This window comes from Macaca mulatta, chromosome 17 (assembly GCF_049350105.2).
Source record: "Macaca mulatta isolate MMU2019108-1 chromosome 17, T2T-MMU8v2.0, whole genome shotgun sequence".
Lineage (NCBI taxonomy): Eukaryota > Metazoa > Chordata > Mammalia > Primates > Cercopithecidae > Macaca > Macaca mulatta.
Window position 1 is genome coordinate 72,336,835 of NC_133422.1, and position 122,955 is coordinate 72,459,789.

Here is a 122,955-nt window from a genome sequence, read left to right on the forward strand (position 1 = left end):
TGGTTCATTGCTGGTGTGACATATGAGTGACGATGACCCAGGAAGTTCTGATGACGTGACTTCTCTCAGCAATGTTCTGGGTTTGCTAAGCTTCCTCAAAGCCTCTTTGGCACTTACGGAAGTTGCATTTCAAAACCTGTAACAGGAGTCCCCACCTAGGATGGCTCTTCAGTGCTACTCCTTCCTCCCAGTAGAAGCAACCTTTGTTTTTGTTTGTTTGTTTTGTTTTTTGTTTATTGAGATAGGGTCTCACTCTGTCACCCAGACTGGAATGCGGTGGTGTGATCACAGCTCACTGTGGCTTGGTCCTTCCATGCTCAAGAGACTCTCCTGCCTCAGCCTCCTGAGTAACTGGGAACAAATACATGCACTATCACACCCAGCTGATATTTTATTTTCAGTAGAGATGAGATCTCTCTCACTGTGTTGCCCGGTTTGTCTCAAACTTCTTGGCTCCAGTGATCTTCCCACCTTGGCCTCCCAAAGTGCAAATGAAAGCCACTGCAACTGGCCAGAAGCAACCTTTGACATTGGGTCTACTGCTGCCCTCAGTTATGAGAGAAGTTTCAACCATCCTTTTCACATTTTTTTTTTTTTTTTTTTTCTGAGAGAGTCTCACTCTGTTGTCTAGGCTAGAGTGCAGTGACATAATCTTGGCTCACTGTAACCTCCACCTCCCTGGTTCAAGTGATTCTCCTGCCTCCTCCTGCCAGAGTGGATGAATGGTTCTTCTTGACCATCTAATCACTGTCTACTAAGACTTTAAAACTCTGCATCAACATCACCTTCCAGGTTCTTCCTTCTCTCCCCTATGCGATGCCTGGCATTGAAAATTTCTGTCTATGACTTTATCATGGTATGTTACTGTTATTAAATATAGCTGGGGTTACAGGTGTGCGCCATCACACCCAGCTAATTTCTGTATTTTTAGTAGAGACAGGATTTTACCATGTTGGCCAGGCTGATCTTGAACTCCTGATCTCAGGTGATCCGCCTGCCTCCACCTCCCAAAGTCCTAGGATTACAGGTATGAGCCACCACGCCTGGCCCTTTTTCACATTTTTTTATACATGGATAAATAAGATAGAGATTAGAATTCTTATGTGCTGGGTGTATTTTCCCTTTGATAGTTTTACAAAATATTCTAGGTGTAGAATGTTTGGAACAGACTTCTTTCGTGTTTTCTGATCCTAGGGTTCCTGGGTTTTTGAGAACTTGTTTGTCTTGAAGTTTCCTTTAAGCCATGTACTCCTTGCATGCTTGTCTGTGCCCCTGCCTTCCAGGTACTGTGGGCATATGGGGGTTCCTTCTATTGAGTTTTCAGTTTTATTTTTTGAAAGAGAATGCAAAATAGATTGGGTCCTATGCCACCTTGTCAGTGATATGGTTGTGCATATTGTTGATATCAGTTAAAGGGCAATCACAGGAGCGTATCTATATATATATATATTTGCATAACAAGGCCGTAAGTTAAAGAATTCACCAAACAAAGGCCGTAGGTTCACGAGTGAGACTGTTTTAATTGAACTGGTATTTGTACAAGGTGACACCCTGTTGCATACCACAGACCTCCTCCCTGAGTGACTCAGCCGCTGAGAAAGAAACCTCTGAACTGTTCATTAATACAGTCAGGTAGAGGTTGAGACTCCACTGAATAAACTCTAGGTTCCCATTTCTTTCAGTCAGATCCTCCCAGGGAATCACTACAGGCCGGTTAGCCAAAAAGTCCTGGTTTTCTGCTCAATAGAGGTAAGTTGAATTATACTTGCAAACAGAAATACATCTGCTGTATGTGCACAGCTTTCTCTGTGTTCCTTTCAAATGATTAAAATTAGAACTTACAGTATTATCTTTGTCTTTTCTTCCTATAAATTTTGACAGCCTCCAGCTGACTGTTAGCTCTGCTCTTCCTTGCTGTACTTTTAGGCCACATTGCATTGAACTTCTTGGCAACTTTACACATTACGGGCATCACAGAAATGAGCACCTATTTGATTTTCTGGGTGGGAGCTGTCAGCTGGTGAATCCTGCCACACAAAGGATAATAAATTATTTAAGCGAAGGGACCAGCACCTGCTGGTTTATTTTCTCAAGTGACTATACAAACATTTTTTAAAGGAACTTTCTGTTTTCATAAATGATGCTTTTAGTGAAATAGTGAACTCAAATATTGCTTTATAGTTAATAAGTCATATTTTTTCTCTACTGCTAAAAATATTGCAAGTTGTTGAGCTATGAGAGAGAGAGGTTTATTTTTATGAGGTTTTTGTCTCCACCCTATCTTCCCCAAATAAGAAAATTGCCATTTCTTACTTGAAAGTACCAAGGAGTAAAGGCAGGGTGTGGGGGCAGAATAGGGGTATATATGATCTGTGGGCATCTGGCCAACTTCTCTACAGTATATTCTGCATTCTAACCTAAGGAGTGATTAATATATATGGGGGCAATTTTCAAACTTTATTCATAGCCTAGTCCTGAAAAACCAGTTTTGGGAGACTTTTGGTAAGGATAGAAGAGTTCTTTTGTAATTAATAGTTAAGCTGACTTGTCTGGTTTGTGTTTTTTTTTTTTTTTAATCATTTCTATTTATGATACAGAGCTGTGGAATTCAAATGCAGGGGCCACTCACAGCTTGCAAATTGCAGGTCTGTGTCCTCCAGAGAGGCGCCCCCACAGCATACTTGGCTCTATCTTTAGTACTTGAGTTCTCATGGCTTCCTATTGCTGACCAGGTCACCTGCAGTCTGAGAGGGGTTTAGGCACACCAGTGCTCAGTGCTCATTTCCCAGAGGTTTACCGAAGAATTTTATAACTTGGCTTTCAAGTGTTTATAGTAACCAGAAAACTAAAGCATAGCATGTGTGGGTAATTTTATTTTTCATAAAATGTGATTACATTTAAAACTGTCTTTCACTTCCACAGTTTATAACGTAGATATAGCCTTCCTAATATTTGCAGTGCTCCAGTGTTTAAAGTATCAGAAACATCAATTTGAGAAAACTGAGAAATGACAACAGTAAAAATTTTAGTAAAACATTCAGATGATCCTAAATGTTGGGATATACAGAGAATGCCAACAACAGGTCAGAATTTTTATTGGAATGTTAGCTTCGTGTAAATCTTAGATCTAATTGACTGAATATTTCAACTGAAATGGAGCATAGGCCCATCTAGTCTAATGCCTGAATTTTCTAGATGAGAAAAACAAAGCATAAATGTTAAGTAACTTGTGAAGATCAGAGTAGCAGAACCAGAACATGAAGCCAAATTGCTTGTCTTTTGTCTTACTGAATTTTCTCAATATTTTTTTCAAATACTTTTTATTATAAAATATGTAGTAGCAATAAACGAACCACACTCCATCACAGACTGTGGTTATCCAGCAATATGTGGAAATATTATACTGTGTATGGTGTGACTAAGACATAATGGAAGACGTAGACATATGTTTCCAACTTGTGGCTTGTGGAATCAGTGTTGCCATTTATTATATTTATGAGATTTTCATCTCAGGATCCAGTAGCCCCTCAGCAGGGAGGGGATCTGATGTATGTGTGTTAGCTGTGGTCTGTACAATCAGAACACCCTCGCCCCGAATGCCATTCTGTAGGTGATGCTTACCTGACTGCCTTCTCAGACTACCAGAATTATGATGAAATACCTGAGAGGTTCATATTCCTGGGGACTATGTAAACAAAACAAAGAATATGTTTTGAATGACTGAGCTCATACTGTGGAATGAACTAAGCAGTCAACTTAAGCAAACATTGTTTAACTGAGAGCATCCTATATGGTTCAGGCATCAACTCCCACCATTTCTTAAGAGTGAGGGGATCAAATCTTTGGCCCTGCAGTCCAAGGGAAATCTTTATTGGTTTCACTTGGCTTCACTTTCTGTCATTATCCTGCTTCTAGACCATTTGTTGATCATTTTCCATTTGCTCTGGCTAGGGACTTTGAAATAAAGATTTTTATATATTAATTGCTGCATACATAGCTGGAGTTGTTCCAAGTTCACTTCTGAATCAAAAGTCATTTTTGTTGTTGCTTTTTTTTTTTTTTGAGATGGAGTCTCGCTCTTTTTGCCAGCCTGGAGTGCAATGGCACGATCTTGGCTCACTGCAGCCTCCGCCTCCCATGTTCAAGTGATTCTCCTGCCTTAGCTTCTCGAGTAGCTGGGACTACACGTGTGCACCTGACTAATTTTTGTATTTTTAGTAGAGACGGGGTTTCACCATATTGGCCAGGCTGGTCTCGAACTCCTGACCTCAGGTGATATACACGCCTCGGCCTCCCAAAGTGCTGGGATTACAGGCATAACCAATGCACCTGGCCTTAATCAAAAGTCTTTATCAGTTATATTCCTTAAGTGTTTCCAGCTTACCACTGTACAAATGGTAAACTGTGATTTTTCCACGAACTTGTGATTTTGGGGCTTGGGAGAAGCTCTTCCTTACATGGATGCTTTGCCAAATGACAGCTACATTTACTAGACTTTCATTTCATGTTGATTACTAAATTTTTTAAGGATATGAGTCATCTTTTTATTGTAATACTTAACTGGAAGAGTGAATTTTATAGCTATCTATTAAATGACAACTGGTTTGCTTCTAGATACAAGAACTGATCGTCCTGAATCCTCATTGTAATAGTATAATTGAGAGCTCTAAAAATCTAAATAATTTATTCTTTGTCTGTAGACCCAAGTTTCCCTGACTCTAAAATGTGATTACGTATCCTTCATATGAAACCTCCTGGGGAAAGACAGTGAACTATAAGCCATGTTTTTCAAATTGAGATATATACATCCCAGGAGACTGTGTCAATATTCTAGAAAATGCAATACAATTATGAAATAAGCATGGCACATGTCTGTATGGGGAGCTAATTTTTGTTAAAAAACTTTGGAGAAAACTATCCCTACTGCCCTGCCCTCTCGCCAGTTCTCCCCAGGGTTCCCTCTTTTGTAATTAGAAATGCTGTGTGTAAAAGTTTAAAAGAAATTTGTATACAAATTCATGCAGGGATCTGAAATCTAGATAGACTTGAATTTGAACCACGATCCCATGTGGACAAACGGTGACATGTATGAGTATGTCTAACTCACAGCACCAGCAGATAAAAAGAAAAACTAGGATTCTTGCTGAATAATTAATAGATACATAAAGTTATATAATGGTGTATTATATACATATTTTATAATACACATAGCATATTACATAATGGGACACATATGTATAATATGACTCACAATAGCACAAAAATATAGAAATCTAGAAAAAATCTCTACAAGAAAAATTTAAAATCCAGATTTAAAAAATAACAACATTTTATAGTAAGACATAAAGGTCAAAGTTGACCTTAAATGTCAGTTCTTCCCAAACTCTTTTATAGAATCTGTACAATTTTAGTCAAAAGTTCCAAGAATATTTATTTTGGAACCTTAGACAATAATTTAAAGTTATCTTAAAGAAATGAATAAATGAGAATAGCTGATAGAATTTCTAAAAAGGAAATTAATGAAGGGTGCTGTGCTACTAGATATTAAAAATGTATGTATCAGAAAAACACAATAATAAAAGTAGTTTGTTTTTATTGTAAGAAACTAAAGACAGATTTCTTGAGAAAAACAGCCACAAAGCACATTTGAGAATATGTAAGAATTTAAAGTGTGACAAAGGATGAATCATGTATCAATGAGAAAGGGATTTATTCTCCCATTACCAAAGTAAATCCACATGGATTAGAGAGATTACATAAAACAACAAAATATATTGTAAAAATTAAAAGAAAAGTAAATATTTAGTTAACCTCATGTTTGTCCAACAAATATTCCTCTAGAACTGATTATGTACCAGGTACTGTGATAAGTTTTGAAAATCAACTGTGGAGAAGATGGGCTTCGCCACTACTCTTAAGATGTACAGTGTGTGAGTGTGTGCGAGTGTGAGTGTGTGAGTATGTGTGTATATGCGCGTGTTGGGGGTGGGGGAAGATTATTTAGCCACACACACAGACAGTCTTAGGTGATGTTATGGAAAGAAACTCTTTGCTATTTGAACACACAGTAGGGCTCATAACTTAGCCTGGGGAGGAAGGAGTGGGGCAAGTGGCGATGGCATCATGGAATGATTCCTGGAGGATATAGAATGTGTGATCTGGAAGGTGAATGGAAGTCTTTCCTGAAGGAAAAGGAGGGGTTGAGGGAAGTTCAGAAAGAAGAGTGTTTCAGGCATAGATAGAATAAGCAATAGCTCACAGGTGATCAAAAGGATGGAGCACCAGACACTGGAAGGAGTTGCTATGGCTGAAGCCAGAGTGTGAGTGGGGAGCGGGAAGCAATGAGGCTGGAGAGTATGGCCTTGTTAAAAATTCGATTTTATCCTGACAGAAATGGAACACCCCTGAACAGCTTTAAGCAAGGTGATGACTACTTTGGCACCAGTGAGGAGAATGGATTAAAATTGAGGAAGTCTGGAGACTTAGAATGTAGCTGGGAAGCCGTTGGAATAGTCAGGAGATTACGGTAGTTTGAATTGGTGTCTTGGAAATAGAAAGATACATAACAAGAGATATTGAGTTATAGGACTTGACGATTGCTTGGACTTCGAGGTCAGAAAGAAGATTGATGGATGGTCTACAAAGATGGCTTTTAAAGAGTGAAAGTGGAAGAAATTATAAAGGGAAAAATAGGGAATGCAAAATCGAAAGCTCCTGATACAAAATTATAATTAGAAGCTAAATGAAAAACTAGGAAAGTAAAGATGAATGTTCCTGACATATAAAGAAAATGAGAAATCAGTAAGAAATATATAATAATTGTCAATGGATAATTTATAAAATAAGCAAAAAATGCCCTGTAAAGTGAAGACAAATATGCAAGTAAAACAAAATGATTCTACTTTCACTTATTATGTTATTAAAAAGATTAATGAATGATAATTCTAAATGCTGGCAAATGCATAGACACTCATGCTGCTGGTGGATGATAAACTACTATACGATTTATGGAAAGAAACTGGACAATAGGGATCAATAATATTTTAGAAATAATACATCTTGGCAAGCAATTGCACTTCTAGGATCCATTCAAAGAAAATAATCAGATACTTGGTGAAAGACTTTTATATGGTTTTTTAGAAACAACAGAGGAATGATGTTACATTAATAAATAAAATGGGCTGGGCGCGGTGGCTCACATCTGTAATCCCAGCACTTTGGGAGGCCGAGGCAGGCGGATCATGAGGTCAGGAAATCGAGACCATCCTGATTAACACGGTGAAACCCTGTCTCTACTAAAAATATAAAAAATTAGCCGGGTGTGGTGGCGGGCGCCTGTAGTCCCAGCTACTCGGGAGGCTGAGGTGGGAGAATGGCGTGAACCCAAGAGGCAGAGCTTGCCGTGAGCCAAGATCGCACCACTGCACTCCATCCAGCCTGGGTGACAGAGCAACACTCCGTCTCAAAAAAAAAATAAAAAATAAAAAATAAATAAATACATAAATAAATAGATAAACAAAATGAGATATTTTGTAGCTGCAAAATAAATATTTAAATATTCTTAAATGGCATTGGAAAAATGCATATCAGTAGGCTCTAAGTGGGCAAAGAAAAACCCTGGAAGAAAATTGCTGTGATTGATTAAAGGTGTCTGATTTTTTTTTTCTTTCTTTATGCTTTCTTGTATTTTCCACATTTTATATATACTTTCTTGTATTTCCACATAAGTTCTAAATATAATGAGAAAGATTTATATTGTGTAAAATTGGGATAGAGAATAGCTACATGCCAGAGCTTTCGTGAATATGAAATCCAGTAAAGTATTTAAGATAACTAACAGGGTTTTGGCTCATAGTCTATGGTCAAAATTTGAGTTTTTAGTCATTTAACTTGTATTTTCAGCTAGAACTGAAAATAGCCCCTCGTGGGGCTCAGGTGATAGATAACTTTTATTGGATAGCTTTTTTAATCAATGAATGTTAGACCAGTGTTTTTTGTAAAATGAAATAAATAATTATAGGTCACTATTCACATTAAAGCTTACTGTTATCATTCTGCAGAAAAGATGGGCCATAAGAAAAAGAGCTGGTGAGGGTTGCGTATTAAAAACCAGAATCAGGCAGAGGCAGGCGGATCACGAGGTCAGGAGTTCGAGACCAGCCTGACCAACATGGTGAAACTCCGTCTCTACTAAAAATACAAAAATTAGCCAGGCATGGTGGTGCGTGCCTATAATCCCAGCTACTCAGGAGGCTGAGGCAGGAGAATAGCTTGAACCCCAGAGGTGGAGGTTGCAGTGAGCCGAGATCATGCCATTGCACTCCAGCCTGGGCTACAGAGCAAGATTCCGTCTCAACAAGCAAACAAACAAACCCCAGAATCAACAGTGAGAAAATTGTATGGTAGGGTCTTTCATTTGTGCTACATTCTGGACTCTGTTTCACCATCAGTAAACAAGTTTCCCAATGCTAAGCTTAGATTGTGAGGTTGTGTGACTGAAGAAATAGCTGCTTTCTAACCATCGCAGAAGGCTAAATGAATCTCAGCCTAATGATTTTTGGATTTCCTTTTAGGCTGTGTATTCAGGCTAAACACAGTTGTTTGTTTCTGAGAGATCATTTAAAAATGGATTTAAATAGATTTGTTAATATTACACTTCATGAAGCACTGTTTGTTTTCCCCTTACATATATTTCTTGTACTTTTAGGTGGTAATTAGTTGTTTGATGGTTTGTTTTATTTATCTTCCAAAAAATAATGCTTCTGGTTATTGGTCTGTAATTATAGAGCCCCTCTTATACTTCTACTGAAAATGGTTTTATGGCATTTGTCCTTTTCCAGTTCCTAGGGATTTTCGCTGTTTCATTGATTTCTGGGAAACAAGTAGTGGTGGGGTTGGCACTGTTACTGCGCCCTGAAACCCTCAGGACATTTTCAGAAGCAAAAGTGAATACCACCAGGGCGATTTGCCACCCTGTGTCATTTTCTAGACCCCTTTTCTGTATTTGTTCACTTATTCTACTTTAGCTTTTTTGCATTCTCCATCACTAAAGAGATTTGCCCTGGGCAACTATTGACATTTGGTCTTTCATAAAGATAGTAATTTATAAAAATATACTAGAAGCTTGATAAATTGATTGAAAGATTTTGGTTTAGTTAAAATATCCAAATGTCACTCTATGTAGATCTCATGATACTTTGGTAAAATGGTCAAAGAAAGTCTGCTCCAATTCTTCTTTGCTGTTGAGCTCCACCATGGATCTCTATTGTTGCCATCTTTATGTCCATGAGTACCCAATGTTTAGTTCCCACTTATAAGGGGAAACACTTGGTATTTGGTTTTCTGTTTCTGCATTAATTCGCTTAGGATAATGACCTCCAGCTGCATCCATATTGTTGCAAAGAACATGGTTTCATTCTTTTTTTATTCACCACTTTTTAGTCTAGTAAATTTCTTCCTGTTAATTCCTTTTTGTTTCTCGGGCTTCTGAGATAGGTACTCTCGTGTCAGGTTGATTTGAGTTTGAAACTCAACTGGGCGATTCACTAGTTATGTAACCTCAGGCAAACTAGTCATCTTGAGACTCTTTCCAGAAAAAAAAAAAACTGCCTACATTTCGCCCACTGCCCACATTTCCAACTCCTGCCCTATCCTTCTGCAAAAAGACTCTGACTTCACTGAAACCATTCATCATTAAGTTTCATGTAAAGAACAAGTATAATAATAGTAACAACCTAAAGGCATGTAAGGCTTAAATGAGACAACACCTGTGAAATATAAGCTCAAAATAGTTATTATTATTGTGGGACCCCAAATCTAAACAGTCAGAATTGAAGTCCTCGTTTTTTCTCTTTTCTTCCATCATCCTTTATTTTGCTAATTTAGTTTCTGCTGCACTTTTTTTTGTTTTTCTTTTCTGCCTTATTTCTCCTATTCCTTTTCCTCTATGAGCCCTTCTTTAACCAATTTTAGTTTCTTTGTTCACACAATCTTTCTTAAGAGAAGGTTAGCAGGGAGTGCTAAAGACTTCCTCAGGTAAGCCAAGAGGCATTATGTCCTTGGGTGGGAAGGGAAGAGTGAGATTTTAAAAGTCTTCATGCTGAGAGAACCCAAAAGATGACGAAGATTCTAGCTGAGCTGGGAACTGGCCCAGGAAATTCTTGGCACTGGGACAGGAAGAGCGGGGCTGCGATCGTGCTGGGGGACTGAAGTGAAAGTTGGCTCAGGGAATTATTGGCATGGGGACAAGAGGAGCTGGGGCTCAGATTGGGCTGGTGGGGGGAGCGGCAATTGGGTCACCTAATGGACGTAAATGCTCCCAGAGGAAGTGCTCTTATTAGAGATAGAAAATACTGAAGGAAATTGATTAAGGGCATGGAGAGATGAGGAGAAGCTGAAAAGAAGACAAATGTAAGAAATAGGAGATGCTGATAGTTTCAAATGCATACGAAAAGAGCTAAGAAAGTTGATTGATTTCATGATTTAGAACTTGAGCAGTGATTTCATGTAAAACCTAAAGACAAATGTCCTTGGGCAGAAGCAGTAGGCAGCAGATAAAACTAGCTGTTTCTGGTGTTTGGCCACAAAGAGGAAATGAAAGATGGGCCAGTAATTGAAAATATTTTTTCCCTCTCTCCTCATAGACTTTGACTTTGTGATTTCACATCATAATTTTCAACACATGCATTCAGTGCTTCATAGGTAAATGGTTTTCTACTTCCCAGCATAGGAGAGACAGCGTTCACACATCTTTTCTCATAATATTACACTTCTAAAACACAGTTGCTGGTGTCTGTAATCAGTAGGCATATGTACTGGCAACAGTCTTTTGAGAAGCCAAGATTAGAGTTTCATCTTTTTTGTGAGAAGCTAAAAACCTAATTGGAATGAAACTGAAATGTGGCGCTTAGAAATAAATCCAATCAGCTGAACTGGAGTCCAGTCGGGAACCATGTCAAGCCACTTCTGGCTGCAGTGTGGTCATCGGAGAGTGAGTTTTGAGGCTGAGCTGTCAGGAAATGTTGGGGCCGTCATTCATTCCTGCTGTTCCTCTCACCTGTTCTCCCATGAGCATCCATCATCTGGGACTCCAAGCATTTCTCTGAGTGCCTGATATGGGTCATATCACATGGCACTTTGAGGTACATATAGTATCACTTACGGAAAAGAGCTCTGGCGCTGCAGTCACACACACCTAACTGCAGTTTCTGATTCTTCCTCTAACTGTGTACTTTGGGCAGGTTATTTCACCTCTCCGAGGTTTGGACTCCCATAATTATAGATAATAGTACTGACCTGGAAGGATTAAATAAGACAATGTGCATAAAACATGTGGTACAGCAGGTGGTACATGGTAGGGGCTTAACATGTGACCCTTCTTGCTAGGAACATTGAACACATATGTTTTGTTGATACAAGAATCACACATCCTTGCAATTACATGTGAATTTTGAGGAGTGACATTCACCACTACCAAAACTAGAAAGAAAAAAAAAAAAGAATCACACATATCATTTGTAGACTCCTGTCAACTTTTGGACCTTTTATTTGCTGCATGATGGCTTCGTGACATGGAGGAAGAGCATTAGGCTTAAGTAACAAAAAAAAAAAAAAAAAAAAAAAGAAAAAGAAAAAAGAAAAGGAAAATAAATCTCTTAAACAAACGAGGAGGTTTATTTTTCTCTTGGAAGGAGAAACTCAGAGATAGATAATACAGGGCTCTTGTGGCAACTCTATGACACTGTCAAGGAACCAGGTCCCTTCTAACTTCCTGCTCTGCTATTTTTCGTGTGTGAATTTAGTCCCTATGGTTGCCCACAGTCCCTAAGGTCCAAGAGGACTGCTCCTCCCTCCTGCAAGCCAACTTAGTTTCAGAAAAGAGTGGAGGAGCACAAAAGCACACATTCTTCCCAGGGACTTCCACTTCAATTGTAATAGTCAGAACTACAAATGTGTCTACTGCTAGCTTCAGAGAGCCTGAGAAATGTGGCTTTAGCTATCAGTAAGAAAGAAGGGGAGAATGGATATCAGATATGCCGTCATTGTCTGCTATAAGTCTCTACTTGGAAATCTCCAGATCATCATGACTGGACCTTTCCTTACTGTCCTCTCCCATTGGAACATACCGCCCCCAGCCCCCCCCCCCAAATTTAAGATAAATCTTAAACATTAAAAAAAATGTGAGTAACATTTGTAATTTTAAAGAGAGAGGCATGGCATTCTGGAATAATTCTTAAAATAAAAATTTAGATTTACCCCAAAATCTACAGTAATGATTACTAACTGTTTTAAGAATGAAAATTCATTTTTAAAATAAAAACATTCATGATGTTTTACATATAAGACTAATTATATTTTCAGTAATTTACTGGTTGACAAAAGGGTATGATGGATTTGGTATAAAAATGCTTGGATGCTGAGTGCAAAAGGATTTGCAAGCAGACCCTTTGCAATGAACTCAGTGCCACTGCCTTCCATCCCTCACTCCCTCATCCTCTGCCCATCTGGAGGTCTGCACCCAGGGTTATGTACCATACTGGGAGGGCTGAAGTCTTAATCAACTCTCGGATCATCAGAAATTCCTGCAAAAAGATGTGTAGAGGAAAACAGGTATCTCTTCATCATTTTATGTTTAGGGATAGCTCCAATCAGACCCCGCATTCTGCCATAGGGTCTGATATTTTCATGCTTTTGTCAGCTAGGTGTTTTCCTGAAGACCTGGTTAAATGAAAACCAGTGAAATAAGACGTTTGAACAAGCTCATGGGCCTTACCCTCTTTCTCTCTGTTAATGACTAGCCCCAGGTATCCTATAAACACCCCCACTGGCTTCATCCCAAAACTTCTGGGATATTCCCTAAGAATAGTTTCTGGTAAACCCACTTTCTTTCTCTGGGACATCCCAGCTGCCTCTTCCATAGTACATAGCTCTTTGGCCAAAAACCCAGATGGTTGCTGTGTTTTAAATTTTCTTTGGTATTCTACCCATATCCCACCTCAGTCCTCCTCTGACCTAGGCTTCTGCTGCCCTTTTAGGGTCTGCGAGGTAGGGAGGAAAGTTCAAACAATAAAATGCTTTAGATGATTTTATAGGAATTTGTAATTTACAAAGCATTATCTCATTTAATTTCCATAACAACCTTTTAAGATTGCTATAACTTCCTCTTTGCAGAGGCAGAAGCAGAGACTTGGTCCAAGTAGCTAATGAGTGATGAAGCTGGGACACACACAATCTGGGACTTTCTTGCTCAAGGGCTGTCAATCATTTTTCCTCCTATGCTACTGCAAACACATTAGGTTGTCACCTGTTCAGGCACATTTTACTTCAGATTGGCTAGTAGACAGAAAGATCCTGAGGCCTTGAAGGTCAGATGAATTTTGAGGGTTTGAGGGAGATGGAAAGTTCTGGAGCATAAAGGGAAGCTAAGGATAAGATGTAATGGGGAAAAGAAGGGTGTTGACATTAAGATGGGCAGGAAGTCTGTATAAAGATCAGCGTGTATCTTTAACTCTCTGATAGGATTTGGCTCTGTGTCCCCACTCAAATCTCACCTTGAATTGTGAGAGTCCCCACATGTCGTGGGAGGGACTTGGTGGGATATAATTTAATCACGGGGGTGGGGTTTTTCTCATGCTGTTCTCGTGATAGTGAATAAGTCTCGTGAGATCTGATGGCTTTATGAAGGGCAGTTCCCCTGCACATGCTCTCTTGCCTGCCCTCATGTAAGATGTGACTTTGCTTATCATTTGCCTTCTACCATCGTCGTGAGGTCTCCCCAGACATGTGGAACTGTGAGCCAATTAAACTTCTTTCCTTTATAAATTACCCAGTCTGGGGTATGTCTTTATTAGCAGCATGAGAACAGACTAATACACTTTCTAAAAGAAAATAAGGGAAATTTTCACAAGCAGAGGATATTTGTTCAGGGAGGCTGGCATAAATAGCATGAGTAGAAGAATATGGCATGCATAAGATAAATTTATGTGTTTTAATGAGTGTAAGTATGTTTTCTAAAAACTGAATTCTAATTTTATAGCTATAGGGATAGCTCTTTATGTTGTATACTTATAAGTAAATTATTTATATATAGACTGTATTTACTAACTATATACTACATATGTAGTTTATGTATTTTATCTTTTATTGATATAAAATATTTTACATATTTGTGGTATACATGTGTGTTACATGCATAGGGTGTATAGTGATCGTGTCAAGGTATCCATTACCTGAATGTTTAACGTTTTTATGCATTAGCTTCATTTTGAGTCTTCTGGTTACTTTGAAATATACGTAATGTTGTTGCTTACTCACCCTAGCCTGATATCAAACATTAGAGCTATTACTCATAACCAACCTCTCTTCATTCCCCTTTCCACCCATACTCCTACCTGTCTCTGGTATCTATCATTCTACTCTCCACTTCTATGAGATTAAGTTTTTTAGCTCCCACATATGAATGAGAACATGCAGCACTTGTCCTTCTGTGCCTGGCTTATTTCACTTAACATAGTGTCCTCTGGTTCCATCCATGTTGCTACAAATGACAGGATCTCATTCTTTTTTATGGTCGAAGAGTATTCCACTGTGTATAGTTCCATTGTGCATATATACCCTATTTGCTTTATCCATTTGTCTGTTGATGGGCACTTAGGTTGATTCAATATCTTTGCTATTGTGAATAGTGCTGCAATAAACACGTGAGTGCAGGTATCCCTTTAATATACTGATTTCTTTTCTTTGGGATAGATACCTAGCAGTGGGATTGCTGGATCGTATGGTAGTTCTATTTTTAGTTTTTTGAGAAATGTTCACACTATTTTGCATAGAGGTTGTACTAATTAATATTCCCACCAACAGTGTATGAGAGTTCTCTTTTCTCTGCATCCTTGCCAGCATCTGTCATTTTGGTCCTTTTAATAATAGTCATTCTAACTGGGGTAAGATGGTATCTCATTTAGTTTCGATTTGCCTTTCTTTGATGATTAGTGGTGTTGAGCATTTTACCTGTTAACTATTTGTATGTCTTTATATGTAATATATATTTTAAAATAGCATGTGCTCAATTGAAATAACAGAACACACTACCCAATGGTTCCATGTTTTGGTAACATGGTAGAATATCACATTCTCTTATTGTCACATAATCTGCTATACCCCATTGTTAATTCACATAGACATGCTCTTGCCTGGGATTGACTTTATCCTTGCAACTCTCATTCTGCTTTCCTGTACAATAGGATGACTCTTCTTAAACCACAAGTGGGAACTAAGATCCAATCAGAAGACAGAAAGTTTTAAACTAGGATGTTCCTGAATATGTGTGTTTATATTATTTATGTGGTTTCTGTTTGTGAGTTCCACAGAAGCCTAGGCCTGCTTGTCTCTATTGTATAAATTTGACAGCTTCTTGCATAGTTCAGGGTCAGAGAGCATATTTTCAGGCCACAATGATGAATGATCCATGGGTCACTCACGGCACCAGTTTAACATTTAGGAGTTGATACAGATGCATACCAGGGAGGGCTCAATTGTTAGCGGTGTATGGAGGTGCACAAATCCTCATGGGACTGGGATAATCTTGTGAAATATAATCTGATTGCATTTTATTCTGGCAAAACCACACGGGACATATAAGAGTGTCTTTTCTGCCTCTCTAGCTCAAAGACGGCCTGGCCTGCTGCCAGTTTTTGTTTCTGGAGTTGAGATATAATTTACATACCATAAAATTCACCATTTTAAAGTGTAAAATTCAGTGCTTTTTAAAAAATGTATTCACAGCTGGGTGCGGTGACTCACACCTGTAATCCCAGCACTTTGGGAGGCTAAGGCAGGTGGATTGCTTGAGGCCAGGACTTTGAGAACAGCCTGGCCAACATGGCAAAACTCCATGTCTACTAAAAACACAAAAATCAGCCAGACGTGGTGGCACACACCAAGCTACTCAGGAGGCTGAGGCACGAGAATTGCTTGAACCCAGGAGGCAGAAGTTGCAGTGAGGTGAGATCGTGCCACAGCACTCCAGCCTGGGTGAAGAGTGAGACTCTGTCTAAAAAAAATATATATGGATAGATAGATATTATTAATATAATAAATATAAAATATATAATATGACATATTATTTTATATTTATCATATTATAATAATTACATATTACATATTATATTATTAAATATATATTATATTTATTATTTAATAAATATGTAATATATAATATATTACTTTATATTTATTATGTTATATATATATTCGCAAGATTGTGCAACCATCACCACCATCTAATTCCAGAGTATTTTAATTTTACCCCAAAAAGAAACCCATTCCCTTTAGCAGTCACTCTTCATTCACCTCTCCCCCTAACCCCTGGAAAACACTAATCCACTTTCTTTTCTATGGATGTGACTGTTCTGTACGTTTCATATCAATGGAACCGTACAGTGTGTCCTCTTCTGTGCCTGGCTTCTTTCATTTAGCTTAATGTTTCAAGTTTCATTCACGTTGTAGGATGCATCAGTGTTTTGTTCCCTTTTATGCTGAGTAATATTCTGTTGCACAGAGATACCATGCTGTGTATCCATTCATCCACTGATGGACATTTGGGTCATTTCTACTTTTTGGCTGTTATGTGCTACCATGACCATTCACGTACAAGTTTTTGTGTGGACATGTTTTTAACCTAAGGAATATTGGGGAATACACAGAGAAGCCTGTCCTGTGAAGGTTTGTTTGTTGCAGCAGTTCATTGAGAGGCTGCCCTGGTACCAAGCACTTGACGGAGGTCATGGGACTTCCAAGGAGTGAGATGCCCAGCACCAGGCAAGCCCCTGCATCCACGTTCCTGCTCTCGTTCTAACACCAGGGCAGCAGCCTAGTCTTGCAGTGACTACTGATGGGCATTAGTGCTGTTTGCTGAGGAGGGCGTGGCTTGGTTTGGAAGCCCGACACAGCCCCTTAACACCTTGGACATGTTTCATCCTCTCTCTGAGCTCCAGTAGTCTGACCTGGGAGTTGGAGGTACCAAGAGCCACCCCGCAGAGTTTATGTGAAAAATGAGAGACAATGCTTCGGAGGTACCCTGTTCAGGGCAGGGACTCGACCTGTGGATCTTTATTCTAATAGCAATTATCCTGTGCAATAAACCATTTGAAGACACGGAGGGCACAGATCAGGTGCAGTGTGGACCAAAGCTCTTTGAATGACTTGGCTATCTTATAACTCTTCAAATTACTTTTTTCATAAGGATTCCATAGTTTGCTCAGGCTGTTATAACAAAATACCACAGATGGGTGACTTGAAAAACAGAAAATCATTGTCTCACAGTTGTGGGGCCTGGGCATCCAAGATCAAGGTATTGGCAGATTTGGATTTCTCCTGAGGCCTCTCTCCTTGGCCTGCAGATGGCCACCTTCTTACTGTATCCTCAAAGTGGCCTTTCCTCTGCTGTCTCTTTGTGTTTCTAAATTTTCTCTTCTTACAGGGTCACCAGTCAGGTTGAATTAATGCCCACCCTAAGGACATTGTTTTAACTTAATCACCTCTTTTTTATTTATTTATTTTATTTATATTTTATTATACTTCTAGATTACATGGCACAACATGCAGGTTTGTTACATATGTATACATGTGCCGTGTTGGTGTGCTGCACCCATTAACTCGTCATTTACATTAGGTATATCTCTTAATGCTGTCCCTCCCCTCTCTCCCCCACCCCACAACAGGCCCGGGTGTGCGATGTTCCCCTTCCTGTGTCCAAGTGTTCTCATTGTTCAATTCTCACCTATGAGTGAGAACAGGCGGTGTCTGGTTTTCTGTTCTCGCGATAGTTTGCTCAGGGGCATGGATGTAACTTAATCACCCCTTTAAAGGCCCTATCTTCAAATATAGTCACTTTCTGAGATACAAGCGATGGAAACTTCAACATATGAATTTTGGAGGAACATGACTTGGCCAATAACAAGCACCCGGGGAAGACCTACTCTTTCCCAGCTGCTGGGAATAGAAGGAAAACATTTAGGCCTTGCCCACTAGAAACACAGTCTCTTGGGAGGGACAGAAAAATAAGCAGGTAATTGTAAAACACCCTTTCTCCATTTACCCTGTCTTTTGTCTCACAATTGCATTACTGTCTCTGCCGATGTATCACTAATTATGCAATCAGCATTTTGACCACCTGAGAATTCTAGTGCAATCAACTGAGAACTCTCCAGGTCTTTATCGGCTAAGAGGAAAAAAAATATATCAGAGCCCATTTAGAAACAGGAAAAAGGTTAGCCAAAAGTCCTGAGACACACTCCCAGAGAGAGGCAAAATAGTCACTAGTTGAGCTTTAAGTTTGCCTTTAGGTGCTTCTTTACCTTCATTTTACCAGAGGTTATCTATGCAGCCTCTAAACATAGCCAGCCAGGGGATCCCTGACACTTCTGGTGTGCCCAGCTGCCCAAGTTCAAGTCTGTTCCATCCCATCCCACATCCAACCATACCTCTCCTATGTCTTTGCTCTCTGCTTGCCAAGGTAATGGAGTATGGAGTTAAAAATTATCAAGCACCTACTGTGTGCTGGGCAATAATTAGACACTTTACATATATTATCTAGTAATATTTGAACCTCATAATGTTCCTATTTCATCTCATTATACAAATAAGAGACCTGAGCTAATAACATACCTAAGGTGACACAGTCAGTAAACAGCATCACTTAGATGCAGTTCTTTCTAACTCCACTAAGACCTTCAGAATCAGCTATTCATGCAGCGAACAGCTGCTGGTCCCTGAGAAGGTAATGGTCATGATGAATACATTGGTTCTTAATCCACGTCTTAGGTTAGGTTTCCCAGAAGCCACTTCTGAGAGGCATTTGGGTGCTTTTGAGTTATTGAGGGTGTGCTTTCAGGAGAGAGGCAGGGGAAGGCCAGGGAAGGAAGTGAGCAAGGATGTGCACTCTGCTGGCTGATCTACAGCCAGATCCCAGCTCTGAAGTGCAAGTCACTGGATAAAATTGATTCTATCTTGAGGCAAAGGACTGACCTTTTTTATCCCGGTCAGTCAGCCACTGGCTCCAGGTTGTAGTGAGTGGGGAGGCTGTGCAACCAGCCAGGCAGAGTGAAGGGCAAATCCTCAGGGAAGGTGCAGTCATGAGCCTGTAGCTGCCAAGCTTCAGACTGGTGAGGGGGAGCTGGTCTGGACACTTACAGCCTCCACCTCTGATCTTCTGCAGTGCTACTGACATTCTAAGAAGCGACCCCAAGGAAAATAATACCTTGACCCAGAGAAGTGTGTCTTTTCTGCTTCAGGTCCTATGGCAAGTTGTTGCAGGAAATACTTTCGCATTAGAGGATAGGAAGTGGGGGCTTTTAGAACCCCAAGTTATACCTATAGACAGTTGTCCGATAATATTTCCTTAAGTCCAATAGCATTTGATCGTTTAACAAAGTGGGTTTTTTGTGTACATTATTCATTTGATCATCACAGCAACTTAGGAAGTAGATGGCAGGTTTCAATAGCTTCATTTTGCAGGGAGATTAAGTGGTTCATTTTCCAGACATTGAGTGTGATAAATATGGACCTAAAACTTGCTTCTGACTTGAGCTTGAATGCCCCTCCTATGTTCCATGCACAGTCTGGGTGAGATGGACACTGGAAAGGACATAATAACCCCACCTAGGGTGACCAGCCATCCAGGTTTGCCCAGGACTTTTCTGGTTTCCACTTTCAGGAAGACGCAGGGTTAACTCAGGCGCACAAAGGCCCACAATACATTTATGATCCACAAAAGCATTCTAATTTTTATTTCTTTCAATAACAGAAGAAAAATATTGATAGAACAATAATAATAATGAAGTCAGCCAGGATCATATTCATACTAACATAGTCATAAGATATAATTTTAAATTTGTGTGTGTGTGTATGTCTGTGTGAGTAAGAAGGGACCCTGAAGGCAAAAGTGCCTAGGACCCACAAAGTCATAATTCAGTTCTGGGGAACTGGATCAGTCCTGGGCAGACTGGTGCTGTGGGTTACCTTAACCCCTTAACACCAGAAGAGTAGTTCAGAAACTTTGAGTTTTCCATGTGGCAGTTGCCTAAAATCACCAATGCTTCTCAAAGTCTGTGATTTCCATGTGCCTGGTTGCTTTCCTTCTAATTACACAGCAATTTCCTGAGTTTGCTTTGGCTTTTTTCAGGAAGGAGCTGAGGAGCCCTTCTTTGGGCATTCACAGTGTGCTGTGGGTTCAGCACAATCTCTCTCCCTCTTGACCATGACCAGACACTTGTCTAACTCATTTTTCTGCCCCCAGCACCAGGCTCAGTGCCAGGGACAGTGTAAGCATTCCATGCGTAATTATTGATTGAACACATGAATTAATTGATGGCCTGATTCTACCAATTGCTTATGATATAACGCTGGAATCACAAAACGCCCTGGGCCTCATTTTCTCCATCTGTAAAACAAATATGTTGGAAGAGATGAACTCTCAGGGGCATTTTATGTCATGCATTTGTTATGACAGACCATGTGACTATCACTGTCATTGAAAAGTGAATCTCAGTCATGAAACAGTCACTTACGGGTTCTTAGAGTCATTGTTGTGCTTTCTCTATTTCCCATTTTTCTTTTAGGTCCTTACTGGAAGGCAGCATGTCCAATGTTACCTTGAGAAAAATGTCTCCCACAGGAAATGGTAATGTACATGAGTTTCTCTTACTCAGAAAACTTTAAAATTTCAGTAAAACAACTCACAGATCTCAGTTCTTTAATACAGACATTGAATGCTGAGAAACAACAGTCTAATTTAATTAGCATTGCAAAGTTAGGCTTAAGAAAAAGTATACATGCCACAGCTTTTAGTCATGTAATTGGAATTCATTTTTTAAAAATCAATAAAAATATCTTTTTAAAAAAAATATGACCTTCTTTGTGTTTGGCTCTTACAGAATAAAAGAATTAAGTTACTTAGAATCAAATGACCAGGACTTATTGACTATTACTAGGTATTATAAAAACAGTCTTTTGTGGGCTTCCAAGGTATATTTCTTATGGGGTAAAATGGCCAGCCCACTAAATCCTGGCTCAGTTTATCCCAGGCTGGGAGTTCTCCTTTCCCAGGAACTGGATGGGGCCTCATAAGTGGCACTGGCAGTTTCAGTTGGCACCTGAGCAGCTTTGTGTGTTATCTTTGGTGATAGGGTGTGGGATCTGTTCTTTCTTGCTGGTGCATCCTACTTTGAATCAGTACTGGACTTGCCAGCCTAGAAGATTGATGCTGGCCAATCAGTTGTGCCTCTCAGGATTTTCAGGTTACCAAGCCCACGCTCAACTCCACACTATTACATCTTCCAGTCTTTCATGTTTCTGTTGATAGAGATGAAGAGCACCACTCTGGGAACCACACGGAAGCAGCAGGATTTTCAGGAGGTGAACAAAAGAAGAACTTTCTTACAGGATAACAGTTGGATAAAGAAACGCCCTGAAGAAGAAAAGTAAGCTGGTGTGGAGCGTGGTGGGTGGATGGAGGGGCAGAGAGAGGCATTCTCTGTTTGGGAAGCTAATGCTCATATGAAAAGTGAATACTTTTCTCCTGAAACACTTTGTTGCATGGTCTAATCTTTGGTAAGACTTAGTAAGCATAAATAGGTTACACACCAGAGTTTCAAGAATACCTCTGCCATTTTAAAAATCCACATACATAAGAGAATGTGAGTCATTACTGAGAGAGAGCCTGGTTATTACCTAGGATAGATATTTGTGCTTACTTGGTAAATTGAAAAGAAAACATGACTTTCCAGTTTCCAAAAAGGTAACAGTTAATCCATGATCAGACAATTCCTGCTATGTTGATCATGTCAGCTGAAATAAACAAAAATAGTATAATTCCAAATTTAATATATAAAATTTTGATACATACAAGAGAAATTTAAAAAATTACCGACTTATTTTAGTGCCATCTACTTCTAGGTATTGGGAAGGTGGAATATATGGTATTACTTTGTAAGTACTTACCACCAACAAAATTTTGTCTGTTTTGAGCATTACTTCTACTAGCTGAGAGGTTTAAAGATTTGAAAACTATGGCCATAGGCATATAGCCTCATTGCCAATATAGATTTGCAATAGGTATTTGTCCAGCCCGGATATATATCGTGTTGTGTGTATGTTATAAATTATGTAGACATTTTATAATTTCTTTGTTATTAAGCTTGGTGTTAGATACTTTATGTATAAAGCACCAGTAATTTTACAATAAAACACAAGGTAGGTGTTATATCTCCTCATTTTACAGAAGAGGGATCTGAGCTCAGAGAAGCTAAGTAACTTGTCTAATGGCACATAGCTATTTAGTGGTAGAGATGAGATTTTAACATGGTCCATTGTTTTTCCATTACACAAATGTTTCTCAACCAGGGACAATTTTAACTCCAGGAGACATTTGGCAAGGTTGGAAGACATTTTTGTTGTTAAAATTGGGGAGTGCTTCTGGTATTTAATGTGCAGAGAACAGGGATACTGGTAAATATCCTATAAATCACAGGACAGCTCCCACACAAAACATTATCAAACCCAAAGTGTCAACAGTCCTGAAGTTGGGAAATCCTGCATTATAGGATACTTACTCTAAACTATTTACAAACTCTGCAGATATGGTTATTTAAGGGTCATTCGTGTAAATGTTAAATTTAAAATATCTATTAATTTCTGTTATTGAATATTATTATTTCAAGGAAATATACAGGAGTTTAGAGATTTAGAGACTCACACTAACTTTTGGAGTTAGCACTATTGGACAACAATCATTTCCTTCCATGAAACAGCATTTATTGCTTCTGTCAGAGCATTTCCAATTTTCTGTAGTGATAGTGTCATGTCAAATGTAGACCATACATTTTGGATTGCCAATATTTACACAGATGAGTGAAGATAGAATGTATAAGACAAATCACAGTTGGGAGGAATGTTGCTTTTATGCCAGGCATGCCTCCCCAAGAAAACCCAGGGAAGCCAACTTGGATGGCATAGGAGCTGCTGAGTGAAGGGAAAATTGGCTTTGATGCTTCCCTGATTTTCCCTGGCCCAGTTCTGGGCTGTGTGTTATAATTCTGCCTCAGATAAAAATATGCCTGGTATCTGCTGCTCTTTCAAAAATTTCAGTAAGAGATACGGAGGAAGATAGGAAAGTTCTCTTGGGGTCTTTGAGAGTATATATTTGTTGGCATTGTTTCACTTTTACTGTTCATCTTTCTATTTAATTGTCTACTACAGTTCTTTTATAGCTTCATTAAAAATGGTACCAGAGGCCGGGCGTGGTGGCTCAGGCCTGTAATCCCAGCACTTTGGGAGGCCGAGGTGGGCAAGTCAGGAGTTCGAGACCAGCCTGGCCAACATGAAGAAACCCCATTTCCACTTTAAAAATACAAAAATTAGCTGGGCGTGATGGCGGGCACCTGTAATCCCAGCTACTCGGGAGGCTGAGACAGGAGAATTGCTTGAACCCGGAAGGCAGAGGTTGCAGTGAGCAAAGATATTGCACCACTGCATTCCAGCCTGGAATACAGAACAAGACTCCATCAAAAAAAAAAAAAAAAAAAAAAAAAAGTACCAGAGGATTGAGTAATGTTACTGGAGCACAACCAGGAAAAATGTGGTATTTCAGGTTTGGTTGGGTTGACATGAAATAGGTTCAAGTACTTTCTGCCTTGGCTCAAATCCAAAGGCTTCACTACATGTTTTGACATTTCCTGAAAGGGCCTGTACTTTCAGTTCCACTGTACAAAACAAGAATTATATTACTTTGAGATTTTACATATGAAGGTGTAAAGGGTTGACCAAGGGTTACATATGAAGGTGCAGGGTTGACCAGTAGGAATAGCAATGGTTTGGAATGCAAAGATATGGGTCCTAGACGCATGTCTGTTACTTGCTAACCTTGTGGTCTTAGGAAAGCCACAAAATCCCCAATCAATTTTCTCATCTGTGAACTGGATGTGACAGTGTCTTCACTGCCTAATTCATAGGATTATTTTAATGATTAACTAGAGCAAACTGTATTCTCATGGCTCAAAAGTGGGCTAGGTCTCCTGTGAATTATAAATCTCCTTAACCACAAATATTGGTACTGAGTTTCCCACATTTTAGGAAGGAGAACTGTCAAGTCCACCAACATATCCAGACATAATGGGCTTGCTTAAATTTAAACACAATTTGTGGAAAGCTTTTGTATTTGACTTCAAGCCAAAAAGGACTCTTCTAATACGTATAAAGCAAATGGGCTCATATTCCCACAGTCTGATAAAACAAAACACATCACAACACTCATTCATTGTCGAATCATGTGCAAACCTCATGGGATAAATGATCATTTGTACTGACAAACTTGTTCCTTTTCTCATGCTCTTTCAAGTGGTGACTGGTTAAAATAGATACATAATTTTGTGTTCTCACAACTGAAGTAAAATGAATTAACCTTGCCAAAAATTGTGAGCTTGCCCTCATGTCTCTCTCATTTGGTGCTTAGCCAATATTGTGGTAACTTTCTATGTGACATACTTTTGTTCTTTCTTTGCAGAGATGAAAATTATGGTAGGGTGGTGCTCAACCGACATAATTCCCATGATGCATTGGACAGGTGGGTGTTCAGACATGTTACATCATGAGATGTAACATAAAGATGGTAGTTTTCAGAGAAGACTTGTTCAAGACAGCTGAATATTTGCAGCATGCCTCGGGCTTTCCCCGATGTTCTGGGCATGTGAAGGAGAATCTGTGATATCATCAGAGGTTTCCACAAGAAAACTCTGCCTCTCCAGAGCCATGACTTGGAGGCAGAACATAACCAACCCTCTGTGCATCCCATGGAGGTAGTCCTCCTGACAGGCAGAGAAAGGACTCTCATAGAAACACGATCAGATCAGGCAGGGTGCCGTGGCTCATGCCTGTAATCCCAAAACTTTGGGAGGCCAAAGTGGGAGGATCCCTTGAGCCTAGGAGTTCGAGACCAGCCTGGGCAATGTGTATAAAAAAAAAAAAAAATTATTTAACTAGGTGTGATGGTACACACCTGTTGTCCCAGCTACTCCAGAGGCTGAGGTGGGAGGATTGCCTGAGCTTGGGACACTGAGGCTGCAGTGGGCAGTGATGCTCCATTGTACTCCAGCCTGGGTGATGGAAGAAGACCCTGTTTCTCAAACAAATGAATGAACAAACAAACAAACAACAACAGCAACACGACCAGATTAGATATCTCTGAACCTTAGGGAAAGGAATCCTAAAACACAGAAATAACAACTCCAGAGTTCACTTGCTTTATGGTACAGTACCTTTCTTTTTGGAAACTCCTGGGCTAGTGGGAAAACATGAACTGATCCTCAGTGGCAAATAGACTGATCAAAGCACATTAGTAGAAAAATTAAGATAAAACAGTAATCACAATGATGTAAATAATCTCGGACTGATAAAAAATAGAGAATATTGTTACTAAAACACAGCTGTACTCACATGCATACAAACAACCACACCCATCAGAAGAACCTAATTATTTATCAGACGCAAGTTTTATCTGGTCTAGTAGCTTGTGTCTGTTTGTCATTAAAATGTAATTAGAAAGGGAGTGTGGATGTCTTCTATGGCGTGGAGCTTAAAAAGTTAAGCAGACACCTGGGACATGTCTATGTTGGAAACCTTTGTTTATGAATTTCTTTCAACCCTTTTAAACTTTTTAATAATTTTGACCTGTTTTAAGGGTGCTGAGCATATAACCCTCTACACAGAGTTGCCGTTTCATTTTCCTGATGCCAGCTTTAGTTCATCTGATTTACTGTTCTGTGATCTGGCAGACTCCGTCGAGGCCCTGTCCTTAGTCTTTATGGTTTTGAAGATCAGAGCCTGGTTCTCAGCTGGCTCTGATCTCACCAACAAAGGAGAGGCTCATCATTTGAGTCCAGCCACCCGTGGAAATTGCTGCCTATATGTTATTCACCTTTCTCTGGAATGATTAAAGAACACAGACCCTTGTGTTTTTTAAGTGTGAAATACGCTTCATATTCTTAATGTACATACAATGTGCTTTAGGTTAACAGGAGCATAATCCCTTTCATGCTTATTTCATATTTTAAATTGTATTGGTTTCCTGAACCCTTCCTCATGGTGGCCAGTGTTGTGGCTAAAGTAGCATATCAGTCTTTTAAGGAACAAAAATCTGTAAGCCCTAGACATTTCCCCCTTGACCTATAACTAACATCACAGAATCAATCTCCCTAAAAGAGTAGGGCAGATTGTTTTTCTCCTGGTACTTGCTCAGAGGGTGTCACTTGTCATTTTTCTGCTCTGCAGAGGCTGTCTTTACCTTGATGCCCACTCAACAGCCACTTTGGAGCACCCGCTATGTGCCAGCATTGTGCCAGGTGCCAGGAATACAAAGATGCATAGAACATAATCTTTGACCTTAAGGAGCTCTTGTATTCATGAAAAAATATCCACAAATGAAAATACTAAAGTTTGTCATGGAAAGTGCTATAGTAGAGGTGTGTGAGTGCACTATGGGAATAGAAAGGAGGGGAGACTAACTCTGCCTAAATAATCAGAGACCTCACTATGGAAGTGGTCTTTGGTGTTGGTGATGATGCTTGAAGGATTATGAGGAAAAATTTCCCAAATGGGCAAGACTGGCTGTTGGGCATGGAGCAAGGAAAGAAGCACTTCCCACAGAGATGACAATGTGTGCAGAGAGCTGACATGAGTGGGGTCTGAAAATAAAGGAAAATAAATAATATACTGTCATCACCTTAGATAATACCTTCATATTATCCACAATTGGAAAGTCGCTGCTTTCACAGAACTTGCATCCTAGTTGAAAGTGAGGGAGGAGAGAGAATGAAAATAACATGTTGAAACATGTCTTATTGTGATAAGTAGTAGGAAGACAATGGCCACCTAGAGACATAGTGATAGTGTCTTGGGAGGGGCTGTTTTCTGGAAGGGGTCAGATGGCCCTCCAGCACCTGCTTGCATTTACACATTACACACGATGGTGAACCACGCCATGATTTCACTTTGGGGTTGTATTAAACTTTGGGGGAGTTGTATTTGGCATTTTTCTTCACTTTTTTTCTTGCCTCAACTGATACTGTTCCCTCTACCTCTATTCGAAAATGTTCACATCTATTCCACATCTATTTCCCCTCCAAGGCCCAGCTCAAACTGCACTTCATTCCATAAAGCCTTCTCTGGTTTGCATACCTAGAAATCAGCTTTCTCAACTTAGAACTTCCTTACACCTTACCTAAACCTCTTTTATGGCACTCACTACTTTCTGTCTTTGGAGGTACTGTCTTTGGAGGTACATACCTGATTTGTCCGTCTTACTCTGTAGATGGCAGCTATAGTTATTTTATTCTAGATTTCCTTATATTTATTAGTACAACAGTGTTGATTAATACAGCAAATGTTACTTTCTCCACTACTAATACAGCAAATATACTTTTTGCACTATTTGTAGTACTTTTTATATTGAATACATCCAAATAGTTGCTTAGTGAAAATATGCCACATCAAGTTTAAAATTAAATCTTTAGCACCTAGTCTTAGTACTTATTCTAATGCAATACTTTGGATAGGATGGTTTTAAATGATACTTGGAAAAACAAACACAATAAATAATAGAGAATTCTCCAAAAAGCTTGCTTGCTTTATATCATAGGGTTATAGGAGGCATTAAACAGGCTTTTTCATGTTTGATCAAGATCTTTCTTTTGCTTCCATGATCACGATTCCTTCTGTTGAACCTTCTATCCTCTTTTCTGTTATTTTCTAAATCCCTCCCCCCATTTTTGCTCATCTGTCTTGCTCTCCTCTCTTTGCCCTTGTCTCTCTTCTCCTTCTTCCTATCACTCTTCTCTCTTCCTCTTTTCCTCCTATCCTTCCCTTCTCTCGCTTCCCACTTTCTCCTTTTCATTTTCCCAGCTTTTCCTGTTTCCTTCCTTTCCTTTCTTTGCTGTCTTTCCCCTCCTTCTCCCTGTAAGTTCCCTTCTTTCAACCCTGTCCACGGTGCTGAATATTAAACAAAGCGTTTACGGATTTAGTCCATGGTGCTGGTTTATGGCACTGCTAAAATTCTGCAAACAAAATATAGTTGAGTATAAAAGATTGAGTTCCTATTATGTAGAAATAAACAACATTGACAAGAGTACACATTAGTTATTAACCATTTTGCGTGTCGTGTTGTTTGTTGTGTTGTATGATTTACGAATCCTTATCCCTAATTTGAATATGTTACATTGTTGTTAGAAATAATTGAAGCCAGAGAAGAATCTTTTATTAGCATTGGATATTGGATTTTCCATAATTTATTCCATCCAAGTTGGAAGATTTGGGTACTCTAAATCTATCTTTCCTTGGTAACATGTACATTTCCTACTCAAATAGGTCAAAATATTGCCATATGTATGATAGGTTTTATAAACTTTTTTAAATAATTTATCTGATTTTTTTGGTAATTATTTTTGCTACAGGAAAGTAAATGAGAGAGATGTGTCAAAAGCTACAATTAGTCGGTATAGTTCTGATGACACTTTGGACAGGTAAGGTTCTTTTGAACCATGTAAGTAGAATGCATAACATATGAAATTCCTTTTCTTATAAAGTTATGAAGAATTTAAACGTTTACCAAAATAAGGTTTGAATCGCTGTTATTTTATTCCCAGGGATGGAGAGCTCTAAGAATTGAATTACTTTCTTCAAATCTCACTAAATCTTGACTAGATGCATTTCTAAAATCTTGCTAATAGTAGGTTGATGTGAACAATTCTTAGTGACACTGATTTGAGTACAGCTAGGGTGGGTACTGCACGGCATCTGTTAGTTCAATTTAAAATGAAGAATATAGGGGTTTTTTTTTGTGTGTGTGAATATGTGTAATCCTTGTTCCAACATTTGGTTCTTCCACACTGATGGTGGAAAAACATCAGTCCGTGCAACTGCTTTATGGAGAGACTATAAATTTTAATAATACAATAGTTTCAATACACTCCAGGACAGAGACATTAGCTCTTTACTTTCTCTTTAGAAAGTGAAAATACTCTTTCGACACTGGAGTCTCCATAGGGCTGATAGAATGAGTCCAACGTGTGTGCCTGCTGTTAGTTCCTTCTTACATGGAGGGAAAGCGCTCATCTCTACAGGGAAAATAGGGCAACTTCTATTCAGGTTGAAGTATAAATGCCGCAAATCACATTTTTAGTTTAGATTTGGTAGAGATGCTTAGTAAGCAGAAGTAAAGGACAAAGTTAGCATCTTTAATAGGAGTCTTTTGGACTCCTATTAAATAGGCACCATGAATACCCAAAGCCAGTGCTAGTTGAGTTTACTCCTTGCAGCTAAAGACGTGCTGCAATTGTAGGCAAAAATGGCACCTACTGGGTTTTAAGAAAATACATGGTAACTTACAGCATCCAATAGATTCTAAACTCAGACTATGCCAGTGTTGATTAATGTAGCAAATGTATATACCTTCTGCACTATTCCTAGGCTTTCAAGTCAGTCACCCTAATAGAGGACAATCAACACTGGTATCTTAAAGAGTTAGTCTTTCTCTTTTAAAAATTATCATCCTTGTCAAAAATGAATTTGTAGTATATGTACAAGATCTCATCTCCACAACGGTGCATAGAGAAGAGGTAGATAAAATACCTCTGTCCATTCATCCTGGTCTTGCAGATGGCTAATTGAAGAAGGAAACCTTATTTCTAGGAATGAATTTTAAAGTGAGATAATTGACCTCAAGTAAGGTGGAAGACATAAGCTTTTGTAGGCTATATGTCTGAACGTTTATGTCAGGTCAGCTGAGACGCAGCCTACGAATGCTGGAAATAGACTAGACCTCGCAGGTAATGTAGTTAGGTCATTCTCAGCCTTAGTTATAAATTAGAACCACTGACGGAGCTCTTAAACTTTGTTGGTGCCTTCTATCCTACTACCCCTCACTCCTCAAATTCTGATTTAATTAGCCTGAGGTGGAACTCAAGCATTTTTTTTCAAGCTTATAAAGTAATTCTATGTGCAGCTGAGATTCAGAACCACCAATATATCCCAAGCCCTTCATTTTATACTCTCGAAAGCAGGCCCAGAGATTACATAATTTATTTATACACTTTAGTGGTATGTTTGGAAAAAGTATTCTGGCAGCTCATTCCCAAGGCACTCGATGTGGAAATAGATTTGAGGAAGAGAACACAGGCGTCAGTAAAGAAAGGCAAGTCCTGTTAGCAGGAGCCGAACTTCTGTAATATAGACCACTCCAAAATGTAAGACATGAAATAATTTTAGGAGGAGGATGATCAAATATATCTAGTATGTGTGCATTGGCATTTTAATAATGATGCAGATGAATTGTTTTAATGAATATGAGAAAAGTACTGGGTTTGCATTTGAAAAGTTCCCTTTAAAATATACTTATGTGTGTAAAAGACGAGGTGTGGAAAAGAAACATAAATATGTATGTAGCATGCAGAGATAGTGGGTTATAACTAATTTGGAAAACCTAGGTTAGGAGGCCCCCTAGTGCTCCATTGTGAAAGTATAACTTTTCCTTCAGCTTTTCTGATCATGTTGCTAATTACATTGTTGGGTATTTCAAGTCTCCAAAACCGATTTTTATTAAAATAACCTAATTTATATCACTAGTTGACAGAAATTTAATTTCCAGGATAATTACAAAATTAATATCCCCCAGCAATATGAAATCAACATACATATTGAAATGGTGGTTTAGAGTTCTCTCCATTACCATTGATAGACTTATCCCCTAGGTAGCATGAAATAGATTGTGAGAGATGACGAATAAAGACTAAAGGAAGATGTGTTAACCTAATATATGCGTTTGGGGAACAATCATACTACAGAATCAAATATATGACATTGGATCCCAGTGAATGACTTGGGAGATAGACTACTTTCTATTTGTGTTGCCAAGAGAAAGCCACACAATGACTCTGAGACTCCATTTCTTTATCTATAAAATGAAAATCATTATGCCTACCTTGCAGGGATGTTCTGGAGAGTCGAGAAAGCATATCAAATGACCAGCAAACAGTAGTAGGTATGAGACAAGGAAAGAAGGAACGGGGCCGAAGTTATGAGATCCTACCATTGGTAGAGAATGATAACCTTCCTTATTTGTCCTTTCTAACTCAAGAAGCAGATGAACACAGCTTTTCTAGATCTATGAGATTAGAATGATTAAAATCTCTAATGATCATTTGGACTTATTACATGTATTAGTCAAAGTAAACTAATTTGTCAAGGTAGAGTAACTTTTTAACAAGTCTGCTTCCTCTCTTCCAAATCTAGATGGTTTAACATACTATAAGGTACTGCTTGACACATCAGAGTCCAATGTGATTTGCTGGAGTCCATGAAGTGACTCAGGGACCTAAGTTCTTTCCATATTTTAATGCTGCCATCTTTATGCTGCCATGCATACCAAAGCCATAGTAGAAGGGAGAAGAAAGAACATGGAAGATCACCAGGAGGTTTTACAATGGGTCTGGAAGTGGCAGATAACATGTCTGCCCACACTCTTTAGTCTAGAGCTCAATCATATGGTCCCAATTTAATTGCAATGAAGGTTGGGAAATGTGGTCTCCCTGATTGCTCAGAAAGAAAAGAAAATGTGTTTGGCAAACACATAATATTGTTTATGCCACAAACCATTAAAAAAAAAAAGTATTTCATTGACGCCTTTCACTGACTTAGGAAGTACTGTCATTGACAAGATATATCATTAGACAATAATGAAAATGAAAATAGTTAATGAGTTAAATGCTCGAAGAGTCAGAAAGACAAACAGGCAAAAGGCATAACACTTTTAATATTTCAGGTTGGGCGCAGTGGCTCACACCTGTAATCTCAGCACTTTAGGATGTGGAGGTGGGTGGGTTACCTGAGGTCAAGAGTTCAAGACTAATGTGGCCAACGTGGTGAGACATCATCTCTACTAAAACTACAAAAATTAACTCGGCTTGGGGGTGAGTGCCTGTAGTTCCAGTTACTCAGGAGGCTGAGGCAGTAGAATAGTTTGAACCCTGCGGGCGGAGGTTGCAGTGAGCTGAGATCACACTACTGCACTCCAGCCTGGGTGACAGAGCAGGACTCTGTCTCAAAAAATAAAATAAAATAAAATAAAATTTCAAACTCTATTAAAACAACTTCATAAGTAGATTTTGTCGTAAGTAGTTTCTTTTTATTTAAAAATTTTCTAAAATGTAACACTTGAAAAATAGTTCTCTTTACGGGAGAAAGGTTATATTGTTAAGCTATTCTAGCAAGAAAATGGTCTGAAAGGAGTTTGACAATTTAAATGTTTATTCAGACTTTTGTCTTGTTTCTTTATAAAGGATCTCAGACAGAAATGATGCTGCTAAAACGTATAAGGCCAATACCTTGGATAAACAACTAACCAATAGGTACCAGTATCTACTAGCTATGGGAAAGGCTCAAGTATAATATTTTTCTAAGTGTTACCTATGCACTTGCAATTCTTCAATCCTACTTGATATCTTTCTGTAAATTCTTACTCTCTATTATTTTTATTGCAGAAATTCAGGAGTAAAAATCATTACTCCTGTGCATGGCTAGAATAAAATCTTGTTTAGCTTAAAAATCAAGAGCGCTAGTAGCTCCAAATCACCATTCTTACCACATTTATGTTTCTGTTTAAGTTGTCCTGGTGGCAAAATTATGAAATAGGTACAAATGCAAATTTTACATTATTATTGTTAAGGAAAATTACTGAATCCAACAAATAAAAATACTGGACTTAAACGACACTAAATTTTCAGAAGAAGAAAAATTCTTTGGACTCTAGTACAAGAGACAAAATCATGAAATCATCTTATGAAATTTATTCAAATATGATGCTTTCTATTTCTTTCTTTCACCAATGTCTAACTTTTAATAACTCTAAATTCAAGAATAATCCCAAATAGATGCAAACGTTCATTCTTCATTGTTCAAACTTTGCTTTCTTTCTCTCTTACCAGGAGCATGTCCATGTTTAGATCACCGGAAGTAACAAAGTTGTATGTATTCTTTCTAATTGTAGTATATTTCTTTTTACGTGTTCAAGAAAAACCAGGGAAAACCACCTCAGGCCAATTTTATTGGAATACAGCCATGCCCCTATTGCTCTGGCAGAGTTGAGTAGTAGAAGACAATACCAAAATGGTCTGCAAAGGTCCAAATGTGACTATCTGGACTTTTGCAGAAAAAAAGATTTCCAGTCATAACTCTAATCAAACACCAAAGCTTAGGTGATCCTTTCTTTCTTCTTCTTTGTTAAAATCTAGACTCCTTATTTTTTCCCCCACAGGACTTTTCTTCTCTCTACTCCCACAATAATTAACCCTTCCTCCACACCTCACTTCCTTCCCTACCCACCCTTCACATCTATGCCTCCTGCTTCAGAGAAAATTGAATTGGGAAATCATGGGGTGAGCTAAAAATCTATTTAAACGAAATACATTTTCCCTGGAATGTACTACTGGTGGTTACAAGCAGCCCAAATCAGACATATTTGTAAACTTATTTTATTTTTGAATTCCTATTTATGTATAAAGTGATTTATACACTGGATCACAGCTCTCAGAGCTTTAAACGGGCCTGGGTCACTTCCATTTTTGAGGCTCTGCATATATGAATAAATGCTAGATAGAGACTTAAGACGGTATGATTTAAAAATTTTTCTAATGCAAAAAACTGCAACATAATTAGTCACAATACAATCACAGGAATAAAAGAAATGTGAATCTGTAGCACGCCAGAATTGATTGGTGTGAATTTCAGACAGTTAATGTCATTTTATGAATCACTTCTTTATTCCTTTAGTTTTAGCTAGTTCTGTGAGAACCTGACAACTTCTAAAATATGTCAACTAAGGGAGAAGATTTTTGGCTGTTTTTCCATCCTCAAGTGAAACACTTTATGATGAACAGAGAGCAGGCAGGAATATGAGTAGAATTTAAGACTTTTCAAAGGTAGGCTGAAATGAAAAAGTTTGAGAGTGTGATTAATTGTTGTTCTTGTCATTAAACAGGCAACCTGGCGGTTCACTGAATGCAAACACCTCCAACACCGTAGCATCCACTTCTGCTACTACTCCTGTAAAGAAGAAGAGGTACAATGAACTCACTGTGTCTGCCTCTTGCTGATATACTATGAAAGACTCTTCTTTATTAATTTCTGAAGCAAGTCATCCACCAAACTCCCAGGCAGCATTAGAAAGCTTCCTCCTCTCTTTGGCGGGGATCCAGCATCTACATTCTGCTGTTCCCAAACTTCAGCTCTTTCCTCCAACAATCTCTTTCTCAAATATAGAGTCTTGTTTTCAGTTCTTTTAGGGCCTTGAATTTCTAGGAAATGTTTTAGATGATAGAGCTTGCATGTTAAATGGCGAACTGCTTGAGGTAGCATGTTTCATGGAGTGTTGCTGTTGGGAATATCTTAACCTGAAATAACGATGAATATAGGGCCCCATGCTGCCATGCTCCTGAAACAGGCCTGTATGTGGAGATGTCACCTCCGCTCTGTGGATTGGGCTGGTCTTGCTTCCAAATGCAGAGTCAAAGACCCTTTCTGGAGACATCCATCTGTATTTGTTTGATTATTGCCTCCTCCACCGACCTCCTCTCCATGGTCTCCCACATTCTGCTGGTACCGAGTCCTATGTAATTAGCAGGCACGGAGGAGTAGTTGGACCAGTGGTGACCAAATATTCTTCATGGGACAGAACATGATGGTGGAAGAGAAGTTTGCATGTTGAAAAAACCCCAGGGCTATGAATTGTGATGCAAATGGAAAATAAGCATTTACAAACATCAATGTTTTAAAATTTTCTCAATTTCCCTGTCTGTACCTGGGTCCATGCTCTGTACGGGGTAGGTACTCAATGTTTGTTGATGGACCGGCTGACATCGCCGTGGTGCTGCTGGAGAAAAATGACTGATTCTATTTTTTTCCTTCAACAAAATTCTGGTTGAGGCTGCAAAGTCTCAGAAATGTGATTCATCTTTCCCTTGAACCTAAATTTCATGCCCCTTGACCCTTTGCCTAGTAAAAACAGATTCCTAAGTTTGAAAGAGAAATTTTAGGATAGTCAGTTCAATCTCCTACCTAGTGCAAGAATCTTTCCTCTGACATTTTGGGCATAATTCAGGGTCACTGAAGCCAGCAATAAGACTCTCATTATTTTGGGACACATCTTTGACTTGCTCTCCTGGGTAGCATCTATTCCTTACCTTGAGCTGGGATCTGCCTTGAGTGACTCGTAACTTGTCTTAGTTCAGCTCTGCAGTGGCTCAGAGAAGAGACCTACTTAAACAATTTAAAGCCAGCTTTCCTGTCTGCCTTTTCTTCTGTAGTGCATACTGTTCTCATCTGAATATCTTCAGTTTTCGTTCGTATCTTGGTCTTTCTGCTTAGCTATTGCTACCAACTAAAATTATGACCTAGTGATGTGAGGACATCTTTCTAATTAAGGTTAGAACTGAAGCTAGTGCTGCTATGATATTCACTTACGCTTTCAATATTCTTACTTGTCAGAGTTTTCTATCAGTTTCTTTTCTTTCTTTCTTTCTTTCTTTCTTTCTTTCTTTCTTTCTTTCTTTCTTTCTTTCTTTCTTTCTTTCTTTCTTTTTTGGAAATGGAGTGTGCAATGGCACGATCTCGGCTCACTGCAGCCGCTGCCTCCCGGGTTTAAGCAATTCTCTGCCTCAACCTCCCGAGTAGCTGGGAGTATAGACACATGCCACCACGCCCAGCTAATTTTTGTATTTTTAGTAGAGATGGGGTTTCACCATTTTTGCCAGGCTGGTCTTGAGCTCCTGACCTGGTGATCCACCTGCCTTGGCCTCCCAAAGTGCTGGGATTACAGGCGTGAGCCCCTGCACCTGGCCCACAGTTTTAAAAAAATTATATTTTGAGGCTGGGTGTGGTGGCTCACGCCTGTAATCCCAGCACTTTGGGAGGCCCAGGTGGGTGGATGACCTGAGGGCGGGAGTTTGAGACCAGTCTGACCAACATGGAGAAACCCCATCTCTATTAAAAAATACAAAATTAGCCAGGCATGGTGGTGGGCACCTGTAATCCCAGCTACTTGGGAGGCTGAGGCAGGAGAACTGCTTGAACCCGGGAGGCGGAGGTTGTGGTGAGCTGAGATCGCGCCACTGCACTGCAGCCTGGGCGACAAGAGCGAAACTCCGTCTCAAAAATAAAAATAAAAATAAAACTATATATATTTTGAGTAGAGTATAAGATTGTTATTTCTGTTGTGAATAGTTCAGACATGCAAAAAATAGGGAGAATAACATGATAAACATACATGAATTTACTATCTAGATTTAGCAATTGTCATTATTTTCCAGGTTTGCTTTAGATTTATTTTTAAAAGAAACGTCCACATTACTTAGTGCCAAAGGAAATGAGAAAAGAAGTTTACTTGGAGGAACAGATAGCCTAGAATATAGGACAATTACTTCCTACTTCATTTATGAAATAGTGTTCATTTTACTTCCAAGGCTTGGTATAATCTCACTGTCTTTTTAACTGTCAAATTATTTTCAGACATGTGGGTGGGATCAGCCTTTCAAGCATTGTGTTTATTACCGTGTCATTTCTTAACAGGCAGTCCTGGTTTCCACCGCCCCCTCCAGGTTACAATGCCTCTTCAAGCACAGGAGCCAGGAGACGGTAAGGGAACGGTGTCGGGCGTAATTGCTGTGCCATTAGATGGAAGAACATGTCAGACATCTACAACATATAATTGTGGATGCTTTGGGATAAATTGGAGGCAATCTCGTGAACTCTCAGCTCTGTACTGTAGGGTGTCCAGTGGGAGTAAGGTCAGGGCTACAAGTACCCTGGTAGGACATCTGACAAACTGCTAGGAGTAAGTAGGTGGCTGCATTAGATTGCTAGGGTTACTTACAGCCAAAAGAAATGAGTGCCACAAACTGGGTGCTGCAAACTGCCACAAAGTGCCACTGGGTGGCTTAAACAACAGGAATTTATTGCCTCATAGTTTTAGAGGCCAGAAGTCCATAATCAAGGGTTCATCAGGGTTGGTTCCTTCTGAGGACTGTGAGGGCTCCCCTAACTTCTGGCGGTTTCCTGATAGTCATTGACATTGCCCAGTTGGTACAAGCATTGTTCTGATTGCTGCCTTCATCTTCACATGACCTTCTCCCTGTGTGCACGTCTGAGTCCAAATTTCCCTTTGTTATGAAGCAACTAATCATGTCTATCCTACTACAGTATGACCTCATCCTAACTGAACTAATTACATCTGCAATGACCCTATTTCTAAGCAAGGTCACATTCTGAGGAATTGTGGATTAGGACTTCAACATGTGAATTTTGGGGGCAGAGGGGACACAACTTAATCCTTAACAGTGACAGCAGGAGAGAACAGAGTCAGGCATCAGACAGGGGTTCCGATGTGGGCTCCTGGTGCCCAGCTGTCTCCAGGCTGTGCAGAACCTGGAGAACTGGATGAGGTTATGTGTGGCAAGTTGTTCATAAATGTTAAGTGACAAATGAATATTTTCTAATTTTTTTTGTTGTTGTTGAGAGTAATAGTTATAACTAAATGATAGATCAGGTGGAGGACACCTTATTCTACAATTTTCATGCTAGAAATGCCAGCACCAATTCAATGTAATAAATATTTAATAAACACTGCTGTGTGCCAGATATTATTCTAGGATCTTGGGATATATCAGTGAACAAAACATGGAACCTACACTCTGGTCTTTAAAGAAGCATGCTCTATAATCAATATCATCACTAACTCAGAAACAAAAACAGGTCTTCTATTTAGTTTACTTTTCAGGTATCCAAAGATGTTTTTATGTCTCAACTTCTAGAATATTTTAATGTTTCAATGGGATCAGTTTTTCTAATTCTGACTATTGGAAAAGAAAATTTTATTAAACTATGTGCTCATTTAATATTAGATTGGTTTATTTTATAAAATTTTCATCTACCCTGCAGACTTCTAATGTCTCTTTCATTTCCAAGTTATGGATATATTTAGAAATACATGTATTTTGAAATAATTTGAGTGAGATCTATAAGGATGTAAATAAACTCTAGTTGGTCAATAGAAAGAGCTCGAGTTACTTTTTTTATACCTATCATTACATCTATCTATGTATCTATGTATCTATGTATCTATGTATCTATGTATCTATCTACCTATCTATCTATCTATCTATCTATCTATCTATCTATCTATCTATCTATCTATCCTATCTCTGTTTGTCTATCTGTCTACCTATCTATAACTAAATCAAATTATATTTCTATAACATGTTGAGCAGTCACAACTTGGAGTCACATTCACCAACTGTTACAATGTTTTATTTTAGAACCTGCTCATCTACAGATGACTTCCAATTACATGAACTTCCATGTATGAATTACATTTGGAGTTTAAAACATTCTTTCCCCTCAGGCTGTTATTAGATACTTCCCTATGGGTGATACCTTTGATGTAAGGAGTTATCTAAGTGGGGAAAATGTTAACTAGGAGTTCTCCTAGTTATTATTTTTTCTGAGTATTGTTAAGATTCATCCATTTTTGTCTTGATAGAGAATAACTGGTACTTTTCTTAGATCTATTTATTACTTATTTTTAAAATAACTTCATATTTTGTCCTCAACTCATCATTCCAATTATTCATTATTCCAATATCATTATAAAAAGCAACTGGTTATATAACAGGGTAAAAACGTGGAAGGATTATTCATGAATTAACATCTCATGCTATCAATGCCTGTTGAGGTTGTGGATCTGTTTTCACAGAGCTGATGGGGCTTGGCTCTCTGCCCTCCCTCACGATTATGCATTGCTGGATGTGATTTACATGGGAGATGAAATGAGTTACAATGTTCCTATTTCTGATTCTTGGCTCAGATCCATAGCTCTGGAACTAAGGGAAAGAGGAGATTATTAGGCTAGGTTGATCAATTTGTATATCCATTCCTTTTTTAGAGTCACAGATTATTAATATAATGGCTAAACGAAAAGACTTCTCTTTGAGCATCAAAAATATGTCATGCCAAGCCTTCAGGGGAAGGAGAGAATAATAACAATATAGCAATGCCTTTGATTTCTGAAGTGCTTTTCTTTGGAAGAGCTGAAAGTACAGCTTCTGTTTCTCACCTTTAATGCCAGTGCATTCCCAGGGCTGAGAAACAGCCTTTTTAGTAAATGCTGAAAAATAGAAGCGATTATTAAATGATGAAAGGGAGTAAAGGCTTCACAAAGATATCTTTGTTCCCAGAGGAGCCCAAAGAAAATGAAAATAGGTCAAAAACAGATAAAAATGGGGGGCTATGATTGATAACACTAGCTAATAGCTCAATGTCAAACATTTCCCTTTATCTTTCACTAATACACTGGTGTTCATCTCTCCCCCTTTTCTCTCCCCTCCCATCTTCTCCAGAAGAATTTTCACTTAAGACTGACACCCTTACTTTTTCTGTTCTTAGTTTTGCAAGCTTTTTTTCACCACCTAATCTTTCCCTGAAATTTCATTTTCTCCCATACATCTTTTTCTGTGCAGCACAATTGAAAAGACCATCAAACTCCCCTGTCATCCAGGAATGAGTCCTTTTCCTGGAATTTCCTCCCTTGACCTCTCTGTAGCCCTTAACACCATGGGTTATCCCATCTCTCATTTGTTCCTTTCTTAATTTATACTATGGAAGAAATCAAGTTCAGATTAAAAACTTGTGTTATATTGTGTTTTGATTAAAATCTATTACAAGCACAATGTAAACCACACCCAAAAGGCCTTAAATTTTTTTTATCAACAGAAGAGCTCATAATATCATACCTTTGTTTAAATGTATATCTATGCCTATAACTATGTTAGTCTATCTTTATAATTAATATATCTATTCCTATATCTACATCTATACCTATACTTACAGAGAGTTTTTTAAAATTATCATATTTTATAGCTAAAGAAAAAATGAAATTTTCTGAGAAGTGTCATTTTATGTATGGTATACATTAGTTATGCAATGAGAGAGTTCAGACCTGGGTGATCAAACAAAATTTTGGAGTTAAGACTTGAATATCTTTGAAAGCCTCTTGTCCTATTTTTGTAAATGTTCAAGAGAGTAGCTGTAATTCATGACAGCAAGACATGGCATGTAAAATTTTTAACTTAAATAAAACCTTTGGCCCTTCTAGTTGATTTCCAAGTTTGCTTCTTGGTCATTGTGATTTCAACCATTGGGATATTGATGTTTTCTGTCTTCTTTCTTCTCTTGCTAAGAATGGAAATAACCAATACAGTGTTTTGAATTATCAAGATATGCCAAGCAGATTATCCTTTGAAGTCTTCTTATCAGAGCATGTTTTATTTTCATTTTAATCAAGACTGAATCAGAATTTTAGCTTTATAACTGTTGTTCCTTGTTACATTCCTCTGTCTCACTCCTATCTCTCTGATCAAAGTCCTGTTTCACTGGTTTCCCCATTTTCCATGTTCAAACCTCTTCCATCTTAAAAAATATAGCTCCTAAAAATTTGATAGCCTAATATTACAAACCTACTCTGCTGACACCCTTCCTCTCTTTCCATCTTAGCCAACGTTCTCAGAAGAGTTGATGCTGCTTTTCATCTCCATTTTCTGGTTCCTATCACCATTAGTTCATGGAAACAGCTTTCCCTAAGTCACTGATGACATTGTTCATATCAGTCTGTATGACCACGTCACCCTTCAAAGGGCACCACTGACTCTTTATGCCCTTATCAAATCTCTCTTGTTGTGTTTCGAGAACCAGCACACTCCCCCAACACACTCTTCTGGATTTTCTTTCTTTTTCGATTCCTCAGCCCTTCTTCCTTAGTCTCCTCAGCTTCCTCATCATTTTCTACCAAGCCATTAAATGTTGATGCTCCTAAAGGCTCCAAGTCCCTCTTCTCTTCTCCTCCTGTTCTGTGCTCTGCCTTTCAACAGCAGCATCCAGATCCAGGGTTTCAGTGGCCATTTGTGTGCTCTCCACTTCTTTGTTTATATCTGCTCCAGATCTCTTCTCTGAGTTGCCTTTGGGTAGCCCACTGCCCACTGTCTCAAAGACATGAGAAACTCAATGTGTTCAAAATGAAATCCATCCTTCTTCATCCTAACCCGGTCTCCTATCTCATTCTCCTGTAATGATAGTTTAATGGGAATAACGCTGACTCTCTAAATTACTTTGGGCACTATGGCCATTTTCACAATATTGAGACTTCCTATTCATGAACATGAAATGTTTTTCCATTTTTTTGTGTCCTGTCTGATTTCTTTGAGCAGTGGTTTGTAGTTCTCCTTGAAGAGGTCCTTCACTTCCCGTGTTAGTTGTATTCCTAAGTATTTTATTCTCTTTGTAGCAATTGTGAATGGGAGTTCATTCATGATTGACTCTCTGCTTGCCTGTTGTTGGTGTATAGGAATGCTAGCGATTTTTGCACATTGATTTTGTATCCTGAGACTTTGTTGAAGTTGCTTATCAGCCTAAGAAGATTTTGGGCTGAGATGATGGGGTTTTCTAGATATAGGATCATGTCATCTGCAAACAAAAACAATTTGACTTCCTCTCTTTCTATTCGAACATGCTTTATTTGTTTCTCTTACCTGATTGCCCTGGTCAGAACTTCCAATACTCTCTTGAATAGAACTGGTGAGAAGGAGCATGGCCATGTGTATTAGTCTGTTCCAACACTGCTATGAAGAAATACCTGGCACTGGGTAATTCATAAAGGAAAGAGATTTAATTGACTCACAGTTCCACCTTGCTGGGGAGGCCTCAGGAAACTTATGACCATGGAGGAAGGCAAAGGAGAAGCAGGGGCCTTCTTCACAGGGTGGCAGGATGGAATGAAAGCAAGCAGGGGAAGATACCAGACACTTATAAAACCATCAAACCTCCTGAGAACTCACTCACTATCACTAGAACAGCATGGGGTAAACTGCCCCCATAATCCAATCACCTCCACCTGGTCCTGCCCTTGACTCAGGGACCCATGGGTACTACAATTCGAGGTGAGATTTGGGTGCGGACACAGAGGCAAGCCATATCACCACGTTTTGATCTGATTTCCCTTCAGTATTTCACTTCTGACTTACCTCTGTCCTGTTCTCTCACTTCCACACTAAACCAGCTATAGTTTCCTTGATGTGTCCAAATGCCACTTGGATAAAGTCTTAGTAAAGACATGGGATGGTGGGAGTGGTAGCAATATATTGCAGAAGCCTACACCAAACTACGTAAAATGAAATATTGGAAATCCCTGTTCATAAATTCCTTGGCCATCCCTGTTATTGGGCATTTCTTGTTGGCTGGTATTTCTCTGCAGGCCTTCACCTGCTGCTGTTTTCCTCAACAGCCCCTTTCTTCCACCTTCGCTCTCCAGCCCCCAGTTCCTGTTAACTACTTACATTGGGGAGATTAGCTCCTTTCTTCCTGCGCTAGCCTATCCTTAGAGAATCTTATTGTCATAACCAAACACGATGACATATTCACTTTTGAGAGGCATTCTATGCTACTTTTTAAAATTAAATTTTTCTTGTGTTATCATAAGTTGAATATTCAGCCACACCCACACTTAAAACATCAAAGCTATCATGGACCTCTTTGTGTTCCTTACTGTGTTTATTTAATCATCATTGCAGTGAGTTCCAAGGATTAGGGTGCTGATGGAGAAAAAAGATATGACCATGAGATGGCAGAGGCATACCACAAGCCTAATTTGGCTGGTGCTTTCACAGGCTTTGCTTCTGAGGGAGTCACTCGCCACATGAGAACCTCCAAAGACAACTGCCAAGAGACCATCACCCAGCAAGGGAGGAGGGTAAAGGGACTCCGGGGAGAGGAGGGATCAGAGAAAGGGCTTTCATGTCTAGGTGATGTCACTCAGCATCATGATGGGAGTCCCAGAGCAGAGAACTCTGAAAAGTGGCAGCAGCTTTATAGCCCCAAAAGTTGGAGCGTATGAATGTACAAATAACCATACCATAAGATCAACTGTGAGGGCATGAGAAGAACATCAGTCTTCTCTGGGAAATCTGATGTTGTAGGAAGAGCTTCTAGCAGGGAACTCAGAGATCAGGTCCCCATAGGGGTGCGGGATTTGGGGGAAGGAGAGAGATTACACAATGCTAGGTTTTCAAGCCCAGGGTGATTTTAAGCGTAGTAATGCCACTAATCAATGTGGGAAGAAATGGGAGCAGAATAGGGAGTACACAATTGGTCTTAAGCAGCTGACACTGTGCTTTGTGTTGAGCAGGTAGAGTCTGGGACACTGGCGGGATATATTTGTATCAGTGATTCCCAAGCAAAGATAAACACCTAGAGGGGAAGAAGGAGTGTGCTCAGGTAAAAGGCAGTTTCTGAAGATCCAATTTGGGGTTGAACCCAAGGATTTAAAATGTAGTATCTTTATAGAGTAAAGACACCTGTTGAGAAAATATTAAATGAGAAGAAAATGGAAGTGGAACTTTAATGTGTGTCTATACATCAGGTGTGGTGGGGGGCTAAGGTTGCATGGTAAAGGTAAGGTGTAATGAGAGGTAGATAGGGTGAAGGCAGTGTGGGTCAATGGATTCTACCATCTCAAACCAAGCCATCCTTCAAAAAGTCTGGCATGAATTTTACTTCCTCCCCAAAGCTTTCACACCCTAAGGTGTGACTTTTGTCATCTGGACTCAGAAGGCTTATTATCTTCGATTCTCATTTAGCAATTAACTGTGCATTACTTTGACACATCGCTTACTATTGCAGTGTACTCATCAACTAAATGGCATCATCTTATAACTCTTTGAATCATCAAGTAAATTTATCCATAGTAGTTTGTCAATAAGTACATATTGACTGATTGATTATTTTAATATTTCTTCGTATCTACTAGACAATGAATTTCCCTCAACCTGTTATCTTGTCTTTTTGTAGTTGTGCTATATTCTATGTGCTAAGTAACACCTCTCTCTCTCCCTCTCTCTGTTTCTCCCTGTCTCTGTGTCTTTCTCTTTCCAAAACAATTGTCGAGCTCTGGCTATGTGCTAGAGAACCACTTTGCTAGATGCCAGGAGTACAAAAAGGAGTACAGAGAGAAAACTCAACTTCTAGCAGGGAGTCATTTTGAGCCAGGATTGTTAAACATGAAGGCTGGCCCTCACCAAGGGAGGGTCCTCGGGAGTATGATAAACACAAAGGTCAAGGTAGCCACAAAATATGTGGAGTGTGGAGAGGGAGGCAGTAGACATTGTATCTGGAGTAGAGTAGGCTCAAAAGAGGCAATGCCAGAGGTAAGCCTTAAAGAATGAGCAAGAGTAAGCCAGATGCAAGGGGGAGGTATAGATAGAGGCATTTCAGGCAGAAAGGAGAGGAGGAGCGAAGTTCCAGTGCCAGAGAATACGGGGTATATGGGCATGTCTATGTGAGCGTATTTGTAAGCGTAGAACGATGGGCTTCCCATCCATGGGACATTCTCTGCATTTATCCTTTATCAATTATGTTTAGTGATAGCAGGAAATCCAGCAATTCCAAATCTGATGTTATGTGGGAAAATGTCTTTTAATGTAAGACCCTATGCGCAGATATCCACTCATAATTTGTGGTGAGCCTAAGTACCTTTTTAGAATATCATGTTTCTGTTTTAAGAGTTAATGTTGTGCTGTTAGGTAATTTGAGCTCTGACCATATGCCGTAGATTTGGAATATGTACAAAAGAAAGTGCAAGTGTCATCAATGTAGAAAATTACTAGAAAGTCAGAGCCATGTTCCCCTCTTCCCACTTCTTTTGTTTTATGATATGCCTGAAAGCCTGAGGCAAAGCAGTGTGTCAGCAAACACTTGGGGATGTCTTCATTTTTCAAGTTCTTAAACACTTTCTTGTCTCTGAGACTTTTAAAAGAGTGGTAACATTTGCCGGACGTGAGCCAATGGAGGGAATAATAAGAGCCATCTGGAGAAATATTCAGGTTCATCACAAGGAACTAGAGATATAACAGTTCTGGAAAGTCGAATTTCTTTCTGATTTCAGAACCTACCATTAAATTTTTGTATTCTGTTTATGATAAATTCAAATGATTCTGACTGTGTATTTAGGTGACTTGGAGATTCAGTGGTTAAACGGCATGTAAAGCTCATTTAAGAACCTCATGGAAGCCAAACTAAAGTACTTGCTTAACAGACAGTATGAATATTTATGAATGTTATTCATTATTCTCATTTAGGAACAATAATGAAGCCACCACTAGAAATGAATGTGCTTTTTTTTTTTCTGGAATCATTTTTAAAGATAGAAAAGGAAATAATATTTGATAAAATTAAAGTAGAAACGCATCTAGGAAAATTACCATATAAATATTTTCTACATAATTTCTCATCCTTATTTGTTTCGACCTCTTCTCCTTCAGTGGTTATTTCACTTCCTGTTAGCTGATTGGTAGATTTGGAGGAGGAAAAAAATATCCTGATTGAGAAGTGAGTTGCCATGGCAACCTTGCACTACAGTTATATTTTTCTGTCTGTAACTATAAATGGTAAAATGTAACCTTTCTAATTATGCTGCAACATTTTTAACTCTATTGGTACCAAATCCTCTACAAAGTTTGATGTCATGCTAAATAAAAGCAATACATCCATCTCATTTTTATATCAACAAAAAAATCTTTATATTAACTGGAATCTCTTTTGTAGAAATTAAGATTCTAAGACACGCAATAAAATATCAAAATACAGAATTTAAAAATCTTACCTGAATGCCTAGATTGCTCATTCTAAACATTCAAAGTAATTAAAATATTAGCCTGAGTTTAAGTTTATTATGTTTAAATGTGTAGTTTGAACAGAATAAGGAGAAACCTAATTCAGAATCTGTAAATGAAGGTCTTAACATTTATCATGAATAATATTTTCTTCAGTCCTAGGGGAATAACTTAGACAGTCCCTGATTTCCTAACACTAGTTTGAAGTAACTCATACCTTCAAACAACAAGTACAAAGCATCCCTGCTTTGCCCAACCCAGATTCCCACCTCCCCTCCCTCTCTTGGAACCCCTGTTGCCTCTGCCCCTGGCAGAGGACCTCCTGGAAATATGAGAAAGCAGGGAAGCTCCAGGTTCAAAAGTAGGATAGAGAAAGAAGCTGTGAGAATCAGGATACCTAGGGTCAAGCACTCTGTCAAAAACGTCACCTTGCTCCGATCATAAAAAACAAATAATTTGATTTAAAAAAAAAAATTATTTCACCATTTAGTAGTATTGCTGAAAGTTCTATCGACTAGAGATTGTAAATTTCACCTCAATTATAAGCATGACAGGTTAAAGGGGCTATCTCTGGTCATTCAAATCTTAGTGTCAATTATATAAATCAGGTTTCTTTCCTGCTAAAACTGGGCAGGATTAGAGCATCCTAAGGGAATGGAGGCTTGTATTGTGTGGAGGGGAGTGGAAGATGGCTTTGGAGGAAGAAGATGGGAGGCAGGGAGGCCTGACTATGAAGTATAGGTGATGGGGACATGCTGTGGCATAGGGTTTGGGAGAGGACAATGGGAGTGGGGGATGGGGGTGAAAGGACCAGCATTTTGCTTGGGACTGTCTTCATACTTGGCAGCCCGTCTTTGTCCTCTCATCTCTCTGTCTCCTCTCTTAGCTATATGCAGAATGTCATATAAATGGAATCACCCATGACATACACCCTTTTCATATGTTTGCATGGGTGTGTTTGTCATCTGTGTATCTTCCTTGGTGAAGTATCTGTTAAATTTTTTCTTTTTTTTGAAACGGAGTCTCACTCTGTTGCCCAGGCTGGAGTGCAGTGGTGTGATCTCAGCTCACTGCAACCTCCGCCTCCTGGGTTCAAGTGATTCTCATGCCTCAGCCTCCTGAGTAGCTGGGACTACAGGTGCGTGCCACCATGCCTGGCTGATTTTTTGTATTTTTAGTAGAGACAGTGTTTCACCATGTAGGCCAGGCTGGTCTTGAACTCCTGACCTCAGATGATCCTCCTGCCTCAGCCTCCCAAAGTGCTGGGATTACAGGCGTGAACCACCCTGCCCAGCCCAAGTATCTTAAATCTTTTGCTGATTTTATTTCTGCTGGTTTGTTTACTTATTGTTGAGTTTTGAAATTTAAAAAAAAATACATTGTGCTTGGAAGTCCTTTTTCAGGTATGTGAATAGCAAATATTTTTTCCAGTGTGTGACTCGTTTTTCAATTCTCTTAACGATGCACTTTTCAGAGCCAACATGTTTTTCTAATTTAATGAAATCCAATTTATCAAGTTTTGTTAAATAAATTATGTTTTTGGTATTATGTTTAAGAACTCTTTGCCTAACTAATGATCACAAAAATTTCTTCTGTTTTCTTCTAAAAGTTTGTAGTTATATGTTTGACATATAGATGTGTGATCCATTTTGAGTAGACTCCTTTTTAATGTGAACATTTTTTTTTAGTTCACTTGGTAATAGCTGGAATATTTTTATGTCTTTGAGAAAACATCTAAGGACAAAAAGCTGCTATGACTTATCAATACTTGAATTTGTGTATCTTTGTATCTACTGACCAATAAAAGTTGACTCATGTTCTTATAGAGCCAACTTACATTTAAATTTTATTAACCACAACAGCATCTACATACATTTGAAAAGCACAGTACATGAACGTCAAGGTACTTGTGGAGTTGAGGATTCCTTGCAATAGCGCCACCCTCCCTCAGTCATGTAGTGGTTTACCATCCACAGATCTGGGCCAATCTCTTCCTTTTATAGGCAAATAAGCAGAGTTTCGGAAGGAATCAGAGCTTTTTCCAGAGTCAAAGAGAAAGTTGGTGGCAAAGCTAGTCTAGAATCTAGAATCTAGATCTCTAGAATTCTAGTCCAGTGCACGCTCCATTACTAGGTTACGGTTTACTGACTGGCCACTAGAAAGCGAGGCATCATTACAGTAACCACTCTTTTGAACAAGGCAAGGAAATATTTCAGATCAATCAATTTTTAATAGATTTGCAGTGAAAATACCTGGAAGAGAATTGGTTGTCTACAGTATGATATAGAGAAAAAAACAAGGATTTAACATCAGAAAGACCAGTTTGAAACCCTGGCTAAGCACAATGAAAAGGGAAAACAAAATTCACAGGTAAATATTAGAGACAATGATTCTTTGTTCAACCTAGATTTGCGCTGCAGTAATAGACATGTTCACACAGCCAGACTAGAACAAAAGTCACAGAGCCAAGCATGTTATGCAAAAAAGCCATGAGGAAAGATGTGATCTTTGCAGCAGCATATGGAAATGAAATAATATAGACAGCTTTCTTTACAGTGTTATTTCTTTTAGCTTTGGCCTTTGAGCTACAGTCTGCAAGTGTTCACATATTTCTCATGAAATCCACCTTTTATATTCCTGAAAGCTCATCATGATAGCCACTAGTGTGGTGGCATAAATCCTGCAGGAGCCTTGAGGTGTCTGGGAATGGGCGAAGGGGAGAGCCAGGGTCAACTTACCCGAGCTTAAACATCGCATCTCAAAGCAGAATTCAATGAGGATCATTCCAATGAATGTCTCTTGTTTCCTTCTCTTCAAAATATTCTGGCCACAGCTTCCTGCCTCACTCTTGCATTTTAATCCCCCTGCTTGGCATCACATCATGCTCCTGGCACGACATGAATGACTCTTCTCATTGCCCGCCCCACCCCAGGGCTTGAGTTCTGTCATCTGTGGCTGTCATTGCAGTGATGCAAATGAAAGCTCCTTTGAGGTAAATGGAAGTCAACATGGCATCGCCTGGCTCCTGGCCCAGCAGGGGTGTAAATGCATCACCCTCGGAAATAAACACACTCCTCCACTTTTCTTGGCCTTCATAACCGCACATCCATCTTTCTCTTTCCTGTGTATTCTCCAGACCATCTCAGATCTATTTCTACTCACCTCTACTGCCCTCATCCACGCAATGCATATTTACCCACCTCTTTGAGGCCCTAGACATTTTAAAATGGAAGAAATTGAGTATGTCATTAACATGACTCTAACATAAGTAAAGTTTGGCACCATCCCATTTCTACTTTTTGTAATCCTCCTTTCCACCTTGTTACCTCTTTCCTGCCTGTCCTCAGACATCTAGTGTTCTGTACAGCCTCATTATTACCCAGGACTGACAGTCTCCTTCCCTCTTTCCTCTGCCTCTGGAAGGAAAGCATGTAACCAATGAATCCACATAGATATACTAAAGACTCTAAAGACTAAAGATCACTTGATACATACACCCAACACAGGCATATTCTCTGAGAAAAGAAGATGGTAGCAATACAAACAAAATACTGTGGAATCTGCCCCTAAGCCAGGATGGGAAGACTATTTCCATGTAAATTGCTCTTCCAGAAATATCACACAGCACAATGACTCAGCCAAGTACCTGGCACCTAGTAGGTGTTCTGTAATGGGATTGACAGTGGATTTCTCCTATGAGGAAGCTAAGCTTGCACAGATTTTGAAAGTTGCAAATCCCTCTTTGGTACCTATTTCCTTCCTGCCGAAGAAATACAGCCAATCACTTCCTCCTTCATTCTTACGTCATACACAATCCTAGTACTTGGGATATAGCTGTCCTTTTAGGAACTTTCAGTCCAGTGTGGGAACAGAATATCATGTGTAATCCAGAATAGCGTGGTATGTGCTGTAAATAGGGTTGTTATGGGGGAATGTAGGGATGTACGCAGCATGGCTTTGGATATCCCTGGAGATAGTTACTCCTAAGCCAAAGTCTGAAGGGCAAGGAGAGAATCAGGGAAAGGGAAGAGGGAGGTGCTCCACAGCGGGGACAGAATATAGTGGGGTGTGTTAGTAAGGGTAAGAGTTTGTCACATCTGCAGCTCTGGGGTCATGTGGGGTGAAAACAACAACCACTACAGCAAAAGACACTTACTATTTCCTGTGTGGAAGCCAAGCATGCACATCCTCTTCTGGCTTCAATGTCACCTTCAACATGAGAGCCAAGAGACCCACCATGCTTGGTGCTCCACTGTCCATCACCCACAGCCTCGTTACCACTCTGCTGAGAGGTCTCAGGACTCATTTCATCATGTCCTCCATCCCTATGTCCATAGTCCCTCATTGAAACCCCAGTCAGGTCATTTCTTATCACCCGGACCATCTCCACAGAGCTCTGTACCTCCCTGAACCTGACCCAACCTAATATCACACTGAGCTCTCAGACCCTTCCACTCCACCTTGCTGAGCATGTCATTTGTCATTGCCAAAATCCTCCACTCTTCAGCCTCCCCTCTGAATGATCTCCCACCTTTTTGTTGTGCTCTTCCAGAGGACCCTGCTTCCACAGCCTCTCTCTCAGCAAGGGCTGTTTTCCCTCTGAACTGACCTATCACAGGGTCTGGAGGAAGGGAGGGGTCTGGTTTCTTCTCATCACCACCTCCTGTTAATTTTAACTCCCGCCTCCCTGAAACTCTCCATCTCCTTTGAAGTCATGCCCTTGTGAGCTTCTCTTCTTCACTGGAGTCATCTGAAGGTCTCTGAGACACTCATGCTCATTCTTTGAATACTTGAGCACCAGGTTCACCATCTTTCCCAAACCCTCCTCTTGTCACAATGCTTGGCAATTTCAAAATCCATGCAGAGCATCCTTCCCCTCCCCAATCTCTCACTTTTGTGACCTTCTTCCCAATGATCTTGTCCTTCCCACTACTGCAGCCATTGATAGATCTTGCCCTGTAAATAACCACACACCCTACAAAATTACAAGACTTCTACTTCAAAGCTTTCCCTCTCTGGCTCCTGCTTTCTATCTGTCCAGCTCACTCTCTTCAGTCCTTTGATTCCAGGAATTCCTCAGCCCCACCACAATCACCAGTCCATTAATTCTACCAGTTTTTTCACAGTCCCAACCACTCATATTCTCATTTCCCTCTATGCCCATCTCAAACTCCACAGCCCCCATTGTAACCCTTCCTTGCAGACCCCTTCCACTCCCTTGCCATCATTCTCTTTGTTGCATTCACTTGGCTGAATTGTAAATGTGGCTAATGGTAAATCCAACTCTCAGTCTATTCTGTTCCTCCTCCCCAACTAGTTGAATATGGCAAGAGGAAACAATGCCAAAAACGTGATTTGTAACCCCTTCCTTGCAGACCCCTTCCACTCCCTTGCCATCATTCTCTTTGTTGCACTCACTTGGCTGAATTGTAAATGTGGCTAATGGTAAATCCAACTCTCAGTCGATTCTGTTCCTCTTCCCCAACTAGTTGAATATGGCAAGAGGAAACAATGCCAAATAACGTGATTTGTAACCCCTTCCTTGCAGACCCCTTCCACTCCCTTGCCATCATTCTCTTTGTTGCACTCACTTGGCTGAATTGTAAACGTGGCTAATGGTAAATCCAACTCTCAGTCTATTCTGTTCTTCCTCCCCAACCAGTTGAATATGGCAAGAGGAAACAATGCCAAATAATGTGATTTTAAGCCCATGAGTACTAACCTTAGCTGAGCGATTGGTATGGCCCAAGGATCCTTCAAGAGACAGCACAGCATGTGGAGAGTTTATGCAGCCAGACTTTCCAGTTTAGATTCCGAGCTCTGCCCCTTATGAGCTGCACCATCATGAGATATTTATCTTTATGTTCTGTGCTTCAGTGTTTTAATCTGTAAAATGGGAAGAAGAATAATACTTATGTCTGGGATTGCAGTGAGGATTACATTAGTTAATATACGTAAAGTGCTTAGAAAAGTTTCTGGCACATAATGACCCTATATAATGGTACATCATCATCATCATCATCGTCATCATCTTATTACATTTCCTGGGTCCACTTACTCTTCTGCTTGCCTAGAAAACCATTTCACACATTTTCTACCCCTCTTTCTTTCTCACACAGCCCTAACCCCTACTCAACCTCCTCACTTTGAATCAATGATCTTGATTACTATTTTACTGAGAAAATAGAAGTAAACAAAAGAGAACCTTCTCCACTCTGAGTCAATGAACATACCCCAGCTATACCCATCTAGTTCTTTCCCTCTTGCTGCTATGAATGAGCCCTCTGTACTTCCATCTAAGATCGGCCCCTCCACTGTGCCTTAGGTCACATCAATTCTCAAAGTCATCTGTCTAGTAATTTCCCCTCACTCTCCTGCATCAGTGATTCACTGGATCATTCCCATCATCCTATCTACATGCTGTAGTAACCTTCCTCAATCCATCAACCTCGAAGTAGCTACCTATTTCTCTCTTTCTTCTTTACTGCCAAACTGCCTCAATGCCTCTATCTCCTTGCTTCCCATTTTTCCCTAAATCCACTCGTATAATGGTTTGTTTGTTTTGTTTTTGTTTTTCCCCCCCCACCCCGCCACCATCGTTCCATCAAAACTGCTCTTATCAGGGTTACCAAAGACCACTCTGTTGGCCAAACCAGGGTAACTTCCCAGTCCTTGTTTTTATTTGATTAACAGCAGCATTTGAAATGGCCAATTACTCTTTCCTTGAAACTTTTCTCTCTTGGCTTCTGGGATACCACGCCCTCCTATTACTCTTGTTTCCTTCTTGGCCACTCCTTCTGATTCTTTTGCTGTTTTCATCTCATATTCTTGACTTCTAAATATTGCAGGGCCTGAAGGTCCAACCCCTGGCCGTCTTTTTGTCTCTACTTACTCTGACTTCCTTAGTAATCTCTGCCAGTTTAAAACATAATAGCATCTCTAAGCTAATGATGGCTGTATTTATATGCTTTTTCTCCAGATAGCCTCACGGCTTACTCTATTTCTTCCTACAGGTCTTGGTTCAAATTTCACCTGACAGAGAGGCCTTCCCAGTCCATTCTAAATAAAATAGTCTTCCCACCCCATCAGTCTATATCTCCTTATTCTGTATTATTATTATTATTTGCACAGCACTTTTCTTCTTCTGACATATATTTATTTGTATATTGAAAGCCTTTGAGAATGAGGACATTATCCAGCTCACAGAGAGCCTTGCACATAGAAAGCTACCAATAAATGTTTGTTGAATAAAAGCACAATTTCATTCAGTCCTGACAATACCCCAACAATCCTATTAGAAGGATTATTACAGATGAAGAAACAGAATCAAGTTAACTCATTATCACACAGCTGGCAATTCAGGCAGCCTGACTGCTACCCACATGCTTACCTACCTTGCTACGGAAGCCAGAAGGGTACACAGGATCAGAGGGTTCTTTCACTAGGTACAGAGTTTATGTTGAGGGCAAATAGAGAACTGCTGGGGTGGTAGTGGTGGGGAACACATGGGAGTGACATACCCTAGTAAGGTGCTGACTCCATCCAAAATGTGCACATAATTGCCCATCTCCAGTTCCTACGTCATTAAGTCCTGCCAACTCAGAGACTGCCGTGGTGCTTCATTGGAAAGTCTAGGCTGACAGTAGATTATATGTATGCTTTGTCAGCATCAAACTGGCCTGTGCTGACAATATTTAAGTCAGATTTAGTTAAGAGCTTCAAATCAATGCTACCTTGAGGTCTCTGAAATTAAAGCCTTTTCTTGCTGTTTCCATAGCAGCCTGATAGTTGACATAATCCCCAAAGAAGCTTATGTTAATACCCAAGGACCATTTACAGTTCTCATGCACTGCTGACCTGAATGCCATGACTAGAGCTAGATATACTAGCAAAATTTTGAGCTATTTAAAGAACATAGGATAGTCCAAACTATAGTGAAAGAGGATAGGGTTTTCAAGAACCTGATTAAATAAACTTTTAAAATACACGTCTTTTAAATATTTGACTTCTTTAAAGTTTAGTGCTCCATGGATTCTGACCTTTCAGGTACCTCACACATGGGGGTTGTAAGATGCAAAGGATACTTTTATGTAGGTAATAAATGCATTCAGTTAATAGATCTAAAATTTGCCATGTTTCCATGGGGAAATGAACTGCTGTTTTCTGTTTTAAAGGGAACCAGGTGTTCACCCTCCAATACCTCCAAAGCCCAGTTCTCCTGTTTCTTCTCCTAACCAGCTGAGACAGGATAATAGGTAAGACCTAGTACTCCAGAATTCCTTGACAAAATGAAGTTCAAGGGAAATGAAAGCAAATGGATTATGACCCTCTGTGTGCAAAGCATGAATGTTTTGTGTGCACATTCCCTAAAGAAGCATCTGTAGAACTTTTTCTAATTTTATTTCCCAACACATATGTTTATTTATGTTTGCCTTTGAATACTAATGGCTAACTTGTCTTAAGAAAATAGCCTTCAGGATAGAAATGGAACAATATTCATGTTCAGAAAGTGTTTGTGCACAGGCTTTTTTATATATTAGTTCCTAATATGCAAATATAAATACATATATGTATTTGGCCTGTAGTATATATAATATAAATATAAACCATATTAAAAGTATATTTTTTGTTCATATTTGCTCCAAGTGAAGTTTCCCACTAAGAGATACAGATTCTGATGAAAGATGTTCTTGAAACTTTGTGTTACCACTCAAATCCTTGCTTATGTTAGAAATACCTTTGGGTAGTTCTTTAATCTTTTTTTTCAGTGAAGGGATTTGTAATTTATTTCAAAACTATCACAAGTTTTGAAAGATGTTCTAATTGACTTGTCTCTGAATCAGGAAAAATAGACTTGCTTCTCAGCTTTGAATCTCTGTCACTCTATAATTAATACTTGGAAACAAATTCAGAGATCTGAAACTCTTCCCATGTGTTACATTTAAACTGTTTAATATATCTTGAACAATTTTTCGAGATGTACACCCCACATTTCCATTATTATTGTGAGATTAAAAATGGTAACTCAATGAAGATTGACTACATTAGATCTGCTTGATTGCCTACTGTTGCTTCTTTTGTATTTTTGCTCTTTGATGGTTATTTTTTTGACACCATGTAAGACACAATTATGAAACTATTCTTTAATAAGACACAACTATAGAACTATTTTTTAGTAGTCACAATTATAGAAATTTTCTTCATTAAGAGGGTAACTTCAGTTAGAAAGCTTTGACTGGGCAGCAGGACTATGTAGCAATAGGTGTTAAAACTCCAGGTTTGAATTTCTGTTCAGTGAAACTGCACAGTATCTTTGAAATTTTGTCCTTAGGATGAGAACATAATTTTTTAAATTGAGTCAAGAGAATATTTCTTCACTGAACTAATTAAAATATAGATTAGATTTATAACTTTTTGTTTGTATGATGGTTATAATGATCTCTTAAAAATATCTTCTCAAGCTTTTTAATCTTACATTATTTTTCCTCTAACATTTCTAGTATTGAGTAATTAAATACCAATTTGAATAGAATTTTTTAAGGGGCTAAAATTAATTGGCCTTAGTACCACCGACATTCTAATCTATAATCAGCATCACTAGAACTACCAGCTTTTTTAAATTTAAAGGAAGCCAAATTTCACAGGAACTTACTACTCAAATTTCTTTATTCCACCAATGATCTAAAAAATAAAATTGGGACAACTTGCATGTTTTTTAAAATCCTGACTACTTTAATCACAGCAAGATTATTTTAATGAAAGAATATGAAATGGAAGTGTTTCCTATGTAATTAACACATGTCCTCAGGAGTACAAAAAATAGTTGAATGTAGCTTCTTGAGATCAAGTAGGAATGTATAAGTAGGTCAACCAGATACTTTTGAAAAGAGTAGAGAAAAGTCTTAAATTGTGCCAGAACCTAACATAATAAAATTTAATTCTGTCAGCTTAGTATGGTCATTCCCAATGTGGTAGGTGTACTTGAAACATAGACTTTTTTTTCCACCTTATATTAACAAATATATTTCTTGATAGTATTCAAATGGGTTAATTCTTTAAGCAAAAAAAATCTCTTTGATGCCCATAACAAAAATTAATATTTTAAAATATTATATTGTTATCTAATAGAGATAAGTATGAAAATGCTTTATTGATGGAGAACAAAAAATCAACATAAATGTATTTAGAACTTATAAGTCTAGATATATCCAGTGGTTTACAAATATGCAATAAAGATAGATTAAATTACAAACTCATTATACTGGAGTTCCTGCCAACCCAAAGAGTTTAAGTTTGTTATCTCAGGTATGGTTCCAACAAACACTAATCTTTTTGTACATAAATTTTTAAAAATAAATTTAAATTTATCAAAAAAGTGTCTTCTTTTCTGACTGATATAATCTTTAACTTTGAAAATATAGGCAGATACATCCACCTAAACCGGGTGTATATACAGAAACCAACAGATCTGCTGAAAGAAATATAAGGTAAACTGATTTCTATCTATATCTACATAACTGTAGCAATGATAAAGTATGCTTTCTCAGCACATTTAAAACTGCAAGGCAATTAATAATAAGGTAGACAAAATCAATTTTCCAACTGACTCCAAAATATCAATAAATGTTTTTGTAGGCACTTTCAGAATTTTGTTTCTTTTAATTCTATCCCAAACTTTCCATTAAGAAAACTACCAAAATGGTGTGAACGAGATAACAGGATAAGATCAAACCCACTAAAGGCAGGAGAGCTTGCTCACCTCTTTATTCCCAGGACCTGCTCTGAGGTCTATCATATACTTGGTGTGGATGTATAAACAAAGAGGTGGAAATAGAGTTGTTCAGTTAAACTTGTGCTACAAAAACTTTGTCTAGTGTTGGCTGAACATAGACATGTCCAACTCCTCCTACGGCATCAGGAAGGAGCACATTGATGCCATTTGGTAAAGGGACATTCACCAAATGTCTTGGGTGGGGGTAAGGTGGCATTCCCCAAATGTCCGGTGTCCTGATTTACACTTCTCATTTATACTTGTTGTCTTGCACATCCTATTTAGTCTAGCATTTGTTCTGGATGTGTCTTGTTTTTCTCCCTTTTTTAAGGAAAAAAATATTTTTTTTTGAAAATAGTTTTTAAACAGTGCTATTTTATAGGTCTATCAATGTGATAAACTATTTTTTCAGTCAAAAGATTTTTATCACTGAAAAATTATCTTGAAATTTAAAACTTATATCCTTTTCATCTTTTATATTATTCCCGTTTGACTCTCAGAAGAGTCCCATTCTAAAAGACACATCACATAGATTCTTTTCTTTGGAAAAAGTCGTTTCCCTTGTTCCGAGGAGCTGACGGCACCACTCTTGGCATTCCCCAGCCTGTGTTCTATGTGCCACAGGATGTCAATGCATGTTCTGCAAAAGAAGAGTTCAGTGTTTCATTACATTTAGGAAACACAATTAAATAGAGTTTTCTGCCACAGAACTTTTCAGAATCTTTAGTGTGCTTATGTGTATTCCAAATCAGCAAAAGTCGGTTACATTTCCCAACTTGGCTACAGAATCCTTTCTTCATGGAACCTTATTAACCCTCTGTCTATGAGATGCTGAGTTCTTTTCTTTTTTTCTTTCTTTTTTTGGACAGGATCTTGCTCTGTCACTCAGGCTGCAGTGCAGCAGAGAACTCATAGCTCACTGCAGCCTCAAACTCCTGGGCTCAGGAGATCCTCCTGCCTTAGCCTCCTGAGTAGTTGGGACTACGGGCACAGGCCACCACACCCAGTTAATTTAAAATGAAATTTGTATGTGGAGATGGGGGATCTCTGTTGCCCAGGCTAATCTTGAACTTCTGGCCTCAAGGGATCCTCCTTCCTTGGCCTCCCAAAGTTCTGGGATTACAGGTGTGAACCACCACACCCAGCCCACAGTTCTTAATTACTATAAGAATTTTCCTAACTGTTCCTTTTATGATCCAGGGATATCGGCATTGATCTGATTTGGAATACACAAGCCGTCTATGTGCTCAGGTGCTTCCACCTATTCTAGAGTCTGAGAAGACAAACATTTTCACCGCTACAGGGTGAAAAGGAATAAATAATTGTATCTGATACTTAATGCTGCTTGGCTCTGGTGGAAAACCTTTTGAACTCACTTCTGTGTTTACTTGTTAGTTAAGTGGATTTTGTTTTCTATGTCTTATTTGTAACATAGAACCTGGGAGCTGGCAATACCAGTCTTCAGGAGAAAATGTAGTTATTTCAGTGAGCACTAGATGGCAGAGCCAACACCCAGGTGGAATAACAGAGGGAAGTGTGTGTGTGTGTGTGTGTGTGTGTGTGTGTGTGTGTGTGTGTGTGTGAGAGAATGGGGGATGTGCGTGTCTCTGTGTGCCATAAGCTGACATAACAGAACCATTTTGTCTTTCTGTTAAACTCAGTAATTCCTGAACACCACCTATTTACTTTATTTACTGAAAACAAATGAGAAATTTTAGCTCCTTCAAAAAATAGCTCCTCTGTCACCGACCTGTATTTATTTTTCATTGTTTGAAGGAGTCAGGATCTTGATAACATCGTCAAAGCGGCCACTTCACTTCAGAGAACTGACAAAGGGTGAGATCTCCGAGCTTTTGAGCTTGGGTTTTATCTTCTCTTGTGTTTCAAAAATGCTTAACCATACCTTTAAAAGTTCCAAATAGGAACAAAATCCTAGTGCTCTATATTGTATGTAATTTAAAATAAGAAAGCGTCAGTTTCTCTAGATGAGTACTCCTGAATAGTGGATGGTGCCGACATTTACAGACACTCTTCCAACTCTGCCCCTTTTTCTGGCAATTTTACTCACCCAGTGACCTCAGCTGTCAAGCCTTATTCCACATGTCCAGTCCTGTTGCTGGTCCAGATCTCTACTTATCTCCTAGCACCCCCGCTCAGGCTGTCCAAATTCCTTCCCAAATGTGCTGTTCCTGACTTCTCTGTTCTCGCATTCCTGCAGACTCACCTTTCTGGAATAATCCTTGATTCTTCTTTCTCCTTCCCCCTAGGTAGTATCATGCATGCTTGAATTAAACATCTAAAATGTTCCTCATGTGTACACAGACTTCCTCTAGTTTAAACCCTCATTGACTCCTGCACAGATTATTAGAGTAGCTATCCAGCTTTACTTACATTCTTCAGGCTTTCCTTCCACTAAACTATTATTTCCCATCAATGCCAGAATTTTTCCAAAGAGTCTGCTCAATCACTGAACCAGATCCTCATTGCCCATTCAATGGCATATAACCTCATTCAAAGCCCTTGCCAACCTGGCTCCAGCTTCACATTCCAGTTATTTCTGTTTTCACTCCTGTATTTATCCCACATTCATATCAAGGGAAACCACTTTCTCTCTGTAGTTTCCAAATACTCTGGCTTTGTTTATACCACATGGTAACCTTGCCCAGTCTCAAGCCACCATGCCAGTCCATCCAAGCCCTGCCCATTGTTCAAGATCCGGATCAAGTGGCACCTTCTCTGTTGTCTTCCCTGAGTGATCCAGTGAGATGTGACTTCTGCCTCTATAAGCAATTAGAGTTGCACTATTCATATTTTATAAGACTGAATCATACTCAGTTTTGTTTCCTGTTATTTGCATAAATGTGTTACCTTCTCTGTCATCTCTATAGTCTCTCAGGGCAGATGTTTTGTCTTATTTGCCATTTACATTGTGTGACATGATGCTTTGTACAAAGTAGGTATTTAATAGATTATGGTAAAATCATAATATTCCATTGTTTAAATCCAAAGCTCTCAAAAAATATTCCTTGTTTAATAGATTTTAGTAATGCTAAGAGTGTTGTTAGAGATTGCAGTCTCTGTCAAAAGAACTGCAGAGAAGAAAATATGACACTTGGCTTTTCTGTGCAAATTCATAAACAAAATAGGAGCTCTGAATCCAGATGGAGTCTATAGAAATTGTCCTGAATGTTTCATTTCCATGTCTTCTCTCACTGAGTGTCTAGATCTCTAATTTTATTGATTTATTTTTGTTGCAGGTAATATTTTGTTTCCAGTAGGGATTAGACAGTGGTTTGGTGGGTGATCAGGATATCTGAGAAACAGCTAAGTGAGTGACTCTGAAGGGAAATTATGGTTTGGTGTAAACCAAATAAAAACCATGAGAGAGGCAGTTAGTTTAACTTTCCTGTCCCTGCTCCCTAGCCATAATGCTCAAATTCCACAGCCAGGTACATTTATCACAGAGAGAAGTTGCTGCCTGACATGGATCAGGAAAAATGTTCGTAGTAGTCATGATAGAGTATTGTTACTTTGGGCCATCCACAGGGAGTAGAAATGGCTTTCATTATCCGAGCTGCTCTTTGTGAAATGGAATGTTACTGCTATCTGATTAAGAGCATTTAATTTGTTACAAATGCAATGGTGAAACTTAATATCCAAAGCTTTCATCAATTTAAAGTCATTTTGAAAGCTTAAGTCTTTTATTTGGAATACAGTATCCATTTGATTTAATTTGCCACAGAGCGTCTTCTCATGATTTATGCTAATTTTCTTGGGATAAAGCAACTCCAAATCCTGATAATCTCATCATTGTGACTCATGCCAGTCAGAAAAGTCTGGGGCTAAGATTTATAGAACTCGTGGGTTTGCTCCTTCCCTTGGGGACATGAACAGATTGTTAGTCTCAGAGTTAGTGGGTAGAATTTCAAGCAAGAAACAGTAATGGGTTACTGTATCAAGGGACTGGGTAGTGTTTGTCACACGCAAGGATAGAGCATTAATCTTTTATTTTTTCTTTTTTTCTTTCTTTTTTTTTTTTTTTTTTTGGTTAGAGGTGGCAACTTTTGTATTTCAGTATTTATTATCAGGCATCAATTCTACCATTGATACCTAAAACTATTTGAAAGGATTCATCTATGTACTGGCTGTTAATTTAGGGTCTCTAAGAGGACTACCCTCAGCAGCTATTCTTGCCTTAGTGTCCTCGTGCCAGGCATCTTCAAGCACATAAGTGACTCAGCAATTGCATCTCTCTGAAGGCTAAGTCGAATTCTTGGTGTTTCTAAGTGCAATTAAAAAACAAGTATAGCAAGCATTTATTAGGCTGGGCATGGTGGCTCACACCTGTAATCCCAGCACTTTGGGAGGCTGCGGCGGGCAGATTACCTGAGGTAAGGGGTTCGAGACAAGCGTGGCCAACATGGTGAAACCCCATCTCTACTAAATCTACAAAAATTAGCTGGGCATGGTGGTGCACACCTGAAGTCCCAGCTACTCAGGAGGCTGAGACAGGAGAATCGCTTGAACCTGGGAGGCGAAGGATGCAGTGAGCCAAGATCATGCCATTGAACTCCAGCTTGGGCAACAAGAGTGAAACTCTTGCCTTTAAAAAAAAAAAAAAAAAAAAAAGTAAAGCAAGCATTTATTAAACAAAAAATTTAGTGTTGACAGGGCATTATTTATTATAATGGCCCAAATTAATCAGGAATTTATGACTGACTAGGCGTCGTGCTAAGTACTTTATATTCATGAGCTTATGATTCTTTTCTGAGGTGGGTATGACTAGTATTCTTATTTTACAAATGGGAAAATTGAGTCCACAGAAGGTTAGGTAACTCGCCCAGATTCACCAATGAATAAGTGATGAATCCTGGATCGTACTCCAGGTGTCCTTAACGAGGAAACTTGAATGCGTAACTACTGATTTGTGAACAGAAAAACTTGCTGAGGAAGGCAAGAGAGGTGGGGCAAGGGGTGTGTGTGTGTGTGTGTGTGTGTGTGTGGGCAGGGGGGGCGCGGTCATGAATAGATAAGTTAGAGAAATGACATGCTGTGATGGGGAACTAGAGGAAGAAACCAATAGCACTGTGGTGAAACCCCCACCCCACCTCACCTAGGGTGCCTGCTTGGGAGAGAAGGTTGAACCCATGTGGTTTAAACAGAATTCCTGAACCTAAGAGTTTAGATAGGTTGCTCCTGAAGCAGCAGCCAGAAAGGGCTTTGCAGTTCTCAGATGTGGAAACAGGCTAGCAAATTTAGCTGACCTGAAAATGAAGTAGCAGAACTTAAGAAGGAAGCCAGACTTACTGATGAACAAATGTTTTCTAGAAGCTACGTGTGCAAGTACATTGCGCAATGCTGTAATTAATCAATGTACCTATGTGTAGACTCAATTAAAAGTGGGTATTAAGTATCTACTGTATGAAAGACACTGTATTAAAACACGGAAATGTGTCTGATGTAAAATACAGTTCTAAATTTTAAGTGGTGCGCATACGTGTGCCTGTGCAGAGGTAGGGGCATTAACATGAGACCAGTGTGCAATGGCTATAACTCAAAGTATAGTAATAGATCTGTCATAAAGGAGGTGCAGAAAAAACAAATGCTGCAAGGGCTCCAAAAATGTAGAGGACTCTATTCAGTTAGAGGACTAGGAAAGGCATTCTGGAGAAAGTGGTGTTTGATGAGAGCTTTGAGGATCATCAGGATTTTCGCAGATGATAAAAGTGGCATGTGTTGTATTTCAGAGAACTGTTATTTTAAGGCAAATTTACCCTTTGACCCTGGGCAAGCTTTTTACTAACATTAAACATTTTTTTCTCTTCCCAAAGTGAAGAATTGGATAATCTCATCAAAATGAACAAAAGCTTGAATAGGTAAGATTTTTAAATGTTTATTTTTTACTGCTGAGTTGCATATTGTGACTTTTTATGCCTTTCCAGTCTTTGAGCGTGAGGACCCACATACGTAGTCAAAAATATCCTACAAATCTTGAATAAAAGCTTGCAGCAATCATCATCATTTCATTGTTATGATGAATGGTTATTGAGGTCTAAAGATACTAATATGAAAGTGTCCTTGATTTTCATGCTCCATGTGTTTATTAAGGCAGTTATATAAATAACCACTTTTCTCTTCCTGAAATACTAAATCACTAGAATGTAAACAGAATTTGGTTTGATCATGGAATAATTTTAGTTTAACCATTACAAAAAACATTTTATTATCATAGTTGATGTTATATTGTTTATTATTATTTTTGAGACATGGTCTCACTCTCTTACCCAGGCTGGAGTGCAGTGGTGCACACATAACTCACTGCAGCCTTGACTTCCTGGGCTCTAGCCATCCTCTTGCCTCAGCCTCCCAAGTAGCTGGGACTACAGGCATGTGCCGCCATGTGTGGCTAATTTTTAATTTTTTGTAGAGATGGAGTCTCACTATGTTGCCCAGGCTGTATCTTCTTGTTTTGAATCATTTATAATTGTATAACTTGAAATATGCCAAGAGAGAAAAATCAATAATCAAGGCTTGTGTTTGTGGTCTGTATAAGGTAAGCAAGCTCTCTATTATTTTGCATACTAACCCACTAAACAGCGATCAAAGAGAAGGAGAAAACAGGGCAAATGCCAAATGAATTGATCAGAGGATCATGGGATGTGTTTTTCATATTCTGTTCTGGCAATAATGCTCACTTAATTTGCTGCTCTTCAGTTTCCTCATTTACAAGGAGAGGAGGTTTTAGATCAGGAGTCACAGACTCCACGGCCCACTGAGGCCAGGCAGGTGTGAGTGGGTGAGGAGACTGACTATATGAAACACAGGCAGTGAGAGAACTGGGGCCAAAAGGAGAGCAAATGCCCTGTCTAAGCACACAGCTGCTTCTCAGCTCAGCTCCAGCTGAGGGTCTCCACTGAGTCTAGTGTTGCAGGACAGCAGGACATTCTCAGGAGATCCTATAAATCCAGTTTTGTTGTTTGTTTGTTTTAGAGACAGGGTCTTGCTCTGTCACCCAGGCTGGAGTGCAGTGGTACAATCATAGCTCACTGCAGCCTCCATCTCCTGGGTTCAAGCAATCCTCCTATCACAACCTCCCAAGTAGCTGAGACTACAGGCACCAACACCATGCCTGGCTAAGTTTTAATTTTTTTGTAGAGATGGGGTCAGACCATGTTCTCCAGGCTGGTCTTGGGCTCCTGGGATCAGGTGATCCTTCCACCTTGGCCTCTCAAAGAACTGGGATTATAGGCATAAGCCACCACACCCAGCCTGAAAATCCAGGTTTCTGTGTGTCCTGACCATCATTGTAAACATGGGCTCACTTTAAAGCCCATGCTTGAAAGCTAAAAGGATAGAAATGCTCCATGAATCCAAGCAACACCTCTATGGACCTATTGTGGTTGGCAGATCCCCAGTTTATATCTTTTATTTTATTTTCTCTAAGGCCCACTACAATTTAAAATTTGAGTCTATGAAAATACCTGTTTCAAGAATTGTGGCTCATCTTCCCCAACAAGCTTCTGTTTCCTGTCTTAGATGTAAACTGGTCTATGTTTTTATAGGGTTAAGCATTGGTCATTGTCACTGATGAGGCTTTTCTTAATCAATACATTTAAAGGAATCAAGGTCTTGATGGTCTCTTCAGAGCAAATCCAAAGGTAGACGAAAGAGAGAAAAGGTAAGTGCATCTGTCTCAAATCTGAAAATCTTATCTTGCAGATTGCTCGTCTTATTCCTTCAGACATTAGCTGTGAGGGAGTTGAATCCTCTGGCATGGAAATGTACTAGCAGATGGGGTAGTGCTCTCAGCATTGTACATTTAGTTCAGACATAATTACCAAGAAGGATTTCTGCTCTTCCATTCAATAAGAGTAAATGAGTAGTTCATGGAGAATTTTTATTGCATCTGACCTTTCAAGATACCACACAATTTCATTTCAATACTCAGTCTTTTATGTGAATTTCTTTGTTTTCAGAGCCAAAAGCCTTGAAAGTCTCATCTATGTGAGTACCCGGACAGATAAACATGGCAAAGGGTAAGATTTTATTAAGACAGACCATTTTGGTTGAGTCCCAGACAGTATACTATTTTCTGGAAGAGAGCTCCTGCTTAGGACAAGGGTCAGGCAGGCTGGTGGAATAAGCCTCAGACTGGGGTCCAGAGGTAGTGTGTGTCTTGGTGCTGGCTCTCCCACCAACATCAATCTGGGTGACTCTGGGCAAGCTGTGTAATTTCTGGACATCTCTGTTTCCTCATTCCATAAAATGAAGGATATGACCTAGATGATCTCCCAGTTCCCCTTTATATCTAAAATGGAAAGAAACACAACTAGCTGTTAAGAGTAGTGGAGAATAGGTTGATTTATAAACTAAATACATTTATAATAAGGCATTTAGGAGCATAGCCCCTCACCACCGAAGTCTCTCTGTTGTTTTTTTTTTTTCTTTAAGATAGAATCTTGCTCTGAGGCTCTACTTTGGCTCACTGCAACCACTGCCTCTGAGGTTCAAGTGATTCTCCTGCCTCAGCCTCCCGAGTAGCTGGGATTACAGGTGCCCGCCACTATGCCCAGCTAATTTTTGTATTTTTAGTAGAGATGGTGTTTTACCATCTTGGCCAGGCTGGTCTTGAACTCCTGACCTCATGTGATCTGCCCATCTAGACCTTCCAACATGCTAGGATTACAGGCATAAGCCACCACGCCTGGCCACCACTGAAGTCTTTAGAGTGTATAAGGCACTTCTCAGTTGGAATCTTAGTTGAGTCATTTCATATGCATATCTCTTCATATATATTTGTAAACATCTTTAAATGCAAAACTAGGCTTTTATTTATTTTAAATCATAAAATGGGTTAATTAATTATTAGTAACTGAGCTGATAGCATTTAAGAGGTTACCTTGTAGTTCTAGCCTGACTGATACACTAGATAATTGACTTACATGACTGATATTATTTTTCTTGTTGAAAGAAACCAAAGCCATGCCAGTTTCATTAGAGAAAATCCCAGAATAGTCAAGAATGGCAAAGGGCAAGGATTTATGAGATCTCTACTATTTTTGCCTTCCAGATTGGCTGTTTACTTTGTATTTGGTTAGTCATGAAATTTGCCTTTCTAACATGAGAATTATTTCTGTTGTCACAGTTATTTTTAAAAACCATTTATCTGTGCCAGTCTATGCCCAGGATGGCATTCTAGCTTTCCAAGCCAATCTTGGCGATGCATTCTTAACCCTTTCTGATATAGAACACTTAACAAAGTCTATATGATGAAAAGCGTTGGCAGTAACCATCACACAGGCATTGAATGCTTATTAACAACTTATGACTATAATGTAAACATGCCAACATATTGTAGGTGACTTTTTCAAATATGGAATAGATGAAGTAGAAAAATAGCCTTTTGTTGTTGTTGTTGTTCATGGATATATGAGCTTTCTAGGAATAGATGAGGTTCCAGATATTTTTCAAAAACGGTTTGGAGAGTTCTGCAAAAGTGGTAGACGAAAGGAAGACTAGGATGAGCATCATAAGTAGATCATTTTGTGGGCTAGGAAAAAGATTTATAATCTGGGATAATTTGTTGACAACTGAGTTTTGGTGCAGGAATAACTGATCTTGTCTGCGTGGTAGGGAAAAAGTCCAAGTTCTTTTTTCTTCTTCCCTTCCTTCTTTCTCATGTTGAAATAACTTAAAATATCGACAGTCTTATCACAGAGAAATCAGAGAGAGGTGAAAATGGCAAAGCATAATACTTGGAAGCTTGGGGGAATTTAAAGAGATTAGCTTTCATATTTGCTAGTGATTGTCAGTCACTGGCATGTGAGAGTTTTATTTCATTTATATAAAGTGCTGGGACCATAACAGTTATTTTGACTTTACCAAGGTGACTTCAGACCCTTTAAACACATCTGCTAACTTTTAAGGAGAAATGACTTGTCTAAATCCTCAAAGTATTTAGACTTAAAATATTGATCAATTGATTTCCACCCCTGATGTAAATGATTTTCATGCTTAAATAAGACAGTATCTCAATATATGTATTAAAATCAGTATCTCAATATATGTGTTAAAAGCCTCCCACTAACCCACCTCCAAGAAAGCAGAAGCCAAGACGTTGGTTAAAACTTTTAAGTTGACTCTATCATAACTGAGTAATGGTTGATATCTTAGTCTCAGGCTGCTGCTTATGCATTTTGCATGATGGATAGAGCCACTTGAATTCAATATTTCCAAGGACTTCTGATCCTTTAGGCACTGATTACATCTTACGAGATTCTCTTGTGGGAAATCTGCTGCTTGTCATTACAAGATTCTGAATATACCACTGAGTTGCTCTTTCTCTTTTTTTTCCCCAATGTTTTAAAGAACCCAAAGCCTTGGAAGTCCAATTAAAGTTAATCAAAGGACTAACAAAAACGAGAAAGGGTAAGTAAATCTCCTACCTTGATGGGTCTCTTTTTATTCAGGTTAGCTTTTTATACCTCATTAGGAATGGGAGTGCTATGCTTTCCTTTGTGACAGTGAACTCTTGCACTGCTTTGACCCATCAGACCTAGCAGGCAAAAGGAATACGATGAGTGCTGTTTCCTTCATAGGACCTCTGATTTGAGTTACATTGAAGTAGGTGCAAGAAAACCCGCTACATAATCTCTTATTCCATATTTTCTTAAATAATTAAGAGATGAGTCAAATTTTAATTTAAATTAAGAAATACAAAGGACAAAATTGCACAGTGAGAGCCACATTGAGAAGTTTTTCTAAACTGATTTAGACTCGTTTAAATGAAATGCTGTTGTGGAAATTAATAAAGGTAAGTTAAGGATAATTACATCAAAGCTCTTCCTGGTCATTTTGTCCTGAAAACACCTGACACCACATTCAGGGACATTCTTGATTATACAGATTTCAGAGAAAAGTGTACTGTAACCTAACTGACAAGTTTTGGTGTTTTTTTCAAAGAAGACAGGATCTCGAATCTGTTGTTAAAGTGAATGCCAGGATGAATAAAACGAGCAGAAGGTGAGAACTGAACAGATGTCTCTAAATATTGGTTATTTTCTCTCATATTAATTATGTGATATTGAGGGCATCACATCTTTGTTTGGCTTCTCTCTTCTGTGTCTAATCCCTGGTGCCCTGATCTTCACTTCAAAGAATCTACATACAGTATATTCGATCTAAATTTACATTTACATATAACCCAATAAAATCCTAAGGATTAATTAAACTAAGTTATTGATAGGCAATTTTTATCCTAAAAGCCAATTTAATGTCAGTATAATAATTTTCTCCAAAAGCTTGAATTAATCATTGGGAATACAGAAGATGTATGTGTCTGATATTATGGGAATGTTTTGAAACTGATATAAACCTTTTTTTTTTAAAGAAGTGAAGACGTTGATAATGCTATCAAAGTAAATCCCAAAGGAAATGAAAATACCACTGGGTAAGAATAATTAATGTCTTTAATTATGGTTTCTGTTACATGTCAATCAGAAGATAAAATAATTTGACTTTTTAGCTTCATAACCACATTTTATTAGCAGGGAATTAGACAATAAAGATAGGCCTCATGACCATCCCTCCTTGCCCTCAATAAAACCACTAACTTTTGAAGCATTGTCTTAATGTTTGATAGTAAATTGCCTTTTTGCCCAGATTTTGGGCTTTGATTTGTCTTCAGAGTAAGTGATCAAATTGAATTTTTTGTGCCTAAAGAATGCACAGTCTTGACAAAATCGTCAAAGCGTCTTTCCAAAATGACAGAGATGGCCAAGAGTGAGCCATCATTGAAGCTCTGCTAATTCAACTTCTCTAAAGCTCTGCTAATTCAACTTCTCTAAAGCTCTGCTAATTCAACTTCTCTAAGGGTGGTGGTCTCAGGAGGCAGCCCAGGGGAGGCTGGGCTGGCACACACAGGGGTAGTGAGGACCTCCCACCACTTTGTCTCCTGTTCAGAGCTGTGTTGACATGGCAATGGCACCCAGTCACAGTGCTTCTGCCTTCCCCTCCTGTCCCTTTTAGATTCTGCTTCTGCCTTTTATGGTATCAAAGTATTTTAATGGGGTGGCCCCAGGTGTCCCCCTGGGGAGTGAATCATTAATTTTTCTACTATGTGAGCTGTTTTTTCTTGCCCTTTTTTGCTCACCATAATCTACTCTGAAGGAACTGATATTTAAAAGGGTTTGGGCTAGGTAGATAACTGAGTTTATATGAAAGCATACATTCTTATTCTTTTAGTTAATATTGTTAAATTATTGTTATTATGAAATTATGATTCTCAACATTATTCTTACTACTTAAAAACAGAATAGGCAATTGTATCCAGTTTGTTGAGTAGAAATTTATACTGTCTGGGTCCAGTGTAGAACTTAATCTAACTTAATGTTACTTCAATGCTGCCTGCCTGGAGTGTTCTAACAAGATATATCTGAAGACAAAGTTGATTTTGTTAAATAACAAGTTTCATATACTTATGCATTCTGAGAACAAAACAAAAAATCACAGTTATCACTAACAAATAAGCAACCTTAAATGGTCTTCAGCTCAAGTTACAAGAGAATAATTTTCATTTTCATGTAGAGCTTTAAAATTTTACATTGATATAGAAAACTTGTATATTTACCACTTCTTAATTTTTCCAGCCATTATTCATCTGATTAGTGCTATATTTTAACATCATTCATTAAAATTAATTTCCTTTTCCAAAGAAAACAAGACCTCGATGGGCTTGTTAAAGTGGATCCTGAAACAAATAAAAATATTAGGAGGTAAGGCATTTAAAGTTCCCCTCTCCCCTTTGTTTGGCATTTAGAAGCACATTAGAATTTTGAGTGTTGGTATTCAGGACAGTAAATTGGAATTCAGGCCAAAACAAACTGAGCTCTTTTTTCTCTAAACGCCTTATATTAAGTAATTCTGTGCAAGTGATACACCTAAATCTCCTGCATTTTATTCTTGGGCGAAGTTTGTTATCAAATAAATTTGAGAAATTAAATGAGATTTGGGCTGACCTTCTCTACTGAACTAAATGATTTATTTCTTTGTATGCTAGTGTGAGTACATGTATTAGTGTATGTGTGTGAATATATAAGTAGTGTGTTTATATATAAGTGCATGTATGTATAAGTGCATATGTATGTAGATATAAGTAGTGTGTGTGAGTGTATGTGCACATGTATCAGTAGCATGTGGATTTAAGTGCATGTGTGTATAAATGGGTGTGTGTATAAGCGTGTGTGTGTATGTGTAAGTGCATGTGTGGATGTGTATATGTATGATCTACATGTGCATGTGTGGTGTATTTGTGTTTAGTGTATGTATGTGCATGTAGTGTGGTGTGTATTTAAAGATGAAGAGCTTAACAAAGTGTACTTTGTTCTTACCCATGAGTTGTCAAGTAAGTCTGGAGAGCTTATATCTTCTTGCTTTTTGTTCTTTATAAGGCAGATGGAATATTTTTGAAACTGAATTTGTTGGTATGTTGCTGGAAACAGTAACATATAATTGCATGTAGTTTCCCTTGAATTCCTTTCCATTCAATTATCTCAGTTCATGATATTATTTGTCAGTTCTAACGTGTGTCAAGGATGCCTGCAGGCCAGTTGAGAGGGCAAAGGCTTAGGTAGTTGAAAAGCTGGTGTGCACACTGTCAAGCCTGCCCTGTTTGTGTAGTTGTGGCATGGTCAGAGGCACAGCGACCCAGTGAGTTCGAGGCTTGCACAAGCTTGCAATCCATAGATGGAGAAGAAAGCATTGATTTCCTTCAGTACCTGGGTGGTTCAGGGAGGTAACCTGAGGTAGTGAATGCGAGCAGGGAATCCAAAAATCGTAGGTTCTAATTCTGGCTCTATCACTTGCTAACTGTGTCCCTGTACCTCAGTTTACTCATTTACAAAAGAGGGATCATAAGATTCTCATGCCAGGCATATAGTAGATACAAGTAATTGTTGCAACAATAAAGATTCAAGTGAATTATATTTTCTTCATAATTTAGTGTTCAAATATTTAATATCAACTTTCCAAGAAAAATCCATGTTTCCTTTTCTAATTTTTATTAAAAATAATATTTCCAGACTGAGTACGATGGCTCAAACCTGTAATACCAGCACTTTGGGAGGTCGAGGTGGGCAGATCACAAGGTCAGGAGATCGAGACCATGGTGGCTAACACAGTGAAACCCCATCTCTACTAAAAATACAAAAAATTAGCCAGGTATCTCAACTACTCGGGAGGCTGAGGCAGGAGAATTGCTTGAACTGGAGAGTTGGAGGTTGCAGTGAGCCAAGATGGCACCACTGCACTCCAGCCTGGGTGCCAGAGCAAGATTCTGTCTCAAAAAATAATGATAATATTTCCAATCAGGACTTATTTTTCTTCATATATTGGTGTGTGTGTATGTGGGCATGCCTATGCTCATGTGTGTATGCATGCATGCAAATGTTTTTGTGCATGTGTGCATTCATGTGCATGCATATATGTATATGTCTATATGCATACGTGATTGCCTATGTACATGAGTCTGTGCATTGCATGTGTGTACATTGTACATGTGCGTGATTGCATATGTATGCATGTTGCTTGTGTTTTCATGAGTATATGTGTAAATATACACATGTGCTTTTGTGTGTATATGAGTGCATATGTACATGTATGTGAATGTACCTGTGTGTGTGAGCGTGTATGTAGCACATGTGTCTATATTTGTATGTGTGTACTTCCTGTGGGCTTTTGAGAATAGTAGTTGTCATTTCCTTTTTCTGAACATAATGAAGTCTGTGGATCTTTTAAAAATAAAGCAATAGCCTTTTACTTTCTCAGTAAAGCCTCGCCAAGCTGATATTTTTCTATTCCAGACTCATTCCTGCCTTAAGGTTTCAGCATATGCTGTTCCCACTTCCTGGAATGCTCAATCCCCATATCGTCACCTTCTCCAATAGGTCATTTCTGACCACAGAATATAATTAAGTCACTGTCCTGTTCCCCACCCCCACTACTGCAGGCACCAACCACTCTTTTTTATTTTCCTCATAACATATATTGTTATTTGGAATTGTGGTATTCATTTATTTGTTTAATTGTATATTGCCTGACTCTTCCGAAGCTGAAATGGAAGCCTTGTGAGGTTTAATCCTGTGTCTATATTGTTCACATTTATCCCAGAGCTTGGGGCAGGGTCTGGCCCATGGTGGGCTTTCCAAAACATATATATACTCTGAAGATAAATATACTATGAGGTATATACTATGAGGTATGGATATATATACTATGAGGGTGGATTGAAGTAACCCATAATACTGCAGATATATATACTATGAGGTATTGCTTTACATAAACTCACATATTACTTTACATTATTACATTAATAGTACATTACTACATTAATCTACTCTTCTTTATGGACTTTATGAACTATGAGATTTAAATAACCTTATTTGATTATGTGCTTTATTTAATATTTAAAGAGATCAAGTCCTAAAATATAGTTAAAGCAAATTCCACAACCAACACAAAGGGAGGAGTTATAATGCTTACCGTTTTGTTATTTTTTTGAATACACAAGTCTGGAAATAGCATCCCGGGAATTTTTTTTTTTCTGTCACTGGCCTTCAAATCCCACATACTTCATTTGGGCAGAAATCAACAAGGAGTAATCTGGAGTGGAGTGATTGCTTCTGTGGGGCTAATTGTTTCATTATTTGCATGACAAAGGTTCAAAGTAATTATTGCTACTTTGAGTCTGTATATCACATTCTCAGACATCTGGATACAAATAAAAGACTTGAATCAACATCTAGTTGCTTTCAAATATCTGTATCTTTGATGTTGTATAGACAAAACCTTGGGGCTTTTGGACATGGCCTTAATAGAGTCACAGAGTATGGAGACGCAGTGCAAAAAGGCCTTCCTGTGGATATTCTTTTCCCTATGTGGCATCCTCTGTAGATCAGAGCAGCATTTATTGCTGCTATTGGTATGCAGAAAACACATGTAGATGCAGGGAGAAAAGCAAAATTCCACTAAGATCAGAAACCGACGTATGCTAAAGAGTAACAGCAAACTACTAAAATGTTTTCGATGACTGCATGGAATTTAATTTAATTTTATTTTATTTTATTTTATTTCATTTTATTTTATTTCTTTCTCAGACAGGGTCTTGCTCTGTCCCAGGCTGGAGTGCAGTGGTGCAATCACAGCTCACTGCAGCCTCAAAAGCCTGGGCTCAAGGGAATCTTCTCACCTCAGCCACATGAGTAGCTGGAGCCATAGGTGTGCACCACCATCCCAGGCTAATTTAAAAAAAAAAATTTATGGAGACAGGATCTTGCTATGTTGCCCAGTCTGGCCTGGACTTCCTGGGCTCAAGTGATCCTCCCACCTTGGCCTCCCAAAATGCTGGGATTACAGGAATGAGCCACCATGCCCAGCCAGATTGTGCTTTATATTACAGTTGATAGATCTTACATTTCAGAATGTTTCAGAACTCTGTAGATTTCAATATTCCTATTGTTTGTTGCCAAATACAACTAGTCAAAATTCATAATTCTAACATAGTTATAAGTACCAGAAGCAATTACTGGGTTGCATATCATAGATTTTTAACAAATTGGTGTATTAATACAGTTTTGTGATAGAAAAAATCTGCTAATGAATGCCAATTTTACAAAATATGGATTCTCCAAAGCTGGTTTTAAAGTTCTACATGTCAGAGGTTGGTAAAGAGTATCCCTTCTGGAATATTTCATGAAACAAGTATATAGACTAAGTTACAAAAATGTTTTGTGCACCTGGTAAAAGCTAAAATTGTAGCATTTAGTGCATAAAAGTAGAGAGAATCCTAGTGCAGTACTTGCTAGCGGCCAAATGGCTCTGAGACTAAAATACTGTCTCCCTGAGTCTCAGTGAATTTCAGAGATGTACAAATCCCTACATACTTCTGCAGTCACCTTTCACAATCTTCAATCTTCAACTCCTTGGCATGATCTCAATGAGTTTTTACACTGCTTCTGAGTTTTAATGAACAGCTTTATCTTCTTGTTGTCAGTCTACTGTTGTTATGTGTTGTCAATCTTACCATTTCTTCAATGTTTTAAAGGGGCCAGAGTCTTGACAATCTCATCAAAGTGACCCCTGAAGTAAACAGAAGTGACCAAGGGTGAGGACTATGTCTTACCTCTCTTCCTTCCTCTTCCCCATCCATTTGTGGCACTCAGGAAAGAAGATGTGTTGAAAAACCTTTGGATTGGGATCAGAAAGTCTGAACCCCATTACTTACTAGCTTGGTGTCCTTGAACAAGTCCCTTGAATGCTGAGCTACAGCCTCCTTAGTTATAAAATGAGGATCATAATATTTGTTTGGCTGGGTACGGTGGCTCACACCTGTAATCCCAGCACTTTGGGAGGTCGAGGCAGGCGGATTACTTGAGGTTGGGAGTTCAAGTCCAGCCTGGCCAACATAGTGAAACCCTGTCTCTATAAAAAAATACAAAAATTAGCCAGGCATGGTGGAGTGCACCTGTAGTCCCAGCTACTTGGGAGGCTGAGACAGGAGAATCGCTTGAACCCAGGAGGTGGAAGTTACAATGAGCTGAGATCCAGCCACTGCACTCTAGCCTGGGTGACAGAGTCAAACACCATGTCAATAATAATAATAATGATGATGTTTGGTTTTTGTCACTTGATAGTTGTTAGGAATGAATGAAATAATGGGTATAAAATCCATTTTTTAAAGAAGGATATTACAAATGGAAATGATTAACAAAACAGTTTAGTTATAGCTGTAACATTAGATGGAATGCTTAGGGGAACCAGGTGAGAGTTTTTAGCAGATTATTATGTCATTCATTAACTGATTTTTTTTTTAATGGAGTCTTGCCCTAATTGTATGGTTTTATTTTGGGGGTAAATGAGAAACTATGTCAGTGTACCAGTGATTGGTAGGAAGGTCACAAAGTTTAGTCTTTTAAATTAAGAGCATAGTCTTGTACCAATTTATCTCAAAGCTTAATAGTAACATTTATCTTGAGTACATATATCCTTTAAATCGAAACAGCCAATTTATTTAATTCCATTTTTATTTATCATGTTTTTTGTTTTTTGTTTGAAGTTCCAAAGACCTCAATGACTTCATCAAAGTGAATCCAGGAACAGAAAAAAGTACTCAAGGGTAAGATTTAGTAAGCTCCCTTTTTTTGTTTCATAGTAACCAATACCTAAAAGTATAATTAAAGCCTCATTTCGGCTGACTGATGCTGAACCCAATGATCCTTCAAGAGAAGCCGTGTAACCCTGCCTACTTCACATCTGAAATGTTAAAAATTTTGGTCAATCAATTTCTGATACAATGAGAGTACTCTTTGACTAATCACGAATAAAATTGTTTTCCCACCATGGACAGGACATTTTTATTCATTGATTTATTATTTTTCTCAAGCAGAAGGGATGACATAGTAGAGGAGAAAGAGAACTAGACCAGACCCCGTAGTTGTGGGTATAGGCCTGTCTCTGCTCCTCTTACCTGTGTGTGCTCAAACTAGTCACTTCTATTTAGGCTTCAGTTTCTCATCTGCAAAGTGAGGAAATTGCACCAGGAGCTCTCTCAATACTCCCAAGTCTAATTCAGTTACTAAGTTCCAATAGATGTTTGGTGTCATGATAAGGCACAGGCATTCTGCAGCCAGATTACCTAGCTTTAAATCCCAGCTCTGCTACCACTAGCCATGTGGGAAAATTACTTAAGCTTTCTGTGTCTCAGTTATTCCCTCTATGAAGCTGGAATAATAATACTTCCTATGAATACTTACTATGTCATAGGATTGATGTGAGGATTAAATTAGACAAATCACGTAAATCACTAAGAAGAGCGCCTGGCCTGGCACATCAAACATTTTCTAAAAGTACTTATTCATTATTTCTCTCCAGTTTTAGTTAGGTCCCTATATGTATATTCACAGTCAACACTGAAAACCCCCAGCCCTCTGAGATGCTCTCTAATTTTATTATTTTGATAAATATTTTATAATAAAAGTATTTCTCAGTTTTAACAAATACTTGAAACCATTAACAAATACTTGAAGTCAGCGGTAAATCTACCACTGATCTGGTTTTCTATGTTTTGAAGGGGCCAAAGTCTTGACCGCCTCATCAAAGTGGCTCCTGAAAGAAACACAACTAACCAAGGGTAAGGTTTATGGAACTTCTCCCCCGATTTTTTCCTAATCAACTTAAAAACATGGTAAATTGCGCAGTGGCTCATGCCTGTAATCCCAGCACTTTGGGAGGCCGAGGCCAGCGGATCACGAGGTCAGGAGATCGAGACCATCCTGGCTAACATGGTGAAACCCCTTCTCTCCTAAAAATACAAAAAATTAGCCGGGCGAGGTGGCGGGCGCCTGTAGTCCCAGCTACTCAGGAGGCTGAGGCAGGAGAATGGCGTGAACCCTGGAGGCGGAGCTTGCCGTGAGCCAAGATCGTGCCACTGCACTCCAGCCTGGGCGACAGAGCGAGAATCCGTCTCAAAAATAAATAAATAAATAAATTGCATCGTCCCACCGTAGAGACAACCAATGATGGGACCCAAATCAGCAGATCCTGTGCTCAAGGCTCTCTGGCCATGGGAGAGAGAATTCCTTGAAATACAGGAATGATCTCTTACCAGTATGAGATTTGTGTTCCATGCTGAGGATTTCCTTAAAAATTAATGAGAATTCCCCATGAGACAAAACATCACCCCAAACAATTTCCCAGATCTAAGTAGCCTAAAGAAAGGTCTTCATATGATAAAAAATTCTTCCTCCTTCTTCCATCATGTATTCCCTCTCTTCTTATTGTCTACCACCCAAACAATTCCTAAAGTTGGGAAGTCATTTAAAAAATTATTCTCAGTTCATTGAAAAAAGAATGACATTTTTCTTTTATATAGAAAGAATTTTATCTAAGGCATATCATGTTAAGTAAATAAACAGGCATAATAAAATCACCAACTTGTAAATGTATATTGTTATATGAATTTGAACATGAGTTAGATATAAAAGATACAAAGATATATATCTTCTCTCAGCAGATTTCCTATCTTACTTTGCATATTGGAATACGGTCTATTTTACAGTATGTGGCTATCAAACAACTTATTTAGACTAGATCAGAGGTCAGCAACTTTTTCTTAAAGGGCTAATAGTAAATAGTTCTGGTTTCAGGGACCAAAATTGTCTCTGTTTTTAAGTATCTCTGCCAATAGTGTGAAAGCAGCCATAAGTACCTTGTGAACAAATGGGCGTGGCTGTGTTTCAATAAAACTTTATTTACAAAAGCAGGCTGCAAGTTGGATTTAGCTTGAGGTCCATAGTTTGCTAACCCCTAGACTACATAGTATTTTGTTTGGGCGGGTGAAGAGAGTCAAATCTGAATGTAGTTGAGGTGGAGTCTGAAATACAGCCTACTACCCTACTGCCCCCCTGATTTGGCATATATTAATACAACTTTAGTTTTATTATTGAGGGTCAGACACTAAATCCAGAAACCATATAATTACATTACAGATTAAGATTCAGTGAAAGACAGTTGCCTTTTCCCTCTCCCAAGATGACTTAGTTTCTAAAGGTGAAGATGGCCTGATTATTCATGACTTTTCCTTTATAATGTTTGAGGCTGTATTTTGGTAGCCACATGCTGCCATGTATTGCATTTGGTTGTGTGTCTATTTCTTTTACTTGGTAGTGAGATTTTTTTGAGTTCAGAGGACCTTTTGCTAGCTGTGTAGTCTTGGACAAATTGCCTAACCTCCTTTATACCTCAGCTTTTTTATATGTAATATCAGGATTGTAAGAGTTAATTTCTTCATGAGTTACTACAAAAATTAAACATGATCATGCTTGTAAAACACTTAGTGTTCACGTGCTTATTACACATTATCTATTAGTATTATTATTACTCTTAACAATTTTTTCTTTATTGTTAATTTCCCATAGCACTACTCAGTGTGAAGAACATAGCAAATACATTTTCCTGGGAGGTTGAATCTTATGAAATTGCTGACATTCAACTATTTTTGACCAACAAAATGGCAATTTTAAACAGTTCAATGTAATAGAATATAATAATTTACATGGAAGAATACGCACATGATAAAATGAACCTATAGATTAGTCTTAAGGGTTAGTTAAGATATAAGTCTTTCCAATTATTTTCTCTCCAGGATATATAACATATCATCCAATAATAAAGTATATCAAATTAGGCTTCCTATTCAGGTCTTTGGTGTTAGGGTTGGTATCATTACTGTAATAACAGCAGCATCTCTGTAGAGCGATGAATGACTATTTGAGTGTTTAGAATAGAAACGTAAATTATATAAACTGATGCCTCGCTCGCTCTAATTTAGCTTTGCATGAAGTGTGATTCTGAAGTGATTTAATATCTTGGGGTAGTGTGAATATTACATATTTATATTATATATATTACCTACATAGAATCAGAAAATGACTTTTTTTTCTTTTTCTTTTTTTTTTTTTTTACAAAAAATCTCAGCTTCTGTTTGTTGTGGAAGAAGGGGAGCAAGGAACATATGGATATAATGAATAATTTTATATTTTCTCTCGCTCATTATAACCTCCAGAAAATATTCTAAATGGTCTAATTCTGCCACACAGATAAAGTATGTAAAATAAAGAGTGTAGGAATAATTCTGCTTTGAGGTTGACTTGAAAGAAACAAGAATAAAACTAAATTAAATTATCATATACACAAATATATGCAAGAAATGAATTGACAGTAGCTACCTGTTTTTACATAAGGCTAAAAATTTAAGTATAGATGAAGTTTTAAATTAGCAACAATCATTTGGTTAATATTAAGGCTGAAAAAATATACAAATTATTGGATTTTAGTTGACCTAGTCAGCTACTGAAACTTAACATTTTTTTAGGAACCAAGACTTGGACAATCTTATCAAAGTGATCCCTTCAGCAAACAAAAGGTAAGTCTATTAAGATTATTGAAGACTTCTTAGCAAGTCTCCAATTTATGCCCCAAAATAAGATTAATTATTGACTAAAGACATTTTGAAAGGGGACATGAAAAAAAATGAGAACAAGTTGATGTATAATAATGCTGGATAGATTTTTTTTATCTATTATTGCTTTCATTAATTTCATTATATTATTGTTGAAGATGATAATATTGAAGGTAATTCTGTAATTACTACTTTAGAAGTTCCTTTGACACAGTAATAGCATAACTAAATTATAATCATAAATTCATAGTAAATTACAAGTTCATAAAACTGAACAAATAAGTAAATATTGGCTTTCTGTTCTCTCACAAACCCAGAGATTAATATTTAAATAACTGGCAAGAAAACTGACAACATAATATTCTTATGTTTGATTAGAATATTTTTTGCATGACATTGAATTTACTTCTGTTCTTGAGAACTTAAGACCCATTATACACGGGACAAAAGTTACTAAAAGCATGGCAGAGAAACCCCAAACTATCACTCATTAAATTACTGTGAAGATAATGTAGGTGAAAAGCATTGTATGGATGTGAGGGATTGTTATGAACATGAGACAGAGGGAGGATGTTGGGGAAAGGAGTGTGGAGTTTGCGGTCCAGTTCCTGTGGTTGGAATTTTGGTTCACCCTCAGCCATTTCTTAGGTATCTGGCCCCAGGGAATGCCTTTATCCCTCTGAAGTGCAATATCTTTGTTTATAAAGGCAGTGGGGGTGGGGGTAGGGGTGGTAATGTGGATGTCACTGAGTTGTTTTGAGGATTAAAAAAATGGTAACTAATATATATAAATTGGAAACTCAGTAAACTCATGACTTCTTACACTAGGATTCTATTGAATGATTTACACCTGTCGAAACAAAAAAAAAGAAATGCCGGTATGAAATTTGCCAATTTCCTCTAATTTTGTTTTCGCAGTGAACAAGGTCTTGATGAACACATTAATGTCAGCCCCAAAGTTGTCAAAAACACTGATGGGTAAGAGATGGGTGTGAGTTTTGTTATGTTTCTCGTTAAGTAAACCCAAAATTAATAGAAATGATTTAGAATTATTCTATGGGCAAATTGAATGCAAATCTCAAAATATCATCGCAGGTGGAAACCTAGATGTCTCAATATTTGTTAATTGCAAGAAAGAGAGGCAGCTGGAAACAATGTATGGCTGTGCTTTCTCTTCTCTAAGCCTCCAGTAAAGGAACTGAACAGAGCGGTTGGAGAAATGGGCAGGAAGGAACATAGGTAGTCTAGGAGCTGTTGATGTTTTGTTTTGTATGGTATTGAAATTAATACTTTTGTCTTTGAAATTGATGATAATTTATTAATGGTAGTTAATTTTTTTGAAAAAAGACCTAGACACTTCATTGGACTAATCATTAGCAATATCATTCACCTCATTTTAGAGTTTTCTGGTAGTCAGTGGAAATTTTATGAGGTTCATTATTCTTGGGAGGTTTACTGCGCTCAGCAAGGTGATGGACCTAAAGTTTAATAATTCTTCTTGAAGTAATGTCAGTAAGATAATGAAATTCACTTTTTGTCTATAGTTAATTGAAGACTTAATGTCATTACACATTACTGTTTTATATATAAATACATCTTAAGAATGGTTTCATGATTTCCCCTTTTAAGTTCTGTTGGTACGTATACAAATTGTAAAATTTTGGAGATGGAGGGAAGGAACCTTAGGATATCTTGGCCCAGTCGTTTGAATAATTTTGAAAACCAGTGTTCCAGATGAATCTACTCATTTTGAAGAAGAGGAAATTAAGACTCAGAAAGGTTAAGTGATTTGAGCAGGCCACAGAAAAAATTAGTGGAAGACTGATAGTAGTTCTATCATCTCTTAGGCAGTGAATAATTACTGAGCACCTACTGGGTTCACAGCTTACAACCAGGTATCATTACTTGTACATTAGGTATAATTATAGGTTGTGGAAGCCAAAAAGAGAATTCAGTAGGCATATTCAATCTTATTAACAGCAGGCAATTAACATAGATTAAAGCTAATTATGTACCAGGGGCACAGAGATGCTACACCAAGACAATAATAGGTTGTCAGTTTAATATATTACATTTTGGAGCACTCATGTACTGCTTGCTGAATATAGAATATATTGTCAATGAGTTGCATTCTTAAAAAGGAGAGATACTGAAGAGCTAATTAATAAACACAGAGGCAGTAAAATTCGTATTCATGGAGTCCTAGGAGGAGATGTTTGGAGATGGACAGAGCCTTGGAGATTATCCAATCCAACCTCCTCATTTACAGATGAGAATACTGAGACCAGGGGCGAAAATCTCACAGTCATCTGTGAGATCTTCTAACTCCCAGCCCAACTCCTAGTCTTTACATCACAGCACACAGACTTTGATCTTAAAATACATAAAAATTAATTAAGCACCTTGGGAAATAGCAGAGGCTGTAAAGATAGGAGTGTTGCTCTTGCTGTGGGATGACCAGGAGGTGTTTTTTACTGTTCTTACAGGGTCACTTGAAAGATTGCTTCATAGATTAAAATGGCACAAATGTGCAAATGATTGCAAAACACTTTACAGCTTTTAAACTGCATGAAAGTAATAATAACCTAAATATCCTAATGTATCCTTTACTACATTCTTAAAGCTAAATAAATAAAAACAGTAACTTGAGAGAAAAAATGTTACATTTTCCTGGATAAAATTTAGACATCTTGCTTTGCAGGATCTAGGGCCTGAAAAAAATCTACATATTTGTTGTTTTCAAAAATTGCATGATGCTATCAATCAAGGCAATTCCAGACTGTTCCTGAGATTTTTGTTTTATTAACACATGGTGTTGTCTTTATAGGAGTGGTGGTAGAATATAGCATATATTTATGTTTTCTGAGCTAGTGTTTCTCAAATGTGGGTTGCAATCCATTAAAGGGTCTTGTAATTAATTTAGTGAATGGCAATCAGCATTTTTCTCTTAATTAAATAGAATGAACTGAACAGAAAATATGAGAGTTCTTATGTAGTAAGAATATTATTTCATAAAATGTATGTCTTTGTGTGTGTGTGTGTGTGTGTGGCTGTTGGTAAAAGACAGTTTTAGGCTGTGATGTAAAATGTATTTCTTATTGGGCTTTATGTAACAGTGGTTAGTATATAATTGTTCTAGATTATTAGGTAAATTAAATTTTTGTGCTCAGTAGGACAGTGAAAATGGAAGTTCTAGTGGATTTTTGTTTTTTTTTTTAATGTTACTCTTAATTTTGCTGACACATAAATATTATCTGTAGTTACACTAACCAATATTGTGATTAATTGTATATTTTTAAAAAATTGTGGCTTTTGAACATACTGTCCACTCTACAAAGTTTTATTCTTTGTATTTTATAATAATATGTGAAATTAACCTCATTTTAAAGACTGTTGTCTTTCTGACACAGTTTAGTTTTGTGACAGATTTTGTCATCAGTTTACACAAGGAAATTATGTTGTGGATAGTTTTCATATGTCAATCATTCTTTTAATAGTATTCATAGATATCAATTTATTATGTTCAGTTGAGAACATTATCACAGAATAAAGCTCAAAATAGGGAAAATTCAGTTAGAGCCTTTCCATAGGCTGTGGAGAGGTGAGAACCATGAAGAATAAATCAAACTAAATGAAGCCTTGAACATTCTATGGAAAGGTTGAAGGCTGGGGAAGAAAATGCAGACCTTTTCTCAGACGTTCTGATGATTCATCTCTAAATGACGCTCTTTTGGTCCCTGACCTTGCATCCTTTTTTTTTTTTTTTTTTTTTTTTTGAGGAATAAAATGTATTTTATTTTTATATAAGGAAAAAGCACTGTTGCAGGGAGAGGTACATGTAGATTGTTTCCCAGATGGTACTGGAAGCAGGTGTTGTCAGTTCTGCAATCTCTTGCCATGATAACTGCCATGTATTTCTCTGAATAAGTATTAAAATGGGTTTAGAGGAGCACTTTGAAATTGATGGATTGCTGGAACTCTCTTTGCTAAGCCTTATATTAACAATAATCCCCATTTTAGAGTTTATTTTTTTTTAAATTGATATCCTTAGTTGATTAACCTGATTTTAAAAATAAGGATATTAAAATCAGTTGGTATCTTCATAATGTTAATACATTCAAGAATGAACAATTGTCAGTTACCAAATGTTTGCTATGGTGACTTAACCAGCATGCCCTTGTAGATAGGCTCTGTCAATAAAATGTATGAAATTAGAGTAAGTTTTCTTCTGATAAAGCGTAATTCTTCATCCCCTAAATTGTTTAGAAAACATATTTCATGGTTAGTCAATACTAAAACAATATGTCTTATACTATTATCCTTTCCATTTCCAATTACCTTAAACCTATGATTATCTCTAATCCAAGTTGCTTTAATATTTTTTCCACTTAAAGAAAACAAGATCTTGATAAACTCATCAAAGTGAATCCTGAAATTTTCACAAACAACCAAAGGTAATAAAATTATGTTGTTTTAATGTGCTTTGGTCAGAAAGAATATTAAGTTTTATTATTATTTCAAGCAGATTTATAACCTTAATGATATTACCAAAAGAACTTCATAATTAACCTGCTCTCTTTTTATTGTTTGATTTAAAGAAACCAAGATCTTGCTAACCTCATCAAAGTAAATCCTGCAGCAATCAGAAACAATCAGAGGTAATCAAATAGAAGCAGTCAATTCATGTTTTTATTTGTCTGTTGCCCCTGGATGAAGTAGATTTATAATGTTGCTTTATTGACCTAGCACAACCCCAAAACCTATTACTAATCTGAACTTTTTTCTCTCCCTCTTTTAAGCAGCCAAGACTTGGACAATCTTATCAAAGTGAAACCTTCAGCTCTTACAAACACTAATCGGTAAATGACCTTGACTATCTTGACATGTTTACAAGTTTCTAGGGTAGGAAATTCTTCCTCCCTCCTTGCCTCCCTGCTTCCCTCCCTTCCTCTCTTCCTCCCTTTTTTCTTTCTTTCCTTCCTTCCTTCCATTTCATTCTATCACCCAGGTGGAGGCACAGTAGCACAATCGTAGCTCACTGCAGCATCAAAATCCTGAGTTCAGGTGGTCCTCCTGCCTCAGCCTCCTGAGTAACTGGCAGCAAATTTAAAAAAATTTTTTTAGAGATGGGGTCTTACTAGTTGCCTAGGGTGGTCTCAAATTTCTGGGCTCAGGCAATCCTGCCTCAGCCTCGTAAATTGCTGGGATTACAGGCATCAACCACTTCTTCCTATCCTTTTTTTGTTTTCTTCTTTTCTCCTTTCTTCCTTCCTGCCTTTCTTTTGAAGACTTTAAGTTTTCTTTGGTGTGTTAAATGAGGATACATTTACGATCCATCCCATGTGACTCCTGTCAACAAGGAAACATATCACACTCTTCTGGAATCAATTGCACTATTTTGGAATTAGTTCTGGGCTTCTTATTTGCACTAAAACAACTTAGTGTTTGTTGTCTACAGAAAATAGAGTTTTAGGACTGAAATGAAAGAAATGAATACAATTAAATAAGGAAAAAAGATATTTTGAAGAAGTTGAACCAAACTAATGGTTTCTGTGGATGTCTGTAAAACATTAGAATGCATGTCTGTAGAACATTGGAAAGAATATTCATGGTCTTCAAAATCCTAGATCCACAGCTAGTGTGGGCCCACAAAATATTACAGATTTTAACCATAAACTTCCATTTTACATTCTTACGATATCTTATAATTTGTTATTTGATATATTTCACATAAACTGCTTTATTAACCTGTAATAAAGTAATAGACAATGCAAAAGAGTGCACTGTATCAGAAGTCCAAATTGCTCTACTGACCTGAAATTATATTATAATAAATACATTGCTGGGTAGTCCAATATTCTAAAATGACAAAAAGAAATTAACATATGATAAAGTACTTTGAACCCATTAAGAGAAACAGGAAAGTGTAATTCATGATTGGCCTAACTCTTACATCTCCTAGTTTGTTTTCTATCTGAGTATCATATTTTGTTCTTGCTGTTTTGAGCACCTAGGATATGACTGGCAGTTCACATACATTTAATCTTCACAACAATCCCATGAGAAACCTATTCATGCACCCTATTTTGTAGAAGAAGAAACTAGAGCTCAAAAGTACTAAATAACCTTTTCAAGAAAGAAAATACACCCTGGACTTAAACTCAGGGACTTCTGATGTCACTACCTAGAGGGAAAACAAAAGATCTGTGGTAAAATCAGCTCAGACTCTCTTGTTCTTTCCATTCTTCATATTCCCTATGATCCTCTGCTGCTCATACACAGTTAAAGGACAATGATCAGATATATTTATTCTGGAGGATTATTGTAAAAATGACAGGGAGGAAAGAAAACCTTGCTGCATGTGGAGTTTCTAATAACTGAAATAACAGTGGACTCTGCTGCTGAGAATTGTACGGAAATATCTTTGCGAAGTAGAACCCTTTCTTTATAGTGGCATTTGTTGGGTGGATTTTTCTTTTTATCAGTAACAGTTTTAGGAAGTTCCCAATCATGTTGAAAGTGGTTATGTTTAATAACCACGTTATGTAATAACTGACAGTGAAAAACGTAGTCTCTGACTTTCTCTCCCACATCTCCTCCCTCCACCTCTTTCCTCCCTCAGTTCCTCTGACAATTGTGCTTTATTGACAACGGTAACTTTCTCAGAAGGGTTTTTTGCCTGTTGTTTTATTAGAAGAGGCCAATTTGGTAAAAAGGTAGTTTATATTTCAGCAACTCCTAATCAAATATCCATAGAAAGAGGACATTTTCCGTATACAGATATGATTACTATAAAAAAAATTAAAAAATATTGGCTATCGTGTTGTTTTAAGATGGTGGCTTGATTCACAAATCTAACCTAACCTATGTCTAATTATTCTTTAGTAGTATGACAGATATGATGAGAATCAGCTGGGATGTTCAAGAATTATCACAAAGCAGACAAACAGGAAAGACTGAACCATCTATTTGAAAAAAGCGACTTCATTCAATTGGTTCAGCCACCCGTATCTATAATCTATCCATTCTGCCCTCTATGAAGGAGAGCATTTTAAAAGTGCCTCTCAGTAGGAAGAACAGTCACAAGGCACTGTTACATCAATTCAATGTGACATAAGCACTGATTATTTAATAGTGTAACAGCCGTGAATCAGAGTTCTTTCATCTGACTTTGCTGACATTTCCAGCAGCTGTATATTTAATTCATAGTTAGGGGCTGAATAAACTACTGCCATTGATCAGAATGTAAGCAGGCATCCTTGAACTTCTTCTAGGAAAAAATACAGATGTGCACAAAATTTTCATTTAGTCAGTAAGAATTTGCATGACTTTTGGTAGTAACAGTTTCACATTTTCATTAACCAGTATCAAAGAGAGATATTCAGTTATCTGTAGCCTATAAACTGTTGTTAGACTGATTATTAAAATGCTAAATATCTGCTCCTGAATGAATATTGAAAAGCATCTAGTGACACCACCGTCTCTACAGTTAGAAAAGGCATCCTTCATCTAAAGTAGAAAAAAAATAGTCTTAACTGTTTGTGGCATTATACTTCCATCTTCTTAAGGATTTCCTATTTGTTAAGACATCCCCAAGTTTTTAGTATTCCAAAGAGAAGAGTTCCTTCCTAACTACCTGTTGCATATTTTTCATATTTCTGTTAACATAAACTTGGGGACAACCTTGATTCTTTCTGGTGTTTCATTCCCCATAATCAATCAATCAATCACTTTGGATGCATCACCTCATCTCAGGGAGTGGTCCAAGACAGTTCATCATACCCACTGGTTCTGTAGTCCAGATTATTGTTCAGCCTCTTAACTTGCCCCTCTGCTGCCAATCTCCCCTTCTGCCCTTCAATCCATTTGCCACCCTGTAGAGTGGTTTTCCTAAGACACAAATCTGATCATGTCATTCTGATTAAACTCCTTCTGTGGCTCCGCATTGCTGTTGCATAATGGCCATGATCCTCCTTAACCTGGTCTCCAAGCCCACCATGATCAGGCATCTATGGGCTTTCCCACTCCAGTCTATTATCATTCTCCACCCAAAAGCAAACCCCACCCACACACACCCTCTAACTTGCATACTCCTCACTCCTCCTTCATCGCTATTGCTTGGCTAACTTCTACCTATCCTTTAGGTATCCGCTTAGGTGTCTCTCACTCAGGCTCTGGGAAGCCCTTCTAACCCACCACGTCTGCATCAGATGCTTCTTCTAGATGTTCTCGATCTGTCTTTTCTGTCCCATAATGTTGGTCTCTTCAAGAGAGTTATTATTTAATCATCCCTTTTTGACTAGAAGGTCTTTAAGGGTAACTACTGGGTCTGCCTTGTTTATTTCTTTATCCATAGTGCATAATGCAATGCCTGGCACATGTTAAGTATTTAGCAAATACCGAATTAAAGGATAAATCTCAACCTCATCAATGTCTTGTGATAGTCCACTTAGAGAAAGTCTAGCCTTCCAGCTGTGACATTCTGAGCCCCTATGAGTGAAATCAAATGAAAAGAATCAGATTTCTTGTGACTGGTCTCCTTGCTTGAGCCAATGACTATCTTTTGCTCATGACATAATCTCAATAAACAATAGTGAATTGGAGCCACTGAAATTCTTGGTCACATTTTATATTTAAAATACCTGAATTGCCTAACTGCTCTATGGACCTGTTAATTTCTTTAATACAAAATCTTTAAGACTCTCTCACTGAAAAGAATTATAAAAATATGTAAAAATATAAAGAGTTGGGCCCGTTTTGCTATGTCAATAAGTTGAGGAATTATACCAGTTCTCTCACTGTATTCTCTATTCCTTTCAGAAAGACAGATATTCCTTTTGAACTTACGCCTAATGCCTAAGATTTAGTTCCTGGCATAAAAGGAATACCACAGTACATTTTTTATATGAAGACTCTTAATTTTGTAAATATGTTTGATACTCTACAAAAGCAATTTAAATGAGCTGTATGGTGAGAAACATATTGCTGCCTATTAATAAATACCTCCCACACCCACATGAGAAAGGAAGAACAGTTAGGAGTGGGCTAATAACTTTCTCATATGCAGAGCTTCTCCTAGGAAAAGTTGTATAGTAAAAGACGTAATTCCTGGGTCTCCAGAATCTCTTATTTTTTTTCCTTCACCTGCTTTGTAAGAGAGTTTATAGTTTTTGATGTGGTAGTAGAAAATAAATGACATTATTATAACATGGATAAATTACTCAAAAATTGTCCTGTGGCTTTATGTCATAGATAACTCATATTTCTCCCCAAATATTCTGAAATCTACATTTAAAAAACATTATTAGGCCAGGTACCTGTAATCCCAGTACTTTGGGAGGCTGAGGTGAGGTGATGGCTTGAGGCCAGGAGTTTGAGACCAGCTTGGACAGCATGGTGAGACCCTGTCTCTACAAAAATAAAAAAAAATTTAGCTGGGTGTGATGGCATGCACCTGTAGTCCCAGTTACTTGGGAAGCTAAGACGGGAAGATTGCTTGAGCCAAGGAGTTCGAGGCTGCAGTGAGCTATGACAGCACCATTACACTCGAGCCTGGGAGACAGAGCTGGACCCCAGTCTCTAAATAACAAACAAAAAACATTATTAGTTGCAATAGTCAGTAACAATTTGCTCTTCAACAATTTTCTGTAACTACAGAAAGTTGGTGATTTTCTTAGAATTAATTCCACCTGTCCATCAACGTATAATATTTTAAGGTCTGCCTGCCTTCTATGCCACTGCCATGAAAGGGGATTGGAATCAAGCCTCTGCTTAACCCTGCAGCATTTGGTTGCATTTCTATAAAAATCTATTTTTCACACTTGACTCACAGTTCTTCATCTTATACCAAGTGTAAAAGTCACCATGCAATTGATGTGGTCTTAATTAAAGAACAAAAATTTATTTTTATCTCCTTTAACTTGGAAAGCTTATGAGCAGTCTGTGCTTCTTTTACTGGATCTTCAAATGTAGCTGATGGCATCAATCAGAGTGAATAGCCAAAGTAAATACACATTTTGTACTTTTCTTCATCTGGAACTTTCTATTTTGCATTAAATATTGGTATAGATTATTCAGAGTAAAATCTTGGCTGCTCTGAGTGCAGTGGTGTTTACTCCTAACTGCTCACACCAGTTATAGATTTCTTTGTTCCTTTTCCACTTCCACTGCTTCACTTGACTAGCCTTAAATAAATAAATATTACTCTACCAAACCTGATAGGTGGTAGTGTTTAATAAAATAAGAAAAATGTTATGAAACAAATAATAATATAGTTTACTTGGTGATTTGCAACTGTATTTCCTCTTTGGAAATGTGTTTCTTTGAAGGCATGCATAGGTTGCAATTTTGAGTTATCTGTCCGTAGTTGTTGGATTTTTAAGATTCTGGCTTCTTCTCCTTTCTCAGATCCAAACCCATTCTTTCTCCCTCTCATGAAAACTAAGGTACAAAAGAGGTTGAGCAGCATGTGGGCAGTATCTATAGCAGCCAGGAGTTCAAAGCCAGGAGGAGTTGAGGATGTCCACCATAAGGCTGAGAAAATACATGTAATCACATTGTGAGGGTAGAAGCAAACCTGTATTTATTTGTTAGGGCTGCATAACAAACTACCACAGACTGGGTGGCTTAAAGACAAATATTTGTTGTTTCACAGTTCTGGAGGGCAGAAGTCCAAGATCAAGCTGTCAGCAGGGTTGGTTCCTTCCACAGGGCTGGCTCCTTCTCAGGCCAAAAGAGAAATATCTGTGCCAGGCCTCTCTCCTTGGCTTGTAGAAAACTGTCTTCACTTTTCTTTTTTTTTTTTTTTTTTTGAAACGGAGTCTAGCCCTGTCACCCACACTGGAGTGCAATGGTGCGATCTCGACTCACCGCAACCTCCGCCTCCTCCGTTCACACAATTCTCCTGCCTCAGCCACCTGAGTAGCTGGGATTACAGGCACCTGCCACCACGCTCAACTAATTTTTGTATTTTTAGTAGAGACGGGGTTTCACCATGTTGGTGAGGCTGGTCTGGAACCCCTGACCTCATGATTCACCGGCCTGAGCTTCCCAAAGTGCTGGGATTACAGGCGTGAGCCACCACGCCCAGCCAGAAAACTGTCTTCACTTTATGTCTTCACTTTGTCTTCCCTCTGTGTGTGTCTGAGTCCAAATTTCATCTTAGAGACACTATTTGTAACTTGATTACCTCTAAGGATGCTTATCTCTAAATAAGGTCATGTTCTGAGGTATTGGGGGTTAGGACTTCAACATATGAATTTGGGGGAGTATATAATTCAACCCAGAACAAGCTCCAAAGATAATGAAACAAAGCCAGGACTGGGAGCTGTGCAAAAAGGAAATAAATATAATATGTGCATTCAGGGGTGAAGTAAGGCAGGTGCTGGGTGATGGACAGAGATGGAGGTGAAATGTCCATAACTGGCTTTACTGGTCTTTTTTCCACATGAATTTGGTGGATACTATGTCCCTAGATATAGACAGACCAGACAATCTTAAAGGTTCATGGTCTAGGCTAATACTTTCCCTTGGGGTTCCTTTAATATCTTTTCTCAGAGCTGGGTAAGGTTGTAAGAGGTTTCCCCAAAAAAGAAAAGATAATTTAAATTAATAATTTAAATTGATTCCACAAATGGAATTAATTTGTGGAATTAAATTAAATTATGGAGCAGCTACTATGTGCAAGGCCATATTAGGCCATAATAATATGACCCTACTCTCAAGTTGTAATGAAAGCCACCAGTTTCCCTATAAAACTAGCACTCAGTTCCTCCAGCATTAGCACTGGAGGGGGAAACACTTTGAGAAACAAAGTTCTAATTGCCCAAGATTCACACCTCCTGATGATCTTCCACTATTTACCACTGCCCACCATCCCAGTTTGACATTTCTAGGAAACTGGATCATGGAATACCATGATACTCCCTTTAATTTTATTCCACTATCCCCAAATATTTAGTAAAGTATTACTTAAAACATTAAGGGAAAGATCTCTTAATGGCTAAGGTTGTTAAAATAGTTTAGTGGCCCCTTATGCCAAGAAGATGGCTCTAGTAATTAGTAGAGACCATCAAGGATTAGGCAAATCCAAAGACTCTAGTCACTATTTCTCAGTTTGCAGGATTTAGGATAGTAGATTATCTTACTCAGTTCTTGCAGTTACGTAGAAGAATTCAGTTTTGAATTTTACATCGTTCGGACTGCAGAGCCAATAATTTGATACTTCCGAGCTACTTCTGAAACCTAGTACTTTTTACCTACATTAATTGGCATAGTTCCACTGTAACTCACTTAAAAAGTAATTTACCCTATTTTCTACAGTTTCAAAAGTATGCAGTTAGTGCTTTACATGTGAGGCTTAAGTATAGCTAGGGAATGCTGCGAATTTGCATATTATACCAATATTGACAGCTTGGATGTTACGTAAAAAGAGTATTAAATCTCACCCCACGTAAACAAGAGAACGTTTTACCGTATTTTGCATCTTTATCAATATTTGTGAGTGAGAGTATATACTGATTCCATGTATAATAACCTTATTTGAACCGACTATTTAGGACCATGAGAGGGGAGATTTTTAAAAACAGAGTTAATTCCAAAGATGTGACAATTTAGGACAGAAATAAAAATGTGAAAGTGGCCTCTCAAAATGTGGAATCAATAGTGCCAACTGCAGGATCACTGCACTTCTTTTTTTTTTTTTTAATGCTTTTTCAATTCACCCACAACTGTAGTCACTGTTTGTGTATTAGTCTGTTCTCATGCTGCTAATAAAGACGTATCTGAGACTGGGTAATTTATAAATAAAAAGTGGCTTAATGGACTCACAGTGTCACATGGCTGGGGAGGTCTCACAATCATGGTGGAAGGCAAAGGAGGAGCAAAGGCATGTCTTACGTGGTGGCAGGCAAGAGAGCTTGTTTAGGGGAAGTCCCATTTAAAAAACCATCAGATCTCTTAGGACTTGTTCACTACCGCAAGACCAGTGTGGAGAAAACCACTCCCATGATTCAATTATCTACACCTGGCTCCACCCTTCACACATAGGGATTATTACAATTCAAGGTGAGATTTGGGTGGGGACGCAGCCAAACCATATCATTGTGCCATGAATTTTATTTACATTAACTTACTCGTTCTCACCACAATTGTGTGAGTTTGGATATTAGTGTCCTTCTTTACCAAATGATATGGTTTGGCTCTGTGTCCCCACCCAAATATTATCTCAGATTATAATCTCCACATGTCAAGGGAGGAACCTAGTGGGAGGTGATTGGATCATGAGGACAGTTCCCCCCATGCTGTTCTCATGAGAGTCAGTGAGTTTCCACGAGATCTGATGGTGTAAAAGTAGTTTTGGTTCCCCCTGGCTCTCTCTCTTGCCGCCTTATGAGGAAGGTACTTACTTCTCCTTGTAAGTTTCCTAGAGCTTCCCCAACCATATGGAACTGTAAGTCAATTAAGCCTCTTTTCTTCATAAATTACCTAGTCTCAGGCAGTTCTTTATAGCAGCGTGAAAACAGACTAATATGCAACATGAAGTTTAGAATGGTTGGCTAACTTGCTCACAGAAGTAAGGAAAAAACTGGGCCTCATTGTTTTGACTTCTAAACAGTGCTCCTACCCTATGACAAAGACTTTTCGTAACTCATGAAAAAAGAAAAAAAAAGAACTATCAATGTTATACCTAATATATAAATAACATACCAGAGGATCCTGTGTCTCATGAAAGGGTGTCAAATCATTAATGCAGCCCAAGATATAAGAATCAAATCACTCCATTTATCCCCCACATAATGAATTATTTATTCAAATTTTGAGTTGATTTCCCTTGTTTCTGTGATCCCCAAAGCCTAAATAAGGTCTCTGGGTAAACATCTAAGAATTGATTTCAGGTGGGCAGATGGCATCATCTCAAATCTTGACTCTTCCGAAAATTAATTAATTGGCCTTGGAAAACTGACTTTGCCTTTCTGAGATCCAGATACTGTTCTGCAGGATTTTGTGAGATCTGAATGAGATAATCCATGTGAAAACACAGTTAGTACTTCATGACACAGAGATAATACTCATTAAATGTTAGCTGAAAAGAAGTTGATTAATGGGTAGAAATATGCAGTTTGATAAAAGAAATAAGACGTAGTGTTAGATCAGTAGGATGACTATAGTTTACAATTATTGATTACGCATTTCCAAATAACTAGATGAGAAAATGTTGAATGATTCTAGCATAAAGAAAAGATAAATATTTAAGGTGATAGATAGCCCAAGTGCACTGATTTGATCTTTACAAATTATATGAATGTATTAAATCATCACATGTACCCCGAAACTATGTACATCTATTATACATCAATGAAAAAAGAAAAATGAACTGAATGTGAATAAAAATTATTGATTTCTTTTCAGATCAGATTTCCCAAACCTTCCAAAAAGTTAGTTCTTTATTTCTCTTTCACAATGTAATCCATACTTCCATGTTCGATCCATGAGTTGTATGGATCAAATAGCTCAATGTCAGATATACAATCTCCCATAGCCTGATAGGTCACAAATGACTGTGTCTAAGATTATGTGCTGATTTTTAGATGTTTCAGTATTTTCTTATTTCCTGTCATTATGTTGTAACTAAATCATATATACATGTATATATAAATAACATATTTTTTTTCCTTAGAGACCAGAACTTGGAAAAATTAATTGAAGTAAATTCTCATGTTTCTGAAAACAACAATGTAAGGTAAAGTTTATTATAATTCACTTTTTTCTTATGAATTCCATATGCATCTGCATATATTGTATAGCCTTAGAAGATTAGATATATAATATTATACATTATATAATATATAATTTGAATAGTGTGTGTGTGTATATATATATAATCCAGATACAAAAACTTATGTGGTGCTTAATAGCTAATAGTGAAAAAATTAACATAATTCTAATTCTGTAGAATTTCTGACTCAGGGCCTGCTGTTCTATTGCTTAGTATAAATGGCATCATGGAAATTCAAAGCTCTTTGGGGCTGTGAAGATTTATTTTTACTTACTGTTGCTTGGTAAGCTCTCAGCAGTGCAGAAAGCACTCTGGGAATCTCTTCCCTGGATGCCTAGTGCTAAAAGAATGCATGAATTTATCACAGCCACAAAACAGGAGCTAATTTTGAAATTTCTTTACACCATAGGGTATAATAGCTTTAAAACTGTGACACCTTATTGGCCATTACAAGAAAGGTTAGGACAGGAGCTATACTTCATTTTTGTCACAGACTGTATACTTTAGGAAAAATTAACTTTTCCATGTTTAGCAATTCTTACCCCTATATATGAGGGAATACTAAACACAATAGCTTACTATTTTCAGTTTCATAAGGTGCAGTTGCCTTTTGTATTAATTTTTTTATGTAAAGAAACGATATTGTTGATTTCATCTGCAGAGAATGGAAAAGCTAGCAAAACAGCTGGCTCGCTTTTCTTTTTCATATTGTCTATAAAAGATTCCTGAATTCCACAGGTAGATAGTTTCTTTCCATTCCTTTAATTCCCCAAATCATCTTCTTCCTTCTGTTTGTGACCTTGAGAAAGTCTTTGAGAGAATGAGGGAGGATAAATTTTCAGCAGAATCTGCTTATCCTGGAAATACATGAATTCTTTTGGGAATAGGACTGGGCTTACACTTAAACTAATCTCATTCAAGTATTATTTGAAAGTGATTGGGGTAAAAAAAATTACAAGTAAATTATTAAGTATAATTAAGGAATTTCCCATTTAATTTAAGAAGTGTTCCAGTTCCATTGGACTTGTTAATGAAATGGGATTTTATCAGAGGGATTAATGAGGAAATGGAATTTCATGGAAGTTCAAGAGCAGGAATGGTGGCTTTGCCAGGCCTCAGAAAGATCTCACTTGGAATATTGTTCATTCTTGACCTAAAGAAGTTTGGAACCCTTGGACATTAACTAGAGTTCGTTGTCACTAATGCAACTCAGCTAGTCACTGAGTATTGGATTTTGTCCACCTTTTTCCTGTCCTTCCCTGTACCTATTGGCTTCCTTATTCTCTGCTCGTCTTCTGTTTGATAACCAAAATTTTGTGTTGCCTCTCAGTTTTGGCTACTTTGTAACTTCAGCTTATTCTACCTCTTCAGGTACTTTAATGAATCAAATTAAAAATCTAAATAAGCATCCCAGGAAAATCTGCTAAACTGAGACGTGATTCATTTTATGAATGTATCCACTGTACATCATAATTGGATGCGCAAGCAAATATATGTTTTCTAATCTGATTTGTTAAGAAGGTAGGAGCAAAGGGGAAAGTTCCAGTTTGCCCTCTGAAGCTTTGCTGAAAAATCAACTCCCAAAAGGCAGAGTAATTAGAGAAAAGGCATATAAATTTATTTAACCTGTGATGGGAGCCTTCAGAATGAAGACCCAAAGATATAGGGGAAATTGTCCATTTAATACTTAGGTTCAATAAAGTACAGAGAGCCATGAAGAAATATGATTGGACAAAAAGAATATGACCTAATGGCAACAGACTGAATGGGGAAAGCCAGCAAGGCCTGTGTCCCTGGATTCTTCTTAACCTCTTGAGCATGCATTCCTTCCTTCTGGGCATGGGGCAGAATCATTCTGGAATGGGGGTCTTATGACCTACAGTCAAACAAGGGATGTCAGATAATTTCTTTATGGCCAGTTTTTACGTAGAAAGAAAGGTGAAGGGATAGGTAGAGTAATAATTTTAGGTTTTACGGCTGGCTTTGGGGAAAAGGGGTTTTGGTTTGTATGACTTGCCTTGGGGAAGAGGGATTCTAGTTTCTTTGGCTATCCTTGCGGGAGAATGAGACTGAGATAGGAGGGCAGGAGAAGGTCAAGGAAAAACTTTTGTTTCTGAGGCTACTTCTGAGGCTTTAGTTTTGGGTTTTTTTTTTTTTTTTTTTCTGAGACTCAACAGGAATAAGTTTAAGTATTTTTATTTCAATTCTAAATGATAAAGTCTTTCCCTAAACTAAATGGTTTGTGACTGTGAGTGAAATTAATTTCATAGAGCCATTTCACAGATTTTAAGGACTGTAATACTTTTCAAATCATATAATGATAAGGTGGTCAGACAATTTTATTTATCTATTCATCACCTGATGGCATTTGGATTGTTTCAATATTGGGTTTTAATTCACTATTGTGAATAATGTTGCTATGAACATTCGTATATGAGTTTTTGTGTGAAAATGTGTTTTATTTCTCTTAGGTATATACCACGCATGAAATTGATGGATTGTAGAGTAATTCTATGTTTAACCATTTGAGGAACTGCTAGACTGCTTTCAAAGCAGCCATATCATTTTATATTCTCATATGCAGTGTATGAGGGTTTTAGGTAAATTTTCAAGGTGAATTTCCACTGCAGGGAACATTTTCTCAAGTGTAAATCCATTTGGAATTCTATAAGATTCAATACAATGTTTGGGTTTGTATTTGTAGAGTCATTGCTTAATTAAGAAACAAAACTGTGACCATTGATTGGAAATTACAATTCAGCAGTTTGTTTCAATGGAGGATAACTTCCTAACAATTAAGCCGTCAAGTGACATATGCTATGAGTCATGAATTCTCCTTTACAAAGATTATTCAAGGCATTTGAGAGGAATAATTTGGCAGAGATTCTTCTATTACACTGGTTCTCAAACTTTTGGGTACATCTGAATCACTCGCTATTCCAGGGACTACACTTTGAGAATCAATGCTCTTTTGAGTAAGATGTTGGACTTCCCAACCTCTAAGGCGGTGATTCTCAACCTTGACTGTATAAGGGACTCACTGGAAAGCTTTAAAGGTTCCCAGTGACCAAGCTGTACCCCAAACCAGTTAAATTAAAATATCTGGATATGGGGCCCAGTAGCATTTTAAAAGGCACTATGGGCTGTTTTGTTGGTTGCCAAAGTGTTGTCTCCCCAACTCTATTCCTATGGTTCTAAATAACAAAAAATTAGTCTTACAACTTAATTGTCGTTAAGATAACATTTCTGTCATAAAATCTATTACTATCCCATGAAAAACAAAGACTTGGCAGACTATCACAGACCCTAGGCAGCCAAAGAGACATGATGGATATGTAGATATGGTATCCTGGATTGTATTCTGAAACAGAAAAAAGTCACCAATGGAAAAACCAGTGAAACATGAATAGAATCTGTAGTTTAGTTCACAGTATGGTACAAATATTAATTCTGTAGGTTTGACAACTCTGTTATAATTACATAAGATATTAACCTTAAGGGAATCTGGGTGAAGGTGTACAGGGATTCTCCGTGTTATCTTTGCCATTTTTCTGTACATTTAAAGTTACTCCAAAATAATGGTTTATTTGTTTAAATTATCATCCTCAAAGTCTACATGAGGAGCAAAATCCATCAAAGAGTTTGTTGTACCACATTACAAACCTAGCATTTGGTTTTTGTTCACAGTTCTAAAAATTAAATATTCCACAAAGTCATTGTCATTAATCACATTATAAACACAACTGGGAAAAGATACCAGTATTAGTCAGCGTGGGCTGCCTTAACAAAATACCACAGACTGGGTGGCTTAGACAATGGACATTTATTTTTTCACAGCTTTGGAGGCTAGAAGCCCAAGAGCAAGATCCTATCAGGATTGGTTTTGGTGAGGCCTCTCTTCCTGGCTTGCAGCTGGCCACCTTCTCACTGTGTACTCTCATGGCCTTTCCTCTGTACACAGAAGAAAAGACATCTCTGGTAGCTCTTCCTCTTTTTATGAGGATTCCAGTTCTGTGGAACCACAGATGACCTTTATTACCTCCTTATTAACCCTGTCTCCAAATGTAGTCATGTTGAAGGTTAGGGCTTAAACATATAAATTTTGGGGGAATACATCTCAGTCCATAACAGTACTGTTGGCAAATCACTTATCTCTCCTGTTTGTGGATTTTGCAAACTGGTGATTTTTGATATTCTGTGTATATATATATATATATATATATATATACACTTTAAGTTCTACGGTACCTGTGCACAACATGCAGCTTTGTTACATATGTATACATGTGCCATGTTGGTGTGCTGTACCCACTAACTCGTCATTTACATTAGGTAGATCTCCTAATGCTATCCCTCCCCCCTCCCCCCACTCCACGACAGGACCCAGTGTATGATGTTCCCCTTCCCGTGTCCAAGTGTTCTCATTGTTCAATTCCCACCTATGAGTGAGAACATGCGATGTTTGGTTTTTTGTCCTTGTGATAGTTTGCTGAGAATGATGGTTTCTAGCTCCATCCATGTCCCTACAAAGGACACAAACTCATCCTTTTTTATGACTGCATAGTATTCCATGGTGTATATGTGCCACATTTTCTTACTCCAGTCTGTCACTGATGGACATTTGGGTTGATTCCAAGTCTTTGCTATTGTGAATAGTGCTGCAATAAACATATGTCTGCATGTGTCTTTATAGCAACATGATTTATAATCCTTTGGGTATATACCCAGTAATGGGATGGCTGGGTCAAATGGTATTTCTAGTTCTAGATCCTTGAGGAATCGCCACACTGTCTTCCACAATGGTTGAACTAGTTTACAGTCCCACTAACAGTGTAAAACAGACTTTAAACCAACAAAGTTCAAAAGAGACAAAGAAGGCCATTACATAATGATAAAGGGATCAATTCAACAAGAAGAGCTAACTATCCTAAATATATATGCACCCAATACAGAAGCACCCAGATTCATAAAGCAAGTCCTTAGAGACCTCCAAAGAGACTTAGACTTCCACACAATAATGATGGGAGACTTTAACACCCCACTGTCAACATTAGACATATCAACAAGACAGAAAGTTAAAAAGGATATCCAGGAATTGAACTCAGCTCCGCACCAAGCGGACCTAATGGATATCTACAGAACTTTCCACCCTGAATCAACAGAGTATGCATTCTTCTCAGCAGCACATCGCACTTATTCCAAAATTAACCACATAGTTGGAAGTAAAGCACTCCTCAGCATATGTAAAATAATAGAAGTTATAACAAACTGTCTCTGAGACCACAGTGCAATCAAACTAGAACTCAGGATTAAGAAACTCACTCAAAACCGCTCAACTACCTGGAAACTGAACAACCTGCTTCTGAATGACTACTGGGTAAATATCGAAATGAAGGCAGAAATAAAGATGTTCTTTGAAACCAATGAGAACAAAGACACAACATACCAGAATCTCTGGGACACATTTAAAGCAGTGTGTAGAGGGAAATTTATAGCACTAAATGCCTACAAGAGAAAGCAGGAAAGATCTAAAATTAATATTCTATTGCTGAGGATAATACAAATGCATTTCAAACTCATAGATAATCTTTGTCCTTTGAAGCTCTCTACTTGTTAAAGTTGGGTTTTGTATTGTATATTATATGATCTGAACATTTTCAAACGATTCTTAGCTAGGTTTATGATTCTTGGGATGACATACTCTAGTAATCATGTTAGAAAACCTAATAATATTAATTCCACCTTCTCATCACTTAGTAAAATTTTAACTTACGTGGATATTTTGTGAAACATCTGCCTTAAAACCAGATGGTTTTCTGTATGCCAGAGATAATATGTAAACAAATGCTTTCCTCTTCTTTAAGAGCTATCTGGAAATCAGCCTGTTTGAGAATGATAAGGCTTGATTAAGACCTAAACTCTCATTTAGGTTTTCATATCTCTTCTATGTCAGAGTTTATTAACATGGAGGAGCAAAAGGAGCTAAAATTTTCTCTATTTTTGCATTAAGAATCTCCTCTCTTCCATAGGAAAAAGCGCATATGCCTACATTTTGTTGAGTATCATGACATTTTTAGATTAGCAGAAATCTAGGTCAGAGTTCTTCTGCCATCTTCAAGATATTGCCTTCCATTAAAAACAAAATGAAGACTGGAATTTCTCAAAGCAACCCCTGGATCATTTTCATTCAATTGATAAATTCTTAGATATATTATACATGGGAAACTTTCTATAATGGCATTGCTGGTGTGAAAATGTTACAGAAACCAATTTCAGATGATTTCTGTCCTTGATAAAAAGAGCAATGTTAGGCCGGGCGCGGTGGCTCACGCCTGTAATCCCAGCACTTTGGGAGGCCGAGAGGGGCGGATCATGAGGTCAGGAGATGGAGACCATCCTGGCTAACACGGTGAAACCCCATCTCTATTAAAAATACAAAAAAAAAAAAAAAAAATTAGCCGGGTGCGGTGGCAGGCGCCTGTAGTCCCAGCTACACGGGAGGCTGAGGCAGGAGAATGGCGGAAACCCAGGAGGCGGAGCTTGCAGTGAGCCAAGATCACGGCACTGCACTCCAGCGTGGGCCACAGAGCGAGACTCCGTCTCGAAAAAAAAAAAAAAAAAAGAGCAATGTTAGCTAATGTGGCACATACCTACAGATTGTTCTTAAAGGTAAGGCAGAGGTTTCCATAGAGGGAGTAAAATAGTACATGCATTCTATTTGTGTTATCTGTGCAGAAGCCAGGCAAACACAAAAAGATTCACATTGTAAAATAATGTTAATTGAGAAGAATTTTAATAACACAAAAAACTTCTAGTGACCTTGATTTGAAGTGCCAAATACTTGTGTTTGCTTTATCAGGCTAGATGCCCAAGTCAACGAGTTCACCAATCCTCTGCACAACCAGTACACAAGAATTGCTTCCCATTCTTATGAAGCCAGGAACAATCTCAGGTACCGTGGCCAACTGCAGAATAAACGACAGGACTATTCTCCTTTTGTTTTATAAAGATACCCCACACCCGACTTGACCCTTTCTTTGAAATGCAGAAATTTCTAATTTTATGTGGGGTTACCTGTATAAACAGCTTTACACAAAAAAATAAGTTCATGAATGTGTCATTGTGTGATATCTGGTAGGAAAGTATCAAACGTGATTTTCCCTCAAAAAGTCTGCAATTTAAAAAAGCATGATTGTGACATTAGTGTGACATTCTTTAGGTAGATCTAAAGGCTTGGTTAAATCAGATATTGTCATGATAGCTAATTAAGGTCTACTTTTGGTTTGAGGTTCATGAAGAAAGTTATGGTTTGGAAATATGAATGAGACATCAAAGAAAGAGACACTATAACATATTACACAAATATTCAAAAATAATCCTCATGTTCTATAAAAGAATTACCGAGTGATCAAGTTTTGTAACAATACTTAGGAAGTAAACCAAGACAGTGGAAGTTAAAAACAAAATGGGAGATAAAACATTTTTGCAGTGCTGTATTGATACCACTCTAACATTGATGTTTCAACAATTATAGCTCAGAAGGAACATATATGCATTACATTTTGCTTTGAATTGGAAAATAGCCTTGTTTATGTTATCCTTGCAAATAAACTTTAAACATGAAGTAAAATGATTTGTTTTGCAGCACTAACACTGGAGCCAAGCAGGCAGGACCAAAGGATACTGTTGTGTACACAAGGACATATGTGGAGAATAGGTATTCAAAATTTATTTCAAATATTTTGCTTCATTTTATAATTTTGAAAGGATCTATGTTTAATAAGAGATGCTATTGTTTTAGGGTGTGCTTCTTTCAAATAGAAGACCATTTATGAGTACACTGAGTCCTACATATATAATTCTCTATAATGTTTCTGATATTATGTACTTGGGCTATAAATAATTGTAGTCATTAGATGAACTCAATAATATTTTAATATAACACATGTATACATAATAGGGTTGCCATTTGAAAGTCCTCACATAAATGTATATAACTATATGGTTAAAATAAGCTTTATAAAATGCACAACTATTCCTATACTAATTTGGAGTTCCACTTGAATTAACTGATTCTATCTACAGTTGTTTACTGCCAATCTAAAATAAGGGGTATAAATTTGAGTAGTGCATCCTGGCCCAAGTTGTATGATATTGATGTTTCAATTGAAATCTGCTGCTTGGAGTGATGGATATTGGGGAAAATGTAAACCAAGGTCAGGGCTCAACAATTCATTTGGTTTTCAAGGAATATAAAACAAGAATTGTCCCAATTGTGGAGTACAATAATGGTGGGGCACACAAATGCTGCTATACATGACCCATATGTTAAGACAAGCCCATTTCAAAGGGGTCTAAGAGAAGTGTATTCAGGCAGCCTTCTGTGTGGAAGGCAGTCGTGATGGGGATCCAGGAAATTCAATACATGTCAGGAGCTGAGTGATCTTCCAAAAAAGGTTTCTCAAACCCATGCATAATTTACCTTGCAAAATGCAACATCAAGATTGATTTTTTCCTTAATCCAATTCTCACTCTCTGGTGTGTTCAAGTCAGTGATTTCTGCTGTCTTTCAATTAAACTCAAATTTAAAACACTTCAGAGTAAACTTTAAAATAGCAAGTAGTTACTGAATCTGAAATAAATTGATAAAAAGATGAGTAATATCAAATAGTATTATAGTAAAGGCAAGGTGTGAAATATTGGTGAACAATAACATAGGCTTTTTTTCTATATTTACATAATCTCTCACATTTTTATCCTTACGGAATGTCACATCAATACATTTTGATTTTTAAAGAAATTTCTTATGGGAACTAATGCCAAACAACCACAATATTGATTTTTGCATAATGAATAATTTATTTAAGAATTAGGAATATTCTGCTAAACATCATGCTCTAGATTTTTTTGATTAATAGGATAGTTGGATAAAATAATATTAACTTGATTCCTGGAAGTACCAAGACTAAAACATACTTATTTTATTATGATGACTATGGTTTTTTTTTAAAGTACATACTGTATATACCCTGTACATATGTGTATCATGTTCACATATAGAACAGTAATTCTCAAAGCATAGTCTCTGGGCCCCCACCATGAGCATGACCTGGGAACTTTCTAGGAATAAAAATTCTCTGGCCTCACTCCTGCCTGCTAAATCAGAAACTCTACAGCTCCGGCCCAGCAACCTGTGTTTTAACAAACTCTTCAGATGTTCCTAATGTGCATCTGAGTTTTAGCACCGTCATTATAAAAAGATAATATTAATATTGTGTCATATCAGGCTAATAGTCTATTGGCCAGAAGCCTCTGGAAGGATTGGTTGCCTCCTGTACCTTAACCTAGCAAGGATGGTGATGTACCTTGGACATCCTTAAGTTCCCTAAAATCTACATTGACAGACAGTGTGATACAGTACAGAATCCCTAGAGTTACATTTGAGGTTGAATCCTTCTTTGTCGTTTCCTAACCATGTAGCCTCAGTGATGTTACTCTTCCAGTCTCAGTTTCATCAATAAAATGGGAACCATGACATACATCCTACATAAATATGTGCAAATTCTTAGGTAGCATTGTGGGATTATGGGTTTCATAAAGTAGATTTTAGTTCTGACGGCAGTCTGCCTCCACGAAATTTGGAGAGAGAGATAGGTTTCTCATTTAAAAATCCCAAGTGAGGGCCATGTGGTTATCACTCATTGTATGAAATAAAGAAACATATTGCTTCTATTCTTAATATATGCCCAGATAGCATAAGTGCTTGGGAAGCAATTAAGGGAACCAGCTGGTTAGGACATTACAGATTTTATTTGTCTCCAGGAAAGAGTGGTGTTTAAAAGCTGGGGCAATCTACATAATAGAAAAGAGAAGACTTTTAAAAATCATACTTCTTTTGCTTTCGTTCTAAATTATTCTTTCTTGGATATATTCAAGTAAAAATAAAAATGTTGGGTGCTTTTTCTAAAAGTTCAAGAATCTCAGTTTCTCCCTGTGAATGGTGTGTCTGTGTGCTTGCCCTGTTTGTGCTTTGAGTATTTTCTTTATCTACGTTACATTCTGCGTAGCTTTCTTTAGTAAACAGATGAGGTGCAAGTATAAATTTCATGAAAGATGAGGACTTCTTTTCCTGCTCACACTTGTTCCTGTATTCCTTACCCTACTCTCTATTTATTTTGGTATATATGTCAGTTTGGGGGTGACTTGTGTATCAATATTTCTACAGATTAAAAAAGGTGTCAGTACATCATCCTGGCTTGTAACATACACAAAGATAAAATATTATGAGGCTTCATGAGATGGTGTGAGTGTGTTTTCTTATCTACATAAGGAAAATTGCCTGACTCTCACATGCCTGTATATGTTTGTTCCTAGTAAATCACCCAAGGATGGATATCAGGAGAATATCTCCGGAAAATACATACAAACTGTTTATTCAACTTCTGATAGGTGAGTATGTCTTTATTTCCATACATAAAAAGTACACACACACACATGCATGCACACACATTTTTATATATATGTATATATATAATATACGAATATATATATATATATTTCATGCTGTCTTTTGTCCTTGGAGATGGTTCTGCTGATGTTTCTTGTCATGTATGTGCATGGACAGAAGTGCATCTCAATAACAACAACTTCTGCATCCAGGAATTTGTTTCTTGGCTTCCTGGCTGTTGCTGCTGTCTGATTTTGATGCATATTATCAAAAGACCTTTCTGTGCCTTACAGCTGCCTCCCAGGCCAGCCCCTGGTGATCCCCAGGAGGCCCCAGGGCTGCCACATTATTAGCGTTTAGGCTTCATTGCATCCATAGACTGCGCGCTCAACACCCGCTTCTTGTGCTTTTCTGCAACCTGCTTGGCTTACAAACAGCCGTGCACATATGCTGCTGTGACCCACTCTGGGCCCAAGCTCAGTTCCCAGGAGTGGAGTTATGATGAGTATTGATTGAGTGCTGGTGAACTGGCCCCATTCCAGGTTTTTGCTGTTAATGATCCTCTTTTACCATTTAACATTTAGTGGGGCACCTAGGTGACACTTACGAGAGTATGGCCTGCAGCTTTCCAGTGAAGTAAATGAAAATAAATAATTAGCATTTCAACTCAAGCCCTGGAAACAAGCCATCATGCAAATGTCTGATGTTCCACTGATGGTGTTTCTTTATAGCAGGGGCTGGAGATATGACTCACTGAGGGTAGAGACATACTTTATTTTCTTATGTAGTCTCAGCTTCTAACACAGTGCTTGGTACCTAATGTGTACTTAGTACTTTTTTTTTTTTTTTTGAGAACATGAACCTATGTTCCATTTTCTAAGGGAAACATGGGTGAACCAGACATCGAAATTATATCCCTTTCTTGTCACTTTTCCAATATTTTGCCCACTAGCAATGCTTTGCTGAGTGTCTTGCCTATAAGTCACACCTCTTTGAGTAGTAAATTCATCGACACCAGCATTAGAACTACAAATATCTGGATAACCAATTAAAAAAAAAACAGAGTTAGGTTTTCATAATGCTTCGAAAAGATCTTTGACTAACTGTATGATCTTAATAAAGATAATACCAACATCAATGCATTTCCTGAACTTGTATTTCAATTATTAACTTAAGGGAGGAAAACATTCTCCATAGAAGTATTGCTGTTAATAGAAAGACTTTAAACCCTATTCCTAAAGTGGCTTTGAAATTTTTCTTAGTCATCAGTGCAGAAGTCGATTCTCCATGAGACCAGTCAGTTCCACAACCTTTTGCTGTTGATAGTGTGTGAAATTGGCGATGTTCTTACAGTTCTTATTTAAGCAGGGCAATCCTGTTTAAAGTGGTTTCCCATGTAACGGGATAAAGTCCAACTTCTTTTGCACATTCTCCGTGGTCCTTCAGAACCTGCTCCTGCAGAATATCCTTTGTATGTTCTGTTCACTCTGCTTGGAATTCCTCTACCATCCCCTCATCCCTACCCCACCAAGCCCACCTTGAGAGCTCTTTCCTCTTCAAACAATGCATATAGCACTTTTTTCTGACAAGGCTTTCCTGACTTCACCCCAGGGGTTAGTGGTTCTCTTGGCTCTGCTCTCCTCACTCTGTCCACGTACCTGTATTCCACTGTGATCATTATATCATGCATCTGGTTTCCCCAGTGGAAACAGCATCTTGTCAGAGGAGACTGTCTCACCACTCTTTGTATTTGCAGCGCCTAGATCAGTGCCTGCGGAATGCATGAAGGGCATAGAGCACCTATTTTCTACTCTTAAAGTGCTTACAGTCTTAAATGGGAAATTTAAGTGTATGCATACATATGTGTGTGTGTTTATGGATAATCTATAGGAAAATATTTGCCAGGTAGCTATAAGCAAGCGGGTACAGAACAGATAAAAGCAGAAAATACTCATTTATATACACGAGACTTAGAAAGATGTTACTAGAATGATGAAAAGTATAAAGCTAGATAAAGTTTATCTGCTATAATGCCTTTCTTCTCCCACTTTCTTTTCCCTTCCATTCTCTCTCCTCTTTGCTCCTACTTCTGGGCTTGGTAATAGATTAGCGGTTCCTGGGTATGACTAACTTATTTCAACACAATGAGCGCAACAGATCTTTGGATTCATTGTGTTAGGACCACGCTGCCTCCATTCACATCTTCACTCTTCCGCTCACTGCTTTCATGACAGTGGCAAGTTACTTATCCTTTTGTGCCTCAGTTTCTTTTTTAATAAAATGATGATAAAAATAATAATATTGGCTTGTCAGGAATGTTGTGAAGAGTGAGTTTATGTAAGTAAAGTGCAGAGAAAAGTGCACTTCACATATCATATAAAGCACTATTTAGATATTGGCTGCTTAATTTCACTATCCCATTACATATCCTACTCTGGAAATGTCAGGCCTGCATGCTAATACCCTGAAACTGGTACACTCTGCAGGGTGCTATTTAAGACTGTCCTAAGACCTTACAAAAGGAAAAGGATCCTTTCTTAAGGTTCCGGTGTGACTCAAGATATTTTGGATTCTGCTGATCATATCTGCAGATCATTTATCATTGAACATTATTTTAACAAATATTTAATATTTGTTATTTAATAAACAAAACTCTCTTTTCTTCCCCATCAAATTCGTGGTGGGGTTATATCTTGCTGAAGGGTATACATTTTGTCACGATAGGGATCCTTATATCCTGAGTCTTACAGTGGCACCAAGAGGAGTGTTTTGGTGACTCTGGTCCCTACAGTCCCAGGCACTACAGACTCATCATTTTGCGAGTTTATCTACGTGCTCTTGAATGGATTTCTATTTTGGGTCTATTGAATATTTTGAGAGTTAAAAATTAATCTGCAGCATATTTTTTCCGTGTAATCTGTAACACGATATATGTAAATTAATAAATAAAAGCCCTCAACTACTTCTGAGGAGTACTTGAGATATTTCCTAATTAGGAAACTGAGCATCTTTGTCCCACCCAGCTGTACTCTTGATTTCTGATGAATTAATAATTTTAGACTTTCTCTCATGTTAGTTATTTGATATCATTTTGAGATAACTAGAAGAGTCAATTCTATTACTAGAATAAGTAAACTCCAAACTTTCCTTGATTTTTGTGAAATTTTCTAAAGTATCATCAACATTAACATACTGTTTCCATGTGAGTTTATAGGGAATATATCTGTCTTTTGTATTATGGCAAATTTATTTTTAATTGCTTACATCTCTATAGGTCTGTCATTGAAAGAGATATGTGCACTTATTGCCGAAAACCCTTGGGTGTAGAAACTAAAATGATTTTAGATGAATTACAAATTTGCTGCCATTCTACTTGCTTTAAGGTAAGGATGTGTTTATTTCACTTAACTAAATAAAAAATTGCATAATGACTGGAATAAAAATAATAATTTAATGTAATAAATGAGATGAAGCAAAAGCTTTCAGAAGCACTGTCAGTCACATTGATAGTACACTACTTAAATATTTCTGAGTTCTGCAGCCTAAACCTCAAAGGTTTGTAATTACTATCTTGGCTTTAGACTTACAGTTGATTACTGACACATTTATTCACTCTTACCCTAGAGATTTAAATCTGTGGGGAAAAAAAACCACTTGTTCTTTTTATAAAAGTTTTTGCAACACTTTACTAAATTATGCATTACAGAAAATATGTGATGAAATCAAAACAAGAAAATAAATTGTTGAGAAGAAAGTTAGCAGTTTCTTACCTTATGAAATTAGGACCAATGGGTTTAACAATAGGTGAATGTCAGTCTGCTTTTGAGACCATAATTAGTTGTAATTAATTGTGGCTCAATAAATAATAATAAAGTTTTCATTAGTAGTCTAAAACTTCATAGTTTGTGCTTTCATAGGATGCTTCTTTGCATTCTCACCATAACATTGGGTGGATCGACATCATTGTTTTTGGTGTAACTGCATAAGCACTAAGTGGGAGTCTGAAGACCTGAGTTCTAGTTTTGCCTCTGCCTGTAACTGTGTCAGTGTGACTTTGGACAACCACCTAAATTACCTTGGCCTCAGTTTCCATAACTGTAAGATAAGGTGTTGACTAGACCAGTGGATCTCAATCCTGGTTGCATATTATAATCATCTGGGGAGATGAGGAAAAAAATAGAATGATTGGGACCAGCCCCAGTTAAATCATGAATCTTAGAGGCGATTATTGGGCATTGGTATTTTTAAAAAGCTCCTTGATTAATCTAATGTACAGTCAGTTGGAGAAACAATGGGCCAAATATATGGTTTCTTTCTAGTGCAACATTCTATGGTTGATACAAATGATCAAATCCAGTCAAATAATGCAATACTTTGTCAATTGATTGCTTCTATTTCTATTACTTTCAAACAGTGACACATAGCAATCAGAAATGTAGTAACTCATTGTGAGCAAAACATTTCAATTTTAGGGCATAATGTACAGAATTCTATATAAAGATATAATCTGCAGGTTTTATAGTTATGAGAACAAAGTTTTTTTAGTTATGAAATATGTTCAATTAAACAAAACTTAGTTTATAGCTTTTTAATTAAAATTACTATGCAGAAAAATTTAAAGCAAGAATATTCTCCTGATCATTGCCTTTAGTAAATAGAAATACTTTCATTTATTACATTTTAGATCATTTATTTCTATTTTCAGTGTAATTTCAATAAAATATTACTGAGAATAAAAACAAACATCTTCACTCTCTTAGAAAAATACTGCTTTTTCTATAGCCATAGCAATAGAGAGCCACATGAACTGGTTTAGACAAACCCAATTAATCAATGACAGTTTACTTCAATGAATTGGCTTCTGAAAGCCAACCAATCAGTGACAGCCTCATGCTTTGAAGTCAGCCAATCAGCAGTGGATAGGTCTGAAGCAGAGGTCAGCCCTTTCCTACCTCAAACCAGCACAACTCAAAATAAACTTTTTCCCAAACCCAGTCAGATCAGCAGTTTATTTCTTCTCTCCATTAGGTTGTGCCTGGACAGCGTAACTAGCTCTCCTTTAAGTTAGCAAACAATAAATGCACCTTTGTGTGTTTGTTTGAGATACTGAATGGTCATCTTGTCCTTGGCATAAACAATTTCTGGACATTTATATCTACTCCACTGTGAGTGAAGTAGAAAACTTCAGTGGTAGACATCCCTTAAAGGTGCCTCGATGGTAGAGAGATGATGTCTGTTTCTCTAATAATCTAGACTTCATTTATAATGGAAACTTTATATATATATTTTTTCTTTAGTGTGAAATATGCAAGCGGCCTTTGGAAAATCTACAAGCGGGTGATAGTATTTGGATTTATAGACAGACAATACACTGTGAACCTTGCTACTCTAAGATTATGGGTAAGTGTTACACTCTGTAAGCATTTAACACTTTTGTTAACCTTAATGAGCATTTGGTATCACTTAAAATGATGTATTTTAATAAAGTAAAACATTTTATTAATTATATTTAGTTAATAATTCAGCTGCAGGTATTTATACTATGGTAGTATTTTGTTTAATGGTGTGAAATCAGTCAACTTTTATATTGCCTTCTGGTATCAGATTCGATATAGATACAACTAAACCAAAAGGTCGTTCATTTTAGACAATTTTCCATTTTTTCCAAACATAAAAAGATATTCTCTACTCACATAGTTGTTTAAATTGAAGTCCATATTCGTAAATGACATTTTATGCTTGCACTTGAATATTGTATAATTTTAAACTAAATTTGGTTATTGCATTAAATGCTTTTGAATATTACTTTTAAATTGAAAATTTAGTTAATTCTATGTAATTCTACAAAAATATAGCATTTAAGTTTTTTATCCATCTAAGATCAATGTTACTATAATTTGCACTCTTAATTAGCATACGCAATGTGAGAAAAGGATATTGAGGACCTGTGTTTTTAACTAACATTTTTTATAAGCTACGTATGAAAGGTTTAAAAGCTGATTTAAGAGATGTGCACATTATACCATAAATTAGCAAAATTAAGTCCTGTGAAACTTGACTGGTTATTAAAAGCTACTATCCACATTTTACTTTTAGATTCAGTAGTAAGTAGATAAAATAACCAAAATGATATTGAGAAGATGGTCAACAGTACTATGTGAAAGGCACTTTTTCCTGCTGTCTTATTGGTATGATGAATGAAAAAGGAACACTTGGGACTCCTACGTGGGATCCAAAGTATGGAATTTAATGACAAATGTGTGATATTAATGAGCTACTGGGAGACTACATCTAGAAAATGCTCTGAAAAAATATCAGAAACCCACATTCCATCAGGCTGCAGAATCAATTACAAGAACATACCTAATTATATTCATACTTTGCCTTCTATGTTCTGCTTCCCCCAGAGAGCTCTCATACTCACTTTTCTTCCTGAATTAGTAATCTTATGATGATCTAATGTTATATCATGGGTCCTGATGTGCATGGTGGTAGCTCTAAAATTTTTATTCTCCCAGAGTTCATGATGTGGCTTAGCGGGTGTGATTACCAAAAGACTCAGAAGTTTTTGTGTCTTCCCCCCTATATGTACTCCATAGGCATTGCATGTTTTATAGTACATATAAGTTGTCAGGAGATGACTCTCAGACATCTCATAAATATGCATACCAGGCATCTGGTACATCATATACACAGTATGACCAAAAGCCATAGTGATTATTTCAGAAGTGGAAGGAAAAGTGGAATCCTTAATCTACCACTGCCCTTTGGGTGAATAATTGTCTGTAAATTTTTAATGATGAGCTTGTTTTTGTACGGAATTTGCATGTCTTTTTTCTTTTAATTTTCAGCAAAGTGGATTCCATAACTCTGGCACAAGGAAATCAAGATGAAAAGCACTCATTAAGGAATTAAAAGTTACAAGTTTTATCTTAATAATATGTAATCTAGAAAAGCTTTCACATTGAAGATCAACTCTTGTACAAAATTAATAATTCTGTTATTGCATAAGTAATCTAATTGTCTTCAATAAGGTCACACACATAAAAAGAGCCATCTGGTCTCTGGTTAGAGTTAGCAATAAAAAGTTCAAATGGTTCCAGATACCAATGTCAAAGGAATGATGCTTCTGATAGGCAGTGAGCATTACACTCCAGCCAGGTCCATCCCTGCTCCATATGCTGGCTGTGAGTGGTTTCTATTTAAACCAAGTTTCTCATTTCCTCACCTTTTATTCTCTAAGAATTCGGATTCATAGACATTGACATCCTGAAGAACTGTGAAGAAAGCAAGATATGTTTCCTTCCTCTGCAAAAGAAATACTAACAACACTTTTCTTATACGCTTGGGCAGAAAGATGTTAACATAAAAAGTTTATGGACCTCAAAAATCACTAAACTTTCCAGATCTCTGTACTACTATTTGTAACATAAGGGGCATTGGATAACATGATTTCTAAGGTTCCTTTTGCTTCCCAAATTCTCTGATTCTAAAGCAGGTTTTAGTTTGCTCTTTGGAAACATGTATGCATATGTGTTTATTAAGCCTATTGAACTAGGTAGGACATATAAACAATTTAACTTTAGTGTCATTGTTTAATCACAGACATAGTGTTTGAAAACTGTGTTTTAAAAACAGAAACAGATTGATGGGTAACAGGTAAAATCATATGACATGTATAGCTTACATGTAATTATTTGTTAAATTTTCTTTGTATGCATTTGAAAATCTGGGTATACATATAATCTATTAGAAGTAATGGTTATGGACTAAAAGGATATGTTCTTTAGCATGTTATATATACTCATATTACATAGCACCTATTTACAAAAGGCTTATAAAAATAAAATGAACTATCAGTTACATAGAATCTTTATGTGAAGTGTTTGTAAATATAATTCACCAACATTAATTTTGTCAATGATAGTGATCACAATCTATTATATTCTCTGTTGCACTGTTTAGCTTATTTTTAACTACTCAAGCTATATATTTTATTTTTAAGAAACTTTTCTGAAGAAATTGAACATGTAATAATCATGTGAGGAACTAGTATTATTAACATTGGGAAATTGAACTTTTAAACCATTTTATGTGCATATAGCAACTGTTTCTAGAAAAAAGATGTATGGAACATGGAAGTAGGGGCAGAATTCTAGAGAAGTTAAGGCAGTTGTGGAAAACTGCGATAAACTAGGGAGATTAAAAGATTATCATGTGTTTTCCAAATGTTAATACATTCAAAGAATTATTCTCCTGTGTAATAATTTCATGCCTCTGTTCCTCTTAAAGCCTGGTTCACAAAGTGTTAAACACAAAATGCTTATCAAAATACAGCAATGTAAAATTGTTGTCCAATGAAGAGGGAGCCAGGAAAAACAATTAATAATAATTTTATATTCATTAATTCATGCTTGATGAGAAGCAGTGGTAATTGAGCCACATGTTTTATTGTTCTTTTATTATATGCTATCAGAGTGATCAAAAGAAATAATTTTCTCAGAGTTGAAATTCACTGCAGAAAAGGATGGATGAAATAGTATCCCTCCCTTTCATCTAAAGTATATTAACATCTCAATGCTTTTGTAGTAATTAAAATCATCTGAATATCATTTAAAAAGTATAAAAACCTAAAAGGAACACATTTCTCATTTTCTATAGCTGTTTAATGGGCCCTCTCTCCTATAATAATGTATTAAATCAAACCAAAAGCTGTTGTAAAAATGGAATAGACATGAAATGGAGAGAGAAATGTTTCTGATTCATCAAGATCATTTCATTATGTCTGAGTTTATTTTCACTATAGAAGTGACAGATTCCCAAAACAACTTACAAGATCTCACATTTTTTGCAGGCTATTAATTATGTTATGACTGACACTTTTCCTGGGCACAATTGCCTAAATCTAAGGATGCTAGGTCCTGAATTCTATCACCAATAAAAAGATGTCTCTAAAAGAGAATGAATAGCTTCATCATGACAATGTCCTTCTAAATAAGTCAAAGACATATAATAATCTCAGAAATAGTGTAATGTAAAATGATATTCTCTCTTTTAATAAGGCCAAGAAATAAGAATTTATTCAAGAAGTAATATGTATATCTTAATGGTTTGATTGCAATCACTCAACTTATTAGATATAAGTGATGAGATGGTCCAGCTATCACTATTGTGCATTCCCTGACTTGTTTACTATGATGGAAAATTGTGAGTGTTTGGAACATTCAGCTTGATAAAGAGCTCTACCAAAACAAGTGACTGTTGGGTCTACATCATGGCAAACTAACAAGGATGTTGATTTTTTTTTTTTTTTGTACTGCTGAATTTGCTGGTTATTTTGATACAATGTAAATAAATTGCTATTAAAGTTCCAACTATTCCCTAGTGCTCAACAGTTCCCAGAGCCACCTATAAATATGTGTATAACGTGGGCAAGCCATATTCCCTTTTGGACACATTCCCTACTGTTTAAACTATGGGGTTTAAAATATTGACTTTCGAATGTTTCCACCAACTCAACCATCACATGACTATGAATCTATTCCTGTTACTTACCCAGTTCTTAGATGATATCTTTTATTAGATGCATAAGAGTTGTTGAATATTTTGTATGTACTTTAGAATTGCATGTTGACTTTATCCCAACACAAGTTGAGGCACCATTTTGACCCTTATTTACTGGATCTTTGTCCTGCTTAGAAAGTGTGGCTTCTGGCTGGGCATGGCAGCTCATGCCTGTAATCCCAGCACTTTGGGAGGCCAAGGTGGGCGGATCACCTGAGGTTGGGAGTTTGAGACCAGCCTTACCAACATGGAGAAACCCTGTCTCTACTAAAAAAAATACAAAATTAGGAGGGGCATGGTGGCGCACGCCTGTAATCCCAGCTACTTGGGAGGCTGAGTCAGGAGAATCGCTCGAACCTGGGAGGCAGAGGTTGTGGTGAGCCGAGATCGTGCCATTGCACTCCAACCTGGACGAAAAGAGCAAAACTCCATCTAAAAAAGAAAAAAAAAGTATGCTTTCTGAGAGATTAATGAAATACTCAAATGCATGAGGTAGGTAGTGATTTCAATGTTTTCACTGTAAGAGAGGAAAGTGATCATCATCATTGCCTTGTAAATGCCTTCTGGAAAGGATCTTTGTATTCTCTTTGATGCATTCTTCTCATTAATACATCTAAGTGCCCAATTATTCTAGGTTCCTTGGAAAAAAATGCATGGTTTATCATCTGTCATTGTTCATTCATTTATTCATTTGTTCTGTTATTCAATAACTTAAAAAAAGACCTACATTCTAGTTCCCAGGAATAACCCAAACAATCAAGGTTCCTGACCTCATGAAACTTACATTCTAAAGCCAGCAGGAGGTGGAGAAGGAGTTTGAAAGTCAGAAAACAAATTAACACAATAATTCTGAAATTGATAAGACTTATGAATGAGTAAAATACAGTGACTAGATGAAGGGGTAGTTTTAGAAATAAGGTGGTCAGGTGAGGAGGTAATATTTCAAATCATCTGGATGATGGGAAGGAATCAGCCTGGGAAAAAGCTATCCAGGAGAAGATGTCTTAGAATTGGCCCAAATCAGGCCATTTGTCTGGGCTAAACTGAACCTTGCTTCTTTAAACGTTATGAGATGGAAGTTCAAAGCTGCCAGGAGACAGAGACCAGTCAAAAGATTTGTAGGTTTCCTCTATTACATGGTTCCACAGGGAACCACATAAGAAAAAAAATCAGATATTACTCAGACTGCTTTCAATTCTCTGCCATGATGAGTTACCCAAATGCCTGCTGAGTCCTGGACTTTAGGCTGAAGTTGCTCACCTGGGCCCAGGCAGGCTCTGATGACTATTTTAAAGGTGAGATGAGTAAGATCTGAACCAACCTGCATCTTGAGGGAAAGTAATGGATCCTGGGTGACATTTCCTCTCCTCATCTAAGGCCTAAGGATCATATCCCTTTCTGTTTTCCAAATAGAAACATTAAACAGTAAGGCAGCATCATTTCACGTTTAGGAGACTTCTCATAGGAATTTTATAAACGTGTGATTTTCCTTTGTTGCAATATGAATAATGCATCTGGAAGAAAGAAACTTTCGATCCTGGTATAACTTTCTTAACAGCTAAAATGAAGGAATTTTACATATTTTCCTAAGACAAAAGGAAAGATTGTGAGCTTTAGGGTTTCTTCAGCTCATAAAGACAAACCAAATTGAAAGTCTCCCACAAGAAAGTGTTTAGGCCCTATGTCCAGTGAAACTTCAGTGTGACTTAGAAAAGACTAAATACACAGAAAGACTGCCAGGAGGCTGGAATTAGGCTGGAATGGGCAGGAAGAGATGAGGTTGAAGAAGCAGGCAAGAGTCTGGTCATCATAAATTCATAATGGATCATTAAAGATATACATCATTAAGTGAATGTTGAAATTTGGTAGAATTCATGTATGCCTTTTAGATTTGTATCATTAAAATATTATTGAGTATGATTGATTTCACAAACAGGTTAAAATTATATTAAGACAAATTTAGTCAACTGATTTTTGACAAAGGCACAAAGGCAATTCAATGGAGAAAGAAATAGTCTTCAAAAATGGTGCTGGTGCTGGAAAAATGAATGCTCAAATGCAAAAACAACGTAAACAAACAACACCTACACACAGACCTTACACCTTTCACAAAGATTGACTCAAAGTGGATCATAGACTTAAATGTAAAATGTGAAATTATAAAACTTCTAGAATAATACAGGAGAAAAGCAACATGAGTTCTTAGATACATCACCAAAAGCATGCTCTATAAAAAATGGTTGTATATAAGTTGAACTTTGTTAAAATTAAAAACTTCTGCTCTGTGAAAGACATTGTTAAGAGAATAAAATATAAGCCATTGACTGGAAGAAATTATTTGCAAACACATATCTGATTAGAAACTTGTCCCTAGTATGTAAAAATAATTCTTAAAACTCAACATAAGGAAACAAAAAAAAACTTAGTTAAAAAAAATGGGCAGAAGACCTGAACAGACATCTCACCAAAGAAGATATACAGATGTCAAAAAAGCATATGAAAGATGCCCAGCAACATTTGTCACTAGGAAAACGCAAATTGAAACAAGGAGATACTACTATATGCCTATTAGAATGGCTAAAATCTAAAAACTGATAATATCAGTTGTTAGCAAGTACTCAGAGCAATAGGAACTCTCATATTCATCGTTATAGGAATGCAAAATTGTGTAGCCACTGCCGCAGTTTGGATGGTTGTTCCATCTAAATCTTGTGTTAAAATTTGATCCCCAGTGTTGGAGCTGGGGCCTAATGGGAGGTGTTTGGGTAATTGGGGAAAGTCCTTTATGAATGGCTTGGTGTCATCCTCACAGTAATAACTGTGTCTCACTCTATTAGTTCCCACAAGAGCTGCTTGTTAAAAAGAGCCTGGTGCCTCCTGCCTCTTTTTATTCCTTTCTCTCTTGCATTAGATCTTTCACACACTGGCTACTCTTCATCTATTACCATGAGTGAAAGCAGCCTGAGGCTTTCACCAGATGTCCGATCTTCCAGCCAGCAGAATTGCAAGCCAAATAAACCTTTTTTCTTTATTAACTATCCAGCCTCAGATATTTCTTTATGGCAACACAAATGGACTAAGATACCCACCTCAGACAGCAGTTTGGCAGTTTCTTATAAAGCTAAACATAGTCTTAAAATATGATCCAGCAATTGTGCTCCCAGGTTTTTACCCAAATGATCTGATAACTTATATCCATACAAAAACCGGTATATAGATATTTATAGCAATTTTATTTATAATCATAAACAACTGGAGGAAATCAAGTTGTCCTTCAATAAAGAAATAGCTCGACAAACTATGGTATATCTATACAATGGAATAATATTCAGCAAAGAAAAGGAATAAACTACTTAGTCTATAGAAACATGAATATATCTCAACTGCCTATTGCTAAGTGAATGAAGACTCCATACTGTATTATTTCATTTATATAAGTCTGAAAAAGACTCCATACTGTATGGTTTCATTTATATAACATTCTAGAAAAGGTAAAAACATAGAGACAGTAGACAGATCAATGATTGCCAGGGATTCAGGTAAAGTGTGTATGTGTTAGGGGTGGTGGTACAGATGGAGAGCTGAGTAAGTGAAGCATAGGGAGTTTCTTAGGGCAATAGAAGTATTCTGTGTGATACTCTAATAATGAATATATGACACTATGCCTTTATCAAAACCCACAGAACTTTACAGTACAAAGAATGAACTCTAGTAGTAGGCAAATTAAAAATATCATTTAGGAGGCCAGGGCCAGGGGATTTCAACATGAAATGCAGAGTGTGACTAAAGAGTCTAATCGTATTACAAATGTATGATACAGTATCACTAAAGAGGAAAGGGGGAAAAGGTCTTGACCTACGTAACTTTGAAAATGAGTGAAGATTGTAAGACTAAATGCAAAAGCAACTGTATACAGACATTGTACTCTAGTTGTTAAAGTTCTTTCCCATGGGCATAAGGGTTAACAACTCTGAAACCACTATACATGTATCCTGGAATTGAACAATTAAGTAAATGGACAGCAGATTGTGGGAGCCAGGCTTTTCACTGTTGCAATTAATGGTTACAGATAAGCAAGCAAAGGAGGCTGGCTAGAATGATTCATGTGGCAATGAAAAAGAGTTGGAATTATCAGTATGAACTCATGATAGTTTAATACAGATGCAGATGGTTATATATAGAAACATTTGTAGGTATGTGTATATAAATATCTATATCAGTTACCATACATATATATTTTTTCTTGCTATCTCAGATGAGAATGCCTAGAAGCAATGAAACTCCAGTAGCAGTGAGCATACCTTGCATTCAGGTCTTGATTTCTCATACTATCTCCCATAGAAGGAACTGGCACTCTTTGGCGATATGACTGGTTCTTGGACTACAGCAGTATGTACATAAGATAAACCTGGAGCATCGTATAGTGCCAGAAAATAAGAAAGTGCTCAAACACACACATGCACACACAAAATGATGTGAATATGTTAAAGGGACATAGAGAAGTCAACTGAAAGCGCTCACAATGGCCAAACCTGGGAAAAATTTGAGCAACAAAATAAATTATGTAGTATTGAATTATAATCCAAAGTGTAAAATAAATATCCATGAGGCTGTGATGGTGTAAGTAAATAATGGAACAAATAACTAAATGGAGGAGAAGACAGAAATCTCCCATGTGAAGAATTCCAAATAATTTATCTAGCTATTCCATTCTTAAGGAGATGGAACATAACTCCACTCCTCAAGTATCAGCTGTGCATAGTGACTTCCTTCCAAAGAGCACAGTATGGAAAGAGGGGTGAAATGAGTAACTTTATGGTGGAGAAACCTGACAAACACTTCCTCAGCCAAGTGATCAAGATTAACATCAACAGTAATAAATTGTGTCACTGGCACGTACCCTCAATATGATGTGATAAATGTGGCCCTATACCTCTGCAGTCTTCTTCCTTGAAATGCATAACTCCAGTCTAATCATGATATAAAGATCCTTGAAACCCATAACTCAAGTCAAATCATGAGATAAACATCAGAAATATGTTAACTGAGGGCCCAGTACTCCTCAAAATTATTAAGGTTATGAAAAACAAGAAAGTCTGAGAAACCGTCACAACCAAGAAGAGGCTAAGGAGATACTACAACTAAATGTACTATGGTATCCTGAATGGGATCCTGGAATGGGAAAAAGAAAGACATTAGGTAAAAACTAAACAAATCTGAATAAAATATAGATTTGAGTTTATAATGGGTTTATTAATTATGACAGATGTACAATACTAATGTCGGATGTTAATAATACGGCGACCTGAGTGTGGGGTATACAGAACCTCTATACTATCTTCACAATTTTTTTTGTATGTCAAGAACTACTATAAAATACAGTTTTTAAAATAAATCAAGTTGAAAAATTACTACGAAAACCTCTATGCCATTTCACTATTGCTAGGCATGTAAACATTGTCAAATGTTAGCTATTGTATTAGTTAGAGTACAGGCTAAGCTTCTATAACAATGAGATTCAGAAAGACCGTGGCTCCAAACACATAGAAATTTATTTTTCTCCCCACATTACAGTCCAGAATTAGGTTGTGGTCCAGAGAAGGCAAGCAGCTCTGTTTCTAGGTCATCCAGGGATGCTGGTTCCTTCTGTCTTCTTGCTCCACCATCCCCTAGCAAGCTGCTTTCAATACCAGGTCAAAGCAGGTTCTCCAGCTTTGCTTCCCCTTTCCAGCATCCAGGCAAGGGGGAGTGGAGAGCAGCCATCTTCCTTTTTAAGGATGTGACACAAAAGTTGCACATGACTTCCACTCACATCTCATTTGACACACCTTGGGACACTTGACTAGGTGTAGTTGCACAAGAGAATGAAATGTAGTCTCTAGCTGTGAGTTTTCATTACATTGAAGGAGTTTCTATTATTAAAGGAAGAAAGCAGAATGAATATTGGAAATAAAGAGCAGCATCTATTAAAAAAAAAAACTGTTTATAGAGTTGCTTGTTCAAGTACCCAAGTCCACCTTTCTTCCTACACACAGAACACTCCTCAAGGAGGACATCTCTAAATCCCATTCAATTACCCATCCAGCTAAGAGGCTAGGGATTCTGCTTGACCCCTAGTGCCCTCTGTCAGGTGCTGATATGACTTCTTCCAGTCCAGAGACCTACAGACTGAAATGTGAGTTATCTGTCCTCCCAGGCGTCCAATACATCACTGTGGAGTAAAGATAATCACAATGAGAACTCTCATTCAGAAAAGGGAAGGATGGAGATTAGCAGTCTGTGGTCTGTGTTAGCTAACAATTTTGCCAGCCAGTAATTATGAAAAGTTTCCTCTGGTATTAAGTTCCTGGGTTTGACCTGGTTCTGCTCTCTGGGAGGAACTCCCTTGCCCACTTGCCTCCATGGTCGCACCTGAGGTGGACGTTGGAGAGTTTGGCCTCCTTGTGGCTGCACAGCTTTTATGGCCTGCTTTCTACCGGTGTGGGTTTAGGGACAGAAAGGTTACTTCAGGGTGAGAGGAGGGAATGGCAAACTATCATAGCTTCTGTAAGTCTGGTTTATGTTTTATTTTTAAGCAGTACAATCTGCTCAAAAATGTAATAGACTTCTAATCTGTTTCTACTAGTCAGTTCCATATGAAGGCAACCTTAGCAAAGGCCTTAGGTGGTCATAGTTCTTCCATGTGCAGACTTTTCTCTTTTATTTACTGGCTTCCATGCTTGGCTCATCCCTCTCTCCCTCAATTGAATGATCTTTGCAGGTGAGTGGATTCCCACTGTTTGAGGAAAAGCACTGGATGGAAGTCCCTGCAAGAGTTTCTGAGAAACAGTGATCTCTCTTGCTCTTTGTCATAAAGCTGCAGTTGGATTTCCCAGTGTATTAATCTATACTTGCACTGGCATAAAGAAATACCTGAGGCTGGGTAATTTATAAGGAAAAGAGGTTTGTCTCACAGTTCCATAGGCTATTCAGGAAGCATAATGCTTACATCTGCTCAGCTTCCGGGAAGGCCTCAGGAAACTTACAATTACGGAGGAAGGTAAGTAGGGAGTGAGGCAGCTCACATGGTGGGAGCAGGAGCAAGAAAGAGAAAGTGGGGAGGTACTACACACTTTTAAACAACCAGATCTCATGAGAACTCACTATCTTGAAGACAACACCAAGGGGGATGGTGCTAAATCATTCATGAGAAACTGCCCCCATGATCCAATCACCTCCCACCAGGCTCTACCTCCAACACTGGGAATTACATTTCAACATGAGATTTGGTGGGGGCACAGATCAAAACCATATAATCTAGCTTGGTTAAATCCTCAATCACTGGACTCCCAGTCTATCTATATCTATATCTATATCTATATCATCTATATCTATCTATATCTATATCTATATTTATATCTATCTATCTATCTATCTATCTATCTATCTATCTATATCTGACAGATAATAGATATACATGTTTTCAGGGTACATGTGATAATTTGATATATTCATATAACCTATAAAGATCAAATTAGGGTAATTGGGGTATTGATCATAAATATTTATCTTTTGTGTATGTGAGGAAAATTTGGATTATTCTCTTCTAGCTTTTTGAAATGTACAAAGACCGATTATTGTTAATTATAGTCACCCTACTGATCTATTAAACACCATTTCTTCTATCTAACTGTATTTTGTATCCATTAAACAACCTCTCTTCATCCTCCCCTTCTGCCCACCCTTTCCTGGCCTCTGGTAACCACCAATATACAATCTATCTTCATGAGAACCACTTTTTAAGCTCCCACTTATGAGTAAGAGCATGTGATATTTGTCTTTCCACGCTTGGCTTATTTCACTTAATATAATGACCTCCAGGTCTATTCATGTTGTTGCAAGTGACAAGATCTGATTCTTTTTTATATCTGAATAATATCATATATATATATATATATATAATTTTCATTATCCATTCATTCATTGATAGGCTTTTAGGCTGATTCTATATTTTGGCTATTTTGAATAGTGCTGCAGTAAACATGGTAGTGCAGATATCTCTTCAATATATTGATGTCCTTACTTTTGGCTATGTACCCAGTAGTGGAATTGCTGAATTATGTAGTAGTTCTATTTTTAAATTTTTAAGGAACCTCCATACTGTTTTCCAGAGTGGGTGTACTAATTTACATTCCCATCAACAATGTAAGAGGGTTCCCCTTTCTCCACATCCTCAGCAGAATCAATTGGTCCCTGTCTTTTTTTATAAAAGCCACTTTAACTGGGGTGAGATGATATCACATTGTGGTTTTAATTTGCATTTCTCTGAAGATTAGTGATGTACATTTTTTCATATACCTATTGACCATTGGTATGTCTTTTTTTGAAAATTTGTCAGATCTTTAGTCCATTTTTAAGTCAGATTATTAGTTTTTTTCCCTGTTAAGTTGTTTGAGCTCCTTATATAGTCTAGTTATTAATCTCTTGTCAGCTGGATAGTTTGCAAATACTTTCTCCCATTCTGTGGGTTGTCTCTTCACTTTGTTCTCTTTCCTTTGCTGTGCAGAAGCTTTTTAGCTTGGTTTACTCCCGTTTATCTAACTATGCTTATGTCACCTGTGCTTTTGAGTTCCTACACAAAAAATGTTTGCCCCAACCGATGTTACAGAGAATTTCCCCAATGTTTTCTTCTTGTGTTCTCATAATTTTATGTCTTAGATTTAAGTCTTTAATCTATTTTGATTCGATTTTGTATATGGTGAGAGATAGGTATCTACTTACATTCTTCCTCATATGGATATTCAGTTTTCCCAGCACCATTTATTGAAGAGACTATTCTTTCCCATTGTTCTTGGTGCCTTTGTTGAAAATGAATTAGCTGTAAATATGTGGATTTGTAGCTGGGTTCTGTATTCTGTCCCATTGGTCTATATGCCTGTTTATATGCCAGTTGATTTGGTTATTATAGCTTTGTAATATATTTTGAAGTCAGGAAGTGTGATGCCTACAGCTTTGTTCCTTTTGCTCAGGATTGCTTTGGCTATTCCTGGGTTAGTTGGGGTCTTCTGTGGTTCCATATACATTTTAGGATTGTTTTCTCTATTTCTGTGAATAATGGCCTTGGTATTTTGATAGGGATTACATTGAATCTATAAACTGCTTTGAGTAGTATTGACATACAAATTTAGCAGTATTAATTCTTCTAATCCCTGATCATGGAAGAGCTTTCCAAATTTTGTGTCATTTTCAATTTCTTTTACCAATGTTTTATAGTTTTCCTTGTAGAGCTCTTTCACTTCTTTGGTTAATTCCTAGGTATTTTACATTCTTTGTCATTACTGTAATTGGAATTATTTTCTTGATTTCTTTTTCATATTGTTTGCTGTTGGTGTATATAAATGTCACTGGTTTTTTGTATGTTGATTTTGCATCCTGCAATTTTACTGAATTCATTTATCAGTTCTACCCAGTTTTTGGTTAAATCATTAGGATTTTTAAAATATAAGATCTTGTAGTCTGTGAACAAGGCTAATTTTACTTTTTCCTTTTTAATTTGGATGCCCTTTCTTTCTTTTCTTTCTTTCTTTCTTTCTTTCTTTCTTT

The 122,955-nt window shown here is 37.6% G+C and overlaps 1 protein-coding gene across 50 annotated transcripts; it reads left to right on the top strand.

Moving 5' to 3' along the window:
- Positions 1–1,511: 1,511 nt before the first annotated feature.
- Positions 1,512–113,186, top strand: SCEL (sciellin). 50 transcript variants are annotated; one of them, XM_077974459.1, is made up of 34 exons: positions 1,512–1,749; positions 20,616–20,677; positions 21,359–21,476; positions 24,557–24,616; positions 28,497–28,565; positions 32,379–32,447; positions 33,024–33,062; positions 34,076–34,156; positions 36,661–36,726; positions 53,978–54,058; positions 56,225–56,290; positions 58,351–58,410; positions 62,406–62,450; positions 64,193–64,252; positions 64,551–64,610; positions 66,943–67,002; positions 67,540–67,596; positions 67,964–68,023; positions 69,288–69,347; positions 73,673–73,732; positions 74,684–74,743; positions 75,698–75,757; positions 78,500–78,550; positions 79,505–79,564; positions 82,981–83,040; positions 83,185–83,244; positions 83,386–83,445; positions 93,264–93,326; positions 100,222–100,314; positions 101,008–101,079; positions 103,737–103,811; positions 107,084–107,192; positions 109,107–109,209; positions 110,661–111,679. In XM_077974459.1, exons 2-34 carry the CDS (start codon positions 20,635–20,637, stop codon positions 110,675–110,677), a joined length of 2,157 nt encoding a protein of 718 aa, XP_077830585.1. In that variant the 5' UTR covers positions 1,512–1,749; positions 20,616–20,634; the 3' UTR covers positions 110,678–111,679. The 50 variants fall into 50 exon arrangements, with proteins under 50 accessions (XP_077830585.1, XP_077830586.1, XP_077830589.1 ...); XM_077974460.1 differs by having other exon boundaries at positions 1,515–1,749; positions 67,537–67,596; positions 67,967–68,023; positions 110,661–113,186; XM_077974463.1 differs by having other exon boundaries at positions 1,515–1,749; positions 67,967–68,023; positions 110,661–113,186.
- The last annotated feature ends 9,769 nt before the right edge of the window (positions 113,187–122,955 follow it).

Coding starts and splice junctions, on each gene's coding strand:
- SCEL (XM_077974457.1), top strand. CDS start 20,635: ATGTCCAATGTTACCTTGAGAAAAATGTCTCCCACAGGAAATG. Junction 79,565..82,980: donor GTTGTCAAAAACACTGATGG/GTAAGAGATGGG, acceptor TTCCACTTAAAG/AAAACAAGATCTTGATAAAC. Junction 107,193..109,106: donor GCCATTCTACTTGCTTTAAG/GTAAGGATGTGT, acceptor TTTTTTCTTTAG/TGTGAAATATGCAAGCGGCC.